The sequence below is a fragment of the Nyctereutes procyonoides genome, unplaced genomic scaffold (genome assembly GCF_905146905.1).
Source record: "Nyctereutes procyonoides isolate TBG_1078 unplaced genomic scaffold, NYPRO_anot_genome, whole genome shotgun sequence".
In the NCBI taxonomy this organism is placed as follows: domain Eukaryota; kingdom Metazoa; phylum Chordata; class Mammalia; order Carnivora; family Canidae; genus Nyctereutes; species Nyctereutes procyonoides.
In genome coordinates this window covers 41,211,159-41,355,337 of record NW_026575052.1, presented here as the reverse complement: position 1 = coordinate 41,355,337, position 144,179 = coordinate 41,211,159, and the positions used below count along the sequence as shown (strand labels likewise).

The 144,179-nt window shown below is 38.2% G+C and overlaps 1 protein-coding gene across 2 annotated transcripts; it reads left to right on the top strand.

Annotated features, from left to right (window-relative positions):
* Positions 1-58,884: 58,884 nt before the first annotated feature.
* GPBP1 (GC-rich promoter binding protein 1) lies at positions 58,885-129,783 on the top strand. Of its 2 annotated transcripts, XM_055331794.1 has the most exons (13): positions 58,885-59,061; positions 60,309-61,281; positions 89,751-89,870; positions 101,923-102,046; positions 102,173-102,396; positions 105,715-105,781; positions 106,832-106,891; positions 113,552-113,736; positions 114,340-114,480; positions 116,012-116,179; positions 116,619-116,806; positions 123,497-123,599; positions 128,830-129,783. In XM_055331794.1, exons 3-13 carry the CDS (start codon positions 89,808-89,810, stop codon positions 128,986-128,988), a joined length of 1,482 nt encoding a protein of 493 aa, XP_055187769.1. In that variant the 5' UTR covers positions 58,885-59,061; positions 60,309-61,281; positions 89,751-89,807; the 3' UTR covers positions 128,989-129,783. The 2 variants fall into 2 exon arrangements, with proteins under 2 accessions (XP_055187769.1, XP_055187770.1); XM_055331795.1 differs by lacking the exon at positions 106,832-106,891 and having other exon boundaries at positions 58,886-59,061.
* Positions 129,784-144,179: the final 14,396 nt, after the last annotated feature.

Genomic DNA, 144,179 nt, shown 5'->3' with positions numbered 1-144,179 from the left:
TTATCTCACAAAGTTCAGTAGCTTCCTATTCACCTAAGCCCACTACTTAAAATTTTTTTCTGAGTCAACCTGATAAGATAGATGTTACTAGACTGTTGTCCAAAGCGTGAAATTCATGTTTCTCCAACAGTGTATGAAACATTTCCACTAATTCCCAATAGTAAAGGACACTATTGATTCTTTTAATGTTTAATGTTTCACTCATCACATGAGTGAAAAGTGAGATCCTATTGTTGTTTAATTTGCATTTCACTGACTAGCAATGAATCAAAACACTTGATTTGTTGGTTATTTGGATTTATGATGTTTTATGAATGTTTCCTAATTTATTATTTTTTCACTTATTTATGCTATTTTCTTGCTACAAAGTATTTTTTTATTTTTATATGTTTACATTTTCTGCTGCTGTTTTGGGGTTTCTAGGCTTGTTTAAAGTCCTTCATGCCCTTCGATGGCTCATGTAAATGCCTACATTTTCTTACAAGATTTTATCATTTACAATTTTGCCTTTAATCCAACCAGAATTTATTTTTAAATATAAAATACAGAATTCATTCTAGTCTTTTCCCAATTGCACCAACAGTATTTATTAAGTAATTCAGCCTTTCCTCAGTGAATGAATTATCACTTTGCTATGCATTAAATTTTCATTTATACTGTATCTATTTTTAAATTTTGTTCCTTCACTGGTACAATTTGGATTTAATTTTATATTAGCTTTATGCTGTATTCCAATATTGAATAGGCAAGTTTTCCCACACTGTTGTTCTTTCTCTCTCTTTTAATGCTTTTCTTGGCTTTTTCCTTATATTATTCTTCCATGCAAATTCTAGGATCCAGTTAAAAGAAAAAAATTTGTATTGAATTAAATTTACAAAATAATTTTAGGAAATTCAACACTTGACAATACATTATTTATTGAGGAAATCTTTTCATTTGTTTCATTATGTCTATTTTTAAAAATTGCCTTGCTAAATTTGACTTACTAGCATTTTATTTAAAATTTTTGAACCTATAAAATGAAATTCCTTTATTCTGTGTTTTTGTTTTTGTAGGACTACGCTGGATTTGTAAAACTATTGTGAAGAATTTCATGTTTTATGTATTCCAGAATAGTTTGATAAGCCTAGGAATTATCTGTCATTTGAAGGTTAGAAGGAATTTAGCTGTAACATTGGGGCACCTGGGTGGCTCAATGGTTGAGCATTTGCCATTGGCTCAGGCCATAATCCCAGGGTCCTAGGATTGAGTCTGGCATCTGGCTCCTGGCAGGGAGCCTGCTTCTCCCTCTGCCTATGTCTCTGCCTCTCTGTGTGTCTCATGAATAAATAAATAAAATCTTAAAAAAAATAATTGTCCAGACTTATTGCTTTTTTCATTATTTGAAAACAATTTTATTATGAAAATTTTCAAATATTACAAAAATAGAGAAAATAGTATAATGAATCCTATGTACCTACGACTTAGCTTTGACAATTAATTTTTCATTCTTGTTTCTTCTATCTTTCCACTTTTGTTTTGCTAGAATATTTTAAAGCAAATCTCAGATTTCATAACATAAGTAGCTCACTGTGTATCTCTAACAGATAAGGTTCATTTTTTTAAAACAGCCATGTTATAAAAAAAAAAATAAAAAAAACAATAAATAAATAAATAAGCAGCCATGTTATCATACCTAAAAAAAAAAAAAAATTCCTGGGCAGCTCCGGTGGCTCAACAGTTTGGCGCCACCCTCAGCCCGGGCGTGATCCTGGAGACCAGGGATCGAGTCCCACATCCGGCTCCCTGCAGGAGCCTGCTTCTCCCTCTGCCTGTATACACTCTAACTCTCTCTGTTTCTCATGAGTAAATAAATAAAATCTTTAAAAAAAAATCCTGATTGTTTAAAAAATATCCTTTAGGGGCACCTGGTTGGCTCAGTCGGTTAAGTGTCTGCCTTCAGCTCAGGCCATGATCCCAGGTCCTGGGATTGAGCTCCATGGCAAGCTCCCTGCTCAGCGGAGAGTCTGCTTCTCCCTCTCCCTCTGCCTCTTCCCCTGCTCATTCTCTCTCTTTCTCTCCCTCCCTCTGTCTCTCTCTCTCCCTCTCTCTTGTGCACATACACACTCAAATAAATAAAATCTTAAAAAATATTATTTTACTTTTGGTTTGAAAGTAAAACCATTTGAATCAGAATCCAAACGACATCTAGTGCGTTGCATTTCTTTTGTTCTGTCTCTTAATTCTCTCTTAATTTATAAAGGTTCTCTCTTATCTTCTCCCATCCTGCCTTCCCCATGCCATTTATTTGTTGAAAAATCAGGTTGTTTGTCCTACAGTATATTCTAGATTTGTATTTGGTTGTTTCCTTGTAGTTTTACTTAACTTGTTCCCCTTTTCTTTCTTTTTAAATTGTTTTTTATAGACTGAAAGTTATAAAAGTTATAACTGAAAGTTAGACAAAGTCTTGATTATGTCTAAGTGAAATTATCTTGGGGGTGCCTGGGTGGCTCAGTTGGTGAAGCATCTGACTCTTGGTTTTGGCTCAGGTCGTGATCTCCAGGTTGTGGGAAAGTTAGACTGTATATTGAGTATCAATTCTTGACTTTTTACTCTTCACAAACCCTCATATCTAAAAAAAAGTGATCAGGTTGTCTGGCTGGCTCAGTCGGAAGAGCATGTGGCTCTTGATCTCTCTCAGTGTAGTGAATTCAAGTCCCCTGCTGGGTGTAGAAATTACTTAAGTAAATAAAGTTTAAAATAAATAAATAAACAAACAAAATTGAAAAGAGTGATCAAGTTCTATCAGTTCTACCTATCTAATAATTCACAAATCTAACCACTTCTCTTCATTTTTCTCTCTCACTTCTCAGTAAAGCCTCCATTTTCTAGATCCTCCCAATGCATCCCTACATTCAGTCTTTCTCTCATCTCGTCCATCTTCTACACTGCAGCCAGAGAGACTTTTTTAAAGTACCAATTTGATAATATTACTTCTTTACTTAAATCTTTTCAAAGGATTTGTCAAGACTGATACCTGACTCATACATATCAGTTATGTCATTATCCTCGGGTCAAACAACATAAGATTCCCATTTACAACTACTTCATATGATTGTATTAGGTTCCCAGGCTGCCATAAAAATTACTCCAACTTTAGTAGCATAAAACAACAGAGATTCATGTTTTCACAGTTCTGGAGGCTAGAGATCCAAAATCAAGATGTTTAGCAGGGCCATGTTCCCTCTGAAATCTCTAGGAAAAATTCTTCCTTGCTTTTTTTCTAGAATCTAGTGACTCCAGGCTATCTGTGGCATTCTTTGACTTGAACTGCATCACTCCAAACTCTGCCTCCATCTTCACATGGCACTCTTTTCTGTGTGTCTCTCTGAGTCCTCTTCTTACTACAACAGTCATGAGATCTAGGGCCCACCCTCTACCAGGATGATTTCATCTTGAGATCCTTAACATCTGCAGACACTTTGCATTCTGAGGTTCCAATTTTAGGTTCCATGCATGAATTCCAGGGGGCTATTGTTTAATTCATTACAATTGCCTACAGGCATTTTATGATACAAAATCTACTCACGTCTCCAGCCTCATCTCTTACCACTCTCCACTTCTTGTTGTAATCTCCAGTTTACACTAAGCCCCTACAATTCTGGGACCACAGGTTGCTTGTCCTCACTTCTTCAAAAGGATCTTTGCACTTCCTGCCCACATTTGGAATGTCCTTGCAGCCTCCCTTTGCCTGATTCTTACTATTTTTCAGATTCAATTGCTCTAGGAAGTTTGCTTGAATCTCATCCCTCATTTCCATATGCTTGCCTCACCCCAGCTGCCCACTGCACACTAGCTCTACCTCAATCAGAACATGTTCCCCACTATTTCATAATTTTATTTGCTGCACCACCTCTTCTCCACATCTCTATCCCCATTTCTTTTCCAGTCAAATAATCATTAAGGAACCGATCATTTTTGTTTTGTTTTTATATGCTTTTATATTCTCAGAACTCAACATAGTGCCTAATAGGCACTCTACAAATGGTTATAGAATGAATGAATGAATGAATGAGTGAATGAGTGAATGAATGTCTTTGAAAAGCTGTTCACATATGGTAAGAATTTCCAGGTGTTAAAATTGATATGCAATAGCATCTGTGGTGGTTTCTTTATTCATGTTTGTCTTTAAAGAGAATATTACCTTCATCTGAGGAAATCAAGAGAAGTACTCCATGAATATTGAATATTACATTAGGCAGTATTAAATTACCCCATTTGATTTTGGTGTTGCATGTGATGAAAACCCACTGTGATCTGACCATAGCCCAATTCATTTTGATTATCCTTAGATCAAATAATGTAAGATTCCCAATTATAGCCACAAATGTGAATGGTGGAATTACCATATGAATGGGTTTGAAATCCATATTAATATTAACTTTAAAGAAAATTATGTAGTTTTTTTCTAAAGAGAAGAGAAGTTTCTATTGAAGTTGGAAACTGTATATACCTACCAGTGAAAGAACCAGAAAAATAGCCTTAAAGAGAAAGTTAAAGTAGATAGTATTGATAATACTTCAGGTAACTCACCACTCTCATATAAATAGAATTTAATTTGTTCAATCACCTTGAATAAAATGAGGCCAGGCAAATATTATTAGGCAAAGATTACACTCCATTTAGTTAATCATTTTTGGAATAAAAGGCTCCCAGGATTCTCCAATGTTTTCCTCTTTGGTTGACATAACATCAAGGATTATATAAGTATGTAGCAGGACCTCACACTTGTCAGAAAGGCTAAACCAACAACACGGGAAACAACAGGTGTTGGCAAGGATGTGGCAAAAAAGGAACCCTCCTGCACCATTGGTGGGAATGCAAACTGATGCAGCCAGTCTAGAAAACAGTATGGAGTGTCCCCAAGAAGTTAAAAATAGCATTACCCTATGATCCAGCAACCCCACTACTGGGTATTTACCCAAAGAATACAAAAACACAAATTCAAAAGGATACATGTACTCATATGTTTATAGCAGCATTATTTACAATAGCCAAAATATGGAAGCAGCCCAAGTACCCATCGATAGATTAATGGATGAAAAAGATGTGAGATAGATAGATAGATAGATAGACCACAATGAAATATTAGCTATAAGAAAAAGAACAAAATCTTGCCATTTGCAATGACATGGATGGAGCTAGAGAGTATTATGCTAAGTGAGATAAATCAGTCACAGAAAAATAGATACCATATGATTTCACTCATGTGTGGAATTTAAGAAACAAAACAATTGAACAAAAAGAAAAAAAAGAGAGAGATATAAATAAAGAAACAGACTCTTAATTATAATGAAATGATAGTTACCAGTGGGGAGGGGATGGGTGGGTGACATAGGTGATGGGGATTAGGATGGCATTTGTTGTGATGAGTACTGGGTGATGTACAGAATTATTGAATCACTATATACCGCAATTCCTGAAACGAGTATAACACTGTATGTCAACTAACTAGAATTAAAACAAATACTTTAAAAAAAAGTATATGGCAGGCTAGCTGGATTGCCCAAAAGAAAAGAGCCTACAAGCTAATTGTGCTTGAAGGACATCAATAAGTAGGACATGAATGGTAGGGACAGTTCCTGAAGGCCCTTGGTTCCTGAGGAAGAGTGTGGCCCTGTCATGGGGAAGTACTCGTAACTTGTGTTTAAGGGAGTTGTAAGGACCGGCCAGAGATCATCTGGGGAGATGAATGGGGTGTGGCAAGGTTCTCCACACTAACACAAACCCAAGTTTCCAGGGGGCATCAAGAACAGAATAACTCAGAGTGCCTGGATGGCTCAGCGGTTGAGCACCTGCCTTCAGCCCAGGGTGTGATCCTAAAGTCCTGGGATCAAGTCCGCATTGGGCTCCCCACAGGGAGCCTGCTTCTCCCTCTGCCTGTGTCTCTGCCTCGTGTCTCTCAGGAACAAATAAATAAATAAAATCCTTAAAAAAAAAAAAGAAAAACAGAATAACTCAAAGATTGAGGGATTGAGTTGTGAAGAGACTGAGAAGGGGGTTTCTGGCGTCTGATCTTCAGATTGTACCCTGGGAACTAACTCAGCAATGAGGAAGAGATTGATGAGTGGAGAAAAAGATCACCTTTTTTCTTCACTTCTTCCCTCCCCATTCTCCCTCCTGTCATCTCTCTATCCTCTCTCTCCCTCTTCTCTTACATACTTGCTGTCTGCCCCTCTCTGGATTATTGGAAAGTAGAAATAAAAGCAAAACAAATACCCATTATTCATATAACCTTTTCCTGCAGCCTATCTTTCTGTGATCAAAGGCAATAGGTGGAAAGAACTAGATATTCTCTTATAACTCTTGTTTCTGAAAATCTATTCATTGTTTTTTAATCCATTCATTTGTTCATCATTCAACAAACATGTATTGAGCCTATAATGTTCTGGGTTGATCTGTTCCAGATCAATTATTTTCAATTCTTTTTTTAAGCCATAAAAGCTTTTTTTTTTTTTTTCTGAGTAAAAGATCACTGATACTCAATAGGGAAACCATTAAAGTCGTACTGAATGAGTTGGGTTTTGGGGACACAGAACTTGGCCAACTCCTACCCTGCCTTGTCTTGCAGCCCCTGAAAGATTCTGTGAAGCATAGCATACATACCACTGTTCTATAGTGATTCTATAGTGATCACTTTTGGAGGATGCTAATGAACTAATGCATGAAGTTCGGAAACTGATAGCATTATGATAGATAGCAACTGATAGAACTAATCGTTACTCCTGCGTTTACTATACACACTGTACTCAGAATAACCAACTTTTTGATGAAAAGTTTTCTTTATAGAATTATAGATAGAAAGAAGGAATGATTTTTTAATTCAAATATCACCATTTTGCAATCCTTAATAAATTAGCAGATCTAGTCAGCAAACATCAATGGCTGCTAACACCACAAAGAACAACAACTGGACTTTCTGTGTTACCCAATAAAAGAACACACCCCACCATTCATAAAATTGTCTTGGAAAACAAATCCAGTATAAATCTGGCTAATCAGTAGATCCCACGTACAGAAAATTTAAAGGACATAGGATCATGAAGGACTTCTGTTCTCCACTTTTCTTGAAGCTGGCACTCCATATCAACACCTCTGCCTGACTTCAGGCGTTCCGGCACTAGCTCAGAAATCTAGACAAAACAATTGAGGTACTAAGTGGACAATTTGTTTATCTTTGACCTTCCACACAGAATCCTCTGTCCTCATCTTCAATTTCTCATTCTATACTGGATCCTCCTCATCAGCATTTTAATGTGCAATTAGTTCCCAGTGCGTTTCATATTACTAAATCGGATGTATGTCAATCTTCATCTTATTTGACTTCTCAGTTGCAACCATTATAGATCCTCTTTGAAGCCAGTCTCTTCCACTGCTAGTAGGATATTGCACTCTCCTGCCGGTTTCCCAGTCTCTCTAATCGGGGCTTCTTATTCTTTTCTGACAAATCATCTTTACATGTTGGACATTTTTAAAGGCTCAGTTCTGGTTTCCCTTCCTCCTCATTCTGCTCTCTCTCTCTCTCTCTTTCTCTTCCTTCCATCTCATCACTCTACCTTCAATTATTCACGTTTTCTCAATGATTTATATGCTGATAACTCCCAAATTTATATTTCCATCCCAGGCCTCTTGGATTGTTTTAAAACATGTCTGTCAATTCTTTGATAATCCTTTCATCAAAGATGGAATCTAATTCCTGTTTACTTAAATATGGTCTGGCCTTATGACCTAACAAATAGAATGTGTATAACAGAATATGTTTGTTGGCAGTGATGCTATATAACTTCAGAGGCAAGTGAAGTGATCCAGCTTACCCCTGGTTCTTGCTCTCAGGATGCATCCTTTAGAGCCCTGAACCACCATATAAGAATTCTGGTGCCCTGTGCTGCCTAGAGAGACAGAGCAGAGACCCACACTGAGATAGAGAGATGTCCAAAGAACTTTAGCTATTCTAGACTCAGAGTCTTCCCAACCCAGTGTCAGGCATGTAAGTGAAATATTCCAGATGCCAGTCCCAGCCATCATTTGACTATGTCCTCATAACAGACCCAAGTCAGAACATTTCAGTCAACTCGTTTCAGATTTCTGACCCACAGAAACAGTGAAAAGTAACAAATGATTATTATTTATAAAGCCACTAAGTTTTGGGGTGATTTGGTACTTGGCAATAGATATTCAGAAAATCCTCTGACTTCTACACAGACATCTTTGAATTCAGGACACACCACTCCCAAATATTCCACTTTGGCATATTGACTCTTTTGAGCTGAAGGAACTGAAGATGCAGGAAGGACTCTCTGACCTCCCTTTTCCCACCTAAACACAGTCCATAAAATCTCCCATGAAAAAAGCACCCTCCCTGTACAGGAAGAAAAGAACATCCTTATCTCCAGAAATTGGGAATTGATGCTGAAATGGATCTATACAAGTAAAATTACTAAAATAACCCTTATCTTCCACCAGGCCTGGCTTCCCATATCTCCCCACTTCTCCATAATTTACTGCTCCTAGCCTAAATCCTTTGTTTTATCACTTCTTCTCAAATATATTGTTTCTTCAACTAAAAGTTATGTAAACTTTTTGATCTGGTCACCTTCCTGGGTCTTCAATTTCTAGTGAAGATTTCCATGTTCAGGGACGCCTGGGTGGCTCAGCAGTTGAGTGTCTGCCTTCGGCTCATGGTGTGATCCTGGTCTGGGGATCAAGTCCCATGTCAGGCTCCCTGTGAGGAGCCTGCTTCTCCATCTGCCTATGTCTCTGCCTCTCTCTGTGTGTCTTTCATGAATGAATGAATGAATGAATGAATAAATAAATAAATAAAATCTTTTTTTAAAAAAAAGATTTCCATGTACATGTGAAATTCTAATGGGATTTGTATGCTTTTCTCCAATTATTCTGCTTTAAGTCAGTTTAATTCTCAGGGCCAGTCAGAGATCCAAAGAGAATATAGGAGAAATTTTTCTTCCCCTCTCTCTGGCCCTAGTGTTTTCCAACTTTTTGCCTCTTGTTGAGTAGTTCATTATCTTCATATATAACCCAGCTCTCATTCCTCTAGAATGTTTGACTTCTCCTCAAACAGTGCTTCCCTCAGTCTTTTCATAAATATCATCTGCCTTGTTTTCCTAGAATTCTTACTTGGTATCATCCAGGCATTTGTGCAATATTTTTTTAAAAATCCCAAGGCGTAGCCAAGGCAGACAACCTATGAAAAAGATTGACTCTCACCCACATATGCATATATTGGAATGCAGATCCAATTATTTCATGAAAGTAATTCTGACTGAAGTAGAAAACCATTAAGAACCATTAAACTTTGACATGAGTTGTTGATGAAAGCAATAATTTCCTTTCCTAGAAGACATTAAAAGAATTAGATTCAGGACGATTTAGGAACCTAAGTAGTAAAGATACAGTCACTTCTAAAGCTAGGATAAAGATCTGAATGGCCAATGGTCTGTAAGGAATCTAATCTTAAAGGCTGATATAGGCTTAGATTAGAAATATTTGTGCCCAAAGCAATATTTCTATATATGCTTCTATCCTGCCTATTCCTACCAAGGGATACATGATTCACTTTTTTCTGGACTTGGTTTCTCTTGGCTTTGATTTTCACTGGGAATGGAAAGAGTGGAATGAACTAAGAGAATCTTTATCAGAGTAAAAGAAAGGGAGTACCCGAAGAGTGTCAGTAGGACTAGAAATGCCCAGGTCTGCCCCAAGAGGGGAGGAAATGGGACAGGATAACAGACAAGTTAAGAGAGGTTGTACGCTAGATGGATTCATACGGAATTTCCTTTGTGGGGCTTCCATCAACATGCTTGTATCACAGAAGGAAGGACTGTCTGCCTTATCTTGTGACAAATGTTGGTCATGGATGTAAATAAATAGAAAAATGCCATTGATGTGTAGCATTTAACTATACAGCTTCATATAGCTCCAAACTACGGTATGTTGAATCAAAGAATAATTCTCTGATAAGAAAACACAATAACTGATGCTCTAGAGAGGGAGAGGGAGAGAAAGAGAGAGACATTCACAGAGAGAGAATGGAAGTAATCCTTCATAAATTCCACAAGAAAAAATATTAATGGGGTACCTGGCTGGCTGTCAGTAGGGCATGAGACTCTTAATCTCACGGTTGTAAATTTGAGCCCCATGTTGGGTATAGAGATTACTTTAAAAAATAAATGAAATGAAAGGCCAGGTTCAATGTCATTTACACTGCAACATATTGGAACACAAAATAAATCAGTATCTCAGTCCTCAGATAATGTAACACAATGAATAACTCACCAAAACACTGCGTATTTAATAGAAAAGGCCCAAAATGAAGCATACAGTAATCTAGAATGAACATGAACAGCTTCTGATACTAGGCACATTAAGTGTGAGGTGTTTGGGGAAAATAGCTCTGTTTTTGACAAGTACCACATCTGAGATGACATCTGAATAATTAATATGTTTAGTCTGGATAATATATTTTCAGAAGGAATGTGTTACTCTGGATACAAATTTTCAAACAGCAAACAGCACTTCTTATTGTCACCTCCCATTATGTGTCTTTCATCACCTATTTAGCCAGCTGTGCTGCTATGTAGGCAAAAGCAAATATGTAACAGATGCTCCTAGAACTTTAAGCATGAGGTATTTTCAAACATGGCTAGCTACCCTGGTTAAAGATAAAAGGTGTCTGCACTGGAAAACAGATTAGTTTACCAATTAAGAATAACAGATAATGAAATAAAATTCATCACCTCCTAGCTCTGTGATCTTGGGCTAAGATATTTAAGCTTTCTAAGCTACAAGTCTCCTCTTTTCCCTGGGATGGCTGTGATGATTAAACAAGATGATCCAATTAAAACAAACATATCTGGGGCACTAGGGTGGCTCAGTGGTTGAGTGTCTGCCTTTGGTTCAGGTCATGATCCCAGGGTCCTGGGATCGAGTCCCACATCAGGCTCCCCACAGGGAGCCTGCTTATCCCTCTGCCTATGTCTCTGCCTCTCTCTCTATGTCTCTCATGAATAAATAAATAAAATCTTTTAAAAAATAAGGATAAAACAAATATATCTGGCATAGGGTAAATGTTCAATAGACGTTAGCAATCTACCATTTTTATTGAATTGCATACATAAAAGCTTTGGCAAATAAAGAAATGGTTTGAAGTAAGCAAGTTGATTTGGTGCAGTACTACAGTTGATGCTGCTGTTAAGTGGGGAAAAAAAACAAATAAAGCAAAACAAAAAACTGTATGATTGGAGCTCCAAAACTCCCACCTAAGCTTGAAGCAAAGAAGTTCAACTTTTATCCTCTACATATTGCAGTTGTCATAAAGTTCCAATAAAAAATAAATACTATTTCTTTTTTTTTATGATTCTACTTATTTATGAGAGAGAGATAGAATGCAAAGGGTGAGGGACAAGCAGACTCCATGCTGAGCGCAGAGCCCAATGTGGGGCTTAATCCCAGGATGCTGAGATCACAACCAGAGCCAAAACCAAGAGTCAGTTGGACACTTAACTGAGTGAGCCACCAGGTGCCCCAATACTACAATTTTTTGAATAATTTACAATAACAGATAGTGGGTAGAGCCTCTGATTTCAAATCCATACATTACATATCCATGACAAAACTCTTAGAAAACTAGAGCTAATAGAGAACTTAAATAATATGACAAATAGTATCTACAAAAAAAATCTACAGCAACAATATACTTCATAGTAAAATGTTGACATATTTCCCTCTAAGATAAGAATGAGAAAGGGAAGTCTGGTTTTCATTCAATATTGTACCAGCCAGTGCAATAAAGCAAGAAAAAGAAATAAAAGGTATAAGGATTGGAAATGAAACAATAAAAGTGTCACTAACTTCAACTAATATGATTTTAAATATAAATATCCAAAATAGCCTACAGATAACTATATTTAATGAGTTCATTAAAATTGATGGGTGCAAAGACAATATATGAAACTCAATTCTGGGATGCTTAGTGGCTCAGTGGTTGAGAATCTGCCTTCTTCTCAGGGTGTTATCCCAGGGGATCGAGTTCTGCATTGGTCTCCCTGTGAGGAATCTGTTTCTCCCTCTGCCTATGTCTCTGCCTCTCTCTCTGTGTGTCTCTCATGAATAAATAAATAAAATCTTTAAAAAAAAAAAAACAAAAAACAGGGATGCCTGGGTGGCTCAGCAGTTGGGTGCCTGCCTTCAGCTCAGGCCGTGATCTCTGGATCCAGGATCCCTGCAAGCCTTCTTCTCTCTCTGCCTATGTCTCTGCCTCTCTCAGTCTGTGTCTCTTATGAATAAATAAATAAATCTTAAAAAAGAAAAGAAAAGAAACCCAATTCTATTTCTTTTAAGATATTTATTTATTTATTTATTTATTTATTTATTTATTTATTTAGAGTTTGAGCTGGGGGAGGGGTGGAGGTGGGAAGGGTACAGGGGATGGAGAGAATTCCTAGCAGACTCCATGCTGAGCTCAGAGCCCAGAGTGGGGCTCAATCCCATGAACCTGAGATCATGAACTGAGCTGGAATCAAGAGTCCCATGCTCAACCAACTGAGCCACCCAGTCACCCCACACAATTCTATTTCTATATCCCAGCAAAAAATGGAACATAAGTTTTTAAAAAGACAATCTTCAATACTTTCAAAAATATCAAATACATGGTAGTAAATACAGCAAACAAGATATTAGTGGGATAAATCTTGAAAACCTGAAGTATATAGACACAACATGTTCTTAGATTGGGAGACTCAATGTTGAAAGAATGTCAATTCTTTCAAAATTAACTTCCAATTAATTATAATCTCATTAAAAATCTCAACAGAAATTTTGTAAGTTGAAAAGGTGATGGTAAAATTTGCATGAAAATGCAAACAGCTAAGAATAATAAAAACGATTGAAGAATATAAAGTAAAAAGACTCGTTTTACTGATATCAAGGATTATTATAATAACAAAGACTATAAGGTATCAGTGTAAGAATAGAAAATTGCAGAATCCTAAAAAAGACCCATACGCATCTTCACTTGCTTTACATTAAAGGTAACGATGCAAAGAAGTGGAGGAAAGACAATTTTTCCAATTTGGGGTATCCTTGTAGGAAAAAACAAAACTTGGCCTCTACCTCACACAGTACACAGAAATTAATTCCAGATAGATTTTGGTTCTAGATGTAAAAGGCAAAACAGTAAAGTCTCTAGAGAGTAACTTAGGAAATTATCTTAATAATTCTCCCATTCTCCCTCCCAGATCCTATATAGAAACCATCTCCAGGAGACAAAATGATCAACTCATTTACATTAACATGTAAATTCTAGGGATTAGATGTAAGATGTACCATTAGAGGTCATATGTTCCAGTTCCTCATCACAGTGGATAAAAAACTGACAACAGTTTAGCTATTAGCATTCCCAAGCCCTTCAATTGGACTATGGAGTAAATTTCCCACTATAGAAGTTAAATGCCAGACTACTAGGCTGAGGAGGAAATTTCAGTCCTCTGAAATCATACCTCTGAATTTGGGTTGTGCCTGAATTGTTTCACTTTGAAGGAGGTATTTTGCCTGGGGCTTTGGGCCACGTAATAGTGGAGGATCCTAAATACAAAGAAGTTGTTTTGAGGTGGGAGCGGATATGATTCATCACCTAGGGTAGGGTGACCAACTATCTTGGTTTGCCTGGGACTGGGGTGGTGATGTCAGAATAGTCGCTCTTGACTCGGGAGTGGAATATCTAAAGGCTCACTTATTTTATGTCTGATTGGCAATGCTGACTAATAACTGGGAACTTAGCTGGAATTATCAACTGAAATACCTTTACATGAATTCTCCATGTGGCTGCTGGGGAATCCTCACCATGTGACGGCTGAGTTCCAAGAATAAACACCCCAAGAGAACCAGGCAGAAGTGTGTCACCTTTTAAAGTCTAGCCTCAGATATCACATAGTATCACCCAGTCACGCAGATTCAAGTAGAACCCTAAATACCACCTCTCCAAGGGAAAAGTGTCAAAGGCATATGGTAAGAGGAGTGGGTAGGAGGAGAGATATTGTTGTGGCCATTTTGGGAGAATACAATTTGCCACAGCTGTATACAGAGCCTACTGAGATACATAGGTGGGGAGTGATGGGGGAAACAAAAGAAAATCATCCTCTCAGGTGCTTTTCATTATCTCCTGCATCTCATGAGGTCAAGTTCTATCCTGTGAGTTTTAGGTTTTTAAATATAAGCTGGATTTCCATAAAGTTATGGTAAAGAGTGAGAGCAATGTGGCTGGAAAAGCCATCTGTTCACAGTTCAGGTGTGCTTTATAACTTTGAGGACATTATGTGACTGCAGAGTGGGGGCTGGCCATCTGATGTAGTACAAAGACTATCAGCTTGGGGTTAGAAATTCTCCTTCCACTGGCAACTCCACTATTTCATTTTATGTCATTGGGCAAGTCACTTTTGTGTTTCAGGTGCCTCATTTTTGAAATAAGAGTGATAGTAATACTTGATCTATTCACTTGGGAACTGTGGGAATCAAATAAGTATGAGATGGGTGGCTGGGTGGCTCAGTCAGGTAAGCTTCTGCCCTCAGCTCACTTCATAATCCCAGGAGAGTCTGCTTCTCCCTCTCCCCCAGCCCAGCCCCTCCTCTTGCTTGTGCTCTCTCTCTCTCTTCCTCTCAAATAAATAAATAAAATCTTGAAAATGAAGATAAATATGAGAAACTGCTGTGGAAGCATAAAGCTTTACAATTTTATATAAATGTGTCAAGTTCAACATGTGCTATATTCAAGAAGGCTAAGTATAGAAACAAAGACAGGAACAGCCTTGGATGAGAAGGCAATATAGATGACCTCTAAGGCTCTATCAGATATGTAATGAAGACCTCGAACCAAACTAATTACTTACACCTGACTTACTGAATTAAAACATTTTTGACCAAGTGAGGATCAACTAACAATTAGATGATAAAACCGTGTCTAATGCATTGATACAATAAATCTGCAGATCAACTGAGGTCCAAGTACATTCATTATTTTTGGAAAATAATAGAGAAGAAGCATAGTTCCTACCATTTTTTATAGATCTGGAGCTTAACAAACTCTGAAACTTATATGGGTGTGTGCCCTTCTGTCATGAACTTCACCCACTCTCTGAGCCCCAGGCTCACATCACTAATGGCCTACTGATTATGGGGCAATCAACTGTTCCATTTTACTTAGGAACGAAAGGATTTCCAGGATGCAGACTTTCAGTGCTCTAACCGGGCAGGACCTAATTACAATGGGACAGAATACACGTTACCACTGAATAACTCTCCCTGGTCACTCCTAAGGTGACATACTCGGCATATCCAGGAGTCACTGACCATCTTCCCCTTCAACACGGTTCCTCATGGTATTGTCTCCAGCAATGCTCAGCACCCTGCTGTGCTGGTACCATGTTAGAAACCTTGGAGTCATCACAGACCTTTCCTCCTCACCTACCTCCCACACAAAATTAATTAAGTTCTCTGTGTGCCTCTTTGGAAAGTGATGTCTCTTTGGTGGTTTAACTTCATCAGCTCTTACATAGACTATTGTAAAGGCCTCCCGTTATAAAATGAAATGTGAATTCTAACAAGTAGAATAATATGTCTCATGACATATTATTTGGACTCTGTATTCACATTTCCTTATTAACAAAAATTACTAATATATACCTTCTGGTCAATGAAAGACTGAGGAAATGGTTCAGAGTAACGGGACATGATAGAATCCTAGATTGGGCGGGGGGGTGTTGCTACAAAGGATGGTGTTGAGACAGTAGGTGAAAACTGAATATGGAGTATATATTAGATAATAGTATTTTATCGATATTAAATTTCTTGAGTTAGATCACCACTCAGTAGTTATATATCTGAATGTCTTTGTTCTTAAGATTTACATGCTGTAGAGATGACATGCCATGATCTTGGCACTTTCATATTTTCAGCAAACCATTTTTAAAAAATAAGAAGGGGATAAAATATAAAGTAAACAAGATATCTTAGGTATGTGTAAGCACTTGGCAACACTATTGAAACAAAACATTAACTAGTCACAGGCTGGCCCATGTCAGACAGTGAGTTCAGAGGTCACATTTACAGCAAATGCAATGAAGATATCAGGTCTAGTGTGAGGTCAACATAGGTCATAAAGCCAAAGGCTTTCTAGAAGGCCCTTTCTGGTCTAAAGAGATTAAGGGGTCCCATCAGCCAAGGTTCTATGAATAAACAATGGGATTTGCCAAGTAAGTGCTTACCAAAGTAAAGTTTGGAAGGAGTCTAATAAAGACAGAAGCAACAAATGTTGTCTATTGCAATTCAGCCTCCCACTTTCTGAATTCTTTGCATCTCTGAATTAAAAACGGGTAAATCTATAGTATAGGGTCAACTGGCTATATGTCTTAAAGAAACCAGATTAGACCTGACCTTGCTGATAATTTCACCTCTGAGTCATTGAATTTGTGACTAGAGATGAAGTAACAGGCAATGAGGTTGGCCCCTGAGAAGAGCACCAGAGGTGCTCTTCTAATTTGAGGCTTCTAATAGCTACCTGCACAGAGTCCGTTCCCATTGTGTGGGTTGGGAATGACAATGTGTTGCCCTTACACTGCATCTGAGTTTCAAAACCAGATGGTATTTCTCCAAAACCCAAATTCTTTTTTTTTTCACTTTTATTTATTTTTTTTATAAATTTATTTTTTATTGGTGTTCAATTTGTCAACATATAGAATAACACCCAGTGCTCATCCCGTCAAGTGGCCACCTCAGTGCCCGTCACCCAGTATCCCCCACCACCCGCCCACCTCCCCTTCCACCACCCTTAGTTCATTTCCCAGAGTTAGGAGTCTTTCATGTTCTGTCTCCCTTTCTGATGTTTCCCACTCATTTTTTATCCTTTTCCCTTTATTCCCTTTCACTATTTTGTATAGTCCCCAAATGAATGAGACCATATAATGTTTGTCCTTCTCCGATTGACTTAGTTCACTCAGCATAATACCCTCCAGTTCCATCTACGTTGAAGCAAATGGTGGGTATTTGTCATTTCTAATGGCTGAGTAATATTCCATTGTATACATAAACCACATCTTCTTTATCCATTCATCTTTCAATGGACACCAAGGCTCCTTCCACAGTTTGGCTATTGTGGACATTGCTGCTATAGACATCGGGGTGCAGGTGTCCCGGTGTTTCATTGCATCTGTAATGCAATGCCTATCAAAATACCATGGACTTTCTTCAGAGAGTTAGAACAAATTATTTTAAGATTTGTGTGGAATCAGAAAAGACCCCGAATAGGCAGGGGAATTTTAAAAAAGAAAACCATAGCTGGGGGCATCACAATGCCAGATTTCAGGTTGTACTACAAAGCTGTGGTCATCAAGACAGTGTGGTCCTGGCACAAAAACAGACACATAGATCAATGGAACAGAATAGAGAATCCAGAAGTGGACCCTCAACTTTATGGTCAACTAATATTCAACAAAGGAGGAAAGACTATCCACAGGAAGAAAGACAGTCTCTTCAATAAATGGTGCTGGGAAAATTGGACATCCACATGCAGAAGAATGAAACTAGACCACTCTCTTGCACCATACACAAAGATAAACTCAAAATGGATGAAAGATCTAAATGTGAGACAAGATTCCATCAAAATCCTAGAGGAGAACACAGGCAACACCCTTTTTGAACTCGGCCACATTAACTTCTTGCAAGATACATCCACGAAGGCAAAAGAAACAAAAGCAAGAATGAACCATTGGGACTTCATCAAGATAAGAAGCTTTTGCACAGCAAAGGATACAGTCAACAAAACTCAAAGACAACCTACAGAATGGGTGAAGATATTTGCAAATGACATATCAGATAAAGGGCTAGTTTCCAAGATCTATAAAAAACTTCTTAAACTCAACACCAAAGAAACAATCCAATCATGAAATGTGCAAAAGACATGAACAGAAATCTCACAGAGGAAGACATAGACATGGCCAACAAGCACATGAGAAAATGCTCTGCATCACTTGCCATCAGGGAAATACATATCAAAACCACAATGAGAAAAAATAAATAAATAAATAAATTAATTAATTAATTAAAACAAAACAAAAAAAAAAACCACAATGAGATACCACCTCACACCAGTGAGAATGGGGAAAATTAACAAGGCAGCAATTGCACTGCTGGGGATTTACCCCAAAGATACAGATGCAACAAAACCCAAATTCTTAACCTAAAAGTTTTGGTGCCGTACTCAGACCCTGAACAACCTGGCCATCTACTTCTGTCCCAAATCCAACATCTATGCCCACTATTCCTGCAAACATGGCTTAATTTTCAGCTCTATCTAAATCACCTGTCCAACACTTTAACCATAATGCCCTCCATATTATTTCTCATGTGTTGCATCTACTCAGATGACCCTTGACCACTAGGCATGCAAGAAACCTCACCTTGCTTCAAGTTTATAACAAATGTCTGCTCTTTAAAATCTTTAGTGAGGGGTGCCAGGATGGCTCAGTCAGTTGAACAACAAACTCTTGATTTCAGCTCAGGTCACGATCTCAGGGTCGTGGGATGAGCGCCACATCAAGCTGCTCACTTAGTAGGGAGTCTGATTCTCTCCCTCTCCCTTTTCCTCTCCCCCTACTCTCATGCTATCTTTCTCTAAAATAAATAAATAAACAAACAAACAAACAAATAAATCTTAAATAAATAACTTAAATTTAGTGAGATCTTTTCTGATTCCTCCAAGCAGAGGTTGGTTTTTTCACATTAGACTTTACACAGACTTCTATTATAATTTTTATTTTTAATGTTGTTTTATTGTTACTTTTATTTTATTTTATTTTATCTTATTTTATTTTAGAGACGGAGGGAGCAGGAGGAGAGGGAGAAAGAGAAAGAGAATCTCAAGTAGGCTCCACATTCAACATGGAGCCCCACGTGGGGGCTCAATCTCACAACTCTAAGATCATGACCCGAGCCAAAATCAAGAGTCAGATGCCTAGGTGACTGGGTGCCAGGGTGGTTTAGTCAGTTAGGGGTCTGACTCTTGATTTCAGTTCAGGTCATGATCTCAGGGTTATGGGATTGAGGCCTATGGAGGGCTCTGTGCTCAGCACTCTCTCTCTCTCAAATAAATAAATAAATAAATAAATAAATAAATAAATAAATAAATAAATAAAATCTTTTTTTAAAAAAGTAATTATTTTATTAGATGTGGTAATCTCATTAGATTTTTTTTAAATTGACCTTATGTAAAAAAAAATTGACCTTATATATTAGTGATATATACCAGAGAATTTACAAATGAATTTATATCATATCTGCAATTTGCTTTAAAACAATCCAGAGAAAAGAAAAGAGGAAATTAGAATATCTGGCAATGGTGTGGGCACAGGGGAAGGCCCCACAGAGGGTAGAAAGGAGAGACCCGGGCTCCAAGGTCAAGGCTGGTTGGTTTGGAGGGAGATGGCATCCAGAAGACATGGAGGAGAAAAGGACAGTTAGGGGGCAGAGGGGAGATCGGCTTGCTTTCTGGAATGTGTGGAGTTTCAGGGGACAGCCGGCCCTCAGAGGGAAACAGCACTGGGGAGGCTGTGAGGGTGAAGACACTGGTGACATGGGGGCTGGCACTGGGAGGGGACTCTGGGGACAAGAGGGACAGGAGGGGGATGAAGCACACCCCTAACAATGAAAGATCAGGTGCAATGTGGCACACATGCCATCAAAGGAGACAGTCCAGGCCACATCAGATGTCAGGATCCTACAATTAAGAGCCCTGGTTCAACTGGGAGCTGCAATATTTTTACTTTTCCCTGTCTGTGAGGATCGAGGCATTTTTGTCCTGAGCACCTTCAAAACGCTCCCCCACCCCCCGACAGACTCCCTTTCCTAGGAGGGGGCACTTGTGATACCGGCATGGACATTCCTGAGAGTGAGAACCTGTCCCCACCCAGGACGCCTCTCCCCAGCCCCTCCCGCAATGGAGGGACCCATAGTTAGACCCTTGGAGCCCGGCAGGGGGTGCCTGCCTCATATGTATTTATTTATTTGTGAATAAACTGTGCTGGTGTCAAAAAAATGTAATCTAGGGTAATGAGAATTATTTATTATATTATATTCTTTTTACTCTTACACATTTGAAAATTGTCATAATATGGGGCACCTGGGTGGCTCATTTGGTTAAGCATCTGCCTTTGACTCAGATCATGATACCAGGGTCCTGGGATGGAGCCCCACATCTGGCTCCCTGTTCAGGCTCCACGCAGGGAACCCGACTTGTGACTCGATCCCCAGACTCCAGTATCACGCCCTGGCCGAAGGCAGGCACCAAACCGCTGAGCCACCCAGGGATCCCCCAATAAATTCTTTTTAAAAGTTTGTCATAATAAAAAGATTCTTTTATGATAAATTCTTTAAAAAATAGATTTATAAAACTTGGGATAAAGCTGACTAAATTTTAATAGCTGAAAGTCACCATTAGGCTATGAAATCTACCTAAGATACCCCCAAAGGAGACAAAAGCAAGATTCAATATTATCACCAACAACAAAAATCATTGACTGGAGAATAAAACGATTTCCTTCTTATGTCCTTCCCTCCATCCTCTCCTGTCTTCCCCTTCACCTCTTCAGAAGAGCAGATCTAGTAAAACGAGTTAAAATGCTACTCCTATCATCCAATAAAGGGGAAGCCTGGACTGGAGAAGTGTCTATGGGGATAGATTAAAAAAGTGGGTTTATTTACAAAGTTGTGGATATGGGGAAACCTACAAGGATAATGCAGTGATCTGTGGTGGCAGACTGGATGCTAGCTCCCTCAAGTATAAAGATTTGAAGAGAGGGAACATAAATGGGAACCAAGATGGAAAGTCATGTGGAGTTGGCCTGCTTTAGAGGAACATGATCAGCTAAAAGACAGCTCCCAGAGAGGGAGCCTGTGGAGCCAATACCCTGACCCACACTTGTCCCTCTGTCCTCTGCAGAGATGACCAGCCCTGGTCAGACATCCCTGTATGCAGACAGGCATACAGCCCTTTATACTGAGGCTTGAGTGAGGCAAAGCAGGGTGGAGAGTGGATTGAGAGGGGCAAACACAAAGTGCCCAGCATGGGCTTCAATCTTTGTGCATGACCTATGTAATGAGGTTCAATGTGATCTGAACACCACCCACCTGTCTTATATCTGCTGCAGTCACACTCCTAGAAAATGGGAGTATTAGGAGATAACAGTGGCCAATTTATAACCACTAATCATATGAGAATCAAATGAGTGAACCTGTGTAGAGCATTCAGTTTGCTTACTGCTTGGCAACAGTAAGCCCTCAAAAATATTAAGAGAAAGCCTTCTGGACATAGTTCTTTCTCTGTCTCTGAATGTTTTATTCTTCCCAGGTACTCTGGGAACCAGGTTTTTTTTTTTTCTTTTGTTATGTTTTACTTTGGTAGTCCGAAAGAGTAGGTGTTCAATAAATACTTGTTCAATGAATTTCCTCTCACCATCTGTGCTAGGTGTCTTAACCTACGTCATCTCAATGATTACAACCTTAATATAGGTAAATATTCTCATTTTACAGATGAGGTTATATGAGGCTCAGCAATCCTTCAACTTGCCCAAAGCAGACCAGAGACTCGGGTCTAAAATCCGCGTTCTTTGCCCTGTACCAGTAGCCTCACGCAAGAAGGGTTTCTGTGTAGAATGAACACCGGCTGGTGAAGTGTCATCCTGACATTTACTCCACTGTGAATCCCCAAAAATGGGTCTCTCCTCACTGGGAACCAGGTGACCCTATGACTTCTATCTGCCAGTAGGCTTTTGGGTCATAGAGTCTCTGCCTGAACAATCTTTGTGTCCCCATGGAACGCTCCATTTCTTGGGTGATAATCAGCATCCGTTGACTTAATTAATATGCTAATCAATAGGCTGTCTTCTGTTCTTCCGGACCCTACTTCCAATGTGCTTCCTTTCCCTGTGGGGTTGGGATGCTTCTCCTCCAACTCATAGTCTAGAAGGGCTCTCTGCCTAACTTTCATTAGCAATTTCATTGTGCCAGGCTTTGTTCTAGGTGCTTTACATGTAACAACCATTTACTCGTCATGACAGATGTATGGGATAGGAATTATCCTTATTGCTATTTTAAGTTTCAGGGAAACTGAAGTTCAGAAGAGTTTGATGACCTTGTTCAAGGTCACACAGCTAGAGAGAAGGACAGAATTTTGAATCTAGGCAGCCTGATCCAGAACCTATACCCTTATATGTTACTGATGAAGAGCTTATAATTTTCCAATTGACCACCCTGCCCTTTTCTGTTCTTTCCACCTCTTGTAGTTATGTGGCCTTCAGCATTTTCCTGCTCACTGTTAGCTTAAGGGGCATCTTCACATTGTCTCTGCTGTTCCAAGTGACAGTTATGAGCAAAGCAAAGTGAAAGCTCCTTGCCAGAATCTTTGTTGCCCTCCTGCTTGACACAGACGAGTCTCACTTATTATCTTTGTCAAGCACCTTTAGAGATGAAGCTGCTGAAAGGGAGTTCAGTTCTGTGTTTTATTTTTTATTTTTTCCCCACAGAACTCATGTGGCCTGGATGCTCCTAGTGAAAAACCAGAACCCAAAACTTCGTGGCAAAGAGCTATTGATTAAAGAAGACTGAAGAGAGAGATAGAAAGCAAGCAGCACAAAAGCTAGAGTAGTCTACAAATCTTTGCTGGGCACAATGTTAATTTTACTGAAATAATTGCTGTACCAGTTACTTAATGTAACCAAAATAGTAATAAACTCAATTTTAAATTCAAGACATGTACGTTCCTTTAAAATTTAATAATTAGTATTTGCCCATCCTACACATTTCCCCTTTTAATTCTTGCACTGAATTTATACATTTTTTTAAAGATTTTATTTATTTATTCATTAGAGAGGTAGAAACATAGGCAGAGGGAGAAGCAGGCTTCCCTTGGGGAGCCTGATTCGAGACTTGATCCCAGGACCCCAGGATCATGCCCTGAGCTGAAGGCAGATGCTCAACCACTGAGCCACCCAGGTACCCAATATACATTTTTTTAAGATTTCTTTTTAAAGTAATCTCTAGGGCAGCCGGGGTGGCTCAGCAGTTTAGCACCACCTTCAGCCCAGGGCCTGATCCTGGAGACCCGGGATCGAGTCTCACGTCAGGCTCCCTGCATGGAGCCTGCTTCTCCCTCTGCCTGTGTCTTTGCCTCTCTCCCTCTCTCTTTCTCTCTCTCTCTCTCTCTCTCTCATGAATAAATAAATTCAAAAAATCTTAAAAAAAAAAGATTTAAAAAAAAATAAAGTAATCTCTACACCCATCGAGGGGTTCAAACTCACAACCCTGAGATTAAGAGTTGCATGCCAGCCAGGTAACTCTCATTGAATTTACCTTATAAAATAAACACAGTTAATATAAATTTGATACTTTGTGTTGTCAGTGTGAACAGCCAGAAATTTATAAGAAGATAGTAGTTATTTAATAGGAAACCCTTTTCCAGATTGTGTTTCTTAGAAATAGATTCTGACAGAAGTTAGCCTGTAACTTCATTAGGAATGCTCTTAGAAACAACACCTGAGGGGGGGGGGGGGACAGGATTAATGTCAAGCTGAGAGGGAGGCAGGCCTAACAAAGGACTCAGGTAGCCCTATGAGGCTGTCCTGCAGACTGAGGACCCTTCAGAATTGTCCTGAGTGGAAGAGAAGGACCGGGGCTTTTATAGTCCCTCCTGGCTGCACGCCAGCCCTGAAAAGACAATGATCTCAGGTAAGGCATTTTCTTGAAACCCAGGCAGTCACTAGAGAGCTGACACCTGAGGGTTGACTCCTCCTGGCAGCTGAGGGGATCAGGTCTTCCTTCCTGAAAGGGGTTCTAGGTGGTGTGTGACAATGTCCAGCACAGAAACTAGTTAAATGTTGTAACTCACTGTCTGGTTTTCAGACTCTAAGAAAAGTCACATCACTATATCTCCTAAGTAACAGCACATCTCCCCACTCAAATGCAGTCAGTTGTCTCTTTTTCAGCTCTAGGCTGAGACCATGGCAGAAGCAAAGATCCTAAGAGGCTCCATGAAGCAGAGGGAAACATATTCACAACTAAGTGTAGTACAAGAGCACTCTATGAAGCGCCACAACACAGGCAAAGCAATGTGCTTCTGAGAACAGAAGGGGAAAGATGGATTCTGACTAGAAGTCTGACTAGAATTCCAGGCAAAGGAGCCAAGTAAGCAAAGCATAAGGGGAATACAAGGGCACAGAAAGGGGATGGATTATAGTTTGGCACTTCTGGCTCTGTCATCAAAGAACATGGAGGATTGAGTTCAGTTAGAATGTGGTGGACTGAAGTGAAGAGGTTATAAGACAGGACATAGGCCTGATTACAGAAATTCTAGCTCCCTATGACTATGTAACAGGCATGAATTTCAGTCCAGAGACTCATACCTAAAAGATATACTGCAACCAACTACTACTTCTTATGAATGAGTTTAATTATTTCTTCAAGTCCCAGCCTGCTGGGCTGATAAGAAATGAACCTCAGTCACTCCCCAAGTTTCACCTCAGGATATGCCAAAAAGGAGGCTCTAATACAAAGAAGCAGGGGTCGGATAGGATTTTCTAGTCGTGGCCATCTCTGTACAGAGGTCATGGTGGAGTTATCTCTTGTTTCCATCCATATAACTCATTTCAGTCCAGTGGCTCTGTGCAGTATGTCATACTCAAGACACGGGCCTTTGCAGATGTTTTTATTTTGGTCCACATACAGGCACTCAGACATGTGAATTAATTACAACACATACCAATCAGGAGATTTATCCTACAACATCCAGATTTATTAGTTTTTTAAGTTGAGAGATATGGTAACTCTAGGTCTACATTCTCATCTGACAACTCTAGGCCAGAACTAAGAAACCTACCTGGCTCTGAACATACTTGAATTTGGAATCCCTGCCCTACATGCTCCATGCAGTTATTCCTCTTGGAAGGCTTGCTGCATTAAAAAAAATTAAGGTTTTATTTTATTTATTTATTTCTTCTTTACAAGGAGAACTTGATGATGGCATTGTGGTCTAATTTATTCTTTGGTCCTTGGGTTTCCTTTGGAGTCACAGTGCATGATACCATGGGAAGGCAGGTAACTATTGGGCCTTTTGGGAGCTGTGGCTGCCAAAAAGCCTTCAATCTTGCTTTGATATCATGAGGAGCATGGTCTCCTTTGCCTAAGATGTCATCTCTGTATAAATGTCATAACTAATTTTAATTTCCACTTATGGGCACCTGGGTGGCTCAGTCGGTTAAGTGTCTGCCTTTGGCTTAGGTCATGATCCCAGGGTCCTGGGATTGAGTCCAGCTTCGGGCTCCCTGCTCAGGTTCAGCAGGGAGTCTGCTTCTCCCTCTCCCCTGTCCCTCCCCTCTGCTCATGCTCTTCTCTCTCTCTCAAATAAGTAAATAAAATCCTTTTTAAAAATGTCCATGTATGATGACTGATGATCCTTGCTATGGTTATAAGAAATGCCCAGTGAGGGACCCCTGGGTGGTGCCTTCAGTTAAGCGTTCAATACTAGGTTTTGGCTCAGGTCAGGATCTCAGAGTCTTGAGATCAAGCCCAGTGTTGGGCTCTGAACTCAGCAAGGAATCTGCTAAAGTTTCTCTCTCCCCTCTCCTTCTGCCCCTCCCCACACTTGCTCTCTCTTTCTCTCTCTCTCTCAAATAAATAAATCTAAGAGAGAAAGAGAAAGAGAGAAAGAAAAAGAAGAAAGAAAGAAAGAAAGAAAGAAAGAAAGAAAGAAAGAAAGAAAGAGAAAGAAAGAAAGAAAGAAAGAAAGAAAGAAAGAAAGAAAGAAAGAAAGAAAGAAAGACCGGCCTAGTGAGACAGAGATGAGCTGTGTGGAGAAGGGTGAGAGAAAATAGCGAACTCTGCTGTGTTTACCACAATCTAAAGTTGAGTCTTCAAGTTAAAAAACTCTACCTTTTTTTTTTATATATCAACCCAGAGAATCAGCTTCTCATTGTTCAGGAAATCAACAGAAAGCTGAAACCAATGTCCCAAAGGTATTAATTTATAATGAAAAACATAACTGCCAAATGAAGAAGTCATTAATACTGCCTGGTCAGAGCACTCTGTATCTTGAAAAATATATATACATGGGTAAAATCTGAAAGTAACTGGGTAATGTGGGATCAGGACAGGGGAAATTAGATGGTTTTAATATCTACTGTCATCAAAATGACAGACACACCTGTCTATGTAAGAAAGATACCCAGATATAAGAAAGACAGACTCACCTGTATATGAAAGACAAGTCCACCTGTCTACACTATGGGGTTCCTCTCTGCGGCTAGCTAGTGTGCCTTCTTTGCTGCTGAGATAGGGAAACAAGGTGCCAACTTTGGTCCATGGGAAAGCAGAATAATGTCCCTCCAATGATGTCCACATCCTAATCCCTGGAACCTATAAATATGCTATCCTCTGTGGAAAGGGGGAATTAAAAATAACAGAATTCAGTTGCTAACCAACTGACCTAAAAATAGATTATCCTAGATTATCTCAGGGGGCCCCATGTTGTTGTAATATACCACATTTTGTTTATCCATTCACCTGATGATGGACAGTTGGTTGTAACAACCTTTTGGGTATTGTGAATAATGCTGCCATGAACATGTACGTACAAATATCTTTCAAGTTCCTGCTTTCAATTCTTTTGGATATATACTCAGAAATAGAATCATATGGTAATTCTATTTAAAATTTTTTTGATGAACTACCACATTGTTTTCCATAGTGGCTACACTACATTCCCACCAACAGTGCACAAAAATTCCAATTTCTCTACATCCTCACCAACACATGTTTTCTGCTTTTTAGATAGCAGCCATCTTAATGGGTGTAAAACGATATGTCAATGTGGTTTTGGTTTGCATTTTCCTACTGATTAGTGATGTTAAGCATCTTTTCAGGTGCTTGTTGGCCATTTGTAGAACTTTGGAGAAATGTCTGTTCAAGTCCTTTACTCATTTTTAAATCATTTTTATTCATTTTGTTGTTGTTGTTATTGTTGAGTTGTAGAAAATTTTTTTATATATTCTGATAATAGTCTCTTACAGGATCTATGATTTATAAATGTTTTAACCCACCCATAGGTTACTGGGTGGGGGGGTTGTTTTTTTGTTTTAAAGTTCAGCTTGATAGACATATCATCTGCCTGTCCCTTTGGGCATTTGAATTTCTGACCCTTAGCTGATAGTCTTAGATGCAACATTTAACATGCCTCCCTGAAGTTTAAACAAAGCTCCTTGATTAAATTTTGGATATTTTCCACATTCTTCAGTTAGTATTTAAAGACTCTTTTGTTGCATCATTTGTACAAGTGGCTGAACTCATCTGTTGTATTTTGAATCCACCTAATTTCATTTCTCATTAACTTTAATTTGGGAAGTATCTTGCTATGCTCCCTATGCATATGTGATTTTAGCTTTACTGATCTTATTCCACCAGTTTTGTTTACAGTTGAACCTTGAACAACATGGATTTGAACTGCACCATTCACTTACACAGGGATTTTTTTCCATAAATACAGTACAGTAATGTAAATATATTTTCTCTTCTTTATGATTTTCTTAGTAATATTTTCTTTTCTCTAGCTTGCTTTATTGTAAAATACAATATATAATACATATAACATATAACCAACGATGTCATCGGTAAGGCTTCTGGTCAACAATAGGTTATCATTAAGTTTTGGGGAAGTCAGAATTATACGTGGATTTTTAACTGCACAGGGTGGAGAAAGGAGTATTGGTGCCTTTAACCTCTGCGTTGTTCATGGTCATCTGTATTTTTTTCTAGTTTTTAGCCACAATACTTTCATTTTAATCTTTGTCTCCTAAAAGAAAAAGAAATAATTTTCAAATCTGCAATGTCAATAATACCTGAAAACTGCTTGGTTAAATTGATCACTTTTCCATATTTTAAAATTATAAGTAGGTACTTCTTTTGGAAGCAAAGTTAACTGCACAGTGGGAAACAGAGTTCTTGATGCTATCATTTCTCCTTTGAAGAAATGTTTCTATGATATCTGTTTGTGGAAGGCACAAATACAACTCATATAGCACCTAGCCAAAAAGATACAGATTTTAAGAAAAACAGGGGAGAGGGAAGCAAAAACAATTAAAAAAAAAAAAACCAGTAAACAATGGACACTAAGGAGGGCTCCAGATGCAATGAGCACTGGATATTATATAAGACTGATGAATCATTGAATACTACCTCTGAAGCTAATAATATACCATAGGTTAATTAATTTAAATTTTAAAAAGAAAAAAACAGTAAACAAAGTAACAAAATTAAAAGAACATGGGTTTTTGTTTTTAAAGATTTTTATTTATTTATTCATGAGAGACAGAGAGAGAGGCAGAGACACAGGCAGAGGGAGAAGCAGGCTCCACTCAAGGAGCCTGATGCAGGACTTCATCCCAGGACCATGGTATCATGCCCTGAGCCGAAGGCATATGCTCAATCGCTGAGCCACCCAGGCGTCCCTAAAAGAACATTGTTTCTGTAGAGATGATAGATTTGGTTCTTTTAATTGTGATAACAAAAGCATACAAACAAACCTCTTTAGTTGCCAAAATCAGTCTACAGAACTAAATTCTATGTCTAGGACCTCAAAGACCTATTTTTTTCCTTTGGAAAAGACCCTAAGAACTCTGGGTGTTATACTATATGTTGGCAAATCAAACTTCAATAAAAAATAAAATAAAATAAAAATAAACGCTGTTTCCATGGGAAAAAAATAAAGTAAGAAAAGAAAAAAAAGAAAAGAAAAGAAAAGACCCTAAGAAACACTCTGGATACCATCACATCATTATATTCCAGTTTGGATTAAAACATAGGCCTTGGGATCCCTGGGTGGCTCAGAGGTTTAGCGCCTGCCTTTGGCCCAGGGTGTGATCCTGGAGTCCCGGGATCGAGTCCCGCATCAGGCTCTGTGCATTGAGCTTGCTTCTCTCTCTGCCTGTGTCTTTGCCTCTCTCTCTCTCCCTCTCTCTCTCATGAATAAATAAATAAAATCTTTAAAAAACAAACAAAAAAATATAGGTCTTGGAGACTATAAAGATCTTACTTAGGCCTCCAGTAAATGTATGTTTTTATAATTTATTGACTCATTACCTTTCATATTAGAGCTCAGTTGTAGAAAATTTAATTTATCATACCTCTCAATTCATTGCTTAATATTGAGACCAGCTATGGAATTCCAATTACTAGTTTATTGAGACCAGCTATGGAATTCCAATTACTAGTTTATTTCCAATTACTAGTTTATTCCAATTATCTTTTAACCTCCATCCATAATCCCATTTTCCTTTTCCCTACTCTAATGTGTGTGCTATGTTACAAAACATGCTTATGTTCTTATAAAATATGTAGTTTTGTATTGCATGTCTATGTGTTTTAATCTACATAAATGATATGTTATGTATTGTGCTCTATACTTTACTTTCCTCCTCAGCATTGTTTTTTATAATCTACTCATATTACTGTGTGTGCATGTGTGTGTATGTATATGTATATATGTTTGTACAAGTATATGCATGTGCATATAATATGTATATATAATTGCTTCTACCTACATAGCATTCTAGATCCACCATATTTTATGTACCCATCCCTAGCATGCCTCTGGCTCACGATTAGTGAAAACACTGCAGGGAACATCATTGTAGAACTCTCCTTCAGATCCATGCAAGAATTTCTCTGGTATCTGCATGACCCAAGCGCACCTGAGGCACACACTAACTCATTTTCACTGAATTCTCCCAGAGTGCTTTCCAGAATACCTTTATCCATTTATCCTACTTGCCCATATTCTTGCCAAACTGATGTGGATCATCCTTTCTAAATTTTCCCAATCTGATGGGTGTAAAGTTGTGTACCATTTTTGCTTTAATTTTGTAATCTATCTGCTTACTGGTGAGGTTGAGTATCTCTTCATTATTTTTTTAAGATTTTATTTATTTATTCATGAGAGACAAACAGAGAGAGAGAGAGGCAGAGACACAGGCAGAGGGAGAAGCAGGCTCCATGCAGGGAGCCCGATGCAGGACTCGATCCCGGGACTCCAGGATCATGCCCTGGGCCGAAGGCAGGCGGAGCCACCCAGGGATCCCCTCTCTTCATTATTTGTTAGTCCTCTGGTCTTCCCTTACTTCAAATTTCCTATTCATATCTTTTATTTAGTTTTCTATTCAGTTTCCAATTTTATTCCTAGTGATTTGCAAAAGCCCTTTGTATATTCTAGCTTAAATACCCTGTAAATTTGAGCCATTGCTAATATTTTCTCCTAGTCAGTCACCTGCCTCCTAAATTTGTACTTTATTGAACAGGGATCCTTAAATTTCATGCAGTCGCAATGGCATTTTTCATCTCATGTTTGTATTTTTGGGTCTTGCTTACCAAGCTTTCTGTCTGGTTCATAAAGATAGTCTGTATTTTCTATTACCTTAGTAGGCTATAAAATCCATTTTGAATTCCCTTTGCATATGGCACAATGCAGTATCCAACTTGATTTTTCCTATATGGTGAGCCAGTTTTCTCATGCTAAGAAATAATCCTTTCTACATTGTTTTGCAGTGATGTCTTTATCAAATACCAAGTTTCCACATATTTTTAAGCTCCCTATTTTGTTCCATTTTCTGTTTCACTTCCTATATGGCTCTATACTATTTTTACTACTATGACTTTGGATAAACGTGACTGATTTTATATTTGTCTTGTACTTGATCATTTTTTTTTTATTTTAAAGCTTTTTATTTATTTATTTATTTATTTGGACAAAAAGAGAGCGCAAGCAGGGGAAGCAGCAGAGGGAGAGGGAAAGCAAGCTAGCAGGCTCCCTGCCAGGTAGGGAGCCCAATGCGGGGCTCAATCCCAAAACCCTGAAATCATGACCTGAGCCAAAGGAAGACACTTAAGCGACTGAGCCACCCAGATGCCCTGTACTCGGTTAATTTTTAAACAGATTTTCAGTGAAGTTATAATACCATTACATTTTCTTTTCCCTTGTTGCAATTGGTACAATTTATCTTATTGGAAAGGGCACATAGTGATTAGTGTGACTCCCTTCATAATGATAGACAGCAATAACTTTTATTTAATCACATTTGTTTCCCCCAAGAATGGAAAAATTATTAATTACACCATGTGTATCAGAGAGTATTCAAGTCCATATCTGCAGCTTAGCTAGGATGTTTACTTAAATCCTTTCACATGGATTTTTCAAATTTGAGGGTTTCTTTCATACCCCTTCTTGAGGCCCCATATTATTTAGCAATATGGGTGAGCTTTATCCAGTCCCCTAGTAATTGCCTGGAATTACTTGATTATCTTGCTACCCCCATTTTGGTGATGGGGGGTGGAGGAGACTTGTTTCAAAGCTTCCACTGACTTGATTTATTTTGGATACAATTCTTAGCATGCCCAATTCCCTACAAACTGAATTCCTCTAGGTTTCAGTTGCCAGACTAAAACTGCCATGTTATGCAAATACTTGCCATCCAAATGTTTATAGCTTCCCTAGGATAGATGACTTCTTTACCATTTTTGTCTTATTCCAGGTAGCTTTCTGCTAAAACTCCCTCACTCTATCTGCTTTGTGCAAAGAAGAGGTAGATAATGAAATTTACAACCAGTGTGTCCACAGAAGGAAATTGGAGCATGGTAAATAAAGGGTTTTTTGTTCTGCTGAACCTTTGGGTGGGTTTGGATATGCAAAAGTAGGTCTGGACCTTAGCTCGGAAGTAGACACCGCTGAGAACTGCTATGCTCTGCATGAAGAACAGGAATTGGCATTGGAGGCTGTAGTCAAGGAAGAAGAGGGTGCTAATGATGTAAGAGACCCAGGAGAGAACAAGAAGAGAAACAATCTAGCTAGTGTATTGCTGAGCCCCTATATGGGTGGGAACTGAGGAGAACAATTTCAGGGAAAAGGACTTTTAAGAAGTGCCCAGTTTTTAGGATGACTGGCTCAGGTGGTGGATCATGGACCTCTTAATCTCATGGTTGTGAGTTTAAGCCTCACCTTGTTGGACATAGAACTTATTTAAAAATAGTTAATTAATTAATTAATTAATTAATAGTTATTTGTAACTTAAATAACTAAATAATTATTTAATCATTTTATTTAAATTCAATTATTTAATTAAATAATTAAATAATTTAAGATGATTACTTTTAATTAATTAATAGTTAATTAATTAATTAATTAAAAATAAAACAGCCTTGTGGAAGCATTAGTGTAGCTATCAAAACAAAAAGTACCCAGTTTTAAAGTGGAATGAGTTTACATTGCTTAGCTATAAATATTCACACCCCAGTTGTCTCCTCAAATTTTTATTAAATTCTGACAAAAACAAAAGTTTTTCATGTTAACAGATACACTCATCTGTGTGTGTTCTGGGGAAGGGAGGGAGTGGTCGTGTTATGAGTATGTATCAATGGAATGGAAAGGGAATGAAAATGACAAATTGATTCACATGGTGCCAAATGGTACAACCTGGGGCACCTGGGTGGCTCAGTTGGTTAAGCATCTGCCTTTGGCTTGGGTCATCATCCTGGGGTCCTGGGATCAAGCCTCACATTGGGCTCCCTGCTCAGTGTGGAGTCTGCTTCTCCCTTCCCCTTTGCCCCCTGTTCATGTTATCTCAAATAAATAAAATCTTTAAAAAAATGGGACAACCTGGGTATCCATTAACTGACCATGTTCAGTGGAAGCAGGAACTCAAAGCCAGAACTCATAATAGTAACAAGGAGAAGGAGGAGGAAGCAAAAGAGAAGAAGAAAGAAGAATGAAGATGGAGAAAAGAGTGCCACTTGTAAAGTGTGCCAGGATTTGTTCTAAATGCTTAGCTTTATTTTTCCCCCATGTCTTTTATATATATACACACACACACACACACACACACACATATATGTTCGATATGCCAACATATAGCATAACACCCAGCGCTCATCCCATCAAGTGCCCCCCTCAGTGCCCGTCACCCAGTCACCCCCACCCCCCGCCTACCTCCCCTTCCACCACCTCTTGTTCGTTTCCCAGAGTTAGGAGTCTCTCATGTCCTGTCTCCCTCTCTGATATTTCCCACGCTAAATGCTTAGCTTTAGATATGTAATAGTGGCCATGAGAACATAACACCCAACACCTGCCTCTCTCTCCCAGAGATGCACAAAAAACTTGGAGAGGGCTTTGGACTTTCCACAGTAAGTACTGAACATTCAGGCCAATCCTATCTAGATTTCATAACACAGCAGAACTCAGGTAACATTTAGAGAGCTTTTAAGCATTAGCTCTTACTTCTAAAAATACTCCATAGGAGGCTTAAGACCTGGTGCAATGGTATATCACAACTTTCTTCTGGCTTCAAGCCCTGTAAGGACCCCCAAACTCATTATTGGAACAAACTTTTGTTATAATTTCCAGTCTTTCACAATGATCACAAATATTTTTTTAAATATTTTATTTATTTATTTGGTAGAAAGAGAGCACAGGTAGGTAAAGCAGAAGGCAGAGGGTGCAGGCTCCCCACTGAGAGAAGAGAACTGACATGGGGCTCGATCCCAGCACCCTGGGATCACGACCTGAGCAGAAGGCAGACGCTTAATCAACTGAGCCACCCAGGCGCCCATGATCACGAATATTTTAAAAGGAAAAATATTTTTGAAAAAAATAGAAAAGCTTGCCAGCCAACCTGTTCCTTTCGTGGATCCTGATCTTGCATCATCTCTCTTGTCCCTGATGTTGACACAGGCCAACAGCTTTCTGCTTTTCTGTAATCTCACTTTAGAGTACCTGAGCTGTTTCCTAGCTTTGTCTATTAACTTCTATTCCTAATCTAGTCAAGTTTGAACTCAGCAAGCCCCAAACTGGTCTTCTATCTCTTCCACAAGGGACAAGAAACACTTTCATAATAACCTTTGAAGGTCTCTGCTTGTTCTCTCTGTAGTAGTTAAGGCAGCTCTTGGCTGCCCTCTTCTGGATCAGGTCCCTAAGCCACTCACTGCTGTTGACCAGCAACCCTCTAAGACCCAACTTTTGAGCTGGGATAGGTGGGGTAACCATAGCTGTACATCGCAATTCTCTTCTGCTTCCATGGAATCTTAGCAATGTTATTTTACCTACATAGATATTTTTTTCATTTCTTAAATGTGTGGCTCTTTTTACCAATAAGGAAGATTTTTGTGGGGTGGGGGGGAGAAAGAAATGCTGAGGCCTCTCAGATAGTAAAACATTAAGAAAATTCAGTAAAAATAGATAACATTATCTGGGACTATCTGTTAAACTATCTCTTCCAAAACTGTCACATATAGGTTGAACATCAGAGCCATTTATAAATATCTCAAAATTTAAACAAAAATCATTTCTTGAGACTCCTGGGTGGCTCAGCGGTTAAGCATCTGCCTTTCAGCTCAGGGCATGATCTCGGAGTCCCAGGATCAAGTTCCACATCGGGCTTCCCCGAGTGGAGCCTACTTCTCCCCCTGTCTATGTCTCTGCCTCTGTGTCTCTCATGAATAAATAAATAAAATCTTTTTAAAAAAATCATCTCTTATACTACTCTGGAACAGCTAATTTTTAAAAGAGTAAATCGAAATATGCAGAGTAAAAGAATATGCTTAATGTTCCTAAAGTTCCCACTTTGCCCCACAAATTATCTAAGAACACTCCCTTGGCACATACATGCATACACACACACACTCACACCTTTTCTTTAATATTATTAAGAAGATTGCTTAGGACTTTCAGACTTTCAATATTCTAGCTATGAACACAGTTTGTCCCTAAATTCAGAGCCTTGTTCTCAATTATATGGAAATGATTATGAGGCTGGGAAGCAATGGGGCAAAACAAAAAGAAAAAAAGGGGAAGCAAAAAGAAAAGAAGAAGAAAGAAAAGACGTATACATTGTTGATGGAACTACTTTGGCAAACTGTGGTAATTTCTACTCAAGTAAAATATGACCCACCATTTCCACTCTTAAGTATTTACTCAAAAGAAATGAAAACAAGCATGCATGTAAAAACTCGTGCAAGAGGGGCAGCCCAGGTGGCTCAGCGGTGCAACGCTGCCTTCAGCCCAGAGTGTGATCCTGGAGACCCAGGATTGAGTCCCACATCGGACTCCCTGCATGGAGGAGCTTCTCCCTCTGCCTGTGTCTGCCTCTCTCTCTCTCTCTCTCTCTCTCTCTCTCTCTGTATCTCTCGTGAATAAATAAATACAATCTTTATAAAAAAAAAACTCATGCAAGAGTGTTCATAGCAGCTTAATTTATAATAGCTCCAAACTAGAAACAACTCAAATGTCCATTAACACTTGAATAAATAAACAAATTCTGATATATTCATATAATGGAATACTAGCAACAAGAAAAAAAAAGAAAAGCTATAACAGCATGGATGAGTCTCAGAAATATTATACAAAGCAGACATAGAAGAATACACAGAGTCCATTTTTATGAGGTTCTAGAAAAGACAAATAGACAAAACTATTCTAACGTAGCAGAAATCAGAATAGTGGCACCCTCTGATGGGGAGTTGGTGCTTACTGGGAATGGGCACAAGAGGACTTTGTGTGGTGAGGGAGATATTCCTTCATGCCTATGTAATGGTTACATGGTGTAGACATAGGTAAAAAGTCATCGAGCTATACAATGGAGATTTGTGCATTCCTAAATATCAATTATATTTCAGTTTAAACTAAAGAGCATGGATAAAGAAAAGGAAATAAGAAAATCAAACAGTGACAGGGCTAGGTAAGAGAGCTGCCAGTTAGATTATGTCTACCTATAACCTGTAATCTCGTTCAATTTAAAAATAGAATAATTTAAAAAACTTATTTTAATTGCAAATGACATCCCAAATATTGCAGTAGTTCTCTAGGTGCTGCCTTTGCTCAAGACCTGGTAAATATCCTGAGAGGGCTGAATTTTGGCCCTGGAATGAAAGTGAACTTCAGCGATATACAACTTATGAAGTAACATATGGTTCTGCACTTGGTCTGGTGTTCCGCTGTTACTCTTATAACTCTTGAAAATTCCATCTTTGAACTGATGCCTGGCAAATGAGCTTCAATGAAGCCAGTGCAGAAATGGAAGAGATGCAAGCATTATGTGTCTCTGCTGTTCATTGCTGCCCATTTGCACATACCACCTGTAATGCCCATGGGCACAGAATTTCTTCCATCCACTAGGGGTGGGAGTTCCCTATGACTCAAACTAAGTACTGGATAGCATAGTACATCTATGACTGAGTAGGGAGGGAGGACTGACAGTCCCCAGGGCCATGTTATCTTCTTACACCAGAAATTGTTTCCAAAACAGAAAAAAAAAAAGCAGTCATGTTCTAAGAAGCATGAACCATCAAAAACCCTTACCATACCTTCCTACCCTTGCTAATCCCATGTATGAGCCATGAGAGCATGATGATATAAAGTGAAAGGGAAATTAGGGCAACTTGTTTTTCTTTCCCTTTTAGTCAGTCCTTACTCATCAGAAAGCTGAGGGTAAAATGTGTTGGTACAATGTACGTACACATGTCAAAAAGTCAAATAGTTGTGCAGCCAACACCTCCATCTCATCCCAAGCCACTTAAAAAAAATAAATTTATTTATGTAGCAGAGAGAGAGAACACAAGCAGAGGGAGCAGGAATAGGAAGAGTGAGAAGCAGGCTCCCTGAAGAGCAGGGAGCCTGATGAGGGGCTCAGTCCCAGGACCCTGGGATCATGACCTGAGCTGAAGGCAGTTGTTTAACCGACTGAGCCACCCAAGCACCCCTCATCACCATTTCTATCATCCCAGAAGAAACCCTTTTACCTAGGGAAGTTGTCATTTGGATCCCTTATTCACATTTATGCTCTTTTATTTCTCTTTGGAAAAGAATCTGAGTTTAAATAATAGCATTATAAAAAGGAAGTGAAATGGATGAGTTAGTTTTATACAGAGTTTCACTGTTTGGGTAAGAACAAAGTATATATATGCAAATACAAACTCCAAAAAATAAATTGGGCAATTTTGGTGATTATGCATGTAAGTTAAATGCTCTTATGTTTGCATTTAAAACTGATGTTGCATACTATATAAATGAATGGTAAAATTCATGCTAATAATTTACTTCAATTTTTCTTTACTTAGAACAACAAGATACCATGACAGGGCAGGAGAGAGACTGTAGGAGATAACAAAACTTTATATTTTGGTGCCTGATTTATTATTTGGTGCTTTATTTTGAGTACTTCTTTCCTGGTATTTGAATAAGGGGCCCCACCTTTTCATTTTGCACCAGGCCTCAAAAATCATGTAGCCTTGGGGATCCCTGGGTGGCACAGCGGTTTGGCGCCTGCCTTTGGCCCAGGGCGCGATCCTGGAGACCCGGGGTCGAGTCCCACGTCGGGCTCCCAGTGCATGGAGCCTGCTTCTCCCTCTGCCTGTGTCTCTGCCTCTCTCTCTTTCTCTGTATGACTATCGTAAATAAATAAAAAAAAATTTAAAAAAAATCATGTAGCCTTTATTGTGCGGAGCTAAAGCTCTCAAAAAATATGTGTATTGGGGGCAGCCCGGGTGGCTCAGTGGTTTAGCGCTGCCTTCGGCCCTGGGTGTGATCCTGAGACCCGGGATGGAGTCCTACGTCGGGTTCCCTGCGTGGAGCCTGTTTCTCCCTCTGCCTGTGTCTCTGCCTCTCTCTCTCTCTCTCTCTGTATGTCTCTCATGAATAAATAAAAAAAATAAAACCTTTAAAAAAAGTAAAAATATGGGGGATCCCTGGGTGGCGCAGCGGTTTGGCGCCTGCCTTTGGCCCAGGGCGCGATCCTGGAGACCCGGGGTCGAGTCCCACGTCGGGCTCCCAGTGCATGGAGCCTGCTTCTCCCTCTCCCTCTGCCTATGTCTCTGCCTCTCTCTCTCTCTGTGACTATCATAAATAAATAAATAAAAAAAACTTACAAAAAAATAAAAAAAAAAGTAAAAATATGTGTATTGGGGAAAGGACAGAGAAATGAGAAAAATAGGAAGGTGGGAGGATACTTAAGAGCCCCTCTTAACCTCACAGACTGAGGGCTCCTGCTGCCAAAGGAACTCATCCTAAGTAGGAGAGTCAGAGGATGGAGGCAGGGGTGAGGGAAGAAGGGTAATACTCAGCAAAGCAATTTGATTATGAGGGTTGTAGGGTGTGCTGTTTCAGTATCATCTGACCAAAGCTTACCAAGATGCTGGCTCTAAGTGGGACATTGACAGAAACTAAAAGGGAAGTTCAGAAAAGTCCCACAACATGAGGACTGTCGTAACTGGTAGAAGGGCTAATCTAAGGATTGAGGTCTGATACCACTGACACCACTGGTGGAGCATGGGGTCAGGGGCATCTTTTTCCTTCTCAGAGTGCTAAGTCTTCCAGGGTGTTGGTGAGAGAGGTAACGTCAGTACACAGTATGTAGGCTACAACAGGGCCTGAAGTCAGCTCATTTCAGTGAGAGCCACAGGGTCATCAAAAGTTGAGGGAAGGGTGCCTGGGTGACTCAGTCGGTTAAGCATCTGTTTTTGGTTAGGTCGTGATCCCAGGGTCCTGGGATAGAGTTCTAAGTCAGGCTCCCTGCTCAGTGGGGAGTCTGCTTCTCTCTATCCTTCCCCCTTGCTCATGCTCTCTCACTCTCTTGCTCTCTCTCTCTCAAATAAATCAATAAAATCTTAAAAAAAAGAAACTATAGGAATACAGCTATACAAACTTGGAGATGAAATCTAATAGGCACTGAAGTTTTTTTGTTTTGTTTTGAATTCATGAGAGACACAGAGAGGCAGAGACACAGGCAGAGGGAGAAGCAGGCTCCACACAGAGAGCCCGACGTGGGACTTGATCCCATGACCCCAGGATCACACCCTGGGCTGAAGGCAGATGCTCAACCACTGAGTCACCCAGTCGTCCTGGCACTGAAGTTTTTAAACCACGGTCCCAAATGCTTTGGGTGCCACTCCCATTGAGAGGCAGGATACATGTCCCCCTCCCCTGAATCTGGGCTCTGTATTTGACCAATGAAATGAGGCAGAAGTGATGCTATGACAGTTTCCAGCCTCAAGCCTTAAGACACCAGCAGACTCTGTCTACTTCCTGTCCCTTCTGGATGCTGGCCCTTGAAACCCATCGATTATGCCCCAAGAAAGCTGAAGTAGCTGGAAAAAATGTCTATATAGAAAGGAGGTTTGTCTGCTTGGTTTCATCCCTGGCTGAGTTCTCAGTATCAATCACCACCGACTAACCAGCAATGAGGGTGAGCTACATGGGAAGTGGATTTTCCAGCCTCCAGCTAAGCTAGCTGCTTCACTTGACACTACATGGAGCAGAGATGAGCATCCCTGCTGAATGAACCCCATTAGAATTGCAGACCAGTGAACTAAATAAACTGTTGTTGTTTAAAACCCAGTTTGGCATTTTTTTATGAGGCAATAGATAACTGATATACTCCTTGGGTTCTACTGGGAGAAACGAAAATTTGATTTAGGACCTTGGATTTCTAGCATTTTAACCCATGGGAGGTCAACAGAGGGTGGAAGGTAAGCATGTAGACCCTGGAGTTAGATTGTCTTGGTTAACATTCCCAGTTTCACCACCTACCAGTTGTGTAACTCTAGGCAAGCCACTTATACTTGCTATACCTCAGTTTCTTTGTCCATAAAATAGAACAATAATGAAGTGATATCCCTACGACATTGTTGTCAAGGTTAAATGAGTACTTAGAAGAGTATTTGACACATATTGGCTCTATTATGTCCAGACCAAGAGCATCTTCATCATTTTAAACTATTCCTCACCTGTGATTTATTCTCTTTAGAGCAGCTGGACTTTTTAAACATTTAGTAATGATCTCTCTTTCAGGATTCCACTAGAGTCTGCCTCTTTACATTCTACAAGATAATGTTTTACTTGATTAAAAAGTAAAAAATGAAAAAAAAATCAGAAAAAAGATGAAGCTCATGCTGAAAGGCCACATATTGGATTTGAAGATGTCAAGTAGGCATATCAATTCATGCATCCAAAGATGCCTGGGTGGCTTAGCGGTTGAGGGTCTGCTTTTGGCTCAGGGCATGATCTGGGAGTTCTGGGATCAAGTCCCACATTGGGCTGCCTGCGTGGAGCCTGCTTCTCCCTCTGCCTATGTCTCTGCCTCTCTCTGTGTGTCTCTCATGAACAAATAAATAAAATCTTAGAAAAAAATTCATGCATCCATTCTGTAACATATACTAATTTTGTATTACTTTGTTAATTATAAATATTATAGATGAGCTCTAGGTTATGGGGACACAAGTATTATTTTTGTCAGCACTTGTCTGTACTTTTAACATCTCTCAAAGTTAAAAAAGAAAAACAGATGTTTATTGTTCAAAATCTGGAAAATACAAAATAATAAAGCAATCACCCATAATGTAACAGCCTGGAAGTAATTACTCTGAAAATGTCAGTACCCATTTCTTAGTGAAGGGAAAACAAACCAATCTTCCAGGGATTTTATAAAGGTTAAGGAGGTGGCATCTAAAAGCTGGAAGAGGAAGTATTGCTCTTGAGACCTAGTGTTATCAGGTCCTACAAAATGAGCTGGGGGGCATAAAAGAGTACTTGACACAGACACAGGTAACATTTTAAGACAATCAACATTTTTTTCCAAAATGAACAGGGGAGAAATAAAAAAAAAAAAAAACGGCAGAGCCAGGCAGTAGGTTCGAGAGTGCTTTTTAAAAGATTTTATTATTTATTCATGACAGAGAGAGAGAGAGAAAGAGGCAGAGGGAGAAGCAGTCTCCATGCTGGGAGCCCGACACGGGACTCGATCCCGGGTCTCCAGGATCAGGGCCCGGGCCAAAGGCGGGCGCTTAACCACTGAGCCCCCCAGGGATCCCTCGAGAGTGCTTTTATGGGGAGCACTCCTGTGACTCGGAGAGGTGGCCCGAGTCAGGGAAGTCGCCCAGGGTATGGGGCATGTGGGGGTTTTTAAGCCTTATTGGTTCCAGATAGGACCCGGGTGGGTCCTTTTTGCCAAATTAGGCAAGGGAACACCGTGTCCCTAGGTGATTGGCTGGGGTGGGGACAGTACAGAGGATGGGGGTGGTCTCTGGCTGGAAAGTCCTGGATGGAAAGTTTCGGTTTCCCGTCTAGGCTTCGATTTACTGGAGATGACGGAGATGACGTGGCGGTCATGGCTGCTTTGGCCGGAAGATCAGCCATTTTGACCCAATTTGAGATGTCCGCCATTTTGGGTGCCCCTCTCTCAGCCAGCCCAACAGACATTGCAACACAATGGTAATCATTTATGCAACACTTTTAATTTTGTATGAACATGTTTAAGAACTTTGCTATTCTTTTTTTTTTAAGATTTTATTTATTTATTCATGAGAGACACAGTGAGAGAGGCAGAGACACAGGCAGAGGGAGAAGCAGGCTCCATGCAGGGAGCCCGACGTGGGACCCGATCCGGGGACTCCAGGATCACACCCTGGGGCCAAACGCAGATACTCAACCGCTGAGCCACCCAGGTGCCCCTTTTTTTAAAGATTTTTATTCATTCATTGGACAGAGAGAGCCAGAGAGCACAAGCATGGGGACCGGCAGAGGGAGAGGGAGAAGCAAGCTCCTCACTGAGCAGGGAGCCTGACATAGGGTTCAATCCCTGGACTGTGGGATCATGACCTGAGCCAAAGGCAGACGCTTAACTGAGCCATCCAGGCGTCCCTAGAACTTTGCTATTCTAATTAGCAGAACCATTCACTTACGAAGTATTCATTCCCAGGGGCACCTGGGTGGCTCAGCGGTTGAGCGTCTGCCTTTGGCTCAGGTTGTGACCCTGGGGTCCTGGGATCTAGTCCTGCATCGGGCTCCCCGCAGGGAGCCTGCTTCTCCCTCTGCCTGTGTCTCTGCCTCTCATGAATAAATAAAATCTTAAAAAAAAATAAAATATTCCTTCTCATAAAACAATTTTACTTTTCCTTTGGGTCTGCAGGTAGCAGAATGCTTTCTGGAAATTTATTTCTTCACCCAACTTATAAGTAATGAAGTTATCCCTGCAGCAAATTCTGCTGGTTTATTTCCACTGACACAAGTGGATCTCTTGGGTGATTAAAATCATACTCCTGGCTTTTTCCACATAGAGCCAATGGCATGGAGATTTCACTTGAAGGAAGAGGGTCTCAGGCTGTGGTTTGAAGCTGCTGGAAGTTATGCCCCTGAGGCAGGAGCCCCACAAAGGCAGAGGATCCCTTGGAGCCCAGCCTGGTGTTTGCTCACAGCAACTGTCCTAACATAGGATAGAGACAGTTTGTAGTTTTCTGGCTTTAAAATATGACACCGGTCCTCCCTTTGCCCAAAGTACATCCACTAGAGACTAGATTCAGCTGGATTGGGGCTCCCCTGCTCAGCAGTAAAAACTCTTTCATTCTGTACTCCATCTGGGGTCTCTTATTTTTCCTCCTTAACGAAGTGCCAGGTTGCAGGCTAATACAGAAAGTTGTTTTGGCAAGTGAGAGAAGCAACTGAGTTTTTCAGGGGAGTGATGCCTTGGTCAGAAGATCTGCAGAAAGGAGTAAGGAACCGGTGCTAAGGGAAATGGGAAAAGCTGGTCCCAGGAAAGTACACAGGTCCCTGAGAACAGCAACTGGACACTTGTAAAATTGTAAAGGGTCCAATCAGCATGGTTCTACAAGAGAGTCCTTAAGTATAGAGAGATAATCCTCTGAAAACAAAATCCTTGTAAAGGAATGGTAGAGAACACTCCTTTATAGACATGAGTACATAAGTGACTTAGGGAATAGGAGAGCACCCAAAATTCAATCAAGATTTCTCTTTGGTTTGTGCCCACCCAGGGACATGCACATACATACCAAAAAGATTTCTCTTTGTTAAGTAATCAGATCTTGTGATTCCTCAATTCCTTAGCATTTCTAAAAGAAAAATACGTAAATAGATTTCTGTTTAATCCAAGAATTCCTCCTCTGTGAGGAAAGATAGGAGGCTGGGATAGGGAAGAACTGAGAAGGCCTGAGGGAGAAGTGGGGTGGGGTTGGTGACCTTCATGGATCTGCTCAATTCATGAATGCTGAATGGTAGGCTCATCCCCTGAGGGTGACCTGGGAATCTGGGAGGGTATTTTTCTCTGTTACAAAGATAGCATTTAGTAAACATAAATATTGTTAATCTAACTTCTTTTCCATTTTTTAAGATTCTATTTATTTATTTGAGAGAGGGAGAGCATGTTGGGGGAGGGCAGGAGGAGAGGGACAAGCCGATTCCCTGCTGAGCTGAGCTGGGAGCCTGAAGTGGGGCTCAATCCCAGGATCCTGAGACCCTGGCCTGAGTCAAAGGCAGACGCTTAACTGACTGGGCCACTCAGGTGCCCCAATCTAACTTCTCTTAAAAGATTGACAGTCACCATTTCCTGTGTGGCTTTAATGTACATCAAATGCAACTACTGAGTAAACTGAAAGAAAAGTATTTCTTGGGATGCCTGGGTGCCTCACTGATTGTCTGCCTTTGGCTCAGGTCACGATCCCCGGATCCTGGGATTGAGTCACTCCTCGGGTTCCCCGAAAGGAGCCTGCTTCTCTCTCTGCCTGTGTCTCTGCCTCTCTCTCTGTGTCTTTTACGAATAAATAAAATCCTTAAAAAAGAAAACTATTTTTTTCATGGAAACTTTTTACCAAGAAACATTCAGAACTTTAAAAAATACCACTAACAACACAACAGCGAAAATTATTTAAGTCAATATAATGTACTTGGTTTAGACTGCATCTGTAGCTTTTACAGTCAATGCTTCCACATATGGGACTGTTAAAAGATAAACTTGAGGCATAGTAAAAATTTTAAGAGTTTATTCGACCTAAAACTGATTCAAATTGGGCAGCATCCAATCTAGCAGAAAGAAGGCGCTCCAAGGAGCTGTTGAAAATGAAGACTTTTACAAGCAGAAAGGAGCAGGAACAAGGAAGTTAGGCTGAACAATAAAGAAAGGGGGTTGGTTATTACAAGGTTAGTTGCCCTTAGGGGATGGTAAGGGTGTATCAAGCTGATTACCTAACTAGTGCTGATCAGGCCACTCCAGATTGACTGGTTTAAGATTCTGTTTCTGAGAGAGTCAAAAGTAATTAGGTTAAATCTCTGGTGAGGTGGGATTTAGGACACCATTTGGGGCCTGTTTTCTTGGTTTTCGTTGCTGTTGTTCCTTTTGTTATTTCTGTTTTCTTGTACAAACGTGAATACAATATATGAGTATCCCATTATGCATCTCAGTGAGACTGGAACTGAACATTTACACATTGAACTGTGTTTTATTATGAGTTACTTCGAATGTATTAACAGTAAAGGGTGCAACACTAAATATCTGTGATTAACAAAAGGAGAAGGATGTAGATATGTGGAGGTGAGACCCAGTAACCTAGTGTAAGAGCTTTTCATTTTGGAATCAACAGACCCCTTTCAGAATACAATGGACACCAGGAAACCTCCCATCCATGACTACCATAAACATTTGTATGATGCAAATAAAGCACCCTGTGCTTTAGGGTGCTTCAGCACCCTTGCATCCTGTGCAAATAGAGTCACTCTTAGGGGAATATTTGGAAGGTGAAGTAATAGAGGAGTGTGTATGTGTACAAATAGTTTAATAAATAAACTGACTTGGTAGGATGCAAACAGAAAACAACTTTATTTCTGCTTAGTGTTCTACATTTAAACCCTCTTTCTGGAATGATTCTTGTCTTTCTTAGTAAGGGACAAAATTTCGGGCATGTTCCACACTATTTTCAACATCACTTTTGGATCATTTATACTCCAGTCTCTCACCAATTCATGTTTTCCTTCCCTCAAACTTTAATCTTCTCAGGTTTTAAACCTTTGTTGGAGCGGGGCGGGGGGGGGGGGGGTGTTTATAATCAGTGTCTTTCCTACTATTTCCCTGCCCTGAATTTCATTGGTTCCTCTTGAGACAGGGAATAGGGAGAGGAAACAAGGATGAGGGGTAGACACAGGGTGCCCTCTAGATTGGATATACTCCAAATGCTGATTCTCTCCCACAGAGTGCTTTTCCAGACACTTAGTAAACCCTTCCCTTGAGAATTAGAAACCGTTGAGAATTTCTAACCTTAAAAACTGTATTTGTGGAATCCTACTGGTTCCTCTAGCTGGCCACGTGTGAACCTTCCTTAGCTCCTGGTTTTGACAAAGAATCTCTCCTTGACCAAACTCTGGCCAGGCTTCTCTGAGCCTTGAAAAAGAAGACTTCATCCTTGGTCTATAAAGACTTGAACAAGCACTGACAGTTACTAACATTCCAAAGCTACATCCCTAGAATGACAATAGCCCCACCCCTGCCTTCTTAAAGCTCCTGCCTGAGGAAACTCCATGCCACCAGAATAATTTACTGTATGTTCTAGGCAACACTTGAAGATAGAGCCCCTGTCTCCCACTTTGTAGGAAGGTAGGACTCTAACTTTAATAAGGGCCAGTTAAGGAACTCAGATGTGTTTCACACAGACAAGCTTTTGTGAGTTTTCATTTCCTTAATTCTATGAAGCCTCTGCTCTCTCCTCTCCTTATTCCTTTACCCTTTCTTTAAAATGCTCAGTCACGGGATCCCTGGGTGACGCAGCGGTTTGGCGCCTGCCTTTGGCCCAGGGCACGATCCTGGAGACCCGGGATCGAATCCCACGTCGGGCTCCCGGTGCATGGAGCCTGCTTCTCTCTCTGCCTGTGTCTCTGCCTCTCTCTCTCTCTCTCTGTGACTATCATAAATAAATAAATAATAAAATAAAATGCTCAGTCACTTCTGCACAAATTGAAGTTGAGTTCAGTTCACACAGGACTCTTTTTCCTATTGCAGTGGTATATTACTGATTAAAATGTGTCCTTACCATTTTAATCAGTGTCTTGCTTTGTCTGTCTTTGATCGTTTCCAGGGGTTTCCAGTAACCCATCTCTCTGCTGGAGTCACCACGCCCTTCAAGTGGTCTCAATGGGTAAGTCCAACCTCCTTCACTTAGTCCATATCTGGCTCATGGATAACTCATGCATCCTCTACCCCACCAAGTTTTCAATCTTTCAATCTCCCCTCTTCATTAGTTTAAGGATAGATTAAGCACCCTCCTCCCTTTGCCCATTGCCCAGGGTGTTTGGAGAGCCTGAAGAACATCACTATAATAATATAGTGGGTGTTTGATATTCCTTCCCTTCCTAGAGCTAAGTTTTGGCTCTTATAAATATAGATGGACTCATAAGTATATTACTTTTATCCTCAGCATTCACCTGGTACCTAGGTCAGAGTAGACTTTATATCTATTTGTTTAATGGATGAATGTTTTTGTCATTGGAAAGTACACTTCGAGTAAGTTAAAGGAAAGAACAACAAAGAAAATACTGAGTAATGTTATTTTCCTGTCTTAGTTTTCTTTCTTAACCAATTTTAGTTTCTCATTGCAATTCTACTTTTCTCTCACTCTGAGTCACCAGCTTTTTTCCCCACAAAGTGATTGCCTTCCTTCACTGCCTATCCATTATGCACTTCTAGAAGTTTGGGTGAATTCATCCATTGCAGTAGAAAAAAAAAAAAGTTCACTGAAGGAGACTTTCCAGAACCTTTCTCAGATTCCCTTTTCATTCCACTGATGTGAAAAGAGCTTCTGCCCTGGATGATAGAGGAAAATTGGATAGGATAACTTGTTTCCTTTTCAATTTATTTTCCACAAAAGGGATCCTGCTTTAAAGGGAAACTTATTTATAGGTAGAATAAGTGGATTTGATTCTTCTTTGGGCTAGTCATAGTGTTGATACAAAAGGAGAGAGAAACACCAGAATTGTTAACGCCTACCCCATTGGCTGTTTCAGATTGCCAGTTTCTTTACCAGAAATGGAAAGTTTATCACCAATGATACTGAATATCATGGCTGGAAGAAAACATTGCATAGTATCAGTCACTTTATAGGATAGAGACCCTAAATTCATAGGTACCCTCCTGACTGAAACGGACAGTAACCCAACACAAACTAGTAAAGCAATAAAGGAAATTTATTTGCTTATATTACTTTGACGTCCAGAGAGGATCACTGCTTTGGGGAAGTCTACATCCAAGGATTAAAAGCATATTGTCAGTGCTCTGTTTGTCTCTTAGAACTACCTGGTAGGCAGGATGGAAAGTCAGATTTTTCCTACTGGAAATTTCAGATTTACACCCTTTCAGTTTTAGTAGCCCCAATAGAAAGAGAACAGCTTTCTGACAGCAGCTCTAGAAAATTCTCAGAGGTTTTGTTGTAACTAGTTAGAATCAGGTGCCCCAATCAACACTATGGCCATGGAGAGAGCATTTTAATTAGGCAGGTCTAGGACACATGTCCACACCTAGAACTGAGTGCAGGGGTGAGGGGTGTTAATCCCACTCATACTACACAGAATGGGTTCCCTCAAAAAAATGGCATTCGGTTATCAGAAGAAAAAGAGGCAGAAAAGAATTGCTGGCCAGACATTTCTCTTGCTGATATATGTGGGTGTATATAAGCATATATAAATATATATATGTATATATACAATAAATAAATATATATATAAGTATATATACATATGTATTTGTTTTGTTTTACAAAAGGTCCCCTCTTTAAACTCCAAGTTTGAGGATTTAAAAGATGACAATTTCTTACACTTCTCTGTTACCCATTCCAATACTTAATAAATTTCTTCCTTTCAGAAAGCATCTCCTTATTTCTAACAAAAATCACTCATTTTAATTTACAAGAACATTTACTTTTGTTGTACTCTTGATAGACATCAAACAGCAGTAACAAACTTTGCTTCAATAACCTTATAGCTTGGAAAAAGAGAAAATTAGAAAAAGAAAAGACAATCAAGGAGAAAAATTACAAATAAAATAGATGCAGGGATCCCTGGGTGGCGCAGCGGTTTAGTGCCTGCCTTTGGCCCAGGGCGCGATCCTGGAGACCCGGGATCGAATCCCACATCGGGCTCCCGGTGCATGGAGCCTGCTTCTCCCTCTGCCTATGTCTCTGCCTCTCTCTCTCTCTGTGTGTGTGACTATCATAAATAAATAAAAATTTAAAAAAAAAACTTAAAAAAATAAAATAGATGCAAAGTAACTCCAAGAGTAAAGAAATATGGTTCTAGGATAATCAGTAGCCTTGGTTATCATTGGAGTGCTGGAGATGGCTGAGGTTAACACTGGGGTAGAGAGCTTATTACAGAAATTTTGTCAAGTTTTATTTCTTGCCCAATTGAGTTTGTGGTTTGAGATTTGTATCCACTACATATTCCATACTGAACTCATGATCATCTTCCACCTAACCTGTTTGCTTTGGTCTCCTAACTCAGGGAATGCCACCAGGATCAACCCACGTGACTAAATTAGAAACTACATTTAATCATTGACTTTTTTTTCCTTGCCTTATCTTCACAAACATTTAGATATCACAATCTCTGGATCTGGATCTCTTGAATTTGTTCATAAACATTTAGATATAACAATCTCTGGATCTGCATCTCTTAAATTTGTTCACCTCTCTCCCTGCCCATTCACTTACTCATGCATTCCTCATGAAATCTAGAGTCCTGGGGATAAGGCACATATCCATAAGGCACATACCCAACAAATAATCATATAACTGTTTAATTTATAACTATATTCAGTGCTATAAAGGAGAGTACAGGGAGGCAGGGTGTCAGAGGAGGCTGTGACATTTAGGGTGAGGCTTTAAAGCTTGTAAGAACTGGTGGGAGGGCCACATGTGTTCCAGCCAGAAAGACCAGTTTGTATGATGACCCTTCACACAATTCCCTGTGTTACAAGAAAAACGGAGGGGGATTATGATGTGTAGGAGAAACCGAAACCTTTCATTTGGATTACTGCAATCACCCCTTAGCTTCTTTTTCTTCTAGAATTTCATTTTCCTAATATTGTTTATTAGGCCCTTTGTAAAGAGTGAACCCAATCATGTCTCTCTTGCTTAAAATACATTAGTCTCGTCTTATCCAGAGATGCGTTCCAACAACCCCAGTGGATGCCTGACACCACAGATAGTACCAAACACTATATATATATATAGTACCAAACACTATATATATTATGTTTTTTTCCCATACATACATACCCAGGATAAAGTTTAATTTATAAATTTTAGTCACAGAAGATTAATAATAATAAATCATAATAAAATAGGGCATTATAAAAGTTAGTCCTTGAACAACGTGGGGATTACAGGTGCTGACCCTGCAAAAATCTGAATATAACTTTTGACTCCTCCTAAATTTTACTACTACTGTTGACCAAAACTTTAGTGAGAACCTAAACAGTTGATTAACATGTATTTTGTAGGGATGCCTGGGTGGCTCAGTGGTTGAGCATCTGCCTTTGGCTCAGGGCGTGATTCTGGAGGCCCTGGGATCTAGTTCCTCATTGGGCTCCCAGCATGGAGCCTGCTTCTCCCTCTGCCTGTGTCTCTGCCTCTCTCTGTGTCTCTCATGAATACATAAAATCTTAAAAAAAAAAAAAACAAAGAAAAAAAAACATGTATTTCGTTTATGTGTTACATACTATATTCCTACAATACAGTAAGCTTGAGAAAAGAAGATGTTAAGAAAATCATTAGGAAGAGAAAATACATTTACGGTACTGTATACTGTATTTATGAAACAAAACAAAACAAAACCCATGTATGAGTGACCCTCACAGTTAAAACCTGTGTTGTTTGAGTCAATTGTACTCTGTAATAAAAGTTATGTGAGACGGGGCTCTCTCTCAAAATATCCTATTACTGTATTCACCCTTCTTGTGGTGATGTGAGATGATAAAATACCTCTGTGACGAGATGAAGTGAAGTGAATGAAGCAGGCACTGTGACAGAGAGTTAGGCTACTACCAACCTTCTGATGCTATGTCAGAGGATCATCTACTTCTGGGTCCCAGTTTACTGTGGTAATGGAAACCTTGGAGAGGCACCTGGGTGGCTCAGGCAGTTAAATGTCCGACTCTTGATTTCGGCTCAGGTCATGATCTCATGGGTCATGAGATCAGGCCCACGTTGGGCTCCATGCTCAGCGGGGAGTCTTCTTGGGATTCTCTTTCTCCTTCTCCCTCTGCTCCTCCCCCCACTGGCTCATTCTTTCTCTCAAAATGAATAAGTAAATCTTAAAAAAAAAAAAAAAAAAGAGGTAGAAACCTTAGAAAGCGGAACTGCAGATAAAGGGGAACAGACTATAAAAGACTCCCCAAACTTTAAGGATAAACATGTGGTCTCCCTAGTACAGGATCAAAAACCCTTTTGATGTGGTCTCTATGTTGTTCTCCAGCCCTCTCTCATGGTTTCCAATAGCCTGTATGGAGACAGTTGATTCTCTTTGCATCTTTGTCAATGTCTCATTCGGGCTTATTTCCATCCTTGCACTTTTGGTTTTACAACCGCTTCTAATTAGAAAGTTCTTTACTCCTGGAATTCTGCTCAACTCATCACACTCAGTGTTTTTTTTTTTTTTTTTTTTAAGTAATCTCCACACCCAATGTGGGGCTCAAACTCAAGACCCTGAGACCCTGAGCTCAAGGGTCACATGCTCTACTGACTAAGCTCATCAGTCAGTCTACCCATGATTTAGTCTACTGACTAAACCAGGCATTCCCATCAGACTCAGTTTTTAAGGCTTCTTGGAAAGCCGTGTTATAGTACTCTGTGCATGGCTCTAGCATAGTACTTGGCACAGTCTTGGAGTTCATTCTCTTGGCAAAGAATAATATTGTGTAGTTATTATTACTAGGCCCTGCTCTACACACTGGAGGAACACACTCAACAAAATAGATACTATGTCAGCTTCATCCCTCAGGCTGTAAGAATCTGGAGGAGAGATTGTGTCTGTATCATTCCTGAACAGATAGCACAGCAGCAGGGCCTAATATAATAAATCTGAACTGAACTGAGCTAGGATCAAGCCCAGGTCAAATTCCAAAGCCCATGCTATTTCCAGGACTATGTGGAATCCAGATTAATCTGAGTCTATAAAATATAAATAGTAGCACTATTAAGAAAAATGGTAGTATGGATCACAACTAACTGGGACCTGGTTCATTATCATGCTAAGTAAATGATGTTATTTTGCCAAATTAAAACTATCGTCCTAAAAAACAAAACAAAACAAAAATAAATAAAAATAAACTATCATCCTTGGCTTAATGATTTACCCACTGGCATATTACCATAGTTTTTCCACCACTTCCTTCTCCTTCCTTTCCAAACACACTCTGAATTCAGAAATATTTATTACTATATGGTTTGTAGGAGGAGAAATTAGATGCAACCTAAATATCTTTCTAAAAGGCACTGGTTAAATAAGATAAGGTAAATTCTTTCAATGGGTTCTTACATAATTCTTTTTATTATTACATAATTCCTAAAAAAATTATCAACTGTACTGACATGGAAAGATGTCCATATATCACCTACTGAAAGAAACAAATTACAGAATAGCATGTATAGCTCAATTTCATTAAAATATATATGTGTATAACATGTATAGGAAAAAATCTAGAAGGATCACAAAAACTTCACTAAAGTTTCACTCTAGAGGAATAGTAGGACATTACTTTTAATTTATATACTTTTATATTGTTTGAATTTTTTATAACAAGCTTGTATTATTTTTCACAATAAAAAGGAAGAAAAGGTGAAAATATAATCAAAGATGCTCTTATAATAGAAACCACTGTTACTTTAATTCCTATGAATTTTAATTGAAGTCAGTTAGTGTGAACACAGTTTCTAGTCTTAGTAAAGTTGGAGTGATCTATGATTACTCTAATTCTGAAACTTGAAAGCTTAATAGTAGGTAACAGAGGGAGAAATTTTCAGATTTTACTCCCATCTCTGATTTCCTCTGATTGGCTTTTGATCATGCCATTTAGCTTCTGTCTATATCTCTATATGCTAATTAGGTAATTAGGCTCAATGTTATGGGAAGCATTAATGCATTTAAGTAGGATGGTTTGGGAGGGTTGCCACTTAGTTACACTTGGGAAGCTACTGTATGATTCAATAAAGTTTCTGATGGATGATGGATTTCCTTTTATTAAATGGGCATTCAGAGTCAAAAGTGGAGGATAGTATCCCAAAATGAACTTGAAAACCCAAGAGGATAAACACAAGGGAAATTCCACCACAGAGAATATTCTTAAGCTGTATCCCACGTTTATTGTACCTAGAATCAAGTTAGCAAAATAACCCAGTTTGGATTCAGTTTCTCACACATATTACAGTCTGTAACAAGGTGCAGCGGATGGGGACGATTACATCTCAGGGTTCATTGTATTCCATTTCTAGAGATGATTAAGCATAAAACATATTGAATTAGAAATCTTTTAAAAATATTGTAAAATGTGCTTTTCACATTATGTACAACAATTTACATGCTTATAGACCTGCTGTACTTTTAAAATTGTTAAAGCTGTGTAAAAAAAGGCTGTGTTTTCGAAGTCACATATGGGCAGAGAACACTTAAACATTTTTTCTGATAATTGTGCTTATGTTAATGGTGTTCCTCCATAGTTCCTAGTACAGAGGGAGGAGTACAGAAGTGGATGTGCCAGTTAGGGAAACTGGGCCAACCATAACTGAAGCCTGGAGGAGTATTTGTCAACTTATGTATCTGTTTTGTTTAAGAAGTAAGTGGTTAGGGATCCCTGGGTGGCGCAGCGGTTTGGCGCCTGCCTTTGGCCCAGGGTGCGATCCTGGAGACCCAGGATCAAGTCCCACATCGGGCTCCCGGTGCATGGAGCCTGCTTCTCCCTCTGCCTATGTCTCTGCGCCTCTCTCTCTCTCTCTCTCTGTGACTATCATAAATAAATAAAAATTAAAAAAAAAAGAAGTGGTTAATTTTCCAGTGTTAGTCCTATATGAGATTTATTTTTTTTAAAGATTTTTTTTATTTGAGAGAAAGAGAGAGAGAGCAAAGTGTGTGTGAGCAGGAGTGTGGGGAGGGGCGAAGGGAGAGAAGAAAATCTCAAGCAGATTCCTTGCTTGGTGAGGAGCCTGACATGGGGCTGGATCCCTTGAGATCATGACCTGATTTGAAAACAAGAGTCGGATGTCAACAGATTGAGCCATACAGATGCTCCAATCCCATATGAAATTTTAAAACTGATCATAGGAGAAAAATCTTGATACATTTAAATTTATAATCATGGATTATACTGAGGAAACCTTAATGGAATCAGGAACCTTTTCTAATGGAAAGAAGATTGGAAAAGCTCAAAAATAGTAATCATCCTTATTATGTTCAAATAAAGAGATAATAGGACTAGTACAAAATGTTTTAAATTAAGAAATAAAATCTTATGTTAATTTTTAAAATGGAACATAGGAAAAATGAAGTTTTTAAAATATGGGAATTTTAGAACATATGAAATAATAAATGGGCATAGAAGTGTATATATACTATGACACAAAGATATAACACGCAAGGAACAAATACTTGATAAAATACATTAAGATTTAAGGTTCATTATTTCTGGGGGATAGACTATAGGTAATTTCATTTCTTTATACTCTTCTGTATCTTTTGAGCTTTCTACCATATATACTATTTTTATACTTAATTGAAATGAATGAACACCAGATTTATTGATCCAGTTTATCATTACGTTACCATAATTAAGGAGGAGATCATTTCAAAGTGAAAACTATACTCTATCATTTTTCATGTTACATAACTTTTTAATTAAAATAAACTTTATTTCTTGTAGAACACAGTTGTTTCTGAAACATTCCTCTTAAAAATGTTTTCATTTTTATTAACCAGTCCTTCTTTCATTCAGATAGTATTTATAGAGTACTTACTCTGTGCCCAGCCTTGTGCCAGGTGCTAGGGACACAGCAGGGAACAAAATGGGCTTGGGCTCATGCCTTATGAAACCCACTGAGGAGAGGGACTCATTAAATCGATCAGCACAAAATTGTGAAACTTGCTAGAAAAAAGAGGAACATGCAAATATTTTAAAAAATTATATCAAAGAGAAAGCCTTTGTGAGTTTGTAATTTTTTCGAAGTTAGGTAGTTAAGCCTCAACTCACACTGTCTGTGAAGCACCAGAGTGCAATAGCAGGCCCACAACTGGTAGTCAACAGAGAACAAGAGAGGACCTTTGCACTTGGGCAGTGACTTGAAACAGGTAAGGCTGTGCTGGTGCATGGGAACAGGGCCTGAGTGGGTTATGGAGACTTTAATCATCTATGCCACCAGTTATATTTACTGAGGACCTTTCATGGGTTGAGTATTTGTTTCAGAGAAAGGGAATGAATGGAATACTGTCCCTGACAAGGGTCATAGCACCTAGAAAGGGGGACATACAGGAGAACAAATACTGATACAAATAAGTGTAAATCCATATGAGAGTCCAGAGAAGGAAGTTCTGAGGTCTACCTGATTATGGTTTACCTGAATGTTATCTGAACAGGCTCTCTAGAGACAAGAAACAAGAATTTATAAAGCAGAGAGTGGGAAGGAGAAAGGCAATCTAGTTAAAGGGAATAATATTTGCATAGAATGTTTAAGAATAAGGGAAATTCTGAGAACTGCAGTTAGTACGGGGCTAAAATAAAGACTACATGTGGGGAAGTGATGCATCTAACAAAAATTGGAGAGTTTAATCTGGGCTGAAACTTTGCTATTGCTATGAATAAATAAGAAAAAGGCATAATTGCTGCTTTCAAGGATATTTGAGTTCAGTGGTAGAAATAGTAAGAAAATCAGCAATTACAATCTAGTGTTTACTAAGTGTAGGAGAAATGATAAGGAAGGTCCTGGACCTTTTCAGGATCAAGGTAGAAGTAGGAATGGGTAGATAATTAATCAAGAGGGAAGCATAGGATTGTACAATGGGAACACAGAAAAAGATATAGTTTCGAAGGACTCAAGGTTTCCGACACAAACATAATTGTTCAGTTCACTTTTTAAAAAATGATTAGAAAAGTGGGATCCCTGGGTGGTGCAGCGGTTTGGCGCCTGCCTTTGGCCCAGGGCACGATCCTGGAGACCCGGGATCGAATCCCACGTCGGGCTCCCGGTGCATGGAGCCTGCTTCTCCCTCTGCCTGTGTCTGCCTCTCTCTCTCTATCTGTGTGTGACTATCATAAATAAAAAAAAAAAAATTTTTTAAAAAATGATTAGAAAAGTAACATAGTCTCTTATCAAGTATAAAGAATAAAGATCCTTTGTTATCGTGCCACCTAGACATGCGCATGGTTAACAGTTTTGTAACTATTCAGTTAGATTTTGTTCTTTGATTTACAGTTTACTTAGCCAAGCAATGGAACATTAGGTAGTTTCGTAACTTTTTCTTACTGGTAGGCTGTGAAACTGATTTCATGCGACCATTTTCTTTCTACCAAGAAGCACATCATGATGTTTGTTTATCTTTAAGTTATCTCTACACCCAACATGGGGCTTGATCATGACCCTACGATCGAGTCACGTGCTCTACAGACTTAGTGGTTCAGGTGGCCCCACATCATCATTTTTAATGGCTTCGTATTTTATTTTTTTTTATTTTTTATTTTTAAATTTATTTATTTATGATAGTCACAGAGAGAGAGAGAGAGAGGCAGAGACACAGGCAGAGGGAGAAGCAGGCTCCATGCACCGGGAGCCCGATGTGGGATTCGATCCCGGGTCTCCAGGATCGCGCCCTGGGCCAAGGGCAGGCGCCAAATCGCTGCGCCACCCAGGGATCCCCTGGATTCGTATTTTATATATGAATGTACTGTACCATAATTTATTTACTCGGTCTCTTCATTTATAGGAATTCAGGTTGTTTCCCAATTTTTTTGTAGCTATAAACAATATATCAATGAATATCTTTAAAATTGTTGAACACCTTTCCCACTATTTTATTAAAATTAATTCAAAGATGTAGAATAGCTGGGCAAAGAGACTCTTAAAGACCTTTTTTAAAAAATGAAAGCCAAACTATTTTCCAGAAACGCTGTAGATTGATTCTTTTTTTGTTTTTTCTAAAGATTATTTATTTATTCATGATAAACATAGAGAGAGAGGCAGAGACACAGGTAGAGGGAGAAGCAGGCTCCATGCAAGGAGCCTGACAAGGGTCTTGAACCCGGTTTTCCATCCTGGGTCTCCAGGATCACGCCCTGGGCCAAAGGCAGGCGCTGAATGGCTGAGCCACCCAGGGATCCCCTAGATTTTGATTCTTGAAAGAGTTAATGCAAATATGTATTCCTTATAGCCTCATCTAGGTTCTGTTCTTTTAAAATCTTTGCCAATCTAACAGGTGAAAAGTAGTATCTCACCATTTTATTTTCATTTTTTTCTGATTTCTAGCGAAGTAGAAATACCTTTTCATGCAATTTCTGACATACACAGGACTAGCTTGTTTTCGTCCTTTGACTTTCTAAGAGTATGGTTATCTTTTCTGTCACGATTCTTTTTTTTTTTAATTTTTATTTATTTATGTATGATAGACACAGAGAGAAAGAGGCAGAGACACAGGCAGAGGGAGAAGCAGGCTCCATGCACCAGGAGCCCGATGTGGGACTCGATCCCGGGTCTCCAGGATCGTGCCCTGGGCCAAAGGCAGGCGCTAAACCGCTGCGCCACCCAGGGATCCCTCTGTCACGATTCTTAAGAGCTCTTAGCATATTTTGTAAATCGAACATTCTTAGATACCACGGGTAGAACTAAGTATGTATAATTAAATACTAAACAGTTTGCAGTAAATACAATTGTTTCTCCATTTTGTTATTTATGTCTTGTGCCATTGGAAAGGCACAGTTTGTGTGTGCTCAAATCACCAATTTCTTTTTTTTTTATTTCTTGAATTGCTTTATGTCTTGTGCCATTGGAAAGGCACAGTTTGTGTGTGCTCAAATCACCAATTTCTTTTTTTTTTTATTTCTTGAATTGGCATCATGCTTAGAAATAGATGCTGAAGCAGGTCTTGTCCCAATACCTCAATTACTTCTACTGAAGTACTGTGGTGTGGAGGAAAGAATGTGCATGAAGACCCTAGCACATTCAAGATGGACCGCCAAGTTGGTGGCACTCGGCTTCAAGGTCGCGCAACCTTAACCACGTTACTTAACCTGAACCAGTTTCCTCATTTGCAAAACGCTACAAATAACGTCCACTTCCTAAGCTGGTGTATGGACAAAGTGCCTGGCACAGGTGCGGCATCCAGCTTGTGAAAATGCTCTTTTCCTTTCTTTGCCCTCGGCGAGGTATTATTTGCCCCAAATATCTCTCTCCAATGCGCCTGAACCAAAAGATTGAGAGGTGTAATTTTTGTTAAGTTTGCATTCAAACATCCTATCAGGGAGCTTTTAGAAGCAGTCCATTAAGCTACAAACCCCATAACGCATATAAAAGGACCATAAAGGGAATCCCCGGGTGGCTCAGCGGTTCAGCGCCCGCCTTCGGCCCAGGGCGTGATCGTGGAGACCCCGGATCGAGTCCCACGTCGGGCTCCCTGCGTGGAGCCTGCTTCTCCCTCTGCCTGGGTCTCTGCCTCTCTCTCTCTCTCATAAATAAATAAGATCTTAAAAAAAAAAAAAAGACCATAAAGTTTCTGCGCACGAAGCCCTTGTGGGCTGGGGGAGTACGGAGAGCCAAGGACTTCTTGTTTACTGGATTTTCTCTCTTTGAGACACTTCCCCCCAAGCACATGTGGTTACTTTTCTACCTCTTAGAAAGCTAACTTCACAGGTTTCAAAGACAGCCTTGAGTTACAAAGCGAAAAAGCATCGCTATTTGAGAACCATGACTACCAGGAAATCCACTGAAAAACAAGCAAACAAAAAACCAAAACTGTGTGGGGTGCGCGGGCCAGGGACCCCGTGGAATAAGAATGCTCACCTCCTGCAGACTTAGCAGGAAGAAAAATGATCAGCACCATCACACCCAGCAGCCGTTTTTGGCTCAAAGGGAATCCGAGCTCAGCTCCCACCGAGTCGGTCTCCGCCCCGCAGCCCGGGCTCCCGTACGTGTCCTTTACGCCCGACACACTCGTATTTGCATAAGATGGTGGATCCCCTGCTTCAGGGCGCCAATTAGCCCGGCGCCCGCGCGGCCAGCGCTCCGCCCGCGCAGGGCTGCGCGCCGGCGAGCATGTGATCTGCCTTCCGCCCAGGCCCGAGCGCGGAGCCCGCGAGCCGAACGCGCCGCGGCTGCTGCGGGCGTCCAGGCAGGGATCCCTGCACGCCGCGGCACGCGCCACCCCGGCTCGCGCGGCTGCCGGCCTCCCGGCTCAGCCCGCCCCTCTCACCCGCCCGCAGGCCCCGCCATCCCAGGCTCCCGGCGGCTCCGGGCGGGGGAGGGGCGGGGGGAGGGGGCTCCTGAGGGAGCGGCGGGGAATTCCCCCTTCCACCGAACGTTCCCGATTGTTCACCGTCCTCACGTCAGCAGCAGGGGGTAATCCCCGACTCCAGCTGCTCCTGACGTCACTGCGCGGAGCCGCCGCCCCCCACGCGCCCCTGCCTCCGGGGCTTCCTCGACGCCCCGCCCCTAGACGTGGCCACGCCCTGTTCCCCTCCCCCACCCCGCCGCCCGACGTAGAGGGCGGAGCTTTTTCGGCCGGGGCGTGAGCGGTTGCTTGGGCCAGAAGGTTCTCTGGTGGAGGCGCTCCTCCTGCTGCCCCGCCCCGTAGGTTCGTTCGCACCGCTTCTTCCACTCCCTTTCTCCCTCCTCCTTTTCCTCGCCCCGCCTTTCCCCTCCCTTCTCCTCAACCCCTCTAGTTCCTTCCCCGCCTCGCCACCTTCCACGATCTCGCGAGACTTGACCCAGAACATTGCGGATCGGGTCGGCGCCATTTTGGGACTGAGACTGGTTGTGGGGGAGGGAAAAGCGGCAAAAGGGGATTATTCAAAGTACCGAAAACCTCCTCCCGGGATCGAGCGCAGCGGCACCCCCAGGCCAGGGGCACCTCTGGTGTGGCAGAAGGTAACGCCGTCCCCGGTGCTCCGCGCTGGAGTCTGGGGGACGAAGGGCGCCCCTGTCGGCGTCGGGGTTTGAGGGGGTCGGGAGCGGCGTTGGCGGCGCGAGGTGTGAGGCTGCCCGCGGACGCGGCGTGGGGGGTGGCGGAGAGCAGGGAGAGAGACGGCCGGCCGGCGCCGCGGCGCCCCTCCGGGTACCGACTCGGCCCCGGCGGAGTGGGGGCGGCGGCCGTGGGGAGGGGGTGGGCGGCTTAGGCTTGGCGGCTGGGGGCTGCTCGGCGGAGGCTGAGAGCGGGCCCGCCGCCCCCGGCCGGGTCTTCTCCCCCCGGCCTTCCGCACGCGCCCGCCTCCTGTGGCGCTCCTGCTCCTCTCCGCGGGCCGGGGGAGTCGAGGCCGAGTTGTGGCCTTCGGCGTTTCCTCAGCGCGCCCGCGCTCTCCGCCTCGCCGGGTCCGCGGCCGTGGCGGTGCCCCGGACTCGCCGCTGCCAGGTCCCCGGAGTCCTTTGGGGCCTGACGGGACCGCTTGTGTTTGCGGGGAGCGCCGCTCCTCCTGTGATGCCCGAGGACGGCGTGGCCCCTTCCGCCCCCTCAGTGTCGGGGGAAACCTGTTTTCTTAATTCGAGGAAGTCGGGGACCGACACCTTGACCCCACAGCCGCCCTCGGGAGCCGGGCACGTCTCCCCCTCAGGCGAACTGAAGCGACGTTCCTGCCCCACGTCTCACCTCCTTACTTTCTACCCTCAGTCGGGGAAAGGTCTCTCTCCTTTCAGGCGTTCTGCTTCAGAGAGAGCGTCTCTCTCTTCGTAGCCCCTTTTCTCTTAAGTTGCATTTGATGCTCCGTGGCCCCACACCTGCCTGTTCGATTTCTCTGGGCCCAGAGAATTGAAAATAGAGGTGGTCTTTTATAAGATTCTGGGCCAGTTTCATGGTTTTAAATCTTACTCGAAAACTATAGGAAGGTTTATATAATCTCCTTGTATTATATCCGCACCCCCTTCCCAGTTGAGCTCACTTCTGGTCTCGGTAATATCCTCTCCTACCTTTCCCTCTCCGTCTAACGTCTTTTTCATACAGCAGACTCTTTTGGGGGCGATTGCTTGGGCAAAGCTGCTTTTCAGACCCCAGTATAATTACATAGAAGTGAATTTCTCTCCAGAAGTTGACTCTTGGAGGTGGGGGGTTAATTTTTAGCTCAAAATTAAAATTCAATGTGTAATTTAAGGTTTGTTTGTTTTTTTGTGTGTGATTTTTACAGGTGATCGAATTACTCATATATGAAGATCATCTTCTAGGTTTTGTTAAAAGGCCCCGGATATTTGAAGTGGCCATTTTGGGATTACAATGTTTTTGGATAATTTTGCCCCAGAAGTTTACTAAAAGTGGCAAGAACCATCTCTGAAGTCAATTTGTAGTAGTGAACAATTCTACAAGCTACTTAAAGAGTCCCAGGCATTTCTTCAGTATTTTGGTTCAAACGGATTATATAACTGGTTAAATTATTTCAGCTGTTTTTTTTTTTGTTTTTTTTTCCCTCTTTCCCCCAACCCCCACCCCTCTCCTGTAGTTGTTCTTCAGCCAAAAACTGTAAGATATGTTTGATTTGTGTACTGAGTAGTTTCAGCAGTTTCAAATTACTGTTTAAATATTGCTGAAGTTTCATGGCAGTTTATTTTTACCTTTATTAAAAGTTTTAGGAAATTTTGACCTCAGCCCTTTTCATGTCACAATGGGACAACTCTTCTAAATGAAGCCATTGAAAGAATCCAGAGTTTTTTTCATTTTATCTTTTATTTACGTGGAAATTTAAGATGTTGCAGTTTTCCAGCAGCGTGGTAGTTTTGAGATAGCTGTATGTCTCTCTATGCTGATATTTAGGAATGCTCTTCAGATGTGAAATTTTCTTTTTGTTTTTGCTTTTTGGCTCATAAATTGGATATTTCATCTGGAGTGGATAAATACAACAGTGACAAGTACATGGAATAATAAAGAAGACTTTAAAATCTTAAATCCAAGGAACTTGGCTAATTCTGGAGATAGCCATATGAAAACTTTAAAACAGAAGTATGGGTAGCTGACTTGAAGTAACTCTATGTCAAATAGTCATAGGTTAAGTATCTTCAAAGAACTTGGATATTATTTCAGAGGATACAAAATAAAAAAACAAACTGGAAAACATAAAGATTACAGAGAAAAACCCAACACCTTCCTGTGCAGTCCTTTTGGAATTTGTAAGTATTACATGGTGAGCAAACAAATACTCATTTGTAAACTGTAATGAGAGTCAAGTTTATCCTATGTTGGAAGCCTTTCAGTTTCTTGGAATAATACTGCTTGGCTTCAGTTTCCTGGACGGGGTGAAGACTACCATTAAGTGGATTGAAATGCAAAAAGAGTTAAGAATATTTCAGATCAAACAGTCCCTATGTTACCTTTTTGGTGCTTCTGAAGTAAATGAAATCCCTGTGGTCATTATTCATCTTAATTTTTATAGCTTCACAGATTGGTAAAAAAGGAAAAAAACAAATATTTTATGTGTCCGGCTAGCCAGTTTATACTTTTTAAATGTGAGTTTAGGCTGCTTTCTAACGGGAGTTTAGTGTTGCAATTTATTTAGGTAGTTTAGAGTGAATTATAACATGGCTTGGTTTTTAAACCTGATGTTTCACAATAATTCATAATTCTTTTAAATAACTTGATATATTTTCTTTTTGGAAGATTATGCTGGCTTAAGTTTATAAACAAAGCTTGTTTAAGAAGTTGGAAGTAGGGGATCCCTGGGTGGCGCAGCGGTTTGGCGCCTGCCTTTGGCTCAGGGTGTGATCCTGGAGACCCGGGATCGAATCCCATATCGGGTTCCCGGTGCATGGAGCCTGCTTCTCCCTCTGCCTATGCCTCTGCCTCTCTCTCTCTCTGTCACTATCATAAATAAAAATTAAAAAAAAAAAAAAAAAAAAAAAAAAGAAGTTGGAAGTAGGGCCACCTGGGTGGCTCAGTGGTTGAGCGTCTGTGTGCCTTTGGCTCAGGTCATGATCCCAGTCCCGGGATCAGGTCCCCGCATCGGGCTCCTTGTGGGGAGCCTGCTTCTCCTTCTATGTCTCTGCCTTGTCTCTCTGTGTTTCTCATGAATAAAAAAAAGTTGGAAGTATTGCTGTAATAGAGGTCCTTTGACGAGTCAGAACTATATTTTAATAATTCTTACATTTTTCAGTATGGAATAATAGTGTTTTTAGTGACCATTAGTTATTATCTGGTTTTTCAGTGACTCCTAGGCATAGGAATGTTTGCTATTTAAAAACTCACTTAAATTTATTTTTTAGACCGTTACTATTAGTGAATATGTATGTGTAGCTAAAATTAGAATTTTTCATTTAATCAGCATTCTGAGGTAAAAGAATGTAGTTTTGAACATTTTGCCAAGATGGCTTTATAACTTGTCAGTTGCTCATTTGTTTCAAAAGAGACCTTTTTTTGCTGTGCTATTGAATTATTTCACTTAGAGCATAAGAGATAGTAGAGTCCCGAAGAATGGTATCCAAATAAAACTTTTCTGATCTAAAATTGAGATTAGAATTCAGTAATTCTGTTAAAATAGACTGGGTTGTTTGTGTTTTGTCTGTCAGAGCTGTGTGTAGTACTTCGAATTGAGGTTCCACCTTGATTTATATTAAAAAATGGTGGGACCATTCTCTGCCTTCTTGCTTCAGAGAATATGCTATTTTATGCATCTCTCAATGGGTTTTCAAGTTACTCTTCTAGGAATATGCATTTTAAATGTGATTAAAAAGTTGAAGTGGAAATGATCTTTTTTCACTGAAAGGAACATTATTTGATTATTTTCCTTTAAATTATTCCTCTTGATCATTACCCAGAGCTGTGGTATCAGGATAAAGATAATTCCAGAAACAGAGTTTTTAAGAATTAACTTTATAATCTTTGAATAGCTTAACATTGGTGAACTTTGCTTACGGCAATTGCTCGAGGACAGAGTTACTTACTTGAATGTCTTGATAAATATGTTCTTGGCATCAAAACAGATAGCAATGGTAATTGAAACAATTGCTGGGCTGCTTCTCCCCACCCCTCACCTCTTTTTCTCTTCTCTACTCCATTTTTTAAAATCTCCTGTGGTTAGACTACAGGTCTAAAAATTATAACCATAGTAATTAACATTTGTAGGTGATTACTGTGTCACTTACTTTGCTGTGGACTTTACATTGTATACTTTAGTTTTTAGAATAATTCTGTGAAGAAAGTGGTCTTAACTAAGTTGTATAGGTGAGAAAATTTAAGATTTTGGGAGATTGAGACTGGGAGAAAGTAACTTGGTTAGGATGTAGATTAGATTAGGAATCTTGGGCTCCATATTCTTTTATTTTTTTATTTTTTTAAAGATTTTTATTCATGAAAGAGAGAGAGAAGCAGGCTCCTCTCGGGGAGCCCAGTGCAGGCAGGACTCGATCCAATCGTGGACCCCAAGATCATGCCCTGAGCTGAAGGCAGATGCTCAACTGCTGAGCCACCCAGGTGTCCCATTGGGCTCCATATTAATCACTATGCTATACTACTTTCTTGTGAATTGTACTTCATTAATTCATTCTATTTGACATTATCTCTGGTATTTTTGTTTTTTCATCTCATGCACTGTTTCTCTTTGATTAGTACTCATTACTAGTGGAACTTGGAGTTAAGCTAAAAGTAGAAGGTATTATTGGTGTTGCTATTTGTTAGTAACTTATCTGGTAGAATTTAGCTAAAATTAAAGTGTAGTTGCAGGTCATATTCCTGTCTTATACACCCACATCCTCTTTGCACACATATGAAGCTAAATGCATGTTAGCTTTGATTTATAGGTCCATAGATTTATTTTGTGCTTAAAGTTCCTGACACTTGAGAATGGAGGAAGGGGAGGAATAGTAAGGAAGTAACAGTAGTGAGCAGAAGAAAGAAAAAACGAAATTTAGAGAGGTACACCGGAAATAGGGATGGGAACTTCTACTCTGAGAGTGAAGTTAGCAGGTGAGGATACAATCTAAACAGGCCAGATAATGACTTGGATATAACTAACTTTTTTGTTGTTGTTGTTTTATTTTTGGCAAAAATGTTTAGATAGCAATTTTGATCCAGGTTAGAAATGTCTGGGAGTTAGGAGATTTTGGTTTAGGGTTTGGAAGATCTAAAAAAGGGCTTAGTGACCCTTGTGTATTTACCCAACATCTTTGGTGTTAGCATTCCATAAAACTAATGGAAATAATTTTATATGAAGGCTTTATGTTAATTGTGAAGTGTAATTAATACATGGGTAACATTTTATTCTAACTTCCAGTATTTTAAGATTCTGATTAATAGATGTCAAATCAGTATTTGTCATAGTCTGAAGTGGTTTCTCCTCTTGTTTCTGTTAATGGCATCACCCGAAACCCATTCATGCTCTGCCCCTCCCCATTTCCAGTTTATTTATTATCTAGCTTGGTCCTTCACTAAGAACGTAAACAACTCATCTCTGCCTTTTAGCTGCTTTCTTTTTTTCTCCATAGTCTCTTATGTGGCCAGAAATCTAAAGTACAATGGTTTTGTTACTTTAGCAGCCCATACTTAGGGTGGTAGATTTGGCATGTTTAGGGGGACCAGGTTGAAAAGAGATGTATTCCTTGTCCCCTTCTCCCTCTTTTTAAATGTTTTATATGTCAGGGTTTCCTAAGGGTTTTTTGTTTTATTTTGTTTTGGCTACGTAGGTGGGTGTGGGAAACAGTGGTTTGAGAATTCTCTAAAATAGGTCATTTTGGGGATGCTTAAATATTTTTCTGGGGAACGGGTCCATTACTTTGAACAGGAACCTCATGAGAAACAATGTTAGTATTACTGATAAAACTTTTGTGGTTGGATGTTTTTCGGTTTTACCTGCTTGCTTTTCCCCTTTTTTGTTAGCTGCCACACCCAGCAGAATAGTTACAAGGGCTTTTGCTCTATATCCTTTCAAGTAATTGCTTGCTTCTGCATCTTTTTATACAAGGTATCCTACTCATTTTCTTGTTCTTGAGTCATCTTTCTGTTCACAGTTTGGTGAGTGCCATGTTTTGGTGTTTCATTTTCTGCCCTTAAATTCAGTTTATAGATTATATTTTTTGAAACCTTTTAAAAAGTTTCTGTACTTATTTTTAGTTAGAAAAAGTTTTAAAATTGTTAAATATGTACTGTTTCCTTTAAAACTCAGAACTTGCAAATACACTTTAAGAAATTCTTAAACTGAGGGGTGCCTGAGTGGCAGTTGATAATGTGTCTGACTCTTGATCTTACCTTAGGTGTGGTGGATTTTGTTTTGTTTTTATTTTTATTTTTTTGGAGAGGGAGGGGAGAGCGGAGGGGCAGAGGTGGAGAGACACTTCAAAGCAAGCTCCACGCTGAGTTCCATTTCACAACCCTGAGATGTTGCCCTGAGCTGAAATGAGTCTGCCTAACTCGATGAGCCACCTAGGTACCCCTCAGCTCAGGTCTTAATCTCAGGGTGGTGAGTTCAAGCTCTGTGTTGGGCTCTACGTTGGGCATGGAGCCTACTTAAAAAAAATTTACTAAACTGAAAAAAAATATTTTTTAAGATTTTATTTATTTATTTATTCATGAGAGAGAGAGAGAGGCATAGACACAGGTAGAGGGAGAAGCAGGCTCCATGCAGGGAGCCCGACATGGGACTTGATCCCCGGTCTCCAGGATCAGGGCCCAGGCCAAAGGCTCACTCAGCGCTAAACCGCTGAGCCACCAGGGCTGCTCCCTGCCCCCAAAAAACTCTTAAACTGAGAAATTGTCAGGAAGTTCTCTTTATCTTTACATATGCATTGTAATAAATTAGTTTCCAGTGAGTACAAATATTTTCTTAATGAATACGTTTAAAAAAATAATTGTTATCTCACATGATACCTGTGGTTCAGAAGTTTGGCAACAGTTTACCTAAGTGGTTCTGGCTCCCTCTAGGGCTTTCATAAAATCTCCAATAAGGTTACCAGGGCTATAGATATTGTTTGGGGCTAGAGGATCCTTTTCGAGATGGTGTACTCGTTGGTCTCTCAGCCTTTGATGCTGGCTGTTGTCTGGAGGACTCTCTTTCTTACTGTATGTGGATCTCCTTCGAGTTCCTTGAGTTGTGTTTTTTTTTTTTTTAAAGTAATGTCTACATTTATCTTGGGACTCCAAGTCACATTCACTGAGCCAGCCAGGCACCCCTCCTCGAGTTTCTTTAAAACATGGCAACTGCAGCTCCTAAGGCAAGTGATCTGATAGGTAGAATATCTTTTATGACCTATTCCAGGAGTCATTTCTGCCACATTCTTTCTGTTACAAGCAATTCATGAAGTCCAGCCTGAAACCAAGGGAGTATAGTTAGGTTTCATCTTTTCTCAAAAGAATTTGTGGACATTTTACAGAACCACAGTAGGAGGTAATTGTTCACAACCAGTAGTTGTCAACATAATTAGAATTAGCCAGTCTTCACAATTAGTAGGTTGGGCTGTTACAACTTTAGAGAAGAAAGTGTATTCTAAGTTTATATAAATATAGGAGATTTAAATCTTTATACTTTTATAGCCACAGTCTGAGCTTTGGAGGTAAGGTTTTTTTCCTCTCCTTTCCTGCTAACCTTTCAGTCAGTAGAATGAGAGAATTTTTTTTTATCATGGTAAAAAATCCCAAAATTTACCATTTTAGCCATTTTTGAGTACATATTTAAGTGGCATTGAGTACATTCACATTGTTGTGCATTCATCACCACCTTCCATCTCCAAAACTTTTTTTCATCTTCCCAAACTGAAATTATCTGTACCCATTAAACATTAACTTCGCATTCCTCTCTCCCTCACCCCTGGCAGTCACCATTCTACTTTGTATTTCTGTGAGTTAGACTATTGTAGGTACTTGGCATAAGTGGAATTGTGCAGTATTTGTTGTTTTGTAACTGGTTTATTTCACCTTGCATACTGTCCTCCATGTTCATCCATGTTGTAGCATATAGTAGAATCAAATTCCTTCCTTTTTAAGAGAAAAGAATAATCCATTTTATGTATCGTATGTTTATTCACTTATCTGTAAATCGACATTTTGGTTTCTACTTTTGATAGTATGAATAATGCTGCAGTGAACATGGGTGTACATATAACTTGTTTGAATCCCTGCCTTTTTTTTTTTTTTTTAATTCCTGCTTTTAATTCTTTTGGTTACATACTGGAAGTGGAATTGCTGGTTCATAAGGTAATTCTCTTTTTCCTACCAGCAGTGCACATGGATGGGTTCCACTTGATCCATATTCTTTCCAACATTATTTGTTGTCGATGTTTTTAGTAATAGCCATCCTAATGGTTGTGAAGTGGGATCTCATTGTGTTTTTTTTTTTTTTTTTTTTTTTTTTAAGATTGTTGATGATAGAGAGAGGCAGAGACACAGACACAGGAGGAGGGAGAAGCAGGCCCCTTGCCGGGAGCCTGACGGTGGGACTCACTGGGGGGACTCGCTCGGGGGACTCCGGGGGACTCCAGGATCGGGCCCTGGGCCAAAGGCAGGCGCTAAACCGCTGAGCCACCCAGAGATACCCTCATTGTGGTTTTGATTTGCATTTCTCTAATGATTACTGATAACTTCTCATTTGCTTATTGACCATTTATATCTTTTTGAAGATGTGTATTTAAATCTTTTGCTCATTTTAAAATTTGAGTTGTAGGAGTTCTTTTTGTATTCTGGAAATCAACACCTCTCAGGAGGACTAGATTTTGATAGCTACTGTTTATCAATGCTTACCATGTTGCAGGCTGTTCTGTGCCTTTTAACTTGAAGTGAATTAACTAAAGCTCATGGATGGTGTGGGTGGGAATGTCTTACTGTTCTTATTTTACAAATGAGAAAATGAAAGCACAGAGATTTAAGTCACCAAAGTCACACAACCAGTAAGTGATATTTCTGAACCTACACATTATGTATATCTAGAGCCTAGACTTCAGACTCTGATGGCTCATAGTTAAAGTTTTTAAGGTGATAATATGAGGAAAGTAGAAGTACTACCGTTTCAAGAATGAGAAGATATATTAGCCAGCCACTAACTTTTCTTAGTGAGATAGTTAAGACTTTTTTTATAATATACCCTTAACATGGGTTTATTCTCATTTAGAAGTATATTACTTTTGTATCACTTCACAATTAATGTTTACAGTATTTTAGATTAGAAAGTGCTTTTCCCAGTTACTACATGAAATAAGTGCTATTTCCATTGAATGATTTAAGAAACTTTGAGATTAATTTACATAAGATCATCAGTAAGTGACAAAGTTAGGATTTGAATTCTGCTCTAAATTCTTCTGTTACAGTGGATTTTCTTAGTGTTCTAAGTAGATTTTACTCTGGAGCAGCGCTGTCCAGTAGAACTTTGAGGGAAGCATTCTTTGCATGGTTAAGTATGGTAATCGCTCGACATAGGACATTATTTGAAGTGTGGATACTGTAGAGGAGGAACTGTATTTTATTTTTATTTATTTATTTTAAAGATTTTATTTATTCATGACAGACACACACAGAGAGAGAGAGAGAGAGAGAGAGGCAGAGACACAGGCAGAGGGAGAAGCAGGCCCCATGCAGGGAGCCTGAAGCAGGACTCTGTCCTGGGTCTCCAGGGTCATGCCCTGGGTGGAAGGCGGCGCTAAACCACTGAGCCACCCAGGCTGCCCTATTTTACCCGTTTAAAAAAGATGAGATTGTCTTGTTGAATTGTAAGAATTATTTATATATATTGGGTACATGTATATGAGACATGTTTTGTACATAATTTCTCCTCGTCTGTGGTTTGCCATCATTTTCTTAATAGTGTGTTTTGAAGAACAGGCATTTTAAATGTGGAAGTAAGATTGCTGTGTGCTCTTTTGTGTCCTAAGAAATCTTTCTCTGCCAAGGTCACAGGATCTCCTGTTTTCCAATAGAAATTTTGTAGTTTAGCTTATTCTTTTAGGTCTGTGATGCATTTTGAGTGATTTTTTTGCATGCCATGTGAGCAAAGGGTTGAGGTTCTTTTTTCCCTTTTTTTTTTTTTTAATTTGTAGATGATGTCCAGTTGTCCCAGTACCATTTGTTGAGAAGGCTTTGTTTCCCATTGAGTCGCTTTGTATAACTGTTGAAAATCAGTTTCCCATATGTGTGGAACTACTGGTATGCTTGTCATTGATATATATGTGTGTGTGTATATATATATATATATATATATATATATATATATATTATTTTTTTTTTTAAGATTTATTTAATCATGAGAGACACACAGAGGCAGAGACAAAGGCAGAGGGAGAAGCAGGCTCCTCGCAGGGAGCCTGATGTGGGACTGTATCCTGGAATCCAGGATCATGCCCTGAGCCAAAGGCAGACACTCAGCTGCTGAGCCACCCAGGCGTCCCTCTGCTTTATTTTAAAGTCTTGTTGGCATCTTTTGTTTTCTAAAATCTTTTATAGGAAATGTGGACGAAAAGGAGAAATTGTGTGAAGTCAGACCTGTTGCAAAATAATGCCATCTTGAATTGATAGAGCAATCTTTTGCGTGATTTGAAATGTTAGGTATTATCTAATTTATACTTGAATATACTTTAAAGTAAATGACAATATTTCTATTTTGGAAATGAGAAAGGAGGGCACAAACTATCAACTTACTGACTTTAAAACATTGATTCCCCAGTGTTTCTGGGGTTTCTTGAGTGTTAGTCTGCTAGAGAAGATGTTCATTGCCTCAGAAGAGGTTTTAGTGCCTACTGTATGCCTGCTGTTTCCTTTGCACTGAGCATTAATTTAGTAGCAAGGCAAAAATGTAAGATCCCTGAACTCCTCCAGTTGGGTCTGCTCTGAAGCTCTGTGAATGCAGAGTAAATAGAATCCTTAAATTTGAATTTTGGTTTCATCCCTTCTAGTAAATAATAGCTATTTGATGATGGCCAGGGCAGCGTTTATAAGACTCTTAATTCCTGCCCTAATAAAACTGGTTCTTTTCCTGCTTCACAAGGTTATCATTAGACTCAAGTAAAATATAATGAGTGCTGAATGCTTTGAAATTGTAAAATGATACAGACTTTATTTAGCAGTACTGTTATGGCTGCATCATGTAGATAGTGATTGAAGGCCATTATCAACTAGGAGGGAGAAGACTGGATGGGGAGCAGAGATAAACTGAAAAGACAGAACTAAACAGAAACCAGGTATACTTATTTATTTATTTTTAAATTTCATTTATTTATTCATAGACACACACACACACACACACATACACACACACACACACACACACAGAGGCAGAGACACAGAGGGAGAAGCGGGCTCCATGCAGGGAGCCCGATGTGTGGGACTTGATCCTGGGTCTCTAGGATCACGCCCCGGGCTGCAGGTGGCGCTAAACCGCTGCGCCACTGGGGCTGCCCTACTTATTTATTTTTATTAAAGATTTTATTTATTTACTCATGATAGGCATAGAGAGAGACAGACAGACACACACACACACAGAGAGAGAGAGAGAGAGGCAGAGACACACACACAGGGAGAAGCAGGCTCCATGCCGGGAGCCTGATGCGGGACTCCAGGATCCCGCCCTGGGCCAAAGGCAGGCGCTAAACCGCTGAGCCACCCAGGGATCCCCTACTTATTTATTTTTAAGAGAGATTTTATTTGAGAAAACCAGGGAGAAGGAGAGGCAGAGGGAGAAGCAGATGCCCCTGCTGAGCAGGACCTTGGGATGGCAGCCTACTTTTTTTTTTTTTTTTTAAGATTTTATTTATTCATGAGAGAGAGAGGCAGAGATACAGGCAGAGAGAAAAGCAGGCTCCATGCAGGGAGCCCGATGTGGGGACTCATCCAGGGACTCCAGGATCACTCCCTGGGTCGAAGGCAGATGCTCAACTGCTGAGCCACCCAGGCACCCCAAACCCAGGTACATTTAGATTGCATTTTGTAGCATGTTTAAAATTGATGTAAACATAATGCATTACATTCTTCTGAGGCAATATTTGTGTAACCTGGGATATAATACCATAGTTTATGGTATGCATTTGAGCTCAAATCTATATCTGTAATCCAGATCTCTTACTCATATTCTACTCTTGTAATTTAATATTCTACTCTTGTAGTTTAACTGCATTCTTGAGCTCTCTACTTAGTTTACAAATTTGATATGTTCAAAACTGCACTCTTGAGTCCTTTTTAGCTCCATACTTTCTCCATTCTTTTCTAGTTCAATAAATGGATGTACAGTCCATCTAGTCAACCTAAAAAACTTGGAAATAACCTTTGATTTCTGCTTTTCCTCTTGTCTAATAATTTAGCAAATCTGTTTGAAGTAAGTACTTTTTTATTCCACTGCTATTGGACTTGTCCAAGCCCCACCATCTCTGTAACCTGAACTATTGCTGTAGTCTTGTAACTTTGTTCCTCTGCTCTTCTTGCCCCTCTGTAGTTTATTATTCACAGAGCAGGGTGTTCCCACTGGACCTAAGAATAACATGCAGACTATAGCCTTTAAGAATTACTTGTTCCCTTCATTTTTCTGCAGTCTTCCTAAACCATTTGCCTTTGGCCCTCTTCTTTCTCTTTCTTGAACACACCATGCATTTTCCTTCCTGTCTTGGGGCTGTTATGCTTGCTCTTTCTTCTGTTTTCCCTTGTTAGCTCAATTTTAGTTTATGTGTTACATTCTAGGTAACCCTCTAATCATTTTATGTAAAGTGGGCAACCCTGCTTCCTATATACCCTTTGGATTCTCTTGTTTATTCTAAGTACTTCTTTCAAAGTACAGTCTCTTAATTATTTGGTTTACTTTCACTCATATTTATATACTCTTCTGAGGGTGGGGGACCTTGTCTCATTTATTTGTTATATTAGTAGTTACCTGCAGAGTAAAAGAATGAATATCTTAGATGATTTAGGTTAATGAATGTTTCTCCCCAGAATTGAGTATGTGCAGGTGGGATTTTTATTATAGAACTGCAGTTTAACTGTTTGGGGACTAGGAAAAATTTATTAGGGGATTATTATTATTATTATTTTAAATAATAAATTTATTTTTATTGGTCTTTAGGGGATTATTTATAACTTGGTTTGTTAGATTATTTAAAAGTTGTTTTATCTGCCTAGATTTAAATAATTTGTTACCTGAGCTTCTAATCTACTTGTAGAAGACCTGCTTGGGATTTGCTGTTAGCTTCCTGAAAGAACTGCCTGATAAGGACTTAACTCATTATGACCCTTGCCTTTAAAAGGGTTCCTTAGGGACACTAAGGCGCCTGGCTGGCTCAGTAGAGAGTGTGACTGTTAATCTCAGGGTTGTGAGTTCGAGCCTTCTGTAGGATGTGGAGATTACATAAAAATAAAATTTTGAAAGAAATAAAGTGTTTCCTTGTTTGAACTGGAGGGGTTAAAACCTAGTGAAATTGTCCTCAGGTTTAAAGAGATAAAACAAACTTTAGGTTTTAAGGAGTAACTGAAATAAGTGAGCGAACAGAATTTTTGGCTCCTAGTGTCTTTTTTGAAGAAGAAACATAACCTTTTGTTTGCTCCTCAGATATACAAAAGGAAGTTTGTGCCACAGGGTTTCAATTATTTTTGATATTACAAATTTTCTCAGTGTGATCTTGCTTTAGGTATAAGAGGAGCATGATAAAGGTTTCTTATAAGGGGCCTTATTAAAGCTCTACAAGGATGCTACACTTGAGGCTGTTACAATGAGTGATGAGATAATTCTCATGGAATACTAGCTAGGTTGAAAACTACTTGAAAAATGCATTCAGCTGATAGGAGTTCATAAGGACTTTTCCTATGTAACTTGGTTGCCTTTGTTTTTCTAAGTGAACTGGTAGTTTTCAGATTTTTCACATGAATTATTCTTTGGTTTCTTCCATTAAAATGATTCCTTCTTACAGGGACATTGTGGAAGTGGGGGGAAAAAGTGAGTGAAAATGTTTTCAACTTAGTCCTTTAAATTAGGACCATCAAGGACAGTTTGAGAGGACAGTCTGTTGGAGACTTAAGTTGGCTTATGTTAGTAGATAGCAAGTTAATAATGACTGCAGTTGGTAGCTCAAAACTGTATCTCTTTTATGTGTTTGGGAGATTAAGATCTGTATTTTGTTTAAGGCTCCTTGTAGCTATAGGTCAAGACAGTACCTAACAGGTGAAACTAAAACTTAAGCTCAGAGTTTAGAGATTTAAATAGCTATTATAGGCTAAAATGTTGTGTAAGGTGAGCTCTCTACCTAATAATACCTAAATAATCTCAGTTATTTACAGTACATATGTGTATAGTGGTTAAGAATTTCACCTACCACTTAAGAGTGCTCTGACACTGGGGACTTGAAAATGTGTTTGTCTATATAAAAACCTGTTTTTTTGTGACACCTGTGTGTCTTAGCGGTTTAGTGCCTGCCTTCGGCCCAGGGCGTGATCCTGGAGTCTCAGGATTGAGTCCTCTATCGGGTTCCCTGCATGGAGCCTGCTTCTCCCTCTGCCTGTGTCTCTGCCCCTCTTTCTCTGTGTCTCTCATGAATAAATAAATAAAATCTAAAAAAAAAAACACATGATTTTTGTTGTTAAGATGTAAAAAAAAAACAAAACTATTTGAGAGAGCATGTGTTCACGAGCAGGGGAGGAGCAGAGGGAGAGGTAAAATCAGAGTCCCCAGCTGAGTTGGGAGCCTGATGTAGGGGTTTCGATCCTACAACCTGAGATCATGACCCTGAGCCAAAGTCCAACACTTAACCAAGGGAGCCACCCAGGTGCTCCTATAAAAAACCTTGTTTGAAGAAGAGATTACATCAATCTCCTGGGGATGTACTGAGCACTAAATGAGATAATACTTATAAAACCCTAAGCAAATTGTTTAGCTAATTGTGTGTGCACACACATGTGTGTCTCTGTGTCTATTTAGTATATATCTTTGGCTTCATAATCAAGAAGTTAAGGTACTTGCATTTCCAAATCTTTCACTTCATGTCAAGGATCCTGTCTCTGAATTCTTTTTTTTTTTTTTTTCTGTTTGAATTCTTTATGAAATGACTAGTTGATAGTGTTAGGCTCGTTTTATAAATTCATTTGTTGAAACTTGTTTATTGGTCTTGGAATGCTGCTTTTCAGCCTGCCTTGGCTTAAGAAAAAGAAGGGTAATGTTAAAAGTTAGAGGATTCAAGAAAAGGTAAGGTCAGAGCAAAGAAAATTACTTTGAATACATACCCAGTGCAGATTACAAAAAGCACAATGATTTTTAGAGAGCAGTCACCCCCTCATCCCCTCATGCCTGTTTCCCAGCAGTAGTTCATTTTGTTTGTTTGTTTTTTTAAGATTTTATTTGACAGAGTGCACACAAGCAAGAGGGAGAAACAGGCTTCCCACTGGGCAGGGAGCCCAATGTGGGACTCCATCCTAGGACCCCTGGGATCATGACCCGAGCTGAAGGCAGATACTCAACTGACTGAGCCACCCAGGTGCCCCCCTAGCAGTAGTCTTTATCTGAAGAAATCGCTCTTTAGGGGATCCCTGGGTGGCTCAGCAGTTTAGCACCTGCCTTTGGCCCAGGGCGCGATCTTGGAGTCCTGGGATCCGAGTCCTGCGTCAGGCTCCCGGCATGGAGCCTGCTTCTCCCTCTGCCTGTATCTCTGTCTCTCTCTCTGTCTCTCTCTCTGTCTCTCTGTCTCTCTCTCTCTCTCTTTCTCTCATGAATAAATAAAATCTTTTTAAAGAAATCGCTCTTTATATATTTTTCTGGAGAGACCTTATGTGTATACATACTCTTTTTGATGTAAGCAGTAGCAAGAGGTCCACCTTGCTCTACAGCCTTCTTTTATTTAAGGAAATATTTGGAATATTATTCCATATTAATATATGTAAAGCTACCCTGTTCTTTTTATATTGATGGCTTAATGTCTACTTAACCAACTCTTTTGCTGTGCATTGATTCCTTTTTTTTTTAACTGTTAGAAACGCTAGTTGTTATCCTTATAGATGTGAGAGACATTCTTCAAAGCGGAATTTCTTTTAAAGATTTCATTCATTCATTCATTCATTCATTCATTCATTCATTCATTCATTCATGAAAGAGGCGCCACAAGCAGGGGGAGCGGCAGAGGTGGGGGAGGAGCAGGCTCCCCACGGAGCAGGGAGCCTGATAATTGATGTGGGGCCTCAATCCCAGGATGAGGGATCTTGTCCTGAGCCAAGTGCAGGCGCTTAACTGACTGAGCCACCCACGCGACCCCTAAGTGGGAATTTCTGAGTGTAATTTTGAGAGCTATGCTAAGTTGTTCTTCATAGAGGCGTACCGACTTACAGTTCCAGCACTAATGTAATGTGGTTTCATACTTTTTTCGTGGGTATTTCGCCTTCTTTCTTTCTTTTTAAAGATCTTATTTATTTATTCATGAGATACCCACAGAGAGGCAGAGACACTGGCAGAAAGAGAAGCAGGCTCCATGCTGGGAGCCCAATGTGGGACTGGATCCCGGGACTCCAGGATCATGCCCTGGGCCAAAAGGAGGTGCTCAACCGCTGAGCCACCCAGGCATCCCATGCCTTTTTCTTTTGAATTAGAATGAAAGTTTTTCACATGTAAGACCCTTTTTTTGTCAACTCTGTATGTTCTTTATTTTTTTTCTTTTGATTTGTAAGAACATTTGATGTATGAAGGGAAGTCAGCGCTTTGTGCAATTTATGACAAGTTTTTCCCCCATGTTTCCTTTGACCTTGATTGTGAATTTTGTCATGTAGAATGCTTTTTGTGTTTATACTTATAATTGAACATATAAATATATTTTTTATTTTTATCACTTCTGTTTTGTGTATCATATTTAAAAAGGCTTTCCTTCCCCCTTCTGAGATTATAAAAAATTTTCCCACATGTTCTCTTTTCACACTTAACTTTTGTCAGTAATTTTCCATCCCTTTCAGTCCTCAAATTCAGGACTTCTAGTCTTCTTTGTAAATAAATCTGATGTAAAGTTTCAGCACAATGTAACCAATTCTGGAATTAATTTGATATTATCATAATTTAGTCTTCTACATTTCACATTTTAGTAGTTTGAGGATAATCTTTACCATTAATTGCTCCTTTTTTGCTTGTAGTTACACGAGGAAGAGTGAGCTGATTTCCCTGCCTTCACTTTTTTCCTCCCTCTTTACTACATTCCTTAGTAGTATGCATTCTTCTGGAGGGAGAATATTGTTTAAAGTGCTGGTTTAGAGTGCTCCTTAAATGTTGATGATTTATGTCTCAGCAAACAAATATATCAGAAATGTTTCTTTATGGGAAGCAGAATTTTCCCAAGTTTATAAAGTAAAATGAGACTTGAAGATTAAGTTATTTTGGTTACTCTCTGAAAATATGTTTGGTGGGGTGGGAGCAGTGCAGAGCAGGAGGATGAGTTAACTTTCAGTAATTTGTGTGGGAGCACTTGAGACATACTGATAATGAACAAAAGAGCATGATTTTTAAGGCAGAAGGGTGTTAATTTCTTACTGTCCAGGTCTTGTCATTACTAGTCGTGTAGCTTAGGGGTAAATTACTTATCTCTTATAAATCTGCCCCTTTTTTTAGAGAACATGTTTAAGCTGATCCTAGTATATCTTTTGTGTTTCTTTTTTTAAAGCATATCTGGTTCCTTAATTTGAACCCTCATAACTTTGGTATTTTTCTCCTGATAAATACTTCAGTATTTATAAGTAATTTACCTATACCTCAACCTTTCTGATAAAGGATTTGATTCTGCAACTTTTTTTTTTTTTTAAGCATTTGTTAAATAACTCTGTTAGAATGTTCTGGGGGACTGCTTTCTTGAGCCTTTTAAGTATTTTCACTGTTTAGCTAGCACTTTGCTTTGATCACATTGGCTATTAAGTAATGAGTTTATTTGAATTCAGTTTATTCCAGTTGAGTCCAGTTTGTTTGCAGTATAATTTTTAAAATGTGCCATTACCAATCCTTACAAGAAAAAGGGTCCTATAAGCAGAATAGAAAAAAATTCAGGGATGACTTAACCCACTTCAGTTTTATGAAGGAGCTCAATGTGTAAAAATTTGTTTATAGAGTAGGGCTTAGTTTTTGGTAGTGAGATTTATTTATTTATTTATTTATTTATGGTAGTGAGTTTTTATGCAAATTAAGTCCTGGGATTCCTGGGTGGCTCAGTCATTTACGCATCTCCCTTCATGCTCTGTCTCCTCGCTCACTCTCAAAATCTTAAAAGAAAAAATTAAGTTCATTAAAGTTTCACAGCTCTTGAGTTACATTGTGTATTATACCTTTAGTAGTCTAGAAACTCGAGAATTAGGGGCATCTTGTTTCCAGTAATGCTTTTTTTTCCTCTTAAATTCTTTTTGGAGGGTGAATGTAGCAATTTTTGTATATAGCAATTTAACAATAATTTTTTTTTTAATCAAAGCATGGAAAGATTTTGAATAACTTGAAGTAAACTGAGGGGCGCCTGGGTAGCTCAGTCGGTTATGCATCCCACTCTTGATTTTGGTTCAGGTCATGTCAGGGTCCTGGGATTGAGCCCAGTGTCAGGCTCTGCACTCAGCAGGGAGTCCCCCTTGAGATTCTCTCCCTCTGCCTCTCCCCCTGTTTGCCCTTGCACATTTCTTTCTCAAATCTTAAAAAAAAAGGTAAACTGAGAATGAAAAGGGTCTTAGAAATTCCAGATTAAAGAAGCATGAAGTTAAAACTTTTAAAGGATGGGCATTTGTAATACTCTAGATTTCTTGTGAAATTTATTGTGTTAAATTTGAACCGATTTTAAGTATATTAATAACAAGATACTGGACATTGTTTCATGGTCCAAACTGTAAAAAATAGTCAAGCAGTAGAATAATTTCCTTTAGAGGCCATGTTCTGTAGGCAATAATTTTTTCTTTATTCTTTTTATTTTGCAAATTAGGATTTTTAACCTCTAAGTCTTTTGAGAAAGAAGGATTTTTTTTTAAAGACTTCATTTATTCATGGGAGACACAGAGAGGCCATGGGAGACACAGAGAGGCGGAGACACAGAGTGGCAGAGACACAAGCAGAGGGAGAAGGATGACCCATGCAGGGAGCCTGATATAGGACTCGATCCTGGGACTCCAGGATCGCGCCCTGGGCCGAAGACAGGCAGTAAACCGCTGAGCCACACAGGCGTCCCTTTCTTGATGTTTTTTGCAGTATTTACCATCCTTTCCTGATCATCACTGCTTTAAATACTGGTTTAAAAACAGAATTATAGGGACTCCTGGGTGGCTCAGCATTTGAGCGTATGCCTTCCACTTAGCGTGTGATCCCGGGTCTGGGGATCGAGTCCTGCATCGGGCTCCCTGTGATGAGCCTGCTTCTCCCTCTGCCACTGTCTCTGCTTCTCTCTCAGTGTGTCTCATGAGTAAATAAAATAAAAATCTTAAAAAAAAAAATAACAGAATTGTAGGTCCTGTTTAATTAGGACCTGTGCCATCAGAATCTACAGGGGGAGGGGCCTCTTAGGAAAGTCTGTAAATCACTCAGCACTTACAGTGTGCATACTAAATAAAGTTTCTTTTTTTTTTCTAAATAAAGTTTCATTATGGTATTAGAGCAACGAAAACAAAATTCAGTGGAACAAAATGTCATAGTTTTTTTTTTTTTAAGATTTATTCTTAAGAGATTGGCAAGGCATAGGCAGACACTCAATCCCTGAGCCACCCAGGTACCCCATCATAGTATAGTTTTTAAAAGTTAAAATGTGACTTACAAAAATATGGGATGAACGTGTCACAGACTGATCATTTTTAAAAAATAATATTCCTTTTATAACCTGATGCATGAAGATTATGGGTCAGTTATGTCTCTCAAGTTGGCATTTCTCGTGTTCAGACAGGCTGTGCTGCTTTGGTTATGCATCTTTGGCTAGAGTATTATAGAAGTAAAGCAGTGCTCCCTTTTGCTCATTGCATTCTGTCATTTGGCACACAATTTCAGTTTGTTCCATAACTGATGATGTTCACTTTGATCTGTTCATTAAGGATTTCCCAGGCTATTAAGTGGTTTTGTTTTTGTTTTGAGGGGTAGAAGGTAACTAGAAATGTATAACCTCCTCCTCCTCCTGTAATTTTTCACTCTATGCATTTATATCCTGATTGATGGTGTTTTATTCATGAGGTTATAATATAGTAGTATTTATTTTTATTGAAATGAAAGTCACATTACATGACCCATTTTAAAACATACAATTCAGTGGCATTTAGTACATTCACAGTGATGTGAAACCACCTTTATTAAGTTCCAGAACATTTTTGTCACCCAAAAAGAAAAATCTGTATTCATTTAGCAGTCACTCCCCATTCCTCCCTCCCAGCAATCCTTGGCAACCACTAGTGTGCTTTCATCTTTATGGATTTACTCATGGATATTTCATGTAACTGAAATTGTGCAATATGTGATCTTTGGTCTGGCTTCTTTCATTTAGCATGTTTTTTAGGTTAACCCTTTAGCATGTGTCAGTACTTCATGCCTTTATAATAAATATACCACATTTTGTTTATTCATTGATGTATTGATGGATGTTTGGTATACTTCCTCTTGGCTATTGTGAATAGATATGGTATTGAACATTGGTGTACAAATATTTGAATACCCATTTGCAATTCTTTTGGATATATACACACATGTATACACATAATACATATATTTAGTATTGCTTGGTCATTAATATATATTTAACTTTTTAATAAGGAGTTATTGAACTTTTCCACAGTTTGTACCAATTTACCTTCCCACTAACAATATACAGGGGTACTAATTTCTCCCATATCTTCATCAGCACTTGCTATGTACTGTTTTTTTTTTTTTTTAAAGATGTAGGTGAGGGGGGAAGAGATGTCTATCAAGTCCTTTGCCCATTTTATTTATTCATGAGAGAAACAGAGGCAGAGAACACAGGCAGAGGGAGAAGTAGACTCCATGTGGGGAGCCTGATGCTGGACTCGATCCCGGAAGTCCAGGATCACGCCCTGAGCCAAAAGCAAGACACCCAACCGCTGAGCCAACCAGGTGTCCCGTTTGCCCATTTTAAAATTGGGTTGTTTTTGTTGTTGAATTGTAAGAGTTCTTTATATATCCTCGATACTAGACCCTTATCAGATGTTTTGCAAATATTTTCTCCCATTCTGTCAGTTGTCATTCACTTTCTAGATAATATCCTTTGCCACAGAAAGTTTTATAGTTTTATATTTTAAAACATATTTAAGTTTTATATTTATATGAAGGCCATTTTTTTCTTTTGTTGTTTATCCTTTCGGTGTCATATCTAAAAATCTAATGCCAAATCCAAGATCAGGAACCTTTACCCACATGTTTTCTTCTGATAGCTTTGTAGTTGTAGCTTTTATAGTTAGGTCTGATCCATTTTGAGTTAATTTTTGTATATGGTGTGGATAGGAGTTCATTGACTATCCATTTGTCTCGGCACCATTTGTTGAAAAGACTGTTATTTCCCCCATTAAATGGCCTTAGTGCTTTAAAAAAAATTAACTGGCCATATGACTTTTTTCTGGACTCTCATTTCCATCCCATTGGTTTATATATCTTTCCATATGCCATTGCGATTTGATTTTTGTAGCTTTTTAGTAAGTTTTGAAATACAGAAATGTGAATCCTGTAACTATATTCTCCTTCTCAATATTGTTTTGGATGTTTGTGATCCCTTGCAGTTCCAAATGGATTTGAGAATGGCTTTTCTGTGCAAAAAAGGATGTTGGAATTTTAATCGGTAGTATGCCTATATTATATACTCGTGTGTGTTGGTATGCTTGATGGTGTCCTACAGGTCTTTTTGTAGCTGGGGTGCAGAGGTGCAAGAGCAAACAGGCTGGTTTCAGCCACTCGCTGCTGACAAAATCTATAGGCAGAGATATGAGTGGTAGTGAAACAAAGGAATTTATTTTAGTGAGGCCAACACCAAGAAGACATTGGACTAACGTCTCAGAGACTGTCTCCAAAACGCCAAAAATACTTCAAGGTTTATTTTATTTTATTTTATTTTATTTTATTTTATTTTATTTTATTTTATTTTATTTTATTCAAGGTTTATATAAGAAAAATGTGTGGCAAAGATGAGTGGTTCTGTGCAGGTAGGTAGTCAAGGTCAAATCAATCACTGTCCTGGTGTCATTCACTTGACAGAGGTGTCGTGCTGGCTCAAGGCAGTCTTTAATTGCTTGAGAGGGTAGTTTTCTGTTTCTTTCTGGGTATGCTTTGCTCTTAGGGTCTGCTGACTGAACTAAGAGACAAGCTGGAAAGAAGAACCCAACTAGAAAGTTTGAGGTCAAAATTGAGGTTTGACTCTTCCGTAGTTTTCTTTTTTTTTTCCTTCCTGCTCCAGACTGATAATTTTAATTGACCTAACTTCCACTTAATCTGATTCTTCTGTTGGCTCAAGTCTTCCATTGCAACTGTTTAGTGAAATTTTTATTTCAGTTACTAATACTTTTTTGGCCCAAGAATCTGTTTGGTTCCTTTCTATGATTCTTAATCTCCTTATGGATATTCTGTTGAGATATTGCTCTGTTTCCTTTAGCTCTTTGTACTTAGGACAGTTGGTGTCTGTGTTCCATCAGAGGGACTGTTTTGCTAATTTTCATTCTTCCCTCCTGTTGAGTGGGCCATACTTTCATAGTTCTTTGAATGCTTTGTAATTTTTGTAGAAAATTGAGCATTTTTAATATTGTAATTTGGAAACTGTGGGAACCAAATGTTTTTTCCCTCCTATCCTCAGGGTTGCTTACAGTGGGCATGTAGTTGTGTGTTCATTCAGTGACTTTGAAACCGGTTTTGTAAAGTCTGTGTTCTTTGTTTTGGGTAGTCTCTGAAGTCACCGCCCCTTAGCTTGTGGTCACCTAGTGTTTCTTGTTTTTGTTTTTTCAGATAATATTTTAGTGAAGTTGAAAAAATTAATGCAAAAATTTGTGATGAACAAAATAAAGTTTGAATATGAGGATTAGTATGTTATCTTGTCTAAAGATTACAGATCTTTTCACATGTCTCAAACAAGGAACCAACTCCTACAGTGATTACAGCACAGCTGAGACAGGTTGTAGTCTTTATTTATATATTTTTAAAGATTTTATTTATTTAAGTCAAGAGAGACAGAGAGGCAGAGACCTAGGCAGAGGGAGAAGTAGGCTTCCTGCAGGAGCCAGATGTCGGACTCGATCCCAGGACCCTGGGACGGCGCCCTGAGCCCAAGGCAGATGCTCAACCGCTGAGCCACCCAAGTGTCCCCAGGTTGTAGCCTTTAATAAGATTTGACTAAAGGTTCATGAATGTTGTTACAGAAAGTAATTACAGGGACACCTGGGTGGCTCAGTGGTGTGTCTGCCTTTGGCTCAGGGCGTGGTCCCGGAGTCCCGGGATTGCATCCTGCATCAGGCACCCCTGGAAGAGCCCACTTCTCTCTGTGCGTGTGTCTCTCTCTCTCTCTCTCTCTCTCTCTCTCTCATTAAATAAGATCTTTTTAAAAAATTTAAATAGCAGTTTTATTTCTATTGTCCATGGATACTACTGTTCTGAGAGCTCTTCAAATAAGAGCCATTTTACCAAGGTAGAGACACCTTTACCTTGTTCAGCTTGTGTTTTATTGCCAATGCATGTCAAGCCAAGAAGGAATAGAAATAAAGGGAAATTAAAAAGTAACTCTCCCAGTCTTTGCCCATTAGGTCTGTGTTAGGGCATTTCTTCAGTGGTTAGCCAACCATTTATAACTATCTTAGTTCTCATTTCCTCTTTTAAGTTGAATATAAAGATCAATCTGAGGTGAAAGCTTAGGGTCTTCTGAGGTTTTTTTGTTTGTTTTGTTTTGTTTTTTGAGCATGTGTCTGGTCTTGGGGCTCTGTGTGGTTTTCTAAGCTTCCCGGTTATAAGGGAATTCTTTTCAGTGTCATAATTTCCCAAAGAAAATTGTCTCTCAGCCTTTCTTTCTGTGTTTTGGGTGTGCTGTCTTTTTAAAACCTTTTTCCCAAGGCAGAGGAGATTCATGCACCTTACACTGTTTGTGAGAAATGCCCTCAACATAGCAGCATTTCCTTCCGTGTCAGGTAAAACAAAGGCTAGTACCTCTTGTGATTCCTTAGGTAACCCCCAAGGGGTTATCTGTAACAGGTTTATACAGACAAACATAATTCTGTGAGAATAAGATCTCTAGGGCTCACTCTAGAACCAGAGACCTGGGTCCCACACTGTCTTTTTGGGACTTCACTGTGCTTGGGAGAGATGAGGGTCAAGGGGAAGTAAAAATGCCACAAAGCTTTTATACTGTTTCAAAGTTTCCGTTTTCTGGATTCAGTGTGCTTGATTGCTGTAAGCCTTTGTTTCAGAGTTCTGACAAAGATATTTCTGACAGATTTTGCTTCATTTTTGCTGTTTCTGTTGAAGGGGTAGGTAGGCCCTTATAGTTCCCTGTTTCACCATTTTGTGTTAGTGGTCTTCACATGTGTTTTCTTGTTTTTAATGCTCAAATTGTCCCTTATTTGGCCAGTGGGAACCCATTCAGGCTGGTTTCTATGCCCTTTTGGTATTTCATAATTTTTTTGGACATTTCCTTTTTGCTAAAGTGAAATATTTTAGGCTTATTTTGTCATCTTTCCCCAGCCTTGGAAATCAGCTATTTCTCAAAGCCCTGGTTTTGTTTAGTGGAAAACGGTTTTTAGAAGCCAAGATCCTGTGTTAAGAATGCTTGTTTATTGGAGTCACTCAGGCCCTCTCAGTGCAGAGTTGGGAGAGGTATATATATATACATAAACAAATATGTACTTTTGTGGTATACGTGAACCTTAGTATCTTAGTATGTGCCTGTGAATCATTAATTATACTGATAGAGTATAATACCACAGCATTCACTAGTTTTCACCCTGTTACTAGTTACTGTGTTCTTTGACAGTATGAAACTTAGCTTTCATTATTCTAAACACTTATTTGATTATTTCTCCTGTATATAATCGGTCGTCTTTTGTGGCCACTGCCACCACCTGTATGCGGACACCCACCTCTCCTTGTTTATCATTTTGACTCTTCTCACTGATGACCCCCCGCCTTCCTCACTCTTTTCAGCTCAGTTCCCCATACCTGACTGTCCCTCTACATAGGTACCTTCCTCATCCTGCTTTGACACTGACATCTGTGCTGGGCTTTAGTCCTGAATCAGAAGACCCACTTTTTAAATGAAAACTATTAATATATTAAACTAAGCTTATACCAAAGGAGTATTTCACAGGCTTATTTTCAAAAGAGACTTAAGGTTGAATTTGAATAGTCATCTTCTGGGTCTTATTAATGAAGGGATTGGAACAGTTGGGCTAAATGAAAAATTTAACCTTTTTGAAAGATTGTATGTAGATAGTCTGGTAATAAAGGGTAGTTGTCTTTTAGAACTTTAATAGTTTTCAAGGTGAAAGGTAAGTAGTAGTTATCTAAATTTTAACGAAGAGAAGAAAACAGTCTGATACTAACTTGCCAAAATCATCCAGTCTAGTAATTGGTTGAGTTGATTTGAATCCAGGACCATTGGACTCTGATGCCTGTGTTCTTTCTTAAAAATCTGCCTTAATTAGTTAAAATGCCTTAATCTTTAGTTGATTTTGCATGTTTTTGGTGGGCTTTGTGACTTTTAAAGTTTTTGGTGTCTGAAATATAAATCATTATAAAGATAGTGTTGGATGTTCATTATGATGAAATCAATTTTAGTTTTTCATTGAAAACATTGGGAATGAACTTGGTGGGTTCAGAAGTAAAAACATTACATGAAATAGGAAAAATCTTACTCATATTTGTGCACTTTTTGCCAAAGTGTGTTTTTCAGTATGAAGAAATCTGTTTTGGATTTTTAGTTAATCAGTGAGTTTTGGGGCCCCTGGGTGGCTCATTTGGTTAAGTGGCTGCCATCTTAGGTTGATCCCCACATGGGGTTCCCTGATCAGTGGTCAGGTTGCTTCTCCCTCCACACCACTTGTGCTCTCTCTCTCTCTCTCTCTTAAATAAATCTTTTAAAAAATTTTAGTGATTTTTAAATCAGGCACATGCACTTAAAAATGTACAGTATTTTTTTCTTTTTTTCTTTTTTTTTTTTTAAAGGCAGATGCTTAACTGGCTGAGCTATCTAGGTTCCCCAAAAATGTACAGTATTTCAGTAAGGGCTTTTTTAGAACCAATTTTCCCTTTGGGAAATTATTTTAAATAGCAATGAAGTGGTAATTTATATATTAAAGTTTTTGGTGTCTGAAATATAAATCATTATAATTCCCTTTGGGAATTTTCTTATAGTTGATGTTTTAGACTTCAGGCATTTATTCAGAAATAGGTTGTAAATTGATTGAGATTAGAAATTAGGATTTTTGTGCCATCAGCATTTAAAAATCTTTATGTCCATATGGGACCATCAGACCTTATAACGGAATCTGATGGGAGATTCCTAATAATCTGGAATTAATAGGACTACTGATTTGCTCCCCCGCACCCTAGCAGTCTCCTATAAGTACCACTTAATACATACATTTTTGATGAATGTATTTTTAATACTTGTTCATATTAGTCTTTGTTAAAAGACAATTTATCAGTATATTTAAAGATCAAATTGATTTTTTTTTAAAGATTTTATTTATTCATGAGAGACATGGAGAGGCAGAGGTAGAGACATAGGCAGAGGAAGAAGCGGGCTCCCTGTGGGGAGCTGGAGGGGGAGCCCAATATGGGACTCAATCCCGGAACCCCAGGATCACGCCCTGAGCCAAAGCAGACGCTCAACCAGTGAACCACCTAGGCGTCCCTCAAATTGATTTTATTCACCATTTTATGAATGGGGCAGCCTCCTACCTGTCCAAAAGAAAGGAGCTCCAAGGAGCTGTACAAAATGGAGCCTTTTATAGGCAGAAGAGGCCAGGGACAAGGAAAAGGTGGATAACCTCATCTTTCATTAGGAAACGGTGGAAGGGGTCTATCAGGTGATTACCTTACTAGTGCTGACCAGGAAATTCCAGATTGACCAGTTAAGATTTCCTATCTGGGAGGGTCATTTTCCCTCTTTTTTATAAAGATTTTATTTGAGAGAGAGAGATCATGGGGGGTGTGGGGTAGGAGCAGACTCTTCACTGAGCATGGAGCCCAATGTGAAGCTTGATCTCAGGTCCCCAGGATCATGACCTAAGCTGAAAGCAGCTGTTCAGCAATCTGAGCCACCCAGGTACCTCTTTTTCTGGGAGGATCTTAAAGTGCAATCAGGTAGATATTCTTGTTGATGGGGTCTTAGCACAGGTGGCTCAATTTTGGGCCTTTTGTTTCTTTTTAACCTTTGCTAGGGAAGCCATAACAAACTACTGCAAACTGAGTGGGTTAAATAAGTTTATTTTGTCATAGTTTTTTTGGAAGCTCAGAGTACAAGGTCAAGACTTCACAGTTGGTTTCCTCTGAGACCTCTCTCCTTGGCTTGCAGATGGCCACTCTCTTTTTGCCTCTTTACATGGTCTCTTTTTTGTGCAGCCTTGGTGTCTCTGTGTGTCCAAATTTCCTCCTCTTAAAAGGACAAGATTGGAATGGGGCCCACCCTAACAGCCTCCTTTAAGTTAATCATCTCATTAGGGCCTTTATCTCCAAATATGGTTACATTCAAAGGTGGGGGGAGGTTTCAATTTGGACTCAAGAATTTGTGTGTAGTGGGGGCACAGTTCGGCTCCTAATATTACACAGGGAAAGGAAGATAGAATGAATTTGGATGGCACTAAGTGTACTTAAAAGTAAATGATAGGGTGGTTCTTTTGAAAGTTTAATTGCCTTTACACTGGTTAAGGGAGTAAAATTTCTTTCTTTTTCTATCCTTCTAGGTTCCCAGGTTTGGGGCCCTGTAAAGTAGATTGAAAAAAGATCAACAAGAGAAAACAAAAGTTTGTTAGAGGGTGGTCCCACCTGGGAATAACTCCGGGATGGTTAGAATTTGCCAATTCTACCTAATTCCATAGGGGGAAGTAGGGGAGGGGGGGGGAAGGGCACTTAAATGGAAAAACAGGTGACTTCTTGAAAGATAGGTAAATGGGCCCTTAGGAGAATTGATGGGAGAAATGATAGCTTGTGGCAATGTCTGGGTGTGGTGCTGATTTTGTACAGGTGTCTGTAGGGAAGAGTTGCTCCAGGGAAGGGGACTGATAAATTCTTTTTTGGAGGCTCTGTTTTTAGGTAGGTAAGAGATAGCAGGAATTAAAATGCCTTCATGAAACTTAAAGCTATTCTTATGTTATAAAGTGGCATATTTTGGGGTGGCATATCATGATTCTTAAACACACTTGTGTAAATGCCTTAGTATTAGCTAATAGTGTTCTTTACCTTTTTTCAGAACTTGAAAACTTTTGCCATTAACTATTCATATTTTATTTTTTCAAAACTAGATTTAAATTAAAAAAAACGAAGGACATTGCAAAAATGAATAGGTAATATTAGTGGTTAGCCTCCTAGGGATTGTTTTTAATATATAAATTACCACTTGACTATTTAAAACGATAAGCTTTAAATTCCCCATTATTTTAGATTCTCCTCAATTTTTGTGAAATTTTTTGGTACAAACTATAAAAATGATTTTTCATTCCCTTTAGCTATTGAAAGTGTAAATTTAATGTAACATCCTATCATAAACATCACAAAGCAGCTTATTATGTAGCTTTTTTTAATACATTTTTTTATTGGTGTTCAATTTACCAACATACAGAATAACACCCAGTGCTCATCCCGTCAAGTGCCCCCCTCAGTGCCCATCACCCATTCACCCCCACCCCCCGCCCTCCTACCCTTCCACCACCCCTAGTTCATTTCCCCGAGTTAGGAGTCTTTTTCTTCTTCCTTCCCTTATATTCCCTTTCACTGTTGTTTATATTCCCCAAATGAATGAGAACATACACTGTTTGTCCTTCTCCTATTGACTTCACTCAGCAGTATGTAGCTTAATGTCAGAATAGATAATATCCTTTATCCAGAAACACTTTAGTTTTCATTTTAATTTTTGAATATGTCAAAATGTATAAGAAGGTCTGGAGCTTAGAATGCCTAAATTTTTATGTAGTTTCATTTTTGTTAGGTATGTATACTCTTCCATTTGTTTCATAAATGTATTACTGGAATTGGTCATTTCTGGTTAATCAAATTGTAACAGGGTTTTTCCCCTTTTGCTCATGGCTCATATGAGTTTTTACCTAAAGTTTAAACATTTTCATTGCCATGGTGAGTTAACCATTTGTGTCCATTTCTTGTATTTGTCCCCACTTAACCTTTTCTTAAATAGTTCTCTGCAGTTTGGAATAGTGAAAATGGAATATTTCTATAATTTGAGAATTTTTTAAAAAGTATTTTAGCAAGTTGGTATGATTAAAGGATTCTGCCATAGAAGCAGAAAAGGAAAGATAAACAGTGATATTCTTTTGTTTTTTAAAATTTCACTTTTGAGATTATACAATTTTAAGTATAAACATTTGTTAATAGTAAACTCATTGTGATGCACAGAAAATTTGATTCCTTCATCAGTTGATAGCTTTATATTGAAATGAGGACAGTTGCTCAGTTGGCTTCTGCCTTATTAAAAAAAAAAAACAAAACAAAAACCACTGAATTTGCTGTTTACATTGGGCTGGCAACTTGAAACTTTTAGTGATGGATGCAGTTGATAGAGGCTCCCAAAAAGTTAAATTTAGAATTCAGAAAAGGAGTTCTAAAATACTTCAGATACTCATCGTGATGATTGTAATTAAAAAAAGAAAAAACAAAAAACCTTTTCATTATGGAAATTTTTAAACATGAATGTAACTAGAGAAAAAAGTGTTTACACACCTCCTTGTACTAACCTTTATAAACATGTACAACCTCTTTCCAACTATCCTTATTAGCATTCTGTGGTTTTTAAAACAGATTCTAGATATATCCATGTAATTGTAAAGACTTCAGTTTTTTATGTACCATCACACTAACCATTATCACGTCTAAAATGAGCAGTAATTTCTTAATGTCATTTAATGTTCCACTAATGTTTAAATTTTTGATTCATAATTTTCATTTTTTTAAAGGTTGATTGGTTTGAGTAAGGATTTGTATAAGGCCTGCATGTTTGATCTACATGTTAAAAGCCACTTATTTGTTGGTGGGGAACCCAGTCATTTCACCTATCAAGTATCCTGTGATCTGAATTTACTGGATTACTTCCCTTAGATTTCCTTAATTTCTCTCTGTTGAACTTCCTGAAAGTTAGTAGTTAGATCAGATTTCAGATTCCATCTGGGGTATACAAGAATACATTATAGATGATGTCATGTACATCGTAGTGTGTCACATCTAGAGACACTTGATGTCTATTTGTGATGAGACCATAATAATTTAAAAAAATAAAGCTTACTGAGAATAGTTTATTTACAGTGAAATTGGCCAGTATTAAGGGTACAATTTAATCTTTGAGAGATGTGTACATTTGTGGAACCACAGTTAAGACAAAATCAAGAAAAACCTTCCCTTTGGGTCATAGCCCTATACCCCTAAACTTCAGCCCCCCCATCTAGTTTCTGTTATATTTTTGCTTATTTTAGAATTTCATTATAATTGGAGTCTTATAGTAGTATGATCACTGTCATTTAGAAGAGCATAAGAAGATAATTTTGGCAAGGAGCTCCAGGTCTAATTCCTTCCATTTTTATATGACAGGGACTTGCCATGAGGTGTTGAAGCCTTGTTTCACTGAGTTGGAGAGACTGGACCTAAATGGCGCAGCATGACTTTGCTCCAGCCTGGCTTAATTTTCCTACTCCACCATCATCAACAAAGGTACTCTTTCTTGCATTTCTCTCTTTGTGTCTACCTCTCATTTGTTCTTGCTGTACACAAATGGAGTTGAAATGCAAAACCTTTAATGTTTTTGTGGAGAAAATTTTTTTGTATTACCATCTATGTTATTTCATATGGGATCTGTTAGTTTTTATCGTTTAAAAAGTTTTCCGTCATCGTCTGTACCATTTATTTCAGTTGTCTTTTGTACTGATCAAAGTTCCGCATATTTTTCAGTTAAATCCATTGGATACATTGCGTCTTACCTTTATTTGTACTATTCTTTAGATAACTTGCTTTACTTTCTGTTCTATAGGTAATATGTTAAAGAAAAAATATGAGGTTTTTGAGGTCTTTCCTAATACTCCAAAGACTATTTCAGATAAATAAGACTGAATGAGGCTTCACTAAAATTTCAGGAGTGATGAAAACTTTGCATCATTGTTAAATATCATGCCTAAGTAATCTAAGAAATACTGTCATTTTACTTAAAAACCAAAACAGAATAGTTTGAATAAGACTTGCTAGGCCTTGCAATTGTTTTCACTTAAAAGACTTGCTAAAAGAGGAACCTTGGAATTTGTTAAAATCAGTCTAACTGGCTTAATAGCGGTCCTTTGATTTTTGTTCTTTTTTATTGTGCAAAGGAATCAAGGGAGAGTTTTGATCATCTGTTTGCCGGTTAATCATGCTCCACCATGATAAGGGGTTCATCTAACACCTTTTGGGGTATAGGCAGCTGTTACAAAAACAGTTTATTAAAAGCAACTCTTATGGGAACAGTTTTTATAATTTGCAAAGTTGTTCCCCAGTAAGGACTTGTCAGATCATAATAAATTGGCCCATATTTTGGCCCATAATATTATATTGTACAGATGGATTCTCTGAAAGGTTAATTGACTTGCCTGTTTTTCATACAGTGACTATGAGTCTAGACTAGAATCCAGGATGCATTTCCTATTCTGTACTCTTTACATAGGACTCATTTGGGAATGCTGCCAAATGATTAAACATCTCATTTCATAGCCTATGCAATGGGATTTGAAATGGTTAGAAAATGGTGGCTTCTATTGATTAAGGTGCTGAGATCACTTCTTAATTACAGATTCTTTGCCCCTTTTCCTCTTACCTTGCAGGTCTTTGCAATTTCCTCCTGCTTTCCCCCTTCCTTTTAAACCCAGCTGCTCTAATCTCGCCCCTAGCCAGCTCATTTTTCAGGCTTACTTCAGAGCCTGAACACATGAGTTTCCTGCTACACACTTTTCTTTTTTCTATTTTGTTTGATTTCTCTGAAATAGGCATAAGACTTGTTTTCATTTTCAAGCAAATTGATAAATTATCAACATCTGGAAAGTTAGTTCTAAAACATTGAAAATATTGAGAATAATTTTTGTCTTCATTCAGATGTTAATCGGAAGTTGATTAACTTTTTTTTTTTAAAGATTTATTTTTCATGAGAGACCGAGGGGGGGGGGGCAGAAACATAGGTAGAGGGAGAAGCAGTCTCCTTCGCAGGGAGCCCAATATGGGACTCAATCCTGGATCCTGTGATCATGTCCTGAGCCAAAGGCAGAAGCTCAACCGCTGAGCCACCCAGGCATCCCTAACTGTTTGTTTATATGGTGAAATCCTACTGCTTTGCAGAACCTGACCCTTGATTTGGGTATAGGTGTTCATGAATGATGATTTTGAGCGTTGGGATTGCCTATTCTAAATCTGTTATTCTCATTTATTCTACATTACCTACAGAAAATTTATTTGAACTCCTCACTACTTGAAATTATTTATTTTGACCTTACCCAGTGTGATTTTGACAAATACAGACCTTTTGTAATGACTTCTTAAACCTTCCATCTTATCCTTCCATGTCTCAAAATCACTATTTATGGGTTCTCATTTATAATTAACCTCTAGTTTTCTGCCAGAGCCCTTTTAATCTTACCATGAATAAATGGAACAGACATTAATTTACTGGGGTGGGGGGGACTCTCTGTTTCAACTTAATGTAAGTCTTTCATTTACTTGTTCAAAGGGATGAGGATGTGAAATAAAAAGTAAAGACAGTTTTGGAAGTGCACTTTTTAGTAGTTTTCTGAGGTGTATAGAATTTTAGCCCCATCATGTGGTGAAATTTTAAACTGCATGTGGTTGATTTTATGTGGAATAAAGCATTGACATTTGAGCTGTTGATTGGGATCCAATAAAAAGTAAATTTTACATATGTTTTTGTATATACATAGGTTTAACTAAAATAGTTGTCACACATCTGTAGTGCATCAATACTTTATCTTGTGGTCTTCTGTTCTCTTATTCCATTAGAAAATGTAAATTGATACTGCTACTGTGATCCTTTAATAGGTCTATAGTTCCATTTTAGGGAGTAACATATATTATTGAAGCAGTACTAAACTGAAATGATTGTAGTACTGGAAAAGTTTAGATGCCTCTTTGTTTTAGATGCTTCTCCTGGCCATCTAACTCTAGGAAGGATAATAAAATCATCCCTTTAATCAGGTTGAGGTATTCTTTCATAGTCTTTTTAGAGGAAGGAATATTCCAGGAGCACCTGGCTGGCTCAGTCAGAAAGGCATGTCACTCTTGATCTCAGGGTTGTGAACTCAAGCCCCATGAAGGTTGTGGAGTCTACTGAAAAAAAAAAGAAAAAGAAAAAAAAAAAGGATAGATTCCAGGGGTGTGAAAATACAGGAATTTTTATCATTTTTAAGTATAAGGTAATACCTGTTTTAATGATATTCCACTACAGAAGGTACATATTCGTATTTGTATTCAATATTCTTTAGTTATCTCTATGGCTAGGGTGTAGCATTAGTGCATAATGGATTCTTTCATGGTAACATCCAAAAAAGTGATTAATATTTTGCCAAAACTTCTTTTAATAATGCATAAACAGTGTCGGTTTGCATTGAGAATGTGTATTTAAAGTTCAGGCTAAGAGAGAATTGGAAAATTCAGTCAGACTGATAGTAGAGTTCATTGAAACTTATTTACTATGTAGAGTTTTTGTTAACTAGTGGCTCATATTGTGGTCATCAAAGAAGAAATGGCTACATTATTTTTTAAAGGAATCCAGAGAAAGATTTTAAGTATGTAAAGGGATAGGGGTGGTCTCTTGCCCATAGTAACATGTTTCTTTTTATTCATTATTACATACTAATGATTGTATAAAACAATTTGTGTGAATAAAAGGTACATTCTCTGTTTTCTTTCTTCCATTTACAAAAGGCTATTTTAAATGGTTTGAAGTTGAGAGAAGTAGATAACATGCCCCAAAGTGCTGGAGCTAAGATAGGCATTCATATGTGCATGACTTTAATACTTACCAACTTACTAAATTTCTTTTCTCGACTATTAGGTAGTACACTAAATTTCAGAAATGAAATACTATCATGCTTTTATGCATACACCAGAATGTATTTTTATCCTGGTTTGGATAAATGAAATTTTTTTCACTTCAAAGATGGCATCTCCAATTTCTATCATCACTGCATGCACATGTAACTTTTCAGTGTCCATGCATAATCTTTTATTGAGCAGATCTACATGGATAATTTGATTAGTTTACCTATTGAGGAATGTCTAGGCATCTCTTGAATATATTTGTAGGGTAAATTCCTAGTAGAATCAGTAAATCAGAGGGTTTGTACATATTGATAGATAATGTCTAATTAACTCTCAAAAAAGGTTGTACTGGGGTGCCTGGGTGGTTCAGTCAGTTGTAAGTGTCCCAACTCTTTAATTTCTGCTCAGGTCTTGATCTCAGAGTTGTAATTTCAAGCTCTGTGTTGGGCTCCATGCTAGGCGTGGAGCCTACTTTAACAAAAAAAAAAGTTATTTAAAAGCCCATCAGAATTTTATGAGGGGGACTAATGTTTTCAGTTTTGGCAATGCTGGATGTTATCACATTTTAAAATCTGCAATTAGATGAAAAATGGAACTTCATTGTTTTGATTTGTATTTTTTAAGTTATGGTTGAGTATATTTTGGTGCAGTGAATGGTTTTTTAAGAACTACTCATTCATGTAATCTGTTACTTAGTGATTTGTAATAGCTTTTACACGTTGGGGAATCTGCCATACATGTTGCAAATATTACAGCTTATTTTTTTTTCAGTTTTAAGTTTTGATTCCATTATAGTTAACATACAGTGTTATATTGGTTTCAGCTGTGCAATGTAGTAGTGATTCATCCATTCTATAGATGGTTTGATAATTCTTTGAAAAACCTCACTGAAGATTTTTATGGAACTTATAAAGGATAGATAAAAATTAAATGAATACTTACTAAACACCAGTATAGTTTTGTCTTAACATTCTGCTATGTTAACTTTTCTTTTGGAAGTAAAGCATGTATACATTGAAGTCCACTGTAGTATTCACAGTCCTTAATCTTCATTTTTCCCCAGAGGTATTCTCAGCACATGTTCTTATAACTACATACGTGAATGTCAAACAGTATTGTTATGTATGTTTAAAAATTTTTATCAGTCATTTTCATTTATATGTCAGCATCTTTTACATTCATTATATCTTTGAAATTTTCTCTACCCATGCTGATATCTGGAAATGTAGTGTAATCATCTTAAAACTCTATGTGGTGTCCTATTTTGTTTATCTGTACTACATTTTGTCCATTTAAGTTTAAGTTGTTGATAACGTAATTTTGGCTACTATAAATACTGCATTGAATATATATATATTTTTTGCATTGAATATTCTTATGCTATCTCCTTGTACACATGGATAAGATTTTTTTTTTGATAAGAATTTTTTAGACCAATGCTACTCACACTAATGATTAAGAAAATAACCTGGGGATTTTGTTAAAATGCAGATTTTGATTTCAGTAGTTCTTGGGCAGGGCCCTAGTTATAACAGCCTTCAAAATGATACTGATTCTGCTTGTGTGTGGAACACAGTTTCAGTAGAAGGCTCCAACTTAGATGTAGAAGGAAAATTGCTGAGACTTGGTTAGATATTGCAAAATTCCTTTTCTGTATGGTGTACTGATTTATACTGCTGTATGTTCTGTATAACTATTCTCTTTACTTTAAATTCTTGCCAAAATTTTGTTAGATTATCACAGTTAAATTTTTTGCCAATCTTTGTCAAAAAAAAAAGGCATTTTCACTCTTTCATGGACATGGAGTTACATTTCTGTGATGCCTCTTTTGCATCCTTTGTTATTTCTTTTGGGTTGCTTTTTTTTTTTAAGATTTTATTTATTTATTTATTCACGAGAGATACACACAGAGGCAGAGACACAGGCAGAGGGAGAAGCAGGCCCCATGTAGGGAGCCCGACTGATCATGCCCTGGGCCGAAGGCAGGCGCTAAACCGCTGAGCCACCCAGGTGCCCTGGGTTGCTTTTCTTTCTTTTTAATTTTTTTTTAATAAAATTTATTTTTTATTGGTGTTCAATTTGTCAACATATAGAATAACACCCAGTGCTCATCCCGTCAAGTGCCCCCCTCAGTGCCTGTCACCCATTCACCCCCACCCCCCCGCCCTCCTCCCCTTCCACCACCCCTAGTTCGTTTCCCAGAGTTAGGAGTCTTTATGTTCTGTCTCCCTTTCTGATATTTCCCACACATTTCTTCTCCCTTCCCTTATATTCCCTTTCACTATTATTTATATTCCCCAAATGAATGAGAACATACACTGTTTGTCCTCCAATTGACTTACTTCACTCAGCATAATACCCTCCAGTTCTATCCACGTTGAAGCAAATGGTGGGTATTTGTCATTTCTAATGGCTGAGTAATATTCCATTGTATACATAGACCACATCTTCTTTATCCATTCATCTTTCGATGGACACCGAGGCTCCTTCCACAGGCTGGCTATTGTGGACATTGCTGCTATAAACATACGGATGCAGGTGTCCCGACGTTTCACTGCATCTGAATCTTTGGGGTCAATCCCCAGCAGTGCAATTGCTGGGTCGTAGGGCAGATCTATTTTTAACTCTTTGAGGAACCTCCACACAGTTTTCCAGAGTGGCTGCACCAGTTCACATTCCCACCAACAGTGCAGGAGGGTTTCCCTTTCTCACATCCTCTCCAACATTTGTGGTTTCCTGCTCTGTTAATTTTCCCCATTCTCACTGGTGTGAGGTGGTATCTCACTGGCCCCATTTCCCTGATGGCCAGTGATGCGGAGCATTTTCTCATGTGCTTGTTGGCCATGTCTATGTCTTCCTCTGTGAGGTTTCTGTTCATATCTTTTGCCCATTTCATGATTGGATTGTTTGTTTCTTTGCTGTTGAGTTTAATAAGTTCTTTATAGATCTTGGAAACTAGCCCTTTATCTGATACGTCATTTGCAAATAAATTTCTTCTCCCATTCTGTAGGTTGTCTTTTAGTTTTGTTGACTGTATCCTTTGCTGTGCAAAAGCTCTTATCTTGATAAAGTCCCCCCTGGGTTGCTTTTTGTACTAATTTATGACAATGTACATCTGTACACACTATGTATTGTATGTATGTATGTGTGTCATTTTTAACGTCTTTAAAGTTATTTTTTTCAGTCTTGCGTATGTTTCATTAGGTGTATTTGAGTACCTTATAATACTTGTTGGCTATATTATTTTTTTTGTTGGCTATTTTTAATAGTATTTATTTAATTTAATATATTTTTTTTTGTTTTTTAATTTAATATATTTTTATTAAGTAAATTTTCTGTCCAACGTGGGGTTTGGGCTCATGACCCTGAGATCAAGAGTCACACGCTCCACAGAGTGAGCCAGCTAGGTACCCCTAAATGATGTTCTAAAAAGCTTTATTACTGGAGTGTGTGGCTGATTCAGTTGGTAGAGGATGGGACTCTTGATCTTGGGGTTGTGAGTTCAGGCCTCATTGGGCATAGAGCTTACTATTTATTTGTTTATTGCCATTTTGTTTTATTAAAAAAATTTTTTATTGGAGTTCAGTTTGCCAACATATAGCATAACACCCAGTGCTCATCCCGCCAAGTGCCTCCCTCAGTGCCCATCACCCAGTCACCCCAGCCCCCCGCCCACCTCCCTTTCCACTACTCCTTTATTATTTTATTTTTTTTTATTTATTTAAAATTTTTTTTTTCCCACTACCCCTTTGGAACTTACTTTAAAAAGCTTTATAATTAAGTCTTTGTCACAGATACATCTTGTGGTAGTGTTGTATCTAGCAACTTTAGTTCATACTCTGTTATATTTTGGATTTTTCATTCACAAATAACAATTTCCTAGCTACCTTTTTAGCCTTATTACTTATATTTCTTATTCTTTTTATTGTGCTGTGTGTCAATCTGTGAAGGGTCTGGGTTTTATCCTACTTGTAAGCTAACATAGGTGCTAGCAGGAGACATGAGATTCCTGGATCAAGGGCCAAGAACTTTATTACTTACTAGCATGATAAGCATGATTTTGGCAGTGGTTCTTCATGCCGCCTAAAGCCTTTGATGGTTGACATGGAAGGGTCCAGGTGGATGCTACTACCCTTGGTGCTGAGTGGGGAATCTTCCACATTTATAATAAGCCTGCTCTTTGTCCCAAAGATGGATGTTACCTTTACCTGTCATCTCTTAAATGTTGCTCACTGTAAACATAACCTTGAGAAATGGGCTATACAAAGAGTGGTGGAAGCCTTGCATTCTTGGCACACAAGGAAGAATGGAAGGGAATGCCTAGAGCCCATGGTGGGTTGCCTGTCCCTACAATCAGCTGATCAGCCCTACATGCTCTTGTCCAAACTTGAATTTTTGTATGGTTGTACTACTCTGTTAGCCACTCTGATTATTCTAACAGAGACTATAGAACCAAATCCATTTAATTGTTTTATACAGCATTTAATTAAAGCTTCTATTAACAAAAGTTGGTGAATTCCTTAGATTTCTTTTTGACCAGACCATCACCTTGAGAGGTAGCTTGGCCTGCACTTTCTCTTAGGGGAAAGAATCATGTCAAGAAATAATCAGGGCAGAATCCTGGTATTTTAAAAGTATTAATAACTGTTCTTTTTTTTTTTTAATCATAATTCCTACCTAGGAAGTGGCTAAGAAGAGATGATCTCTTTTTTGGATGTGCTACATTCATTGACCAAATTGTCTCATTAAAATGTATGAAGAGTTGAGGAATGTAGGTTTATAGGTTGTTGTGAGTTGAATGCTGAGACTATTCCTATTGTCTGACGATACTGGATGTCTTTGGATAGTAGGGAGTGTAGAATAACTTGAATATTAATACTTGAATATTGACGCATTGCAGGTTGACCTTTATGACAAAAGATGTACTATTATTGGAATGTTGATGGCCTGGAACACCAAAAAAGTGACACCAAAATATATGACATGGATTAATTTCAAGGGTCACATTCCTATTAACCAGTCAGATTGCAATAGCAACACTGTAACTGAAAATTTTCAACAGTGATGAAACACTGTTGATAACTAAGTAAAGTGATCAAAGGTTTGATATCTAAATATGGCCTCCTTCACAGTGGGACAAATGGATCAACTTTAGGCAGGCTCACAGACTGGCATGCAGAGGTGGCTTCTCCATCAGGAAGAAAAAGTAGTCTATTTTGTGACCAGTCTATGGTGGTGGACAGTTAAATATCTGGTGTGAGGCATGCTGCGGACTTAAGCAATATTCTGATTTTAGTTGTTCTTTATGCCAGCACATCTACTGTAAGTATCTGAGTAATTCAGATTATCTCAGCAGCAGCAATATTTTCACAGTTTATAACCCCAAAGAATTACCTTGAAATATGCCAGTCTCTAGTTTTTAAGGTGATCAATCAGATGACTGGGACATTGGCAACAGTCCCAAGAAGCAGAAGAACATAAAATATCTAGTTCTTAGTCTTAACCTAAGGCCAGGGTTGTTGTTTTTTTCCTCCTCCATTTTAGCCCATTGTGGTGAATGGACACTTAATCTACTTGGTCTTCCAGAGTTGTTGGGGTCAGATGGCTGCTGCCACCCAACGGACAATGTCCTCTTATAACATGGTTGAATCAGCAGAGAATGAACTGGACCCAGGCGTTTATGATTTGAGAGCCTTATTGAACCGGGAGCTTGTTAAGGTATCAGGAAAGGGATAAGGTTTACCCTAGGGGGTAGTTGTCACTTCGTGCAAAACAGATGTCTCAGTGGGGGTCAGCTGCATTCTCAAATACTTTACGTTTGATCAAGAGTTCAAATGGGCCCCCTTTTCTGTTCTTAGTTTGAGTTCACTTTCATTTTGAGAGCTCAACAGTAGGGCAAGAGCCGTATTCCCTTTGAAAAAGGGATGTACATGTCAGGCACATGTCACTGCTTTACTGGGAAATAGCCTCTGAATATTTCACTACCCATCGAATTTTCCAACTATTATATCTCTGCCTTTTTTTTTTTTTTCTTTCCTTCTAGGAGCCTGTAGTGTTTTTGCTAGACTACCTGAAAGGGGACAGGAATCACCTGTCATCTTGTGGTATTCCCTGAATGGAAGAATCTTGAGCATTTTCAGTACAAGCATGTAACATTACTACCAAGCTAAGACACAACAAACAATAGTACATTGAATTGGCTTAAAAGCCTCACCAGCAAGATCACCCTAATTTCTCTTTCCTGCTGCTGAATTTTGAAACTCCAAAATCAGTTAAATTGAGTCATTGGGGCACCTTATCTCAGTACAGGGCACAAACTAAGAAGTTTTGTACATGCACTTCAGGGTTAAAAATCAAGCTTACTGGAGATTTACATGATTTCTTCATCAATGAATGTGGGAAAGTACAGGGTGGAGGAGAATATAACTCCTTTGGGGATTGCATGGATGGTTTGTAAACTTACTGTTTCTCTTCTGATTCCTCCACCCAAGGTTGGTGTTGCTTCCTACTCTGTACCTTCTGGCTTCAGCAGACTGCCAGGATGGGGTCTTTCCTGTGCCATGCACTGCACTGACATGTCTCTGCCCACATTCATCAATATTTTCAACCCCTACTTTCTGTTGTCTCCTCATGGGAGTGGGTAGATCATGAATTGTGCATGTGTGTCTAGCAGAGCTATAAAAGTTTGTTCCCTTCTTAAACACCAGCATACTAGACATTCTCATTACCAGCATACTAGACATTCTCATTAAAGCTGCTGAGGTTGATGTAGTGGGGAAGAGAAAGGGACCAGGAAGTACAAAGCGCACAGAACACTTCCACAACAGGAAGCTAGGTTCTGCATTTATTTTGTTTTCAAGTAGGCTGTAACCTTAAATTTTCTTTTAATGGGTTTTTAATCTTTCTAAAACTTTATCCTCATTGTTGGCATCAAGTGTTTCATCTTTGGAGTTACCTTGACTCAGCAGCCACAGCAGTATTGTTGCGTTTCAGGTGGGACCCCGTTGTCGTAATAAGAAATCCAATCATCCTACTTGGGAGAGTTAAAAAACCTAAAGCACCGTTTGGGCACCTTGTTTCAGTTCTGCCCTTTGCCAGTTAGCTGCTAAGCACATTGAGGGACCCTTGCTTCCACCTATCACTTGGATGACAGCACTTGCTGCCAAAATCTTGAGAGTCTTTGTTTACACCTTAATGTGGCCTGGAGACCCTTGTATTTGTTTTTTTCCAGGAAATTTAGGTTCTGTTAGCATTACATCCTAATCACCATAACTGTTAGGGGTCTGTGAATGGTTTGCTTTTTTAACCCTACTTGGAGGCTACTGTGGTAATGTGTTAGTGTTTCATGTATGCTGGCTGAAGGTATGAGACAAGGAGACTATCTTTCATGGTGCAATATGTAGCATGAGGCTGAGGCTGGGGGCAACAGGGGGGAAGCACCAGTAAGTCCTGCAGTGACACTGTGGAAGGGGACTAGTGGCCGATGTGGGTATGTGCACTGGGTTTACATTGCAAATGAAGAACACTGCTCATTGTCCTAGAGGCAGTTGTAACGTAAGTCCAGTCCAGAGAAATGGTCAGGGCAGTTTATTATTTTATATTTTTAAAATTTTTATTTATTTATTCATGAGAGACAGAGAAGCAGGCCCCATGCAGAGAGCCCAACACGGGACTCCCCGGGTCCACAGGATCACGCCCCTGGCCAAAGGCGGCGCTAAACTGCTCAGCCACTGGGGCTTGCCGGGTCAGGGAAGTTTAAAAAGACTTTTGAAGTTTTGATTATGATCATAAGAGATTAATGGACCGATACGGGGAAGAACAGCAACTTTTATAAATAGGTGTGACTTTTTATGGGTTTTCATAGATTCCTACTTTTTATTTTTATTTATTTTTTTAAAGATTTTATTTATTTACTCATGAGACACACACAGAGAGAGAGAGAGAGAGAGAGAGAGAGAGAGAGAGGCAGAGACACAGGCAGAGGGAGAAACAGGCTCCATGCAGGGAGCCCGACGTGGGACTTGATCCTGGGTCCCCAGGATCAGGCCCTGGGCTGAAGGCGGCGCTACACCGCTGAGCCACCAGGCTGCCCCTATAGAGTCCTAGTTTTTAGAAATAGTTTTTATACATTATTTTTTTCTTAAGATTTTATTCGTAAGTAATCCCTCCAGCCAACATGAGGCTTGAACTTAGAACCCTGAGTTCAAGAGTCGCAAGCCCCACAGACTGAGCCAGCCAGGTGCCTCTATAATATTATTTTGATAATTTAAAAGAAAACCCAAACATTTGTTTTGGGGAAGAGGAATTTGGAAATAAGTCTGAAGACTTAGAATTTCAGCTTCATTTGTCATAACTTTTTGATGTTGAAAACCTTGACCTACTTAAAATCAAGTAATGTATGATAGAGTATTATATTTTGTTACATAAGAGAAGTACACTAAGTTTTGCCTTGTTTTCCTTAGAATAGTATTTTACTTTTAAAGTTTTTGGGTAAGTATATGTGGTTATTAAACTCTTTCAGAATGGTTTCCATTAGACAGAATAGACCAACGGTGGAATCCTTCTTAATAAGTTACCAGTTACCAAATATATTGAAAGTAACTACAGAATATTCTTAGCCATTTAGAATTCTTGGAAATAAATTGAGCCAGGTTTTATACATATGTTTACCTATGTGCTTATTTTGTTTCAGTCGTCATTAAATTTTGAGAAGCATTCTGAAAACTTTTCATGGACAGAAAATCGTTATGATGTGAATCGTCGACGACACAACTCTTCAGATGGCTTTGATTCTGGTATTGGACGTCCTAATGGAGGTAAAATTTGCTAAGAAATGAAAGTTTAAGGATAATTTTCTTGATCTTTTAAGAATGTTGATAGTGACTGAATATTTAAACAGAACTATCTTTAAATTTATAATACTTTACCATTATTAAATAAAGGTAATTTTGGAAGGAAAGAAAAAAATGGATGGCGGATGCATGGAAGAAATGGTACTGAAAACATAAATCATCGAGGGGGATACCATGGTGGAAGTTCCCGTTCTCGTAGCAGTATTTTCCATTCTGGAAAAAGCCAAGGACTACATGAAAACAGCATACCTGACAATGAAACAGGGAGGAAAGAAGACAAGAGAGAACGCAAGCAGTTTGAGGCTGAGGATTTTGTAAGTTTCTAATAATTTTAATACAACTGAGGTTTTGACAAGTGCCATTTTGCCATCAAGGCTTTCTCTCTCTCTCTTTTTTTAAGATTTTACTTATTTATTCATGAGAGACCCCTTATTTATTCATGGGGGTGGGGGCAGAGACAGAGGCAGAGGGAGAAGCAGGCTTCCATTGCAGGGAGCCCAACATGGGACTCGACCCAGGTCTCCAGGATCAGGCCCTGGGCTGAAGGCGGTGCTAAACCACTGAGCCACCCAGGCTGCCTGCATCAAGGCTTTCTCATGAGATTTTATCACTATGGTTCGTTTTCTATAGAAATCAGACTTGACAGGTTCAATTATTTTTTTAATGTTTATTTTAAAGATTTATTTTTTTTATTTTAGAGAGTGCACAAGCCTGCTTGAATGGGAGCAGGAGGATGGGCAAAGGAAGAGGGAGAGAATCTCAAGCAGACTCCCTGTTGACTACAGAGCCCTACTCAGGACTTAATCTCATGAGATAATTATCTGAGCTAAAATCAAGAGTTAGGTACTCAACCCACTGAGCCTTGTGTTTCATGCCTGGTAGTTTATTTTTCTGTATATGCTCATTTTTCATTCTGTGCATATTTGAGTGGTTGTCGGTAGATGGGACAAGATAGGAAGGTCCTTACTCTCATTGAGTTTCTATTCTATTTAGATGCATTATTGATGTAAAAAGTAGTATTTTGCAAGCGAACTTAGACAAGAAGTGACTTGATGGTTACTTTGGGAGGTCAGGAGAGGTTTCCTTAGGAAGTGACATTTAATTTGGGACCTACTTTGGTTAAGAGGTGAGCTTTGTTAAAACTGGAAGGAAGAGGGGAGCCTGGGTGGCCCAGCGGTTTAGCGCTGCCTTCAGCCCAGGGTGTGATCCTGGAGACCTGGGATCAAGTCCCACGTTGGGCTCTCTGCATGGAGCCTGCTTCTCCCTCTGCCTGTGTCTCTGCCTCTCTCTCTTTCTCTCATGAATTTAAAAAAAAAAAAAAAAAAAAAGGGATCCCTGGGTGGCGCTGTGGTTTGGCGCCTGCCTTTGGCCCAGGGCGCGATCCTGGAGACCCGGGATCGAATCCCACGTCGGGCTCCCGGTGCATGGAGCCTGCTTCTCCCTCTGCCTGTGTCTCTGCCTCCTCCTCTCTCTCTCTCTCTCTCTGTGACTATCGTAAATAAATAAATTAATTAATTAAAAAAAATAAAAAAAAAAAAAACAACTGGAAGAAGGGAAGGCCTCTAACTAAGGTTAGAAGTGAGCTTGTAATGTTTAAGGGATAAAAAGGTCAGTATGGGTAGTGACTATTAAACCAGGTTAGAGAGGTTGCAAGGGGTTTGATTGAATAGGACTTTGGCAGATAAAGGTAAATAATCTTCAATTATTTTAAACCTTTAAATTCAGTTTAATTACAGATGTAGTAGGAGGAAGCCCCTTTGGAGGAAAGTCATGTGATCTCATTTAAATTATATTTATTTTAAAAGATTTTATTCATAAGAGACAGAGAAAGGGTGGGGGGCAGAGACATAGGCAGAGGGAGAAGCAGGCTCCCGAAAGGAGCCCAATGTGGGACTCAATCCTGGATTCTGGGATCATGCCCTGAGCAATGGCACACGCTCAGCTGCTGAGCCACCCAGGCGTCCTTCATTTAAAAAAATTTTTTAGAAGACTATTTCAGTTGGATCTTGAATGGATTACAGTGAGAGGAGGGAGACCAGCTAGGAAGCAGTTGTAGTAGTTCCAGAGAAAACAATGGCTTAAACTCGGTAGCTATGATTAGCGAAGATAATGTTTTGGGTATGGTTTAATGGTAGATTGGGTGAAAGTGAGTCAAAGGGTTTGATAGATTGGATTTAGGGCAGGGGAGTGGTGAGAAGAAAGAGAAGAACAAAATATTATTCTTAGGTCCTGTAATGAAGTAACGTTGTAATTGCTATGCCTTCCCACTTTAGTGGTTCATTTTTTCCACTTACTAGTTGCCATAAAATGGAATTTTTGTAATATAAGTAAATTAGTAATGATAATAGTATGATTTCATAGTGTTGTAGGGTGAAATGAGTAATGCAGTAAATCACTTAAAAACAGGGTCTTGACACATAGCAAGCACTCGATAAAACCTTGTTGCTCTTGTTATTGTCTCAACCCCCACTACTGAGTTGGCCTAGCCCTGTTAGAAATCACCTATAGCGTCCACCAAAGTCTTCTGACGTCCTGTTTAGTTGGTATCAAGAAATCATACTGGTATGCATACATACTCTTGTGTGTGTGTGGGGGGAGACTTCACAGTAACGTCAGTATAGTGTTAAGAGTTCACTTTTGTGGGTAAGTAAAATACATGAGGATTTCTTTTATTCAGCATGTTAAGTACCTTTAAGGTATACTGTGTTGCTAGGTAATATGGAAAATATCTGACTGGAAATTTAGGATCTTAAAACTTAGCTTTAGAATACACATTCAATGCTGAACTCAATTTTCTTTTTAATATCCTGTGAATCACTTGTTGAAATAAAAATTTGTTCTTTGCTTGGAGAATGTGTGTGTTAACTAATTCATGCAGCAATGAAAACCTGACAACTGTTGGGGAGTAGTCTGACTTTTCTTTTCTTTGCTCTTGACCTTAGGCTGAAAGAGTAATTTTTCCAGTTGGTACAAAGACCACATTGCCTTGAGTTTGCTGTGGTTTTTCTTTTTTTAAATTCACATATTATCCTCAGATATTTGAGGATAAAAATATTTAAAGATTATTTCTGTTTTCTCCTTCTAGAAGTGAGAATAGACAGTAACCATTTTCATTGTTACCAGAGTGAGCTGAAAGTAAGGTTTATGAATAGTCTTTAATAGTTGATTGTATCATGCCAGGTTTTTTCTGTATGCGTGTGTGTGTATATACATTTTTTAGATTTTATTTATTCCCTGAGAGACACAGAGAGCGTCCCATGCAGGACTCGATCCCAGGACCCTGGGATCACGACCCGAGCCAAAGGCAGACTCTCCACCACTGAGCTACCCAGGCATCCTTGTATTATTATTTTTTAATTAATTTATTTGAAAGCTTGAGAGTTGTGTGCCTGTGGAAGGGAAGGGGGGGCAGGGAGAGAATCTCAAGCATACTCCTCACTGACTGCTGAGCCCCGCATAGGGCTCCATCCTACAAGTCATGAGATCATGACCTAAGCTGAAACTGAGTCTGCTCAACTGAGCCACCGAGGTGCCTCTTCAGTGTGGTTTTGAGATTACTTTAGAAAAGGTTTATTTTTTAAAAATGTGAGCAGTGTTAACATTTGTTTTATTTATATTTCAATTTCTTTCAGCCATCTTTAAATCCTGAATATGAGAGAGAACCAAATCAGAATAAATCTTTAGCTGCAGGTGTATGGGGTAAGTAATTTTAAATCTATCTTTGAGGGGTATAAAATGTTATTTGTAGATTTCCCTTTTTTTGTGTGTTTTTAAAAATAAACAGGCTAGAATTAAACTTTTTAAAAATATGTTTTTGAGTGCTCAGCTACATATAAAGGTAGCACTTATCTTTTAAAAACAGGATACCAGGGATGGAGAGTTTGATTTGAAATACTTGATTTGCACATATAAGTACATTAAGTATACTCCTGAGTTTTGTTTGTTTTTTAATGGTTGTAAGTTAATGTAATTGAATCAATGTCATTTCAAGAGCAGCCTGATAATCTAAGGAAACAAAAACTTAGTTTAATTTTTCACAGTTGGAAACTTAGTTAACTGAAAACTAAGTACTTCTAATCATCATATGACATAAAATTAATCTTTTTACGTATGAAAATGGTTATACATAAAGAGTTAAATAATTGTATAAATTTGCCTATGAAACTAATCTATGATTGGAATTATTTGCCTTTTTGATTGTCAAAGCTTAATGACATTTTTGGGTAATAACTCCCTTTTCATTAAAACTGCTGAGTTTAATTTGATAGCATCTTACAGAAGATTAAACTGCACTCATATTACAAATCAGACAGCTTCTTAAAGATTCAAGTGAAGTTTAAAATAATGGAAAAAATTTAAATGTGAAGATTTGATATTTGAAAAATAAATTTACTTATTTGATGCCAAATTCAAAGGTGATGAATCCACTTTGGAACTTAAACACATGTTCATTTGTATTTTCCTATTGAAAATTATCAGCTTACCAAAAGAAAAGGATTGTGGCTTGTGACACCATACTAGTCCTAATGACAAAGGCATTATTTTAAACTTTGCCACTTCCTGTGCTGTTCTTTATTGTATTTATGGGGTTGATACTCTGGGGAATTATTTTGTTTTCTTTTGATCTCCCGATTTATTTAAGGGCTTTTTAAGGGTGGGGGTGGGGGTGGTCAGACACTTTTGTTAGAACCATGTGAATGGCATTGTTTTTTCTGTATTGCAAATTAGTATTTCTACCACTCTCCCCAGGCCTACACGCCCAGACACACACATACCCAACCAAAAAAATCTCCCAAGCTCCTCTCTTAGGTATGTTTCCTTATTATTCAGTTTTTCTGGGAACAGCTGATTGCATAAGAATATAGAACCACCTGGAAGGTGTTAAATAGAATCTCTAAGAAATTAGGAATAATTTGGATTTGACTAGAATGAAAGTAAATTAAAAAATCAATGTCAGTGAGCATTTGTCATATAAAACTACCTATAGATACTATTGGTACTGATCCTTGGTTAATTTAATAATTTTAGAGATGATTTAAAGGCAAATACATTTTTGAAACTATGAGAATAAAATGTATTAATATAAAGATTTTGGTTCTACTGTTTCAGGGTTGGTCTAAGGATTTTGAGCACTAGTTGAAAAGATGTTTAAAAGGAAGATGTACTCTTTACTGTGCCTTAGGTAAACTAAGAAGTGTGTCTGCATTAGAAAAAAGAAAATGGTTAATTGTGGTTTGATTAACTGTTAAATTCCCAGTACTTCTCATAGGAATACAATGAAGCTTTCATTGTATTACACTTCACTATTCCTTTCTCACCTTCCCCCCCTGGGTTCCCAAATACTGTTTTCCCCATTGCAACATTTAAAATAGCAATGTTCCTGAGGAAGACATGAGAGAATTTTAGGAAAGACTTCAATAGAACTTATCTAGTGCTACTTCCTTCCAGGTAAGTAAAAATTTAATAACGGGAATGTAATATGTATTAAAAAAACAAACAAACTAGTTTGTCCCTGAAACTATCCTTTTGTAGATCAGAAATTGCAAGAGTCTAAACATAATATCCCAGCTAAAAATAATACCTTGAGGGAAAGTAATTACACTGTTTAAAATACAGTTACATAAGTTTAATTCTACTTAGAACTTAATTAGTTTTGGAAACACCTTCATGTAGCTTTTATCATATCTTTATTGTTTTGATCTTAGGATCACTTTTTGAATGCCTACGAGTAATACTAAATCTATCCCTAGATTCTTAATAATTTAAAATTAAAAAGAAAAATTAAAGGTACTTGAGTGTGCCTGTGACAGTTGTAAAATATTAAGTTATGTAATTTTTTGGGATGTGAGAAAGAAAAAAAAATGTGTTTCTATGCTACTCGAGACGTGATTAATGACTGTTCATTTGTGTGTTTTCAGAAGCCTACTGGCTGTTTTTGTGTCGGTGAATTATGTCAGCAATATATTATTGGCAGAGGCTAACATTTAGTACTTAAAATGCTAAATAGTGAAGATTTCATTTACTAGTAATTAAGCATAATCTTTCAGCTCAGCATTTTTGTGTATTTCTTGATAGCTTTGATGGATTTTTCTGATTTTTTGCTCATATCTGATAATACTACTTAAAAGCATTGAGGTTCATTTTTAAGATTTTGTTTAGCTTTCTAAAGGCAAATTAGTGACTATTTCTTAAAGGTGGGTTATTTTCTAGAGAATTCCAGTGATACTAGCCAAAGTATACAGATGGGTGACAAGATTGCATGGAGTTAGATGAAAACCAGTTTTTTAAAAAATGAACTTTGTAAATAGAATTTAAGAGAAAGGAATAATCTTTATTGAATTTCTTTGTAAAAGCATTGTTGGTAGTTTATACATGGAAAAGACTCAACTTTCCTTCAATATCTTATGTGAAAATAATTGTCAAAATAACAACAAGAAGGTATTGCAACATATGTTCAAGTTGAGAAGGGAAAATTAATAGGACTTTATTAGGCAACCTGACAGAAGTAAATTGGACTCTAATGGATTAGAGTTAGAAGTTTTATTTATTCATCATGTAAGTTGTTTCAGAAGTTTTGAGTAATGTAGGGGACCTTGTTAAAGAAAAACACCATACATACCCTTACTTTTGACATAAATTATTAAGTTAGTGAAACTCATTTGTTTGAAACTCCTACTACATTAAATTAAAGTGAAAGCCAAAAAGATGTAAGTAGCATCAATTTATGTAAATCAAAAACTCTAATTTTCTGCATTAAAATTCGTGTTCACAATAGGAATTTTTTTAATTGCTGTGGTACAGATTGAGTTTGATATTTGTGTATTACTGTGTTTTATGTGACTAAATTTCCTTTTCAAATTAGTGTGAAAATTTAATTCACATGTAGTTAACCCTTTGGCTATATGCTATTGTTCACACATTCAGGTTGCCTCTTATATCAAGATGATAAAGAACCTTAATCAGTAATTTGGCATCAGAAAACAGTGGAGTTTGACTTCATTTGATAGTGTACACTTACAGGCTTCTCATTCTGAACAGTTATAGGCTTCTTGTATTTTTAGTTGGGGATAGTAAACATTTTGAAGTACTTGGCCTAGCTATACTTTAATTCTGTTTTGTCCACTGGTATAATAATGTAGTGGTTAAGGGTATTTGCTTTGGAATCAGACCTGGGTCTAAACTTTAGGACTTTTACCTAATGGTTATTTAGACTTTGGGCAGATGACGTAATCTGAGTGAATTTTCTGTGAGATGAGAATGTTTACAATAATTATAATGAGAAAAGCATTGTTAATAAATTTTGTAAGAGGTTTAAATTGTGTAAAGTTGATCTGTTGTGTAAAATCTTTGATGACATTACAGGTATGTAATGAATATTAACTACGTTATGTTCAAATCTAGTAAGCAGTACATATTCTAGTAGATTTATTAAAAAACAAAAAGAATTTCTAAGTGAGAGATGAGAGAATAAAGTAGTAAGTGACTGAAACAGAAAATATTTACAAGACACCTATATGGAGAGTATAGTGAAAGACAAAGAGGATGAAAAATTGAGATGCCTGCTCTTAACCATACATGTTACCAAATTACTTTGTATTATAGATGGCACTATTTTATTTTATTTTTACATTTTTAAAAAGATTTAATTTATTCACGAGACACGCAGAGACAGCAGAGAATAGGCAGAGGGAGAAGCAGGCTCCACGCAGTGAACCTGAGCCAAAAGCAGACACTCAACCACTGAGCCACCCAGGTGCCCCAAGGTGGCACTATTTTAATTCCGATTTTTTTCTCCAAAGAATTGAACTAGTCCTCTTCCCATCATTGAATTTGTATTTAAGGAAAAAATTTAAGATCACATATAATTTTTTACACCCCTAAAACTTAGTACTAATAGTTATTGTTGACTGGAAGCTTTACTGATAATATGGTCAATTAACACGTATTTTGTATATTGCATGTATTAGATATTCTTACAATGAAGTAAGCTAAAGAAAATATTAAAACTGTAAGGAAGAGAAAATATATTTACAATATTACACTGTATTTGTCAGAAAAAAACTGCATATAGGTGGACCGGTGCAGTTCAAACCTCGTTATTCAGGGTCAGCTGTAATATAAAGTGAATATGAATAACTCAGGTTTGGTAATTAGTGCTGCCATTATCCTTTACATTGCTGTTATGTAATCATTGCTATTAAGAACACTGTTTTTATTTTTATTTTTTGTAAGGTTTTGATTTATTTTGAGAGAGAGAATGAACGTGCAAGTAGGGAGAAGGGCAGAGGGAGGAGAGAATCTCCAGCAGACTCCATGCTGAGTTGCAGAGCCTGACGTGGGGTTCGATCTCATGACCCTGAGATCATGACCTGAGATGAAATCAAGGGTTGGATGCTTAACTGAGCCATCCTGGCGCCCCCACTTTGTTTTTAAATGGGCAGGTTTATGTGGTATATTCAGGGCAGTTGTATAGGACATAAGTTAGTCTCTGTTATGTTTCTTTGTCAGTGTTTCTCATTTTCTATAATGGAAATCAACCTAAAATTTGATATAATATTGAAATATAATTGGGAGTGTATTTTAGTGGGGGATAATCTGACTTTTTTAGGACATTTCTAGTATTTTTGAAAAAACATTTCATAGTAACTGTGACACAGGAACTATTGTTTTTAATTTTATAGATAAGATAAATTCATATGATTGGAGCAAGATTCTGTAAATTTGGTACAAAGTACATGTTTCTTAAACTCTACTGTAAGAATTGAATATGAATGCCTAATCAGTGCATTAGCACTATGTCTGCTTCTCTTTCCTTGCAAACCATATCCTCTTCCTTTGGGTACCTTTGTTTTACATTTCTCTTTTTTTTTTTTTTTTTTTTAAGATTTTATTTATTTTACAAGGAGAGTGCACACAGGTATGTGTGCTCACAAGTAGGCAGAGGAAGAGGGAGAAGCAAACTCCCCTGCTGAGCAAAGAGCCCGATTGGGGGCTTGAACCCAGGACTCTGGGATCATGACCTGAGCCAAAGGCAGATGGTTAACTAAGCTACCCAGGCTCCCTGCTACTTAGCCTTTTATAATTTATTTCTTAGGCTTCATCTTTCTTTCTTTTTTTTAATTCTTCACATCTGTGGAAGCTTGAATCCACTACTGTGAGATCCAGTGTTGCGTGCTCTCCTGAGCCAGCTAGACATCCCTTCACCTTTTTTAGAGTATTCTCTCTTTGTCCTGAAGGCCTTTTTGAGGAAGAAGCCAGAATATTTCTTGCTCTAGATGTCTAAGAATCAAATTTTAGTAAAGTGAACTTTGTAGTCAGGAACTATGTTGAGGCTTACAGATAAAATATGTTTGCTTATCCTTTTCTATCTTTTAATTTTGATTGTTTATGCACAATAATTTCTTGTTAATTTTTTGTTCTTGTACCTCAGCCTTCTATGTGGGACCATTCTACTTCTTGCAGTACCTTGTTTAAAATTTCCTTCAGTAGGAATCTTTTCTTAGTGATTGATCTTTGAAAAGTTTCACTTCTGCCCTCTGCCATATATGGTTTTTTCGAGTCCCATTTATAATCCAAGATACTATAGGGTAAATTAATCCCATCTTCAGCTGTTAGGTTCCTTTGTGGATACTCTAAAGTTTTTTTTCTTTACTACTTTTTCTAAAAATGTGGGTTGACATGACTCCTTCCAGATGACCCTTTTCCTGTTGTATTTGTTTTCTTCTTATAGTGACTTTAACGTAAGGACCTACTATAAGGTAAAGAAGAGATGAGCTTGTGTGCTTAATGGGCCTCGTTGAACTAGAAGTGCCTATGAATCATGTTTGAACTCCTTTAATTGTGATGTACTGATAGAAATGTCCTCTGTTTCAACACTTGAATTCCTCCGGGACCTTGCAATGCTTAGTACCTTTTCTCAGTACCAATCATTCTGATTCTTGAGTTTCATTTAATTTAGAGTTTGAGTACCAGGCTGTTAAGATTTTCTCTTACATTTTAATTTTTAGAATTGCTAATTTAAATCTTTTTTTTCCCCACAATTTTACTCACACACTTACATCATCTGTTTACCAGAATAATTTACAAAACTTAAATTGTTGAGTGCTATTTCTAGTGTTCTACATTCACCTGCATTTGAGATCTTTATTCTTAATTTTTGTTTTGTTGACTTAATTGTGTAGGTTCTTTAGAAAAGCTATGTATTACTGATTTAATTTCTGTGTTGTGTGCCTGAAGATTTCTTCCTTAGCCCTTAAGACCCTCAAGAAGTTGAAATGTTTGCCTTAGTAGTTGAGCCATCTGTTTATTAACTTTTAGGAATATTGCTCAGTTTACTTTAGGTCCTTGTTCTTTCGTACTTTACCATTAAAATAAATGAAGCATCATACCAGCTCTATATTTTGAGGAGTTTGAAGCTCATATGAACTTTGAGAGTACCTTCGTATCCCTACAAATCCTTGTTTAGTTTTTAAAATGGTCCATAGGAAGTTTGGTTTGGTTTGTTTGAAGTGAGGCATCCTCACAAACATGTAGACAACTCAGCATCTCACAGGATCTTATCTTATTTCATACACAGTGCTAATTTTGTTTTAGATTTTCTGAGCTTTCTCTCAGTTCTTTTACCCTAAGCTCTCCAATTATGATGAAACTGATACTTTGAGATTTTTTTCTAAGGGAAGAAAGACATTTTACCACAATAATTGTGAACAAGCTCACGTGTAATACTGCACTAAATTCTAGGAGTGTGTAGAAACTAAACTCAGTTTTTTTCATGTTTTAACCACTGCAGTTGGTCTTGAGAAGAAAGCTTTCCAGTTGTTGTTGCTAGTACTATCTTCAGAACGATTGAGTTCTTAGCCCTGTAGCTCTTGTATAATGCCTCCATTGTAGTTAGATGGGCAATGAGTATTTGACTTGGTATTGTGAAAATAGAATCCTGTTTTCTGCTAGTCATAACTTCAGGGAGAAATTTAAAAATAAAGGGACTATATAGTTCTTTGTTTATTGGTGATAACTTTTTAAGTGAGATAAAAAGAATGAGAATGGGTTAGGAAAAATGTCTTTTTAAGGAGAAGGCAAAAATATAATGTACTCTATATTCTGAGCATTAGGTGCAATTAGGGTGAAGTTTGCATTTAAAAAAAATAAAAATATGCTAAGAGTATGAGTTAATCTTGAATTGGTCATAGTTAACATTCTAGGCCACTAGTGAGCTGAAATCATCTGTATTACTGGACATTGCTCAATTCTTGCTATATTTTTAATTATGTTGTAGCTTTATTTCTGAAGCAGGAAGCTCATGCTTATAACTTATATAGCTCATGCTTATATAGCTTAATTATTTTACCCTGGAAGCAGCTATTATTCTTAAACATAATCAAGGTTTGGAATATGCTGCTTTTTTGGTGGTTTAATTTTTTGCTAAAATATAAACTGTATGTAACCCTTGCTCGTGCTTTATTTATGCAGAGTATCCTCCGAATCCTAAATCTAGAGCTCCAAGGATGCTGGTCATTAAGAAAGGTAATACAAAAGACTTACAGCTATCTGGATTCCCAGTGGTAGGAAATCTTCAGTCACAGCCAGTTAAGAACGGGACTGGTCCAAGTGTTTATAAAGGCTTAGTCCCTAAACCTGCTGCTCCACCTACAAAAGTAAGTTCTACATTTTTAAAAATGCAAGTTTTAAGTTGGTATCAATTAAGTTACTTCAGGAAAAGAATGTTAAAAATTTTACACCAAAGTGTGGGGGTGGGGGTTGTTGGTGGGTACTGACTTTTAAGTGCAAAGACTTGGCTCACTGTATGTCATTAATTTTAATTATCTTTTAGATGCTGTGTGTGTTTGTCCATGTATGTTTTATCTTCTTTTAATAGCAAGTGAAATCTAAAATTTTGTTTTCCCAGATGGATCTATGATATATTTGCTTAATAATATATAGTGCTGTTTCCTTGGTGTTCACTTTTAGGTTTTTGGAGCTCCTACTTGTATTTTCTTGATAGTAGGCAAAGTAAATCTAACTTTAGATTAATAAGACTTTGAAAAAATAGCATAGTAGTCAGATATTTTTATCTGAATATGAAGCTTTGGTTTGATTTGTAGAAAGAGAAATAAGTAGGAATGATTAAGATACATTACAAAAATGATTGTCTTTATGAGTCTTATAGTAGTCATCTTTATTTTATAGGGTTCATTTTTTCTCTGTGTTCCAGATGATCTGTTTTCGATACACATTAATACTTGCATATTTTTCTTTAGCCCACACAATGGAAAAGCCAAACTAAAGAAAATAAAGTTGGGACTTCTTTCCCTCATGAGTCTACATACGGTGTTGGCAACTTCAATGCTTTTAAATCAACTGCCAAGAATTTTACTCCATCAACAACTTCAGTGAAAGAGGTATGTCATTTAAAATTATTCCTGAGGAATGCAACATATCTTAATCATGATAATTTAATTAACTGAGCAAAGGGCATAGATACATTAAATGAGTACATTTAAATGAGATATTTCAGTTTTTTCAGAATACTTGATTCAAATACTTAGCTCTTGCTAATGCTAATCATTTTTGCACTTTAAGAATAATTTAAGTATTTTTTATTTATTTAATTTTTAAAAGGTTTTATTTATTTATTCATGAGAGGCAGAGACACAGGCAGAGGGAGAAGCAGACTCCATGCAGGGGAGCCTGATGTGGGACTCAATCCCAGGACTCCAGGATCATGCCCTGGGCTGAAGGCAGGCATTAAACCACTGAGCCACCCAGAGATCGCCAATTTAAGTATTTTTAAACAAAATCCCCAAGTATCTTAAAATGTAGAGAACTAATACAAATACCTAGTTACCAATCAGCTATAAGTAAAAATTTTTAAGAAAAGAATGATGACAATTGCAATTTTGCCATATATGATAGAGTTACACTATGCTCTAAGATTGAACCTTGACTAAAAAAGGAGGATTTGTATTATATAATCTTCCTTTGGGGATGATTAGTGTTAACACTCAAGGGGCCAGAGAAGAGGAGAAGAGGAAGAATGCATATTATTATTTTATGGACTTTGCTTTTGGTAGCTTAAGTATTTTTTTTTTTTTTTTTTTTTTTTTTTTTGTCATTTGACCAAGTTTCTGAAGCTTCTAGATCAGGGAGTTCCATGATTAGTTCAGGGTCAAAGGCATTTGTTTCTATGATGCTACACTGGAAATTGCTCTGTGTACTGTATTGGAACATCATAGCCCCTCATTTTACTGGTTTTTAGTAATAGAAATTGAGAACTGGGATGAAAGGACCAGCATTCTCAATTGGTATTATGGCTTAGATTCCTTATAGTCTGTAGACATTTATTGCCAGCACTTTGGCATTATGGTAGTTGTCCATAGATAAAAATCTCTAACATGGAGTTTTAACATTCTATTTTCTACTGTGTTCCACTGTCAAAACAAAATAAAAAAAGGACTCTAGTACATATCCCTCCCCATCTCCTTCCAGCCCTACCACAAACATTTTCCTTCATGAAATCCTACTTGATAAACTCTCTGTATCTGTGTGTATATAATTATAAAATAGATCTTATTGGAGTTGTTATTAGGACCTTAGAACTCTGTGAGACACAGTTTTAAAAACCACTCCAATATGTATTATAGGCATATTTAAGTAGCTTTAGAATGGATTTTACGAAATTATTTAAACTCTCAATTTAGAACAGTGGTTGTTAGTAGTGCCAGACCTTAATTGTTTTATGGGATAAAAAAAAATTAAAAAAAATTATTGTTGACTTATTCAGTGGGATAAACTTACACAAGTATAGAGGAAACTAGGCTTTAAAATCAATTTTGTATTGTGAATAGGGTGAAATAGGAAGTTGTAGTAGTTAAACTTTATATCGATATTCTTTGTCTCTGTATTTATTACTATTTCTGAATTTTTTCTTAGTGTAATCGCTCAAATTCCTCCTCACCTGTTGACAAACTTAATCAGCAGCCTCGTCTAACCAAACTGACACGTATGCGCACTGATAAGAAGAGTGAATTTTTGAAAGCATTGAAAAGGGACAGAGTAGAAGAGGAACATGAAGATGAAAGTCATGCTGGCTCAGAGAAGGTAATTGAACTAGCAGTAACTCTTGGTTTGATATTAACATGTCATTGAAATATTTGGTCAGATATCACTCAAGACCTTTGAATAAACTTTAATCAAAATAGTCATCTCCCTGAAAGCAAGCTAGTTTACTATATGTATAAAGAAGGACTTCTTTTCTGAAGTAGATTTTTCTCATTCTGTTGTTGCTGTGCAGAAATAATGTTTTCTTTTGTATTTTCTGTCTTGCCTGCCTTCATCCTTTTGATTTGCCTTTGTTGAATAAATGTGAAGACATAGAGTCAGAAATCTGTGGGTATTCTTCACAGCTTACTTTTATATTTTCTGAGAATATCTCCTAAATTTAATGACTGTAATATTTATGTATTATCTGGAATCTATTAAAGTTTTCAACAGATGTAATCTCTAACTCCTTTTTCTTTTTTAACTTCCTACAAATTAGGATGATGATTCATTTAACTTGCATAACAGCAATAGTACTCATCAAGAAAGGGATATAAACCGAAATTTTGATGAAAATGAAATTCCACAGGAGAATGGCAATGCCTCAGTAATTTCCCAGCAGATCATTCGGTCTTCAACCTTCCCACAAACTGATGTTCTTTCAAGTTCACTTGAGGCAGAACACAGGTTAGTGTTCATTTTTACTTTTTTCTTAGCATTTTTTACATCCAGGGTTTTGATATTATTTTAGAATTGTGACTTATTTGAAGTTTTTTTGAACTGTTTACCAAATTTCCTCCATCTTACATGTAGAGTTACGTGATTTTTGATACATTCAAAGCTGTGCAACTGACATCACATTCTGATTTTACAGCATTTCTGTCTCTCCTAGAAGAAATCCTGTGCTCATTTGCATTTAATTTCTCATTTTTCCTCTGTGTCCTAGGCAACTACTAATCTCCTTTCTTGATAGTTTTGCCTTTGCTGGATATTTTAGGTAAATAGAATCATATATTGGTGTTTTATGCCTGGCTTCTTTCACTTAGCATAATGCTTTCAAGATTCATGTTGTATCGTGTGTCACTATTTTGTATATCTTTAGTGACAAGTATATGATATGGCTCTATCACATTTTGTTCATCAGTTTTGATGGGTATTGAGTTGTTTGTACTTGATGAGTATTCAGGATAATGGTACTTACTATCTGAAAATTCCTGTACACGTTTTTGTATGGACATGTTTTTGGCATTTTGGGTGTGGGTAGTTACAGGGGTGGAATTGCTGGGACATAAGCTCAACATTTTGAGACTTCAAACTATTTTCTAAAATGACTATACCATTTTACGTTCTTATTAACAACATAATGAAGGTTCCAGTTTCTCCATATTCTTACTTAACTACTCTAATGTTGTTTGTGTTGAGTATCTATTCAAGTACTTGTGCTTTTCAAGTACTTGTTCGCCATTTGTATGTCTTCTGTGAAGAAATACCTATTGAAATTCTTTCTCCATTATTGTATTATTTGTCTTACTGATTGTAAGAGTTCTGTATGTATTTTGAATATAGGTCCATAATCACATGATAATTTGCAGATATTTTTCCCCATTCTGAGTTTTTCACCTTTTCAGTGGTGCCTTTTGAAATGCAAAAACTTTAAATTTCGATAGTCATTTTATCATTTTTCCCCCTTTTATTCCGTTTTGCACATTTTGTGAATGTTCGCAGTATAGAGGTCCAAATTCATCCTTTTCCATATGGATATCCAGTTGTCTCACTATGTGATTTATTTTTTTATTGCAAGCTTTCAAGAGCACTTTATGCTTCCATTATTGCAGTTTTTAAACACTTTTTAAATAGTGAAGTCTTAAGTAATTTAGTAGTCTAAGAATTGAAGAGTATTGAAGTCTAGTGTGAACTTTTAGTTTTTTTCCTCCTATGATTCCCTAGGTAAGATAAGAACAGGTATTTTTTAAGAAATAAATGACTTACCCTTCATATGGTCTTGAAATAAACCACGTAGTTCAACATTAGTAAATGAGGCATTTATGGACTAAAGCTTAATTCCTTCTGATTTTTTGTTGTTTTAATTAAGCAGATTTTTATTGAAGCTTAAATTGTGGTACAGAAATATACTTCAACTGATTGAACTCCCAACACCATGAAGGGAGAAATGATGGCACCAAAACTTACCTCTCTACTATGTATACTAGTATTAGATTACTATTCAGTCTGTAATCTTCATTTTTTTCTATTACAGATTTTATTTGAGAGAAGAGCTTAAGTGATTGGGGTGGGGGTAGCAGAGGGGGAGACAGAAGCAGACTCCCCACTGAGCAGGGAACCCATGGGGAGCTTGATCCCAGGACCCTAAGATCATGATCTGAGCCAAAGGCAGACATTTAACCAACTGAGCCACCCAGGTGGCCCTGTAGTTTTCATTTTTATAGGCTTTTTCCCATACATATTTATGCAGTTTTTCAGTGTAACTACTAAAGCAATAAAATGCTAATATGTGTAGTTACATTGTCACATATCACTCTGTAATTGCCTTGTGTAAATTGAGTTGTTCTTCTGTTAAAAATTTTTACATTGTTTAGGACCAGGCTCAGTGTGGAGTGATATGTATATGTTAACAGCCTCGGTGGTTGACTTGACTTTTCTGTTTAGTTTAATGCCATTTCTCCTAGAACTTCATTTAATTCTAAGACAGTGGGGATGTAGGGTATACCTACCGTAGAATAACTTTTAAAATATTTAGATTAAAGACCTCTTTAAGTCTTTGTCTTTCAGGTCCAATTCATACATTATTCTTTATCTCCATAACGGTTTTTGCTCCCCTTTATCAAATGATGTCCTGCCCTTTTTAAATGTAGCTGTAACTATTATATATGAGAATACAGGCATTTGTTTTAATTTTGTAATCTTCCTATACTAACTTGAACTTCTTTTTGCCTGAAATAATTTATTGGGTGGGTGATAAATGTTAATGTTCATTTGCTGAGAGTTAAACTAGATTAATTTGAGCTAACTTGACTAGGTAATATCTATAAATTTACTTATTCGGGCAAACTGTATTTTGTTTCTTTTTTTTTTTTTTTTTTTTTTTTTTTTGTATTTTGTTTCTATGCATTTAGTATGAATGGATCAGTAACCACACTTTTTATTCCCACCCAAAGGGTAGAATTCCTTTTTACTTCATGCTGTAGTTACTGACTTGTAACTCTGATCGTAGGCCAAGTAATGGTTGCAGTGTCGTACAGTGCAGAAAATAGTAGACACTAATTCCTTTTTAAAAAGATAGGCAGAGGTAGACATTTTGGTATTTTCCCCCCATTATTCTAGTAGATCATCTTATATATCTCCTTTGGAGCTACGGTTCTGTAGTATGAATATAATTCATGAAACTTGTTTACCTATTAATTTGGGATCTCTCCCTGTGTGTGTGTTTGTTTTTTTGTTTTACAAATGATGCTGCTGTGAGGTACCTGGGTGCCTCAGTTGGTTCAGTGTCTGGCTCTTGATTTTGGCTTAGGTCATGATCTCAGGATTGTGAGGTCAAGCTCCTTGAGTTTTGTGCTTAGCATGGAATTTCCTTGAAATTGTCTCGCCCTCTGCCCCTCCCCATGCTTGCGCTCTCTCTCTCTCTCTCTCTCTCTCTCTCTCTCTCTCTCATATATAAAATCTTAAAAAAAAAACCAAATAGTTCTGGTGTGAACATCCTTGTACTTATATATCCTTAAACATTTGTATAAATGTGTATAAAATAGACTACTAGGAATGAAGTTAAATGGTCAAATGGCACACGTAATTAAAATAATCAGATTCTACCTGAAGATGTTTTTCCAGTTCCCATTCTCACCAAGTCATTTAAATATTTTTAGTCTGACAGTTAAGTCCTGTGCAGAGAAAAGAAATTATACAAACCAGATGTTCTAATGATTATAGTAAAAGAGGAATTACCTTTTATTTTATTTTATTTTATTTTTAGGAATTACCTTTTAAAGGAAATACAGGGGATCCCTGGGTGGCTCAGTGGTTTAGCGCCTGCCTTTGGCCCAGGGCATGATCCTGGGGACCCAGGATCAAGTCCCATGTCAGGCTCCCTGCGTGGAGCCTGCTTCTCCCTCTGCCTGTGTCTCTGCCTCTCTCTCTTTCTCTGTGTCTCCCATGAATAAATGAATAAAATCTTTAAAAAAAAATTAAAGGAGGGATGCCTGAATGGCTCAGCAGTTGAGCGTCTGCCTTCAGCTCAGGGTGTGACTCCGGGGTCCCGGGATCAAGTTCCGCATCAGGCTCCTCACAGGGAGCCTGCTTCTCTCTCTGCCTGTGTCTCTGCCACTCTCTCACTCATGAATCAATAAATGAAATCTTAAAAAAATAAAGGAGATACAGCATAGGCAATAAAAGAATAAAGATAATTTTTTTACCTGTAGAAACTGTGTTAAGGCCGTAGTAAAAGTTGAAACTTAATGGTAAAGTTGGAACTTAGTATCTTTTTTGTTTTTGTATTTGCCTGCAGTATTTTGTAGCAAAAGGAAGTTGAGCCACACAGTTACATAGAAAATACTCACTCCAGTACCTATAATGAATGATTTAACTTTATTAGTTCTTCATCTGTAGACATAGTAATGTAGAAAGCATTTTGGTGTTTTCTTGTTTGATTCATGAAGATGCGGGGAAGAGAGATTTGCCATTCTATACCTCAACAGAGTGTGATCTTCTTCAGGTGACTACTGATGGGAGAAAATGGAGAGAATAGGAATTCAGAACTAAGCCACATAGAGCAAGAAGAGAAGTTCCAAAATTGGGATAAACTCTAGGGGGGTTGGTAGGGAACCCATAGTGCATAACGAGATTAACAGTGATGACTACCTGAATGAATATTTCACTTTGTACGTCATCGTCCTTTTTTTTTTTTTTAAGTCCTTATATTATTTTGTGGAAATGTTGCACATGCTAAAAAAGATCCCAAGTCAATAAAAAAAGGAAGTAAATGTGCTACTACTTTGGAAGCATTTTAACTTAAATTTCTTAGTTTGAGTTTTTTTCTGCTTGGTGTATAGTATATGTTTAGAAGTATTCCACAGAAACACATTAATATATATTTTGAGGTAACAAAGTTAATGGCTTCTTTCAGATTTTGGGTTTTATTTCTCTGAAAATGGTGGAGTGATACTTCTTTTCCATGGCTTCAAATTTCCATAAACTTTATGTGCATATTAAGTATTTACATTGGTTGAATTTAACAAATCAGGTGTCAGTGATAAAGTTCTCAGGGATAACAATTCTTAGTTCGTATGTGTAAACTAAAGTACAAAATGAAAAATACGAAACATATACAAAAAACACGTTATTATTAGTTTTCTTGTCAAGTTTCAGTATTTCATCACGATAGTGAGGATAGTTTGAATGTTAAGGGTGGGGGGTAGGTAAGCATCAAATGAGTGCCAGAGAAATTCAAGGGAGTTTGGGATAGATCTCATGGCTTGAGTACCAGTCAGAAAGAGTAATTCAGAGCTAAATTAAATCTTTAAAGATGAGACAATAATAGGACAGGAAGGGGATGTGAAAGGATATTTAAGGTTGAATGCATACTTAAGGGGCAGCGAGTGAAGTATCTTGAAGGAGTGTGTAGTCCTTACTGGAATTAGAAATAACATTGAAAAGGCAGGGCCTTTGAGATCTTAGCAAACTCCTTGATTGCTTCACATGAAGAATTAGCTCAGGGAAGTGAAGGAATTTGCCTTTGGCTTATATACCTGTTTGTGATAGAATAGGAATTGGGACCCAAGTACTCTGCTTCTAAATCTATACTTTTTCTAATGTAAGAAATTTGAATTTGTGGTCATGAAGTTAAGGAGTTTTGTTCTTTAGGAATTGGGAAGCCATTAGAAACACTTAGCAGAGGCTAGTTATTGTGAAAGTATAAGATGTAAGTGTGATAGTCAAAGTGTAAGATGTAATTGGTGTAATAGTTTGAGGGAATGAGGAGAAACACTAATGAAAAAGGAAAGGTGTAGATCACTGTCACAGTATATTCCTAACTGTAGGGCAAAGCATTTGTTTTGAAAGCTCTTCCAGAAACAGTTAATAGTTACACCTTCTGGAGGGAAGAGGGAAGGTGAGATTGGACATTTATACTAACTTGGAAAGAGAAGACTAGAATTCTGTTTGCTTCTTTGCCATCAAGTAAGCAAGTTATTTTACCTGATCTTGATTCTTTATATGTAAAATATGGGTGTTACGTTAAATCAGTGCTCAGTCAGATTCTCTGAGCACTGATACTGAGATTATTTGAAAAGGTACAAGACCCTTGTGGCTGGTTCAAGTTGAGAGATGAGTTAGGTATAAATAGAGTAATAAAATATTAAAAACCAACACAGACCAATACAGTACATGTGGCTATGTAAGAAACTTTGAAATAGTTGAGTCAGATGCATCAGCTGTGGCTGTTTTTCATATTTGCCTGACTGGAGAAAAGTCATTGGCTCCCTGTTATTTATTTTTTAAAGCTCACTGTGCCTTAGATGGAGGTATATTCTTTTTAAAAATTGGAAGGAGGGCAGCCCCAGTGGCACAGTGGTTTAGCGCAACCTGCAGCCAGGGGTGTGATCCTGGGGACCCGGGATCGAGACCCACATCAGGCTCCTTGTATGGAGCCTGCTTCTCCCTCTGCCTGTCTCTCTGCCTCTTTCTCTGTGTATCTCTATGAATAAATAAATAAAATCTTTAAAAAATAATAAATAAAAATTGGAAGGAAAAGAGAATAACCATATTAATTATTTTACTTAGATCTCTTCATTGGAATAGCTTTTAAAAAAGTGGTCTGCTACTGTGGAACATAGTGCCCCTTTCACATTGAAATATATGTTGAGGTTGATGATTGGCATGTACGAAAGAGGTGATACCAACAAATAAATACACTATAAAATGCAAGGTAGGGGTAAGATAGCTCAACCTTTTCTTTCCAAAGTAAAAAAAACTTAATGAGTAGCTAAGAATATGATAGATTGTGGTGATATTAAAAAAAAAAAAGAAATACTGCTTTTACTATCTGTATAAGAATTTAGCAGTTTTTGTTTTGTTTTTAAGTTTCTGGGCTTAGAGACCCTTTTCTAAATTTCCAGCCTAGAGAACCTCTGAGGACAAAGTTAAAACAGTCGCGCATAGTTCATTCTGATCTTCCTAACAGTTTATTGGGCTTTAATTTTACCTGTTCATTTTAAAAAAGATTGAAAGCGTATAGTAAGAAAGTTCTTTTTTATGTGTTTTTGAGGACTTTATAATGGATCTGGATGGTGTTTTCTTACAGTGTAAATGGAATTATTCTACTTGGGTGAAGCTATAAATTAACCTATTTTCCTGACTCCTTTTCAGATTGTTAAAGGAGATGGGCTGGCAAGAAGACAGTGAGAATGATGAAACATGTGCTCCCTTAACTGAGGATGAAATGAGAGAATTCCAAGTTATTAGTGAACAGGTGAGAAGACCTGGATCATAAAAATTCACTTTAAATTGCCTTTCCTTAATCAGAATGACATACTATACTAAGCATTTTTTAAGAGAAGAGAGATTTTATACCTTTCTATTTAGGAGTTTATTAGACATCACAGTATAGGTCAGAATTGAATTTGTTTTAAATTGCATTTGTCTACATTGCTTAGGAATTAGTATAAAATGTCAATGATTTGTCATGTTCCAGCCTTTTTTTTTTTTTTTAATAGTATGGGGATAAGTAAAAACCACCACTATCTTCACCTTTTATCCCTTTCCTTGCATAAGAATATTTTGTGTTCTGAATCCTCTTGTTTTTTGTCTCCATAGTTTCTTTTTTGAAAGAGTGTTAGGAAATGTTTGATAGAATTGCTGAAATAAAAAAAATTTTAAATGTGAAAAAAAATGAAATTGCTAGGTCATATGGTCGTGTTTAACTTTTTGAGGAACCACCATACTGTTTTTCCACAGTAGCTGTACCATTTTACATTCTCATCAATTGTGCTCAGGAATTGATTGAGAATAGCTATCCAAATGGTTGCTAAGTAGGTATTTGATTATGGTTTTGATTTGCTCTTCAGTATTAGTTAATTAAATAGGTGTTGAGCATTTTTCTTGAACTTGCCATTTGTATATCCTCTTTGGAGAAAGTTTATTCAAGTACTTGGCCCATTTTTTAATCAGGTGTTGAATTGTGGTACTACTCTATATATTGTGGATCTTAACTCCTACATGATTTACAGTATTTTCTCACATTTGGTAGGTTGCCTTTTTACTCTTTTGATTGTATTCTTTGATGCATAAAAGCTTTAAGTTTTGGACCCAACTTAACTATTTTTTTCCTTAGTTCCTGCTCCTATTATTGTCATATTCCAGAAATCATTGCCAAACTTCAGTGTCGTGAAGCTTTTGCCCTATGTTTTCTTCTCTGTTCTCTAGTTTTGGTTCTTAGGTTTAAGTGTTTGATCCATTTTGAGTTAGTTTTTGTTTGTGTTGTAAGAACTTACCTTCATTTTTTTGGGTCATATTTCTGAAAACTTTGTTAGAAATAATTTGAGTATGAAGTTGCTCCTTGAAGAACACAGGTTTCAATTGCATGAGTCTACTTAGATGCAGATTTTTTTTTTTTTTTGGCGATACTCTACATATATTTTTCTCTTATGATTATCTTAACATTTTCTTTCCTTTTTTTTTTTTTACCCTTATTGTAAGAATACTGTATAGCATATAATCTTTTTGTTATCTATAGGGCTTCCTAGTTAACAGTAGACTCTCAGTAGTTAAGTTTTGGAGGAGTCAGAAGTAATACATGGATTTTCTACTGCACTGGGTGGGAGAGGGCAGGTTGGTGCCCTTAATCCTTGGGTTGTTCAAGGATCAACCATATATGTAAGGGTTTATTTTGGTTTTCTAATCCATTGGTCTTTTCTGTTTTGTTTTTTGTTTTTTAAACCAGTACCACATTGTCTTGATGACTGCAACTCTGAAAGAAGTTTAGAAATCAGGAAGCATGGAACTTCCAACTTACTTGTTTTAAAGATTATTTTTGGCTGTTTGGAATCCCTTGAGAATTCGAATTGAATATGAATTTCAGGATGGGCTTTTCTATTTCTGCAGCAGATAGCTTTGGGATTTCGATAGGGGTTATACATTTTTAATCTAGATTAAATATAGATTATAGGTTGCATTTTAATCTATAGATTGCTTTAGATGTAACATTCTCATCCTAGTAAAAAGTCTTTTAATCTAGGAGTGTGGACTCTTTTTTACATTTATTGGTGCTTTGAAAATTTTTTCAGCAGTGATTTGTAGTTTGCATTGAAGGAATTTTTGGCCTCTTTTGGTTAGGTTATTATAGTGTGCATATTTACCATATTTGTTCTCAGTTTTTATGTGGAATCTTTAGGGTATTCTACATATACGGTCATGTCATCTGTGAACAGATAATTTTACTTCTTTTCCAATTTCGTATTGCCGTCCCAGTTTAAAGTTTTTATTCAGAAGTTATTTTTTAAAATATCTGTTTATTCATGAGAGACAGGGAGAGGCAGAGACACATAGGCAGAGGGAGAAGCAGGCTTCTCACAGGTAGCCCGATGTGGGACTCGATCCAGGGACTCCAGGATCCTGTCCTGGGCCAAAGGCAGGCGCTAAACCGCTGAGCCACCCAGATGTCCCTTGAAAAGTTTCTAGTTATTTTTCATAACAGCATTGTAAAGCTGATAGGTAATAGTTATAAGGATTTTTTGTCTTGTTTATTGTACTCTATATTTTACATAAAAACATTGACTTTATGTATACAGTTGGATGAGTTTTGACAGATGACAGATGTATTATGCCCCTTAGCATTCAGTTCTTTTACTTTCAGCTCCAGTCCCTGGCAGACATTTATTTGTTTTCTGTCACCATAATTTGCCTCTGGAATGTTTTAGTAATTGAACCAAGCACTGTATAGTCTTAGATTTGGCTGCTTTCATGCTTTTGAAACTCACCCATGTTTGGTGAGTAATAGTAGTCCCATTTTATGGATTTACCAGTTTGTGAATCTGTTTAAACAGTTCGTTCTGAATGTGGAGAAAGCTGTCAAGAGAAAGCCACCAAGTACAATTATCATAAGGTAGTAGTTCCAAGGAACAAAATACTGTCCGATCAATGTAGTTGGCTTTCAACTTTGTGATAACTGGGGCAGGTAGATAACATCCTACTGAGTAATATAAAAATTTTGTGTATTCTATATGTTGGAAAACAGTGGTATGTAAGTATAATGCTGAATTTTTTCTAAACTAATGATAAGGACATTGATATGTTCATGTTAATGGTGACATATCATTTGGCATAGTCACCTGAAAATTATTAGGGCTTGAGATTTATGTATGTATGTATAAATATATATATTCTTTTATATATACATATAAAAGAATTTATATTTTATCTGATAACAGAAGAATCTGATTTCAAACTCCCTTTTTAAAATTTCACCCAAGATACTATGGACTTTTACATGAATGAGCCCCTGTCATAGAGTGACATTTTAAGCGGGTAGATGGATTTCCCATATAAAGCAGAATGTGGGATCCCTGGGTGGCGCAGCGGTTTGGCGCCTGCCTTTGGCCCAGGGCGCGATCCTGGAGACCCGGGATCGAATCCCACGTCGGGCTCCCGGTGCATGGAGCCTGCTTCTCCCTCTGCCTATGTCTCTGCCTCTCTCTCTAGCTCTGTCTCTGTGTGACTATCGTAAATAAATAAAAATTTAAAAAAAAAAAAAAAAAAAAAGCAGAATGTGATGGTTTTCATAATATTTAAGATGAAGGCAGGAGAGAGAGCTAGAGTCCGGGGATCAGGTCCCACATCAGGCTCCCTGCATGGAACCTGCTTCTCCCTCTGCCTGTCTCTGCCTCTGTCTCTGTGTCTCATGAATAAAATAAATAAAATCTTTAAAAAAAAGACAAGATCTTATTTATTAGTGCACACGAGTGGGAGAGGGACAAGCAGATTCCTTGCTGAGTGCAGAACCCTACATGGAGCTCCATCCCCAGGACCTCTGAGATTATGACCCGAGCCCGAGTCAGATTCTTAACTGACTGAGCCACTCAGGCATCCCTCTCCCCCCTTTTTAAAATCAGTTTTTCAGCTGATTTCTTTCCACAGCTTTGTGGCATTGATGATAACGATTTGAAAAGCAAGGGTAGAACTTTGGAGGATGGTAAAGGGTGTGTACCTTTAAAAAAGGACCAAGGTGTATCTGTAATCATCACAGTGGCTGAGAACACCAGGGGATACATATGTGGGCCATGGTTTTTCTCAGTAAAGCTAATATGAGGTCATTTGTTCAAAGTGAGGGAGAGGTTAGCTTAAACTTAGTATTTAGGTAGAAAGAAAATCTGTGGAAAATAGAGAAATAGGGCAAAAAGAAATTGAGGGCTAAGACTCTAGACTTATTCCTTGTTTGTTAAGATCTGTAACAAAATAAACTGTGATTTAAGTGGCACTTTTCCTTTGCATCCTAACCTAATGCTCAGGATTTAACGATTTAAAAAAAAAACCTTTCTAAAATGTGAAACTTCTAGACAGATCCAAATAATACAATATTGTTGAATTTGGTCTTACAGAAGGTCGTATTTAGAGATTTTTGGTATAAATTACAGTCTCATGTTTCATAAATGTAATTCAAAAGACAAGTGTTATTAGAGAGTGTATGTTATTATTAATTTATCTTAATTTTGTGTCTTTAAATAATTGTTTCTAATTTGGATCAGTCATACCCCCTTTCTCTATTTGTGATCTTTGGACCCTGTTCTTATTTATTTTACCATACTAACCCCTTTCGTTCTGATCTCTCATTTTCAAAAATAGAAGACTCCCCACCCCCACCCCCACCCCCGTGTTGGAATCTCTGTGGTTAAGCCTTTAAGGGGCTCTATTTGATTTTGTTATTTTGTGTACCTTACTTGAATACTTACCTTCTGGAATAGTTTGTATTCTACTTATTCTGCAAAGTGAGAATAAAGCAGTTTCCGGAGTGTGTTACAATAGCCCAGTTTGGTCAGAATAATAAAATAACAGCCAAAGCTTAATGGCTGGTGATTATATTCTGGTTAGCATCTGAAGGTGTTTAGTATTTAGTGCAACTTTCAATTAAGGAGTTGAAAATTTGGATAGGATTCTTTAGTATCTTAACAAGTGATACGGTTACGTACACACCTACCCTGTCTTTTTTTTTTTTTTTTAATTTATTTTTTGATAGTCACCGAGAGAGAGAGAGAGAGAGGCAGAGACACAGGCAGAGGGAGAAGCAGGCTCCATGCACCGGGAGCCCGATGTGGGATTCGATCCCGGGTCTCCAGGATCGCGCCCTGGGCCAAAGGCAGGCGCCAAACCGCTGCGCCACCCAGGGACCCTGTCTTGATTGACAACCTGCTCTTTCCACTACAGTAGTAATACACATTAATTTTATTCACTTTTTGCTTTGGTTGATGTTAATTATAGTTTTCTAAAAGGTAAGGATTTATTCATAGGAAATAATTTGTTAGAACTGTTGGATCAATTACCTGTATTTAACTAGTTTTCTGGAAATGATATCATCTGGAATTTTCAGCGTAGAATATAATATTATTAATGTATTCATGGTTACATTGAATTACTATGGTATTCTTAATTTATAAGTAACCCCTGGAGGATAGGTTATGTATTTAATTTACTTATTTTTGATCTTTTAGTTACAGAAGAATGGTCTGAGGAAAAATGGTATTTTGAAAAATGGCCTGATCTGTGACTTCAAGTTTGGACCCTGGAAAAACAGCACTTTCAAACCCACTATTGAGAATGATGACACAGAGACAAGTAGCAGTGACACATCAGATGATGACGATGTGTGAAGGATTTCCTAACAGCTTTAGAAATTTTAGTGTGATACATCTCTCATACAGTTTGGGGTGAATTGTAAAAATGAAGAACTATAATTTATGTAGTAAAATACCCCATTAGAAGATGATTTTTTTGAGGGACTTCACTATGAAGAAAACCAAGAATGTTGTGTTGGGCTGTGTTGAACATTATTTCTTTGTAAATGAATGTTGTAGAAATGAGGACTTTGGTTGATCCAACATTGACTTTCTTCATCACTGCAGCATTTCTCTGACTAGCAATGTGACGATGTAACAAATGAGATTTTCTCATTTAATAATAAAAAATTGTGTAATGTTTTGCAAAGCTTCTGTCTTAAAATGTCCAGGTCTTAAGAAAAAAGGCAGCTTACACTGTTTTGCTTGCAGAGTCATATCTTTTTCGTACAATGGAAAAATCCTCAAGTCCACTTTGTGCCCCCCCTGCCCCCAAAAGGACAATGTAGCATGTTGGCTAAAACTGGAGCAAAGTGCACTAAAACATTAATTTCTGAACTCAAGTGTTGTACTAGTCACCTTTTAAAACATAAATTGCTCTTTAGCCATTTGTTCGGTTAACGTTACAGGAAAGACTTGACACACTTTCTTCCAAATTTTAAGAGGCGATTTTCAAGAACTTTATTTGGGTATGTTGTCAGACCAGGACTTTCAGAGTTGATGGAAGAGTCTTGTGGGAAAACTTATTTTGATAAATTATTACACATGCAGAAAAACTGATCACACTGACTGGATCTGTCCACACATGGAAAATAAACTGGATTTTCAGAATATTGTTGTTCTCTCTAGTGTTCAAGGTTTTGGTCTCTAAACCCAATGTGCTTCATTTACTTATTAAAACAAAGTTATACCTTTATTAAAGATAGTGATTAGTTTAGAAAAAAGTTATGGAAAATAGCCTTTTATTATCAAATGTTTATTAAATCAATGAATGTTAAACAGTCACTTTATTTTCATTTGCATATCTTTAAAATCATTTCTATTTCATTGACTGGAAGAGTAATTTGGCTCTGTATATTTGTATTTCAGTTTTTCTGGTTTTGTTTCCTGCATTTGCTTATAGCTTCTCTCCCATTTCTATCCATGTTTAAATATATGCTGATTGTAAAGAGTATAATCTCAGAGCAAAATGTAGGTTTTAGGTTAGATTAAGCTAATCCACATTTTTTTGTTTGTTTGCTTTAAATTGTATTTTCTCAGAACGTTGCAGTGTTTTTGCTATTTCTACCTCAGGATCCTGCGCACTCCCCAGCTTTTCAAGAGAAGCCAGATTGTTTGTTCACACTGAGACTGGTGGTGATAGGGAAATTGAAAAACAACAAAAGCACACTTTTACCCCCACAAAACTCAGAGGATGAGTTAGAGTGGTAACAAAGTATTAAATACATCTTAAAGTTATCTTTTAAATAGAGTCTTACTACATAATATGCCACACTGCAATCTAGTCACCTAGAGTTAGTGTAGTGCATACATCCACAGGTGAACCTAAAGTATGCTTTGACAAAGCTCTGTCGGTATCAGATACTGAATGTATTGGGGACTCTCAGATTGCACTGTTTGGTTAACAGATTAATGAAATCTATCAGATGGAAAATATATTTGCTAACATAAACTAGAAGGGACTTGAAATGTGGTTTACATTAAAATCTACCTTACTGTTTCCACTGAACAGCTTTCAGAAAAAGATTTCTTAAGAAAAATTTTAAGCATCTTCTCTGCTTTATAATTCAGATAATTTTTTGGGGCCTTAAGTCTCATCTATCAGCAGTTAAATAATGTTTATTGTGCATTCATGCATTAATATGGAATGTGTTTAGTAGTTTACCTTTTATAAGCATGCTAGGGTACAATGAGGTGGTTATTCTACTTAAGTGATAGCATCAACAAGTTTGGTTATTGACTGGGAGAATCCATAGAAATGTATTTCAATAGACCGTTAAAGCTTAGCAAAATTACTCTCTAATGGGTAGCTGGTAAAGACTTGGACCATATGGGTTGAAAGGGAGCTCATAAAGTACAGAAACGAGTTAAATTGCACATCTAGTGTAGATTTGTTGAACTCAGAAATAGGCCATGGGTGTCTTAAAAAAAATAGTACTTTGGACTGCTTCATACTCAGCTTCTCTGCAGCAGGTTGTTTTTTACAAACCACTTTATTAAAGTAAATTGATAAAAAAAAACACATTTAAAGCATATAATTTGTTAAGTTTTGACTTCTGTGAAACCATCACTGCAATCAAGGTAGTGAACAGTATCTGTCACTCCCAGACATTTTTTGGTGTCCCTCCTTTGTAATCCTTCCCTCTTATTACTACCTCCCTCCTCAGCACCCCTCCCCTTTTGGTATGAAATGTAATTAATGAGCAAAAAGCTTATGGTAATGGGTTTAAAATAACATTTCAAAAATTGTATCTTATTTGGTTTATATTAAGATAAGGATTAGAATTATATTTCCATAAATCTATTTCTATTAAAGTTGAAATAAATGTAGAAGTGTTAACCTAAAAATAATCAGATTGATTTGATAACATCAGATTTATATTAACTCTTAAAAATTCAATGTCTTCAAGGGCCTTGTTCTTATAAACACATACCTTAAGTTCAGTTTACTAGTATTATGTATTGTTGTTAGAATATGGTTATGCAAACATATTTTGGACTTTCTAGGGATGTCTCATAAATGACTTTTGACCCTCCCTCCCAAATCGTTAACCTGAGATCACATTCTACTTGGATGCTCCATAATCTCCTACTCATGACTTTATAAAAGATGTTTTATTAAATAGTGCTTTTATTAGAATGTAAGTATCTGGATTTAGAAAAGGCACACCCTTTTGAAATTTTTCAAGAGATTTTAATTTTTATTTTGGGTTACATGATAAATTTAGGAATATATTCCTAGGGCTTTTAAGTAATAGGATATCACTGATTGAGAGCTGGGTATTATGTCTTTGTCTTTTGAACAGTTCATGTTTCTGGAGGTTATAGTGGCCACCTGGTAATGGTGGGTAGAGTGGGCAGGGTATTTCAAACACTAGAAAAACCCCCAGAGCCTTCCCAAGTATTGCAAAGAAGCTTTGCTTATTCTATTTTGCTAGTTAATGTTATTTCCTTGCCTAAGGGCAGCATGCTAGAACTATAGACAGTTTTGGTGCTCCAACAAAACTAGTGGTTGTATAGAATATGGGCACTTTGGGACACGGACCTGAAAAATTGCAGAGCTTGGAAATGTGTAATTCAGTATTACTTTTTTGTAACTGAGTTTTTCTTGTTTACCTAAGAGACCTAAATTGTGCAGTTAATCCCTTGATGATTGTTTAATTTATCCTGTAAGTTTACTCCATTTACTTTTAGGTAGTATTTGTGGAAACTTAATCTGGCACAATGATTGAGGTTTATAGTGTGTTAAATCATGAGATGTTTGGGAAGAACACTTTTCATGTTCAATGCAACAGGGTCCTTACTCTTTGTATGCATAAGAGTCGTGGTTCCCAAACTTGTCTGCACATTGGTTTCACTGGAAAGCTTCAAAAAAAAAAAAAAATGGTGATTTGAGAACTGGCTTTGCCCTTTATGAGCTGTGCCTTTTTTAAAAAAAAAAAAAAAGATTTTATTTATTCATAGAGACAGAGGGGCAGAGACATAGAGGGAGAAGCGGACTCCATACAGGAAGCCTGACCTGACCTGAGACTCGATCCAGGCTCTCCAGGATCACACCCCAGGCTGCAGGTGGTGTTAAACCGCTGCGCCACTGGGGCTGCCCATGAGCTGTGACTTTATTTATTTTTTTTTTTAAAAAGATTTTAAATTTATTTATTCATGAGAGATGCATTGAAGGAAGCAGAGACACAGGCAAGAGGGAGAAGCAGGCTCTATGCACCGGGAACCAGATGTGGGATTCGATCCTGGGTCTCCAGGTTCGTGCCCTGGGCCAAAGGCAGGCGCCAAACCGCTGCGCCACCCAGGGATCCCTGAGCTGTGACTTTAATCCAGATACTTAATGCTTCTAGATGTTCATATCCTAAAGAGTTACTGTGAGAATGAAAATCATGAGGAGTGCACAGTAGCTGCTGCATAAATTTGAGCTTTTTTTTTTTTTCCCTGATTAACACCATGTTATTCAACAGAAAGCTCTAAGGAGCATGTAGTGTGTTTTTAAAATTACATGTTAGAGAAAGCAGGTTGATCCTATTCCAAATAAGTGTATATGATAAACATCTGGTTGAGTTCTCAATGAATTAAGATTGAGCTGTTTCAATCTCTGCTTCATTTTTTTTTTTTTTGGTATTATGTTCAGCTATGAACTAAGCTTGATAATCTGATTTAATCTTTGAGGTTTACCAGTTTTCTGAAATGTAATCATTGCACCTTAATGGTAAATCATGTCCTCGTGAACTAATGATAAAGATAGGCTTCAGTGCTTCAAATCTTCAAAAATAGAGTTGGATCCAACAGTTCCATCTTTTCGTGATACTATTTATGGAAATAACAGTTCTAAGCAGGAGTTTGACTCCATTTCTTTTCAATATTTTTTTTTCCTTTTTCTGGGATGCTAAAGATAACAGATAATGGGCTGGTGAGTTGTGAAGAGAGAACCTTTTTTTTGGCTTCTTACCCTTATATGGTCACTCTATTATGAGAACAAGCTCAGTGAGTCTCGGTGACATGATTTGAAAAGTAATTCATATGTGTCAACTTTAGCATAAGAGGCTTATGATTCCGTAATGGTGTTTTTATTTGGATATGAATGCTTTTTCCATTGGGGAATATACTTTTGTCCTCATAGCCTTAATTCCATTTTAACATGGTTTCTTTAATGATTGAGAAAAGCGCAAACTAGCAATTGATTGAAATTTCAGTTAGTCTGAATACTGTTAATAGGTAGAGTGTAGTTATTTTCTAAGAAGTTCATTTGGTGAGGTGAAAAAAATTTTTCTACTTTTTAAGTTTTATTAAAACGTAACAGTGTTATAGTTTAAGAGTTGTACAATATAGTGGTTGAACTGTACATTACTCAGTGCTCCTTATAACAAATGTACTCCTTAATCTCCAGAGGTGGAAAAATATTTTATTTGGAAATTTTTCCCCTTATTTTTGGATGTAATGCTCTGACAGTATTAAGCAATTTTTACTCTTCATGAAATGAGTTTAGAGTTAGTCCTTATGCAGAATAGATAAAACCTGTGCGTTGAGAAGTAAGGAGACTAGAGACTGTTTCTCATGACCAAATAGAGGCATAGAGGTTTTGTGCCACCTTTTAAGATGTGCGATGTTTCATTTTGGGAGATTTTTTTCTGAGTTGGATGTTGGCAAACTTTGTCAAGGATAGATACTAAGTATTTTAGACAATATAATCTTTTGCATCCGTTCTGCCACTGTAGCATGAAATTTGCCATAGACCATACATAAATTGAGAAGTCTTCTGCAGTAAAACTGCCCAGCTGGAGATAGTAGTTTGCTGATAACTTCTAGATATTAAGGACCAAATCTTTGTTAACTTTAAAGTGATTGATATGTGTTTTTTGATATATACAGTATTACCAGGGTGATCTTTTAGTCTTAGAAATTGCTTAACTTGTTAAGCCCCTTTTAGTTAAACATGGTTGCCCCTTTTAGTTTGCCCCTTTTAGTTAAACATGGTTGTAGTATTATGTCCACGCAGGATAAAATATATTGCATCCTGAATCACCCTGAAAGAAGTGCAAATTTATCCGTGCAGTACAAATAGTGCTTTTAGTGAGCGAATAGGAAGATACTAGTAAATCATGGGGACACTTTTGAAAGGGCAGCCCTAGTTTCCTTTCTCCCCTAAGAGTAATTTCTTTCCTGACTTGTTACTCTGCCAGCATTCTCAACTATACATTTTAGAAAGTTAAAAAGTTCTTCATTTGGATTGTGCCTGTGATATTATGGACCATTCTAAAGAAAGATGGCCTTTGGTGGAAACTAGAGCTTTTCTCTGAAGTAATAGAGAAGTATTTGGTAAAGAGTATGTGATCTTTTAAAAGATTTTATTTATTCATGAGAGACATAGAGGGAGAGGCAGATTCCCTGTAGGGAACCTGATGCAGGACTTGATCCCAGGACCCCTGGATCACAACCTGAGCCAAAGGCAGATGCTCAACCACTGAGCCACTCAGATGCTCCCCAAAAGCGTCTCTACCAGCAATAGGACATAAAATGGAACAAGAGCTTTGAAATAAGTGAGGGTCCAAGGTTTGTTATTGCAAGTTGCTATTCCAAGGCATCACGTTCACATCAGAATTTCAGTTCCTGCATTTGAATTGAAGTCTAATGGGTACCAGTAAGACAAGACCCAGGTAATAGCTCAGGTAATAGCAACAGGTGGTGAAGTTAAGTCTTGAGTAGTGCATGCTTCAGGCTAACAACTAGGCACAGAGAAGACAGTACTGAAATTCTTTCTGGAGTGGAGGTGAGGGAAAGATGGCAAGTCTGATAGGCAAGAGGTAGAATCAGTTTGTCAAATCTGAACTGAGGAACTAGATATCAGAAACACTTAACTCAGCTATAGTGAGGCTGCAAGCTGGTGATGTGGTTAAGCCACACCAGAGGTGCCACATGGTCAGTAAACCCATAGACTAACACATTGTTGCATTAAGGACTCAACCCCACCATACCTAGTGAGAGGCAGGGCTAAACAGCTTCTAACGAAATGAAGTTCAAATCGCTTGCTCTATCCAACCTGAGTAAGAACAGTTCTGATTGAAGATTAAGTGTACATATGAAGCCTACACTAGCTTACATTTTTAAGATCTTATCTATTCATCCGACAGAGAACACATGTGGGGTGAATAGCAGAGGAAGCGGGGAGAAGTAGGTTCCCTGCTGAGCAGAAAGTCCAATGCGTGGCTCAATCCCAGGACCCCGGGATCATGAACCGAGCCGAAGGCAGACAGACACTTAACTGATTGAGCCACCCAGGTACCCCTAGTTTACAATCTAATGTCAATGTCTTAATAGTAAATATTTCTTGAATCTGCAACTTCTCAATTTAAATCATAAGCTGACTAAAATGAGGGCCTAGTAGGCCAGACTCTGCTGATTAGTTTGAAGAATAAAGATAACCCCTGGCTGAAGTTGATTACAGCCTTGTAGGAAAAACATTGCAAATGAGTTTTCAAGTATGTGTGGCATATAGGGTTAGTATAGGGTAAAAAAGAGTTCAGGGAAGGCTTTCCAGAGGATGTCATAGCTTGGTTTCAATGAATGGATAACAGTTTACTAAGGCACAAAGAGCAGAGGGAAATTTTAGGCAAAGGAATTGGCTTGTGCAAGGGCATGCTACAGCCAAACGGGTTCAGGAAACCATACATAGTTCAGTAGAAGTACAGGAGATAGAGGTTAGGCTGCAGGGACCAGATCACAAAGACCCTTGTTTACTGTGTTGACCAAACTTTGATTTCACCCTGCAAGCAGTGGGGAACCATCAAACACACTAAAATTGAGCCATCAGACAGTGTTCCTTCTGGTTAGCTTTAAAAATCCCTTAACATGATGGTCCGTGTATGTTATTGCTTAAAACCGTGTGCAAGGACAGGGAGCCTGGCTGGCTCAAAGGAGCATGTAACTTCATCTTGGGGTCATGAGTTTGAGCCCCACAATGGGTATAGAGCTTACTAAAAGAAAAAAAACAAAACCCTGCAGGACAGTTTGATAGGATGTGACTTTAGGTAAAGAATTGTCTAGGTAGAGGAAGAATACATGTTAGCAATGAAAGAGGCAAACTGCTCCAGGCATGTCAGGGGAAAGTTGATGAAGTCCATAATGACTTCAGAAAAATGAAGTTCTGGGCAGCCCGGGTGGCTCAGCAGTTTAGCGCTGCCTTCAGCCCAGGGCATGATCCTGGAGACCCGGGATCGAGTCCCATGTCTGGCTCCCTGCATGGATCCTACTTCTCCCTTTGCCTGTGTCTCTGCTCTCCCTTTCGTGCTCTGTGTCTCTCATGAATAAATAAATAAAATTTAAAAAAAAAGAAAAATGAAGGTTTTTTTTTTTGAAAAATGAAGTTCTAAGAAGTAATTTTGTTCTTAATAATAAGCCTTTTTCTCCCCTCTGTTTCCAAAGTAAATCTGAAAGTTTACTAAAAAATAATTGAATGATTTTGGGGAATTACCATAAACGTAATGTAATGTTAGTGAATGAGGAAATCCAAAGATAGAAAGATGTGGCCTTGGCTCAAGAAACATGATCTCTGGGATCCCTGGGTTGGCGCAGCGGTTTGGCACCTGCCTTTGGCCCAGGGCGCGATCCTGGAGACCCTGGATCGAATTCCACGTCGGGCTCCTGGTGCATGGGGCCTGCTTCTCTCTCTGCCTCTCTCTCTCTCTCTCTCTGTGTGACTATCATAAATAAATAAAAATTAAGAAAAAAAAAGAAACATGATCTCCTTAACCCATATATGTGTATCGATATAACAGTCCAGGGAGGCTAAATTTTGAATTCTTTAAATAGATAGCTAGGCACAATTCAGAATACCTGAAAAAAAATTTTTTTTCAAAAAACCTCTCTTTGAATAATGCTTTTGACATTTCTAAAAATATACTGAATTCACACTTAAAATGTATTCAAAGTCTTCATGGTTTATGCACTTTTCTATGGTTTATTTCACAACTGGGAGGAAGAAGGAATTCCACTTGTTAAATAGTGACCTGTAAGGCTAAGGAGAGCTACTATCAAAGATAGTTAAACATATAACTTGATTTTGGAGGACTTAACCAAAAGTATTCTAAAAATGCTTTAAGCAATGGCAGCATCACCAAAATCATTCACACGCTGAGCACCTGCTTTCTCAGTGCCTAGCACTGTCCTGCATGTTTGTGGTGCAAAGCCTACCAATATTACTCTGAAAGGAATATTAGTCTTTTGGATGGTCCAGTTCCAATGTGTCTGTTAGAAAAATAAAAATCACATTTCTTTCTTTACTAAGATGTGACTTTAGTGAAAACATTTGAGAGTAATACTGGTTGCCTTGAGTTTTAGCTTTGGATTTGGTAGACAAAAGTTCTGAAATTACAGCTGCTAACTGACAAATTTTTAAGCTGTTCTTTTTGACTTGGGGATAATTATGAAGAAAGGTTGGATTCTTCTGGAATGTCTTTCATTCCAGGCTGGGTGGCTGTTCATGAGTGTTTGCCTTGGTGTACCTGAGTAGCATAGGCATTCTTGAGTCTCAGAAGGTCCACTGATCAATTGCTTTTGACTACAGGATTCTGAGCCAGCTTCCTGGCCAGGCTATTCTGAGCAATAGATTTTTTGTGCAAGGGTGCCCAAAAGATAAGGCCAGTAGAGAGCAGGTAGCAAAGTTGTCTTCAAGTATTTAAAGTATTATTAGGAAAAGAGATTAATTGGGTAGTTTTTGTGTGTTGGTTGAATGATCTGACTTGTATGTGCCTCGATTTACTGAAGTATAAGATAGGATATTATTTGGAGCTGTCTCAAAAAAATACATGTAAGGCCTTTATGAGAACTTGGCGCATAGTCCACTCAGAAATATTAACTTAATTTTTTTCCCCTGTGTATCTCAATGGAAAGAACTCTAGCAGGATAATTTTCTAAATGGGTATTTCATAGATAAACATGTTTACCAAGAAGTTTTAAACATTGAACCTTAACCATTTGCTGGGTGCAGTGGAAAGTATGAGTATTCCCCATTTGTACAAGGTGAAACTCAAGAAGGCTCATAATCTCCCCTAAAGTCTTCCTGTGAATACGTGAGTGCACTGATTGGTACTTGAATGAGGTCTTCTAACTTCCTAAGTCAATGTGCTTTCTGCTTAATGAAACAACTAGGGCCAATCCAAGGATGTTGGAGGGATGCAGAGTTCAGTCACTGAATGAGAAATCTTTTTACTAGAGTTCTTATGAAATAGTTTGCTTGTGAGGGAATGAGCAGTGGCAGTCAGTATTCAAGCAAGAGCTTGGTGACCAGTTTTCATAGATACTGTGAAGGACTTCTTTCATTTGGGAGAATCTTGCCCTAGATGACTGTAATGGTCCTTTTGACTTAGATTGTATGGTCTTAAGTAAATTAAGTTTGTTAGCTCATATTTTTAAAATTTTAATTATTTTTCATTGTAACTCATCTCAAAGTCATAAATAATGTAAGCTACTCTCACTTAAATGTTTTGTGTAATTTACTTGCCTTATACTGTCTGGTAGCAAAATGTGAGTAACATGACCTGGTACACTTAGCCTTAAGTATACATCACATTGCATCACAGAGAATATTAAAAAGATATGTACTCCAGGGTTGAAATCTAGCAAAATCAGCAACTTTTACTGTTTTAGCAGAACATTCTTAAGTGAAGCTGTTATTCCCTCCTCCCTTACTGTTAATATCTGGGAGTTAAAAAATAAAATGATTACTGATACTGTTCGGTGTCACCACCTCGATTCAAAGTGACGTACCAGCAATTTACTCATTTCTTTTGTACTATCAGTGCAAATGTTCAACATAATTGTTGCAGTATAAACTCTGATTCAAAAAGTTAATCATTGCTTTGACTACCTCAGCATCATTTGTGTTGGCAAGTATTCACGTAAAAGAAGATATTCTTTGATAATGAATTGGCACTAAGTACGAGGTGAATATAAGCAAAATAGTTAAGTTCAGCACATCTATAGATGCAGCCTTTTGTAAGGCAAGTACAGTTTTGAAGATGGGCTATTAACTGAATCTTCACAGTACAATTAAAATTTTAACTTGATGTATTACTATATCATTGGAAAATGGCACTCCTGGGACTTCTATACTGAGTCTTCCTGTATTCAGCGGTGTCAGTTGTACCAGGGATTTAAATTAGCCTCTCAGTCAATAAGCGGTTTTTTCCCAGTCAGTGCAATACAAAAGATTTGTTTGATGTTTCAGTGGCTTCTATATTTTGGGTTTGGAAAAGCAGGGTACAAACAATTTTTGGCTTTTAAAAAGCTCATGACTTTGATGTTTAAAATATATGCTTTAAACAATATAAATTTTGTTATCTCACAGTTCTGGAGCCTAAGAGTGTGAAATCAAGGTGTTGGCAGGGCCATATCCTCTCTGAAGTCTCTGGAGGAAGAGGTTTCCTTCACTTTTCCTAGCTTTGGGTGGCTTCTAACAATCTTTAGCATCACTTGGTTTGTGGCAACATAACTCTAATCCCTGCCTCAATCTTCACATGGCTGCTTTCCCTGTGTGTGTCTGTTAGTTCCTGCTTTCTCTTCTTATGAGGACACTAGTCCTTGGATTAGGGCTTAATCTAGTACGACCCATTTTAGCTGATTACATCTGCAAAGACCTTATTTCCATAAAGTGACATCCTCAGGTTCAGGGTAGTCATGAATTTTGGGCCCACTATTTAACCTAGAGTACAGTATTCCACTCCTTTTTCTTTAAACTCTTTCTTTACTCTTGGGGCTCAAACTGATGCTACCATTTAAGTAACATCAAAGTAACTCTTTGAAAGAGTTCTACTGAATAAGACACAGCAAGTTAAAAACATCCATAAAGCCGAGAGGAAGATGTTTTCATTAAACTTTATGTACAGCTTTGTGCAGTTTTTTTGGAGTAGATTCCTTCCTTCCATGAGTTCATTACTTTCAACATCTTTATGTGCAGTATAGCTCTGAACCGTTGAAAATCAGTTTTTTGATCTCCCTAGGTTAAGCCAACTCCCCTTAAACATAAGAAAAATACATAGTTAATTTTAGCATGAAACATTAAGTTACAAAATAATACTTCAGATACAAAAAATGTAGAAAAAGTTTTTAAGAATTAAAAAATATCATGAATCAAGATCTCAGCGTGTACTTAGTAATGTTTCCACAGAGGTGTAAGAAAAACTTGTGGGTTCCAAAAGCATGATTTACTGGATACTGTGCAGAGACCATAGCAAGTTTAACTGAAGATAGCCACCAAGAGCCCAGTAAGAATACAGAGAACAGAGTTAATCTCTGAAAATGCACAAAAATGTATAGTCTGAAGCAGCTACCTTAGAATTTTTGTTTTGACTGAAGGACTAATTTGTTCATTCTGATATGTTCTAACCTGTTTATTTATCCCTCCACAGAGCCACCTGTGGTGTGGGTTACAACCTGGGGCCTTGAATCTGAAATCTGAGGCTCCCTCTTCCTTAATTTTGTGGCTTAATTTGACGCATAGTTTAGGCAGAACAGGTGTCTCCTTTTGGATACTGCAGAAGGAAGGGTGGGGCGCAGAGGCAAACCCATAAAAATGGCCAAACCAGGAAGCAGGTGGGAAGACAGTCTCTCCATAAAGGCACTTTTACTTCAGTAAGAGGCTGGGAGTTGGCTGGGAGTGTTGTAGGGACAGGGAGGAGTTATTTTGATGAAAGTGTCTTTTTGCAGGCTGCAGAGAGAAATGAAGGGAGCTCACCTACACTGGGCCATCCACTGAGTCAGTGGGGCTGCTGTATGTCCTTACTGTCACAGGGTAGGTGATGCATAGACATTATACCAAAGAGGCACATAGGGATTAGGCCCAGTAACCCTGCAATGATTTAGGAGTGGTTTCCTCTCTCAAGAAGGACAACAAGGAGGTGATTGGATAGAGGATGGCCGTGATGAGGGTTTGGAAGAAATCACTCCAAGGCCAGTGATGATCTGCATCTTGGTGTGCAAGTCACACATATAGATGGCAAAAAACCCCAGCAAGGATCATCTCATCCACTGTCAGGGAGGATTATCCTGGTGTGGAGGTGCTGAAGCAGATCCGAATCACCAGCCACCATGTAATCTCAGCAAGCAGGAGAATTGCCTTTAGGGGTGTGAAAAGTTGGTGCAGCCTGGTGGTGGGGAGGGCAGATGCAGGGCCCGAGAGGCACTGGGAATCTGCCATGGGGTGAGCTGGGGTCCCTAGGGGCACAGAAGATCTCGCGCACGGATTCAAGGATGTTGCACACTATCTTGACCACCCTCCAGCTGGGGAGGCCCCCCCCCCCACCTGCACCAATGAGGGAGTGAATCACCTTGCTACCTTAGAAATTTCTTTAAAAAACACGATATACAAGCATATTTAATTAGCAGAGCAATAACATTATCACATCATGAAGTCTCTGGAAAACACTACAGATGCCTCAGAAAAAAAGTGACAAAAGCAGAAACATGTTGGTATTATAATGAAAGTAGTGTGAACTGAACCAATCCTCTAAGAGTTTCAGAGACTCTCAGGAATCTGGGCCCTAGTTAGAGAAGCAATGACTAGGATAGATTGAATATACTCATATCAAATGACACTAATTATGGGCCCAGCCTGGCAAATGACAGTATTTAATATGGAGCATGATATTCTCCTCTGCAGCCAGCACTAAGGCCACTCCCACTCATTCACCAAGGTTACTGATCATATTTTATTTGTGTTTGTGTCATTATGTCTCTGTTCTTTTTTTCGTCTCTTTGTTCTTAAAAAAATGAACAATGCTCAACAAATGTTCATTGAAAAGAATTTGAACAACTTTATTTCAGTGGCGAACATGGTGAAAATATTTTTAAACTTTTAGTGCCCTCAGGTGGCACAATATTGCAAAGCAATGTAGAAAAATACTGCATGTATTATTATTAGCAGTAGTAGTATTTTTTAAATCTTGAGCCCAGTTTGCTTTAGGTTGCTATTTCTAGGTATTAATAAGTCTTTTCTTCCACTCCAAATTATCTGGCATAAGTCAAATAAATTATTTGGATATCTTCTATCCCCACTTGCATTTCATGTTAATACAGGTTGAAATGTCAATATTTGTTACTAAATGGTTTCTCACTACAGTTATCCAGTTGACTAATCTACTATACTCCACCATTTCTTATTCTCCTGTGGCCAAGAAAAATTGAGTGGTTCACACTGTTGCAGTTAGTCTTCTGATGAGAGAGGTGAGTTGTATATTTGAGTCCTTTTCTTTCTTTCTTTCTTTCTTTCTTTCTTTCTTTCTTTCTTTCTTTCTTTCTTTCTTTCTTTCTTTCTTTCTTCTTTCCTGTAGCATTCTTATGCTACCTTTGGGCTTTGATTTAATTCTTCACTATTTAACCTCTTTTTGGATCTTCATTTCTTTTGAGTGAGACATTTATTTCGTCTTATGTGTGTCCGGAATATTTTTGTATCTTCATTTTGTATTTTTTCTTGTTACTGTCTCTTCCAAAATAGATGAGTTTTTTACTTTGTGAATCTGTAGGTTTGCACATTTTGATCCAAAAGAGCAAGGGTGACCCTACTCACAGGCAACTCTTAGATAAATAGAAAATGTTGGTGATTTTCCCAGTTATTATTAAGGAATTCAGCAAATGTGATGACATGACATAAGGTGTATTGAGTTCCTTTTACTACTAAAGTTGTTAAAAATATTTCTAGATCATTCAATCACCCTGATGATCAGTGCAGTGGAAAGAATCAGGAGTGAAAAGAACCAGGAGTGAAATACTTGCTTTAGGAATACCCAGTCCAAGTTCAATTCATTTGAAGAAGCTGGAGTGTATTTTTTCCCCCTTTTTTGTGGATGTTCACTAAAGTGATTAAAAGGAAAGGTTGGAAGAATTAAAATTGTTTGTCTAGGGGAAAACTCTAGGGTAGAAGCATACCCAATTTACAATATGACTACTCTTCTATTATTTAAATATTTTGTTTTGTTACTTCAACAAGTATTTATGGAGAATTTAATACATATCAGCCACTGTCCTGGACTCTGGGAACATAAATAGGGGAGGGGAGAGCAAAGATAAAACCAAGATATCACTGTGATCTGCATAAAGGCATTTCAGAAAATTCCCTGCAAATATGTAAAATTCTCCTCCTTATTTTGAGAAATGTTAGCTGGATGGTGGAGGAAAGGGTGTTTCAATGCAAGGGCTAGTGTGTGAGCAGTATTAGAGGAATGTGTGTGGAGGAATGGGTAAAGACCACTGTAGCAGACGGAAATCTTGACAATGAAAATATCTGCGATGTTGTCCTGGAGGCAGTGAGGAATTACTGAACAGAGGTCATATGAGCAGATACATATATTTTAGAAAGATCACTTTGGCCACAGTGTAAAGAAAAGCTAGGAAGAGGGTACAATGAGAAATAGGGAGACAGTTCAGAGTGTTGGAATAATACTGGCAAAGAATGGAAAAGAAGTGAACTAAGACAACTGCAGTAGGAATGAAATTGAGGTGTTAAGGAGAGA

What these genes read in the sequence shown, in the direction of transcription:
- GPBP1 (XM_055331794.1), top strand. Translation starts at nt 89,808, where the DNA reads ATGGCGCAGCATGACTTTGCTCCAGCCTGGCTTAATTTTCCTACTCCA. An exon ending in AGTTTGAGGCTGAGGATTTT is followed by an intron (nt 102,397 to 105,714) that starts GTAAGTTTCTAA and finishes AATTTCTTTCAG; the next exon opens with CCATCTTTAAATCCTGAATA. An exon ending in GTCATGCTGGCTCAGAGAAG is followed by an intron (nt 116,180 to 116,618) that starts GTAATTGAACTA and finishes CCTACAAATTAG; the next exon opens with GATGATGATTCATTTAACTT.